Source organism: Bufo bufo, chromosome 10, assembly GCF_905171765.1.
Source record: "Bufo bufo chromosome 10, aBufBuf1.1, whole genome shotgun sequence".
Taxonomy (NCBI): domain Eukaryota; kingdom Metazoa; phylum Chordata; class Amphibia; order Anura; family Bufonidae; genus Bufo; species Bufo bufo.
This window is the reverse complement of record NC_053398.1, coordinates 52,835,037-52,979,215: the sequence shown is the minus strand read 5'-3', so window position 1 is coordinate 52,979,215 and position 144,179 is coordinate 52,835,037. Positions and strand designations below refer to the sequence as shown.

The 144,179-nt window shown below is 45.4% G+C and overlaps 1 protein-coding gene across 2 annotated transcripts; it reads right to left on the bottom strand.

Moving 5' to 3' along the window:
- Nucleotides 1-52,645: 52,645 nt before the first annotated feature.
- LOC120980825 (calpain-1 catalytic subunit-like) lies at nucleotides 52,646-139,251 on the bottom strand. 2 transcript variants are annotated; one of them, XM_040410134.1, is made up of 21 exons: nucleotides 138,934-139,251; nucleotides 123,610-123,679; nucleotides 104,865-104,983; nucleotides 96,107-96,240; nucleotides 95,762-95,930; nucleotides 94,156-94,239; nucleotides 90,406-90,491; nucleotides 90,240-90,314; nucleotides 81,951-82,111; nucleotides 75,867-76,039; nucleotides 74,635-74,646; nucleotides 74,014-74,225; nucleotides 71,964-72,003; nucleotides 68,118-68,183; nucleotides 66,288-66,345; nucleotides 66,089-66,153; nucleotides 65,692-65,760; nucleotides 63,609-63,687; nucleotides 63,407-63,523; nucleotides 62,745-62,803; nucleotides 52,646-53,305 (listed from the first exon to the last, which is right to left on the bottom strand). In XM_040410134.1, the coding sequence occupies exons 1-21, from the start codon at nucleotides 139,198-139,200 to the stop codon at nucleotides 53,279-53,281; spliced, it is 2,142 nt and encodes a 713-aa protein (XP_040266068.1). In that variant the 5' UTR covers nucleotides 139,201-139,251; the 3' UTR covers nucleotides 52,646-53,278. The 2 variants fall into 2 exon arrangements, with proteins under 2 accessions (XP_040266068.1, XP_040266069.1); XM_040410135.1 differs by lacking the exons at nucleotides 71,964-72,003; nucleotides 74,014-74,225; nucleotides 74,635-74,646; ... (8 more) ...; nucleotides 123,610-123,679; nucleotides 138,934-139,251 and adding an exon at nucleotides 70,064-70,107 and having other exon boundaries at nucleotides 68,118-68,211.
- Nucleotides 139,252-144,179: the final 4,928 nt, after the last annotated feature.

Here is a 144,179-nt window from a genome sequence, read left to right as displayed (position 1 = left end):
TCTGTACGGACTTAGACGAGCCTATGCAGCTAGGAGGAACTACTCGTCAGGTCCGTCCTCCTGAGGCTCGCCGTAGGCGTGGGGTTTGTTTTTTTTGTGGGGAGAGGGGTCATTTCATTAATGTCTGTCCTTCTTTCCTCAGAAACAAAAGACCGTCGGAAAAACTACTAACCCCAGGCTGTGTGGAGGATGTCAGCCGGGGGGTATACGTTTCCTCCATACGTACATCGCAATTTGTGTTGCCAGCGGTTATTTTTGGTGATAAGACGGAGACTATTTCTTTCTTTCTAGACAGTGGAGCAGGGGTAAATTTGATAGATGCCCATTTTGCCCGCACTTTGGGTTTGTCTCTCTGTACTTTACAGAGACCCATTCCCATATTCGCTATTGATTCTGCTCCCCTGTCTCAGAGAAACCTCACGCACATGGTTCATAATTTACACCTTCGGGTAGGGGACCGCCATAACGAGATGCTTTCAGGTTATGTTCTGGAGGGGCTTCCCACTCCGGTAGTGCTGGGTCTTCCCTGGTTGGTAGCGCACAATCCAGTGGTGGATTGGCAGGCCAGGGAGATATTGGAGTGGAGTGAGCAGTGCAGAGAAAATTGCTTAAATAGCAATTGCTTAGTCACCTCCATAACTACCCTACCTACATTTATTTCGGACTTTGAGGATGTTTTTTCTGAAAAGGGTTGTCAGAAGTTACCACCTCATCGTCCTTATGATTGCCCGGTTAACCTTATTCCCGGCGCAAAATTACCCAAGACCAGGTTATATAATCTTTCGGGTCCAGAGAGACAAGCCATGAAAGATTATATCTCCGAGAGCTTGGCTAAGGGACACATCAGACCCTCTTCTTCACCCGTGGCTGCAGGGTTTTTCTTCGTTAAAAAGAAAGATGGGGGCCTGCGTCCTTGCTTAGATTTTCGCGAATTAAATCAGATAACCATCCGAGACCCATACCCTCTTCCTCTCATTCCTGACCTGTTTAATCAGATTGCGGGTGCTAGGTGGTTCTCCAAACTTGATCTTAGGGGTGCCTACAATCTGATTCGTATCAAGGAGGGGGATGAGTGGAAGACAGCTTTTAACACCCCTGAGGGGCATTATGAAAATCTAGTTATGCCTTTCGGTCTGACCAATGCTCCTGCCGTCTTTCAACATTTCGTTAATGACATTTTTAGTCATCTAATCGGCAGGTTTGTGGTAATATACCTAGATGATATTTTAATTTATTCGTCCGATCTGAAAACACATGAGGTGCATGTCAGACAAGTACTGCAGGTCCTACGGACGAATGAATTATATGCTAAAATTGAAAAATGTGTCTTCGCCGTTCAGGAGATACAATTCCTGGGTTATTTTTTTATCTGCGTCAGGTTTCCGTATGGATCCTAGGAAGGTCCAGGCAATTTTAGATTGGGATCTTCCTGAGAACCTCAAAGCACTACAACGGTTCTTGGGCTTCGCGAATTTCTATAGGAAATTCATTAAAAATTATTCACTTATTGTAAAACCGCTTACTGACATGACTAGGAAGGGGACTGATTTTTCTAAATTGTCTGACGCCGCTAAAGTTGCTTTTTCCTCTCTAAAAGAGAGGTTTACCTCAGCACCTGTACTGGTCCAACCTGATGTCTCTCAGCCTTTTATTGTTGAAGTCGATGCGTCAGAGGTGGGAGTGGGGGCGGTGCTGTCTCAGGGTCCGTCTCCTGGCAAATGGCGTCCTTGTGCTTTCTTTTCTAAAAAACTATCTGCAGCAGAAAAGAACTACGATATTGGCAATAGGGAACTATTAGCTATTAAACTTGCGTTTGAGGAGTGGCGTCATTTCTTAGAGGGGGCAGTCCACCCCGTCACTGTAATTACGGACCACAAAAATCTTCTGTACCTCGAATCAGCTAAGCGTCTCACCCCTAGACAGGCTAGGTGGTCGCTATTTTTTACCAGGTTTAACTTTGTGATTACCTATCGTCCTGGGGCAAAGAACACCTAGGCTGATGCACTATCTCGTTGTTTCCCTGGAGGGGGTAATGTGAGTGATCCGGTACCCATTCTTCAAAGAGGAGTGGTTGTTTCTGCGGTACACTCTGTTCTGGAGGGGAAGGTGTTAGAGGCCCAGGGGGACGCCCCGGTCTCTTGCCCCTCAGAGAAATTGTTTGTACCGTTGAACTTACGTTTCGAATTATTAAAGGAACATCATAATTCGGCACTTGCTGGGCACCCGGGTAGTAAAGCAACCTTGGAACTATTGTCTCGTTGTTTTTGGTGGCCAAGGTTGCGTCAGGATGTATTGGATTTTGTGTCTTCTTGTTCTACCTGTGCGCGCGCAAAAGTTTCACATACACGTCCTGCAGGGTCTTTATTACCACTCGTCATTCCCAATAGACCGTGGACACATCTGTCAATGGATTTTATCACTGACTTACCTTTGTCTGCGGGTAAAACAGTTATTTTGGTAGTAGTGGACAGGTTTAGCAAAATGGTACACTTCATTGCGTTACCCGCACTACCTAATGCTAAGACTCTTGCTCAGGTATTCGTCAGTGAAATCGTGAAGCTTCACGGGGTCCCCTCCGATGTTGTTTCGGATCGGGGTACCCAGTTTATTTCTAAATTTTGGAAAGCTTTTTGTTCTCGTTTGGGGGTACACTTGTCCTTTTCCTCTGCTTTCCATCCTCAGTCGAATGGACAGACTGAGCGTACCAACCAAAACCTTGAGACATATCTAAGATGTTTTGTGTCTGAAAACCAAGAGTTGTGGTCATCATATTTACCGTTAGCTGAGTTTGCCATAAATAATCGTCATCAGGAATCCACTGGCAAGTCACCATTTCTTGGTGCATATGGTTTTCATCCCCAATTCTGTACTTTCAAAGAGGGGGGGTCTTCTGGGGTTCCCGAAGAGGAACGGTTTTCGTCATCTCTTTCATCGGTATGGCAGAAGGTGCAAGCTAACTTGAAAAATATGGGAGGTAAATACAAAAGCATGGCTGATAAGAGACGGTCGCCAGGTCCGGACCTAGGAGTGAATGACTATGTGTGGTTGTCTACTAGGAATATTAAATTGAAGGTTCCCTCTTGGGAACTGGGTCCTAGGTTTATTGGCCCTTACAAAATTGTAGCCATCATCAACCCCGTGGCTTTTCGCCTGGAGTTACCTCAGACTTTTAAAATTCATAATGTTTTTCATAAGTCGTTACTCAAAAAATATGTTCCACCTCTAGAACCATCACCGCTGCCACCCCCTCCTGTTGTCATGGATGGTAACCTAGAATTTCAGATATCCAAAATTGTTAATTCTCGTCGGGTCCGCCGCTCTCTTCAATATCTGGTGCATTGGAGAGGTTACGGTCCCGAGGAAAGAATGTGGGTTCCTGCGTCTGAGGTAAACGCCGACAGGTTAGTTCGGGTTTTTCATGCCTCTCATCCTGGGAGACCTGGTCCTGAGTGTCCGGAGGCCCCTCGTAGAGAGGGGGGTACTGTCACGAGGGTGTCGAGGACCACGCCTGACTTCGTTATACCCGGGGTCAGGAAGTCGCAGCGGTTGGCTGCACGCTCTATTTAAGATAGGGCTGTTTTCCTTATGGTAGCTTTCTGGGTTTGCCTTAGCAAACCCTTTTGCTCACTCTGGGATCCGTAAGCTCCTTCTCCTCAGATGTTCCTTGTCCAGCACTCCCAGACCTCCTTATATTACTCTCTCACACTTCTCTGGTTGCCAGAGATAGAGCTTCCTGCCTGGACATCTATTATGACCTTCTGGAGCTGTGTTGCTGCGTTCGCTGGTAGTTGGTCCAGTACGTACCCTCCAGATCCCCTGTTGGACCTTTTTGGTTTATTGTGGTCGCCCACCTGGGTGTATGTGATTGTATGTTTTGTCTGTCCTCTCCCTGGTGTTTCCCCTCTTAGTGATAGTGGTGTGGACTAGTGTTCCCACGGCCTGTTCACTATCCAGGGCTCATATTAGGGAAAGCCAGGGTTTAGGCACGCGATCGCCGCACGGTGAGGAACCGTCTAGGGATGTCAGGGCAGTCAGGTGCCAGCCGCAAGGTGAGTTAGGGGTCACCACCTTTCCCTCTCCCTTGGGCAGGGCTTTCCCTGTTTTCCTCCCTGTGCGTGTCGTCGGTCATTACACTGCTCCTTTCGGTTAGGGGGCCTCCCCTGTCATTGCTGCTACCCTGGATACTAAGGTAAGCTTGTCCCGTAACTTATCACTCATCATTCATGTCCTGTTCTCTTTTGAGGTTTAAATTAGGACTTTGACTAAACCAATCCAAAAGCAGCTTGGGTGAGACGGCAACAACTGTTGGCCTAATTATTAGAAAATGGAAGAAAACACAAGATGACTGTCAATCTTCCTTGGTCTGGGGCTCTATGCAAGATCTTGCCTCGTGGGGTAAGGATGATTCTGAGAAAGGTCAGGAAATCAGCCCAAAACCACACGGGAGGACCTGGTCAATTACCTTAGATGGTTGGGACCACATTCACAAAAATTACTGTTAGTAACACACTACACCGTCATGGATTAAAATCCTGCAGGGCACGCAAGTTCCCCTGCTCACGCCAGCACATGTCCAGGCCCGTTTGAAGTTCACAATGACCATCTGGGTGATCCAGAGGAGAAATGGGAGAAGGTCATTGTAACGATCTAGGTTCAGGCTCGGAGTCCAGTAGCTGGAAGCAGCAATGCACAAGCAGAGGTATGATGAGAGGCAGCAAGCAGATGAAGTCAGGACAAGCGTGGGTCTATAGCCGAGGATGTCAGATAAGTGAAGGAGCACGAGCAAGCAGAGTTCAGCAATGAACTGGGAAGCAATGTATCTAGTACAAGAGATCCGACAAGGTAACAAGTCAGGAGTGAAGGTGGCTCAGCAGACAGAGCTGCAGCCAGGCACTGAAGCATTACTGGGTTCAAATTCTGACATTACCCCCCTCCTTCCATGACGGCCACTGGACGTCTGAGGACCTGGTTTGTGAGGAAACCTGTGATGGAATTCCCTTGTTAGCCTGGGGGCGTGCACATTTTCTTCGGGTTCCCAAGAATTTTCCTCTTGACCATATCCTTGCCATTTAACAAGATATTGAAGCTTGTTCCTATGAATACGAGAATCCAGAATATGGTCCACAATAAATTCCTCTTCATCCTGTACATCAACTGGTGGTGGGGGTGGCAGAATTCTTCCAGGAAATGGGTTTTCACAAAAGGCCTTGAGCAGGGAGACATGGAAGACGGGATGAATCCTCATACCGTTAGGGAGTTGCAGCCGGAAAGTTACTGGATTAATCTGAGCGGTAATTGGAAAAGGTCCCAAATACTTTTGTCCCAATTTAGAGGAAGGAACATGTGTCTTCAAATGCTGAGTAGACAGCCAGACTTTGTCACCAGTTTTAAAAGAAGGGGCTGTGATGTCTATCAGCAGTCTTTTTGTACCGTTCCTGAGCTTCCCGTAAAGTCGCAATCAACTTTTCCTGAATTTCCTTTAGAGCTGTTATTCTAGTAGAAACAGCTGGTATAGGGGTTGAGACTGGCAGGTTAGGGGTAAAAACCGGATGATAACCAGAGTTCAAGAAAAATTGGGATCTGGGCAGTGGAGCTGTGCTTAGAGTTATATAAGCGAACTCGGCAGTGGGGAGGTAATCCATCCAATCGTCTTGAAGGTAACTGACGAAATACTGCAAATATTGCTCCAGAGTCTGATTGGTTCTTTCCGTCTGACCGTTAGTCTGGGGATGAAAAGCAGAAGACAGATTGATAGAAACATCTAGAGCTTTACAGAAGTTACTCCAAAATCCCGAGGTAAACTGAACCCCCCTGTCAGACACCACATTATCCGGAATTCCGTGCAATCAAAATATTTCGCAAACCATCAGATTAGCAGTCTGTTCCGCTGTGGGTACACCTCTGGCTGGGATAAAGTGAGCCATCTTGGTGAGACGGTCCACTACTACTAAGATAGTGGTCATATTGTGTGAAGGCGGTAGATCCACCACAAAATCCATGGAAATGGACCCCCAAGGTCGTGATGGAACTGGGAGTGGCTGTAATAATCCCAGAGGAGCAGATCGGGGAGTCTTTTTTCTGGCACAGGTCAGACAAGAGGCAACATATAACTAGGCCACCAGAAGGATCGGGATAAAAGATCTTCAGTCTTCGTGGCCCCAAAATGCCCAGCCAGTTTAGAATCATGTACTAGTCTAAGTACTTCAACTCTAGCACATTCGGGAACATATATGCAATTAGAATGCGTCCATAATCCATTCTGAAAGTTAGATTAATATCCGTTGATGGATTACAAAGGAGTGGTCACTACTGTAACATCTTTAAGAAGTGTTAGGAACTCTTTGGGTGTAGTAGCCCCCAGGAAGTTCTTTTGAGGTAAAATGGTACAGTCTGGCTGGTTTTCTTCAAAGGGATTGGACAAAGTTCTAGATAGGGCATCGGCCCTTGTCATTCCTTGATCCAGGTCTGTAGGAGATCACAAAGTTGAACCTGGTAAAAACAAAGCCCAGCATGCTTGTTGAGATGATAGCCTCTTAGCGGAACGGAGAAATTCTAAATTCTTGTGATCAATTAGTACAGTCACAGGATGATTGGCCCCTTCCAGAAGGTGTCTACATTCGGAAAATGCATCTTTGATAGCCAGCAGTTCTTTATTGTCAACATCGTAATTCTTTTCAGCAGCAGACATTAGACGAGAATAATAGGCACAAGGATGAAGCTGCATCTTATCTCCAGTCCTCTGAGAAAGAATTGCTCCCACAGCGTAATCCGAGGCATCTACTTCTACAATAAAAGGTAGTGTGGGATCCGGATGTAGCAGAATGGGTGCAGAAGTAAAAAGGGTTTTTAATTTGGAGAACGCAGCCTGTGCTTCAGATGACCAGGAGAAGGGTTTGCCTTTCTTTGTCAACTGAGTGATTGGTGCAATGACTTTAGAGAAATCTCTAATAAATCTCCTGTAGAAGTTTGCAAATCCCACAAATCTTTGAACCTCTTTAATATTAGTTGGTGTGGGCCACTCTACTACTGCTTTAATCTTGGCAGGGTCCATACTCAGCCCTTCTGGAGAAATTATGTAGCCTAAAAACGGAATTTGGGTTTGTTCAAACTCACATTTTTCCAATTTGATGTACAGTTTGTTGTCTCTCAGTCGTTCAAACACTGTACAAACATGTTTGCGGTGTTCTTCTACATCATCTGAAAAGATCAGGATATCGTCCAAATAAACGTCCAATAGAACTCTAAAGACATCATTTATGAAATGCTGGAAGGTAGCTGAAACATTGCACAGACAAAAGGGCATAACCAGGTATTTATAATGTCCATATCTGGTTCTGAAGGCGGTTTTCCATTCATCACCCTCACGGACACGGATGAGGTTGCAAGCTCCCCTTAGATCTAATTTAGTAAATATTTTAGCTGATCGAAGTCTTTCAAGCAGCTCAGTGATTAAGGGAAGTGGATAACGATTCTTAACTGTAATCTTGTTCATTTCCCTATAGTCGATGCATGGTCGCAGGCTATTGTTGAGGAACGGTTGAGACATATGCATATATATCCATGCATGCCTGCAAACACGTGCGGGCATGTATGGTATATATGTGCATACATTAGCCATAGCATCATGGGACGATGTGCGCAGATGTGCCCAGCATCTGCGCACGTCTGCCCATGGTGATCCCCAGGGGCTCATGGTGGCCCCTGTGGGAAATATGTGCCCCCTTATATTGTAGGGGCTTGTGCCCTCTTATATTGTAGGGGCTTGTGCCCCCTTATCTGTGCCCCCTTATATATGAATGTGGCCCCTTAGATAATCCCCCTTAATATATGCCCCCTTATCATATATATATGTGCCCCTATACAGTTATATAGGAGGGCTTATTCCTGCCCCTATGTGAATAATGTCCGTTCATATATGCTTATAGATGTGCCCCAAGCATCTATGGACATATATGGCCGGAATCCCGCTCATATGCGCCTGCTGGGTGGGTGGAGGAGACAGACAGTTGGACAAATATGTCCAGCGTCGGCCTCTACAAAGGACAGAGGATCAAAAAGATCCTCTGCCCTTTGTCACCATCTCCGGCAGCGCTGGAGATGGTATGCCTAACAGGGACATGGGAACAGAGTTCCCATGCCCCTGTCTGCCGCTCACCTCAGGCGCTGTAATTACAGCGCCAGAGATGTGCGATATCTCACAGGCGGGAGGATCAAAGGATCCCCCTGCCTGGGAGAGCGGGCTGGCGCAGGGCGGTAAAACGGGCGCGAGTGCTGCAGGGTTTAAATACCCCAGCAGCACTGCGCTCTGACAGTTGGGTGTCCCCCCCCCCCCCTGAAGGTGAGCGCACCCGGCGCTAGGATAGAGAAACCCCTGCCTGCCTGCCGCAGCAGAGCGCTGTGCTCTGCGCTCAGAAGTGGACCCCCTGCATGCCGGAGTGAAGATCCCCCCCCCCCCACTAAGAGGAGAGAGCGCAGCCAGCGAAGGAGCTGCGCTCCTGCACATACCCGAAAGGCTGGCAGCGCTCTGAAGAGAAGTGGAGGAGACTAGGCTGAGTAGTTGAGCCCAGAAACAGCCCTGAGTGGAGAGCAGAAGGACGGAGCAGAAGTTATACAGTCTAAGTATCACTTTCCCTGTCCTGCCTCCTCCTTAACCCTTGCTGCCCTGAAATATCTCACTGCCCCCCCTGCCATTAACCCCTTCAGTGCCCAGCAGTCCCCCAATGGCAATCCCAGCAGCATTGCTGCTGCCCTTAACCCCTGCCCTGCTGCCCCAGGTCACAGTCCCTGCTCTGCAACTCTGCTCCCCAGTCCCCTGTTAACCCCTTCAGTGCCCTGTTCCCCTACTCTCCCCTGGTTACCCCTGGAACCCTATACATCCCCTGGTTCCCTGTGTGCCTGCTCTCCCCTGGTTTACCCTGTTATCACCCCCATAGACCCCTGAACCCTGGTGGCCCTGCTGGTAAACCCTGATTAACCCCTGGTGGTTACCCTGGTCCCCTGCCTTGGTTCCTCTGTAGAGCATGCTTCTGCTCTGCAAACAATATTGTGTAATTAACCCCATTGTTAACCCTTTGTGTTTGTGGTCGGTTTACACCCCTGTGAGGCCACCATTAACCCTCGTCGTACCCCGTAGGGACAGTGACACCCCTGGTCCTGTAACCCCTTACCCTTGCCATGTTACTGGACACCCTGATCCCCCAAACCCTTGCTCCACCGTGTAACCCTTTCCCTACCCTGATTAACCCCTGGTGGTAACCCCTGCTCTAACCCTGCCACACACCCCCCCCCCCTTCCCACTGTACACTTGCAGGATATTCACCCTTGCATTGCTGTACAGTTCTGATATTATCCCCATTGTTAACCCTTTGTGTTTGTGGTCGGTTTACACCCCTGTGAGGCCACCATTAACCCTCGTCGTACCCCGTAGGGACAGTGAATAGTCAGGTGGGGTGGGTTACTGATATTTGTGTGTATGATGTATTATTGTAATGTATAGATAGTATGTGGGGTGGAATTTGGGATTGTGTAGTGTAGTTAGGCTTGTATTGTGTTTATTGTAGTACTGTTTCTGCACTGCGGTGTGTACGTCTATATGTATATATATTCATATCCATTGATCCATGAATATATATAGATATAACGTATTGCTAGACTAATATACTTGTATGTGTGAACTGTCTAGTTAGTTTATGGGTGGACTGTATTGTAGTGTACTGCGTACGTAGTGTATTATAGTGTACTGCGTGCGTAGTGTATTGTAGTGTACTGCGTGCGTAGTGTATTGTAGTGTACTGCGTGCGTAGTGTATTGTTAGTGTATTGTTTGGTGTAATAAATACTGTTATATTTGTACCCTTTTGTGTAGCGTGTACTTGTTAGCGGTAGCGAGTTAGTAAGGCGCATGCAGTTAGCATAAGTGATCAGTGTAGAGCATAGCGAAGATATTGTTATTATTATATAAAGGTATAAATGGGCGGAGTTATCACTAGGTGGCTCCTCCCATTTATGAATATTAATTATTGATATTTGCACAAATATTGGTGATTAATATTCCCCCTTTACATTGGCGAGCCAGGTAGGAAGCTATGGTCTTTCTTTTCAACAAAGAACAGAGCGGCCCCTCCTGTCCTGGGACAGTCATATGGGCGATGTGGAGGCAATTGATCAGCATTCTCTTTATCGCAGACATCTTGAAATTGCCTTTATTGGGAGGCAAATTGGCAAATTGCATAGGAGCCACTTCCTCAACTTCTAAGGTCCAGCTAGAGCATAACCCTTCCAAAAAGATAAACTTTTAATGTTAATCAAACAACAATAAAGAGTCCACTGATGTCCTGATGTATGTGGATCCACCGGAGATATAACATGCTAATTAAGTCAATGGGGGAACTGTCCCTAAATGCATGCCCTGAGGCTAGGCCCTCAGCCCAGGGGAGATTCCTAATGGTGGGGACCCCCTGTCCTCGATCCTAGGCTAGCACTCCTGAATTGCCCTGTTGTAAGCGGGCTGATATTTATAAATCTAGCGGTGGACTCACATACATCCAGACAGATAGGACCAAACAAACAATAAAGAATGCACACTGTATACAGCCCTAATGATGATACCACCAAGAGGTACAAGGTGCATCAGACTAACACTTTAAAAGAAACCCTAATACGATAGCATATGATATCACAGACTATTCTGTGTCCAAACCCCTTGGTCCAAACCCCTTGGGGGTTTGGACACAGAATTAGTCTGTGATATCATATGCTATCGTATTAGGGTGTCTTTTAAAGAGTTAGTCTGATGCACCTTGTACCTCTTGGTGGTATACATCATTAGGGCTGTATACAGTGTGCATTCTTTATTGTTTGTTTGGTCCTATCTGTCTGGATGTATGTGAGTCCACCGCTAGATTTATAAATATCAGCCCGCTTACAACAGGGCAATTCAGGAGTGCTAGCCTAGGATCGAGGACAGGGGGTCCCCACCATTAGGAGTCGCCCCTGGGCTGAGGGCCTAGCCTCAGGGCATGCATTTAGGGACAGTTCCCCCATTGACTTAATTAGCATGTTATATCTCCGGTGGATCCACATACATCAGGACATCAGTGGACTCTTTATTGTTGTTTAATTAACATTAAAAGTTTATCTTTTTGGAAGGGTTATGCTCTAGCTGGACCTTAGTACTTTTCCTACTTAACCCATTTATAATACTCTATTTAGAAACGCTTGACTTCAACTTCCTCAACTTCAGCTTCCTGGGTGACGGACTAACTCCGTAGACAATGTTTATTGCAAAAATCCGAAATGAATGTTATAGTGAGTGACCGCCAGTTGATAGAAGGGCTGTGGGCAGCAAACCAAGGAATGCCCAGAATGACAGGAAACTTTGGTGACGCTATTAGCTGAAAACTGATGGTCTCCTGGTGATTGGATTCAATGTGAAGTTCAAGAGTAACAGTCTCATGTGTCACCAGCCCAAATGATAAAGGTGAGCCATCGACAGTCTCAATCTCAACCGGTGCCATCTTGTTAATCAGTTTTATATTGTGATTATGAGCAAATTTAATGTCCATAAAGTTTCCACCAGCTCCAGAGTCTAACATGGCAGAACAAGTAATGTCACGTCCTTGCAGCACGATACGGATAGGAATGCCAAAATGAGAGGATTGAGAGCAAACTTTATTTCCATCGGGAATTACTGGTGAGACAGTCTGAGCGACGGAGTTTATTTGTTCGGACACTTTTAGATCAGTGGCAGCAATAGTTCTCTTTAATTTATTAGGGCAGTTGACTGCGTCATGCCCAGAATCCCCGCAATAAAGGCAAAGGTTCTCGGCACGCCGTCTCTCTTTCTCTTGAATAGAGATAGATTTCCTGATTCTGTCTATCTGCATGGGTTCAGGTGTGTCAGAAAAACTCCTCTGTACTGGACTAACAGAGAAACGCCCCCCACCATTATTACCAAGCTGTCCAAGTCTCTCTTTCCTTCTTTCGGTGAGTCTTTGATCAATACGGATACATAGCTGGATGAAGACCTCCAGATCATTAGGGATGTCTACTCTGGCAAGCTCATCTTTCACCTGTTCAGACAGACCACGACGAAATTAGCTCTTTTGCGCTGCTGGGTTCCATGTAGTGTCAGCCACCCAACGGCGAAACTCGGCAGTATATTCAGCCACTGAGCGTTTCCCCTGACGCAAGTTGTGCAGCTTAGCTTCAGCGGTAGCGCAGCGGTTAGGATCATCAAACACTTGCTTCATAGCAGTTATAAACTCAAAATTGTTTAGGATGTCACTGTCCTGTTCCACATAAGGGGAGGCCCAAGCTAGGGCTTCATCAGTCAGGAGGTTGATAATAAACAGTACCTTTTTCCGTCCAGAAAGAAACGCAGTGGAGTGCATTTGGAAATAGATCCGGCACTGATTAAGGAAACCTCTGTATTGCCTGCGATCCCCATTGAATTTTTGCGGTAAAGGCATGCGTGCACTAGAGTCTGTAGCGATGATATCCCGGGAGCGCAAGTCCAGTATTTGCCTCTGCAAATCATTGATCTCATCTTGTTGTTCTTTCACCGTGTTGTGTAGACCTGCGAACCTGTCTTGATAAGTGACACCAAACTTTTGGAGCTCAGCAATTTGCTGCACAAGAGGGGCCACGGCAGCTGCGACAGCAGACTCCATGTTTAGGCCAGATTATTCTGTAACGATGTAGGTTCAGGCTCGGAGTCCAGTAGCTGGAAGCAGCAATGCACAAGCAGAGGTAGATGAGAGGCAGCAAGCAGATGGAAGTCAGGACAAGTGTGGGTCTATAGCCGAGGATGACAGATAAGTGAAGGAGCATGAGCAAGCGTAGTAGGATGATACAAGCCATGGGTCGGTACACGGATGATAACGTCGATTTCACAGGAAGCAGCGAGGAGCAAGATATTGGCAGAGAGCACAATAATCTGGCAATGAAACAGAGCCAGGACATGGCTTTTAAAGGAAGTACATGGGAGGAGCCAGGAGTTCAGAGTTCAGCAATGAACTGGGAAGCAATGTATCTAGTACAAGAGATCCCACAAGGTAATAAGTCAGTAGTGAAGGTGGCTCAGTAGACAGAGCTGCCAGCCAGGCACTGAAGCATTACTGGGTTCAAATCCTGACAGTCATGTGGTCAGATGAGACCAAAATAGAATGTTTTGGTATCAACTCTACTCGCCGTGTTTGGAGGAAGAAGAAGAATTAGTACAACCCAACAACACCGTCCAAACCGTGAAGCATGGGGGTGGAAACATAAAAATTTGGGGGTGCTTTTCTGCAAAGGGGACAGTATGACTGCACCGTATTGAAGGGAGGATGGATGGGGCCATGTGCAGCCAGCCAGAACCGCAGGGGCGACACGTGAGGTGCACGGTGGGCCGATGAGAGAAATAATAGTACAGTTCATCGGTTTACTCACGGTTAGCAGAACGCCTCCCTGGGCCGGCAGCACAGTGTTGAGGAATAGAGATGTCGCAAACATAAAATTTTCCGCAAATTTACACAAATGTTCGCGAACAGGCGAACCGCCATAGACTTCAATAGGCAGGCGAATTTTAAAACTCACAGGGACTATTTCTGGCCACAATAGTGATGAAAAAGTTGTTTCAAGGGGACTAACACCTGGACTGTGGCATGCCGGAGGGGGATCCATGGCAAAACTCCCATGGAAAATTACGTAGTTGACGCAGAGTCGGTTTTTAATCCATAAAGGGCATAAATCACCTAACATTCCTAAATTGTTTGGAATAACGTGCTTTAAAACATCCAGTGTGTGTATACGATCAGGTATGATGTTGTATCGATCAGGTAGTGTAAGGGTTACGCCCGCTTCACAGTGACAGACCAAACTCTAACAGATCAAACTCCCCGTTTAACGCACCGCAAACAACCGCAAAGACATCAACAGTAGAGGAAAAGAAGAAAACAAGGCGGCACTCACCTTAATCTTCGTTAAATCATAGTTTTATTCGGTCAAAAGAGTTGTCAATAGTTGACACACTCATGACATAAATTTTATTCCTCTATGCGTCAATCTTGGTGTAGTGATGACTGTGCTCATGCGCACTTTCTGGAGATTGCAGGCGATGGCGGTTTTTCAAAGCCTATGGTCGTGCTGAGGTAGTTCAGTGACAGTAAAGTGACCCAGAAAACAATGATTCTGCAGTGTGGGCCCATTGTTGGCCTAGTAGGCTTTAATGATCACCTTAGATGATCACAAAGAAAATTAATGTTTTTCCTATGAAAAATTATCCAGCCGATCGCTTTTGGTCTGTTCACAATGAAGCAACGACCTTATCATCAGGGGTGTGCCAACATTGCCAACACACTCATAGAGGTGATCGCTTCATTGTGATACGCAAGCCCCTTCACCACAACAAGGTAACGATCACGAAGGGGAATTGACACATGTATGTGCCTTTCTTTTGTTTTGTCTTTGCAGCCACAGTGCAGCACCAGAGGCCAGAAAAATTAGGCATGTACACATGCCTGAAAAATCAGATATTGTTGCAGCCACTGCTGTAGTAGCGGCCGGAAAAATTTATGTTTTCCAGGCAGAAATTGTACTAAAACATTGCGTCTTGAACCCTAGTTGGTGGCGGAGAAGTCACGCAAGTCATCCGGCATGCAGAGATTAAATACAGCAGCGTGGGGACCATTTTTAGCCCAAGGCATCTCATCAGGCCTTTTTTAGTCAAATGCATCCCCCACTGTCAGTCCCTTCGGGATCCATACATCATTCATCTTAATAAAGGTGAGGTAATCTAGACTTTTTTGAACTAGGCGACTTCTCTTCTCAGTGACAATACCTCCTGCTCGGCTGAAGGTCCTTTCTGACAGGACACTTGAAGCGGGGCAGGCCAGAAGTTCTATCGCAAATTGGGATAGCTCAGGCCACAGGTCAAGCCTGCTCACCCAGTAGTCAAGGGGTTCATCGCTCCTCAGAGTGTCGATATCTGCAGTTAAGGCGAGGTAGTCTGCTACCTGTCGGTCAAGTGAGGGTGGACCCCGAAGGGCTGTGGCGATGCGTAGGACTTAAAAAGCTCTGCATGTCCTCCATCAACAACACGTCTGTAAAGCGTCCTGTCCTTACCGGCGTGGTCGTGGTAGGAGGAAGATTACTTTCACCTCTTCCCCTGTTATATTCCCGTTGTGCTGTGACATCACCCTTATACGCTGTGTAAAGCATACTTTTTAACTTGTTTTGGAACTGCTGCATCCTTTCCGACTTCCGGTAATTCGGTAACATTTCAGCCACTTTCTGCTTATACCGGGGGTCTAGTAGCGTGGCCACCCAGTATAGATCGTTCTCCTTCAGCCTTTTTATACGAGGGTCCCTCAACAGGCATGACAGCATGAAAGACCCCATTTGCACAAGGTTGGATGCCGAGCTACTCATGTCCCGTTCCTCGTCCTCACTGATCTCATTGAAGGTCTGTTCTTCCTTCCCAGCCACGTACAACACCACGGGTCCCAGATAGGTGACAACGAGCACCCTGGGATGCCTGCTGTGGTTGGTCTTCCTCCTTCTCAAAGCCTCCTTCTCTTCCAGCGTTGCCGCATGTCCAGCAAGCGATGATGATAAGGCTGTTTCTGGTGGTGATGGTGACCACAACTCTTCCTCTTCCTCTTCACGCTCATCTACGGCCTGATCCAGCACTCTTTGCAGGGCACGCTCCAGGAAGAAAACAAATGGGATGAAGTCGCTTATGGTGCCTTCGGTGCGACTGACTAGGTTTGTCACCTCCTCAAAAGGACGCATGAGCCTACAGGCATTGCACATAAGCGTCCAGTAACGTGGAAAAAAAATACCCAGCTCCGCAGATGCTGTCCTAGCACCCCGGTCATACAAATACTCATTGACGGCTTTTTCTTGTTGGAGCAAGCGGTCAAACATTAGGAGTGTTGAATTCCAACGTGTCGGGCTGTCGCAAATCAAGCGCCTCACTGGCATGTTGTTTCGCCGCTGAATATCAGAAAGGTGCGCCATGGCCGTGTAGGAACGCCTGAAATGGCCACACACCTTCCTGGCCTGCTTGAGGACGTCCTGTAAGCCTGGGAACTTATACACAAAGCGTTGTACGATCAGATTCAACACATATGCCATGCACGGCACATGTGTCAACTTGCCCCTGGGGAGCTGGGGGGGTGCAGTTGATGTGGATCAAGATGCAGCAGCAGAAGAGGACTCAGCCGAGGAGGTTGGCGAAGAGGATGGAGTAGGAGGAGTAGAGGAGGTGGCAGCAGGCCTGCCTGCAAGTCGTGGCGGTGTCACCAACTCCGCTGCAGAGCCACGCATTCCATGCTTGGCAGCCGTCAGCAGGTTTACCCAATCCGCAGTGTACGTGATATACCTGCCCTGACCGTGCTTTGCAGACCAGGTATCAGTGGTCAGATGGACCCTTGCCCCAACACTGTGTGCCAGACATGCCATGACTTCCTTTTCCACAATAGAGTACAGGTTGGGGATTGCCTTTTGTGAAAAAAAAATTCGGCCGGGTACCTTCCACTGCGGTGTCCCAATAGCTACAAATTTTTTGAAGGCCTCAGACTCCACCAGCTTGTATGGTAAAAGCTGGCGGGCTAAGAGTTCCGACAAGCCAGCTGTCAGACGCCGGGCAAGGGGGTGACTCTGTGACATTGGCTTCTTACGCTCAAACATTTCCTTGACAGACACCTGACTGTGGGCAGATGAGCAGGAACTGCTGAAGGTGAGAGGCGGAGTGGCGGGTGGTTGAGAGGGGGCAAGGAGGACAGCAGTGGTTGACGTGGCTGAAGATGCTGGACCAGAAGGAGGATGGTGGCTTTGAGTTTGTGTGCTGCTTGTACTCATGTGTTGATTCCATAGGCGTTTGTGATGGGAGATCATGTGCCTTCGCAAAGCAGTTGTACCTAGGTGGGTGTTGGACTTCCCACGACTCAATTTCTTTTGGCACAGGTTGCAAATGGCATCACTGTTATCAGAGGCAGACACACAAAAAAAATGCCACACTGCTGAGCTTTGCAATGACGGCATTCTGGTGGTGGCAACAGCATGCGTTGATTGGCGTGCTGTCTGGCTGCCCTGGATGCCGATGCACGCTGTCTGACTGTGCTACTAGCTCCTTGCGACGACCTCCCCCTGCTTCCAACTCGTCTCCTCCTCCTCTCTGTCTCCCCATCTGAACTTTCCCCCTGTTCTTCTTCTCTTCAAGCGGGCACCCACGTGACATCCACGGACACATCGTCATCATCAACCGCTTCACTTGTATCTGACAACTCAGCAAAGGAAGCAGCAGCGGGTACAACATCATTATCATCACACCGTACGTCCATGTGTGTAATGCTGCCTGACTGAGACATATCCCTGTTATCTACATCCTCTGGCAATAATGGTTGCGCATCACTCATTTCTTCCAACTGATGTGTAAATAACTCCTCTGACAGATCAAGTGAAGCGGCTGTGGTGCTAGTGTTGGTGGTGGTGGCGGGCGGGCGAGTGGTAACTTGAGAGGTGCCTGAAGCTGAGCTGGAGGAGGATGGTGCGTCAAGATTCCGAGCGGAAGCTGTAGAAGATTGGGTGTCCTGTGTAAGCCAGTCAACTATGTCCTCAGAATTTTTCGAGTTCAGGGTACGTGGCCTCTGAAAACTGGGCATTATTCTAGGGCCAAAGGAAATCACAGCATCACGGCCCCTGCGGGGTGGCCTGCCTCTGCCTGTCATTATTTTTTAGATTAGTGGTACTATGCGTGCAAGGTACTGTGCCACCCTATGTGAGTGGTGGGCAGTGGGCACAGTAGAGTCAGTGGGCCTGACACTCACTGGCAGGCAACTGCAATTATATTACAGAGAAAAAATTAAATGACTTTTTTATCTGCAAGATACTGTGCCACCCTATATGAGTGGTGGTCAGTGGGCACAGTACAGTCAGTGGGCCTGACACTCACTGGCAGGCCACTGCAATTATAATACAGAGGAAAAATGTAATTACTTTTTTATCTGCAAGGTACTGTGCCACCCTATATGAGTGGTTGGCCATGGGCACAGTACAGTCTGTGGGCCTGACACTCACTGGCAGGCAACTGCAATCATATTACAGAGGACAAATTTTATGACTTTTTTTATCTGCAAGGTACTGTGCCACCCTATATGATTGGTGGACAGTGGGCACGGTACAGTCTGTGGGCCTGACACTCACTGGCAGGCAACTGCAATTATATTACAGAGGAAAAATGAAATGACTTTTTTATCTGCAAGGTACTGTGCCAGCCGATATGAGTGGTGGGCACTGGCAGTGGGCACAGTACAGTCAGTGGGCCTGACACTCACTGGCAGGCAACTGCAATTATATTACAGAGGAAAAATTAAATGACCTTTTTTATCTGCAAGGTACTGTGACACCCTATATGAGTGGTGTGCACACAGTACAGTCTGTGGGCCTGTGGCCTCGCTCTCACACACGGGCAGGCAACTGCAATATATATATATATACACTCACCTAAAGAATTATTAGGAACACCATACTAATACGGTGTTGGACCCCCTTTTGCCTTTAGAAATGCCTTAATTCTACGTGGCATTGATTCAACAAGGTGCTGATAGCATTCTTTAGAAATGTTGGCCCATATTGATAGGATAGCATGTTGCAGTTGATGGAGATTCGAGCGATGCACATCCAGGGCACGAAGCTCCCGTTCCACCACATCCCAAAGATGCTCTATTGGGTTGAGATCTGGTGACTGTGGGGGCCATTTTAGTACAGTGAACTTATTGTCATGTTCAAGAAACCAATTTGAAATGATTCGAGCTTTGTGACATGGTGCATTATCCTGCTGGAAGTAGCCATCAGAGGATGGATACATGTTCTCATTCTGTTTACGCCAAATTCGGACTCTACCATTTGAATGTCTCAACAGAAATCGAGACTCATCAGACCAGGCAACATTTTTCCAGTCTTCAACAGTCCAATTTTGGTGAGCTCGTGCAAATTGTAGCCTCTTTTTCCTATTTGTAGTGGAGATGAGTGGTACCCGGTGGGGTCTTCTGCTGTTGTAGCCCATCTGCCTCAAGGTTGTGCGTGTTGTGGCTTCACAAATGCTTTGCTGCATACCTCGGTTGTAACGAGTGGTTATTTCAGTCAACGTTGCTCTTCTATCAGCTTGAATCAGTCGGCCCATTCTCCTCTGACCTCTAGCATCCACAAGGCATTTTTGCCGACAGGACTGCCGCATACTGGATGTTTTTCTTTTTTCTTTTTCTTTGTAAACCCTAGAAATGGTTGTGCGTGAAAATCCCAGTAACTGAGCAGATTGTGAAATACTCAGACCGGCCCGTCTGGCACCAACAACCATGCCATGCTCAAAATTGCTTAAATCACCTTTCTTTCCCATTCTAACATTCAGTTTGGAGTTCAGGAGATTGTCTTGACCAGGACCACACCCCTAAATGCATTGAAGCAACTGCCATGTAATTGGTTGACTAGATAATTGCATTAATGAGAAATAGAGAAGGTGTTCCGAATAATTCTTTAGGTGAGTGTATGTGTTAAGGCTGGCCACAGGCTAGCCTGGATTTGTGGGAGGGGCCGGTACCTGTCTTAAGCAGTCTGGCTCTCCCAGGCAGCACGTCGGCATTCGGACGTCTGCTACTTCCGGGTGTGACGTCATCAGCAAGCGTCCTGCACGAGTCTGATCTCAGAGAAGCCGGGTGTACCTTTCCCTTCAGTCTGCAAGCTGTTCAGGTCGTTTTCCAAGATAACTGGTTTGTTTGGGGAGCGTGGCAACGTGGAGGAGGGTAGGAGGGTGTGTAGAGAGGGGGAAGTGTGCCGGAGGATCGCTTCTCCTCACTGCGTTCAGGCACATGCAATTCAAGTTTTGGCACCAATGGGCAGCAATGTCACATAGTTGGAGCTCATTGCCTGTCTCAGCATAACCTGTATCTAAGTTCATACAGGGGCTGCGAGTCATCTGGGCTCAGCAGGTTAAACTCTGGCAGCTGGGTCCTGGTGCCATTACTGAGTTGATTACTTACAAGGTTGCTGCTTGTGCACATGTTTGACACTCATCACATACACTACATACATACCTTAGACACATAGTTCGCACATCAGGCAGTTTGACAAAAAAAAAAAAAAAAAAAAGGGTACAAGTGGATTGTTAAATAAAGTTTAAAAAAAAAAAAAAAAAAAAGAGTGGGTTGTTCAAATAAAGAAAAAAAAAAAGTACAAGTGGATTGTTAAATAAAGTAAAAAAAATAAAAAAAAAGAGTGGGTTGTTCAAATAAAGAAAAAAAAATAAATAAAATTATCCACCAAGCTTCATCCATACACCTCTAGCATAGGTACATCCGCCAATACAGCTACACGCTCGCACGACATACACACCCCGTTTCATCTCGTAGACTAGTGTCATACGTCATACGGTCTGTTTTCCACAAATCCTATACTTACATACATCACCTACCACGTCTGTAGGTTCTTTAGCCCGCAGTATTCGTTTTTAATTAATCTGCCACGTCACAGATTCACACAAACTCGGGCTCGCTTCATACGTCAGTGGAAACGACTATCATACTCCCTGTCAGCCTCGAAGGCTTTTCGTTCAATCGTTTCACGCTGCTGGGAGGGGAGGGGCTTAGATTCCGTCATCTTGTTTGTCAGCTTACGGGCAGCAGGTCGTAGGGTTAACAGGTTGTTTTTTTTTTTTTCTCTTCTCTTTTTCTTTCTTCGTTTTTTTTTTTTTTGTTGTTGTTGTTTTGTGATGTTTGTTGTGTTGTTTGCAGTGGTCTACGCCATCTGCAACTTCAGCCAGTGCAGGCTCCTGCATGTCTGTGCCACATGTTTTAGGGCACATCCGGTCACGGTCTGCACATTGAAGCCGGCGTGACTGAGCCGGGTGAATGTGGAGGCACTAGACCAGCTGCTGCGGCTTCATCCGGTTCAGCCGTTCCGTACATTCCTGGTGGAAGGGTTTTCACGGGGGTCTCACACTGGGCTCATCACCTTGCCCCAGCAGACTCATGAATGCCCCAACTTGCAGTCGGCTTCTAAACATGCTGGTCTGGTGGATTCACTCTTGGCAGTTGAGCTGGACAAGGGTTTCATCATTGTCCTTTCCAGTCCCCTCCTTTCTGCACTTGGAGGGTGAGCCCGGTGGGGGTGGTGCAGGGTAAATATTCCAATAAATTTTGTTTGATTTATGATTTGTCTGCTCCACATTCTTCCCACGTTCCTAGTCTCAACTCGTTGATTCCGTCCGAGGAATTTCCTTGAAGTATACTTCCGTAGACCAGGCTATCCAGGTCATTCTTCAGACAGGCATGGGGGCTTGGCTGTCCAAAGCAGATGTCTCTGATGCGTTCAAACTGCTGCCCATTAGCCCATCTCTCTGGCAGTGGCATGGCATCAAATGGAGAGATGCGTACTATTTCGCCACCAAGTTGACGTTTGGTTCCTAGAGCAGCCCCAGTCTGTTTGACAGGTTAGCGCAGGCACTGGAATGGATTTTGTTGGAACAGGGTTGCCAGAATGTCATTCACTACCTGGAAGAACCCTCACAGGCACCTGTTGACTTGCAGGTTCTCTTGCAGGTCTTCAAGGAGTTAAACATTCCAGTGGCCGAACACAAAACAGAAGGGCCTGCGCAGGTTGTCACGTTCTTGGGGATCTCTCTGGATTCACGTGCCATGTCAGCCAGTCTGCCACAAGACAAACTCGACAGAATCAAATCAGGTGTCCGTTCCTTGCTCATGTCTCAGGTTTGCACCAAGAGAGAATTGCAGTCTCTGTTGGGCATGTTATACTTTGCCATGAGGATCATTCCTCAGGGTAGATCATTCATTTCAAGATTGCTAGTCTTATTACAACAGACCAGTGATTTGGACGCATCAGTGCATCTTAATGCGAACGCCCGAGCAGATCTGTTCATGTGGGACAGATTTCTCAGTGGGTGGAACGGCATTTCCATGTTTATTCCGAGGGCCACTTCTGATTCTCCACACGTATTTTCAGACGCGGCTGCCTCGGTAGGTTCCGCGGCCATATTTTGCTCACATTGGTTCGCCGGCTCATGGCCCACACACGTGCTACAGTTGCCGGGGTTTTCTCAGATGTCGGCATTGTTCGAGATCTATCCTATCGTAGCAGCTGCTATAGTCTGGGGGCATAGGTGGTCGGGTCACACGGTGGTTTTCTACACTGACAACATGGCGACCGCAGAGATCATTAACAAGGGCAGATCTAAATCGTTACTCATCATGTCTTTCATGCGTAGATTGACCTGGATAGCTCTGGAACAGGGGTTTCATTTTCATGCCCTGTTTTTGGACGGGGTCAGCAACGTTGCAGCTGATGCTTTATCTCGTTTTGATTTTTCTCGCTTTTTCTTACAGAACCCAGAAGCAGACTCAGTGGGCACCCCGGTACCGGACTGGCGGCTGCTGGTCTTGGATTAGACTCTCTGATGGTGGTCGCCAGTTCACTCATTACTAAGTCTTTGTCGGCCAGTACGTTGCGGTCGTACCGCTGAGCGTGGGTGTTTTTTTCGAACTTTAAGTTGGCATATCCTAGAGGTGACACAGGTCAGGTCAAGTATATGGTGGCTTTCGTGTCTTATTGTCATTCGGTATTGGCTTTATCCTACAACACCATTAGGCTATATTTGGCTGGGGTGCAGCATTTTTTGGCACTTCAAGAGCCAGACAGACCCTCTATATTTTAAGCTCACCCGATCAAGGCCATCCTCAGAGGCATTCAAAAAAGCCAGGTCACGGTCAAGTCGGTCCGTCGACCTATTAAGGGGGACACGTTTCGTAGCCTGTCGGAAGTTCTCACATTGTCACCATTCGGAGTCCTTCCCAGCCTGGTGATCATGGCGGCGATGTACTTGGCGTTTTACGGGTTTTTAAGACCAGGTGAAGTGACACAGGCCAGACAAGGGGCGGTGGCTCTCCGCAAGGGAGATTTAGTCAGGATGGGCAGTAACTCATTCGCAGTTGCCTCACAACAAAACAAGGCAGGTAGGTCCCGGCCATGTAGTTAAGTTCTTCCAGACCACAAACGCATGGTGTCCATTGACAGTCTTGGACAACCTCTTGCTGGCCCTTAGTCTTCACAGCCCCACCGACCCATTACTTCCATTCCCTGTTGGTCCACTGACGTCCAGCCAGTTCATCAAACATATTCACATCCTGTTGACCAGTGTAGGATTGAATCTGGCTCAATTCTCGGGGCATTCTTTCCGCATCGGTGCGGCATCCGCAGCGTCCAAGCATGGAGTCCCTGTGCATATCATTAAACACTTGGGGCGCTGGCGCTCGAGGTGCTTTGTACGGTATATCCCGGAGCCACAAGCGGAGCTGGTCCAAGCATTCAGTACATTGGCAGAGTAGCACCTCAGGACAATCCTTCCCTCACTGGTGGGTTTTGCCCCCTTTTTCAGGCATACCGACCTAGTGAGGCCAAGGCACACCTCAGGCCAATTAGGTAGGGGGGTGGTGGTTGGGCATCTTCCACTCGTTTAGGTCCTGACCACAAGTGTTAAGGCTGGCCACAGGCTAGCCTGGATTTGTGGGAGGGGCCGGTACCTGTCTTAAGCAGTCTGGCTCTCCCAGGCAGCACGTCGGCATTCGGACGTCCCCTGCCCACCCATTCCCATTCTTCATTCAGTCATTCAACCATCACATTCAGGGTATGCCCCCTTTTTCAGGCATACCGACCTAGTGAGGCCAAGGCACACCTCAGGCCAATTAGGTAGGGGGGTGGTGGTTGGGCATCTTCCACTCGTTTAGGTCCTGACCACAAGTGTTAAGGCTGGCCACAGGCTAGCCTGGATTTGTGGGAGGGGCCGGTACCTGTCTTAAGCAGTCTGGCTCTCCCAGGCAGCACGTCGGCATTCGGACGTCCCCTGCCCACCCATTCCCATTCTTCATTCAGTCATTCAACCATCACATTCAGGGTATGCCCCCTTTTTCAGGCATACCGACCTAGTGAGGCCAAGGCACACCTCAGGCCAATTAGGTAGGGGGGTGGTGGTTGGGCATCTTCCACTCGTTTAGGTCCTGACCACAAATAAAAAATAAATAAAAAAAAAGCAGACTGATGTACCAGCCCTAAAAAGGGTTTTTTGGGGTGCTGTCAGGACGCTGTCCTTACAGCAGATGAGTCTTTGAGGACTGGAGTGGACACAGAACACTGGCCTAGCTAACGCTTTCCCTATTAATTCAGCAGCAACAGCACTCTCCCTGCTCTAATTTACACTGCAGCTTCAGAATGAATCTAAGAAGGCTGCCGTCCTTGCTTTTTTTATAGGAGGTGGGAGGGTCTGGGAGGGAGGGTATGCTGATTGGCTGTAATGTGTCTGTTGACTGTGAGGTACAGGGTCAAAGTTTTCTCAATGATGACGTATAGGGGGCGGACCGAACATCGCATATATTCGCCCGCCGCGGCGAACGCGAACAAGCGATGTTTGAGGAAGACGAAATCCTCCGGGGCACACTCTGTGGTAGGGAAGCACCAGCCTAGATGGAGGTTGAGGTGCCCTCCCTGCCACGTAGAATTAAGGCATTTCTCAAGGCAGTGGTGTTTAGGGTGCTTGTGGCGGCTGGGTCCCTTGGTGGTATTTGTCATGACGCCAGTACCGTTAATGGTGGTACAACCAGTTGTAATTAAATTGAAGAATGAAGTAGACAGTGGTAGGATACAACTCACAACTTTTACTGAAGTTGGTTCCAGTTGGGGCATATACATCCAGACAGAATACAGTCTTTTGTTCTTTAGAGGAATTCTGTTGATCCACTGTTAATAGGTTTGGCTGGGTTTTTGACTCAGGCTGTGGTTCTGTATAAGTATTTCTGGTAGGTGACTTTTGCATCAGGTCCCTTGTAAACCAAAGTAATTTGGTGAGGTTGCCCGTGGCTAAAGTATCCTTCACCTGGATTCCCAAAGGTCTTTGATGCCTGGATAGTGGCTATTATCCTTTTGGTTTTTAGTCGTTCTTTTCTTTACTTTTCTCCTGAGCAGAAGTGCTAGATCTGCACTCTCTCTCAAAACTAACAACCAACTGACCCCAGATAAGACCTGAGCTGGGCTGGATATCCCAGAGTAGTGCTATCCCCATCTAGTAGTGGGATGTATAAATTACACCTAGCCAGCCTATGAACAGGGATACAACAGGTGTTGTAATACAAAATGACATGCAATATGATAATGCCGTTTCACAGTAATTTTGCAGTTCCCACGTGTCCTGAGTGGGACGCTGCACTGTATTTTAGCCAACAACCTCCTTCTCTCAGTAAGAGCATGGAAGATGGGTCGTGGCTGGGTCTTCCAGCATGACAATGACCTGAAACACACAGACAAGACAACTAATGAGTGGCTCCGTAAGAAGCATTTCAAGGTCTTAGAGTGGTCTATCCAGTCTCCAGACCTGAACTCAATTGAAAATCTTTGTAGGGTGCTAAAACTCAATGTAGCCCAGTAACAGCCCCCAAACCTGAAAGATCTGGAGAAGTCCGGTATGGAGGAGTGGGCCAAAATGCCTGCTGCAGTGTGTGCAAACTTGATCAAAAACTACAGGAAACGTCTGACCTCTGTAAATGCAAAGAAAGGTTTCTGTGCCTAATATTAAGTTCTGTTTTTCTTTTGTATCTAATACTTATTTTCTCCACTGTATATAAGTAGGAAATTAAGTATAACCGGTTTATTCTCTATTGCAGATCTAGAATGGACAGCACCCAAAGGACGAACTTTGGTTGGTACGCTGTTTGCTTATGGTTTTACATGCGGACAGCTGATTTTGGCAGGAATTGCATATGGGATTCGAGACTGGCGATGGCTTCAGTTTAGTGTTTCTGCACCAATACTACATCTTCTTCTTAAAGAGGACCTTTCACCGATTATTACACTATGAACTAACTATACAGACATGTAGAGCGGCGCCCGGGGATCTCACTGCACTTACTATTATCCCTGGGCGCCGCTCCGTTCTCCCGTTATGCCCTCCGGTATCTCCGTTCACTAAGTTATAGTAGGCGGAGATTCCAGTCACTAAGTTATGGTAGGCGGAGTCAGCCCTTGTTCTGCTCTAGCGCTGGCCAATCGCAGCACAGAGCTCACAGCCTGGGAGTTTATTTTCTCCCAGGCTGTGAGCTCTGCAATGCGATTGGCCAGCGCTACAGAAGCACAAGGGCAGACTCCTCCTACCATAACTTAGTGAACGGAGATACCGGAGGACATAGCAGGAGAACGGAGCGGCGCCCGGGGATAATAGTAAGTGCAGTGAGATCCCCGGGCGCCGCTCTACATGTCTGTATAGTTAGTTCATAGTGTAATAATCGGTGAAAGGTCCTCTTTAACCTCATGGTAAGGTAGTATATTCAGTAAATGGGAGGCTGTCATTTTTCCTAGTAGAGATGTGCAAACAAGAAGGTGAGAAGAATGTGTAGCTTCCACTTTAGATTAATCAACTTAGTCATGTATTACATAGTAGCCGATTCACTTGAATGGATAAAATGGGATATTACCACATTTTCTTTTTAGCCACCAAGATTAAAGGGGTTGTCCAAGTTGTAATAAAACTTTCCTGTTTTCCCATAAATATGTTAAATAACAAAGGAACATTTTTCTCCCTGACCACTTCCTGTGCTATGTTCTGGTCCTCCCTCCCTGTGCCACACAGTGGACACTAATGGCAACCAATGGACTATAGTGACTTAAAATGGGGTCCATTGTTATCCACTGAAGTGATTATTGGTTTCAATGGGGAAAAGAAACCTGGACGATGCAGAGCTTAATCTGTGAAAACTATGAAATCTGTGACGGAGGCTCCTAATCCCACTGTAAAGCCTCATTCATACAACCGTATTTTTGATCCGCATACGATCCACATTTTTTGTATATCAGATGCGGACCCATTCATTTTAATGAGGCCATAAAAATGTGGACAGCACACTGTGCTGTCCGCATCTGTATGTCTGTTCCAATGCCTATTCTTGTCTGGTTTGCAGACAAGAATAGGCATTGTTACAATGGGTCCACAAAAAAATGGTTTGCGCTTTGCCAACGTGTGAGTACACCCTTAGACATCTATATGCCCATATACAGCTAAGGAGTTGTCATTGTGAGGTTACTCTTGGGGATAATACTTAGGCTATGTTCAAGCATGCATTGTTATTTTTTCCAATAAAGTGACAAACCGCGGCAGAAGCAGACACGTCCGTTATAAAGCATCGCTGTTTTCTGCTGTACAAGGGATGTGACAGTTCATCATATTTTTCATATGTAAAGAAAAACACAATGCAGATGTGAACAGAGCCTTAAGATGATATTTTAAACATTTCTTTTACATACACCACTAAAGAGTTGATGATCTTCCTGATGTTCCAGATTATCTCTTAACCATATCCTCTTCGTCACATTGATCCTGAGTTAAAAATTATTGTGTGTGTGCTGCAGGTGTGTTCCCGAATCTGCCCGCTGGCTGATCATAAATGGCCGTACCCATCACGCACTTAGAAATCTGCAAAGAGTAGCTTGGATTAATGGAAAGAGAGAAGAGGGGGAAAAGCTTTCAGAGAAGGTAACAATCCATTACTTTTATTTCTTCTGATTTTTAGCATAGAATTATCTAAAACAAAGGGTTACCTAATCTGTAGGTTGTAGGCTTGTCTGAAAAGGTGGGTTTCAGGTTTCTTTGAAGGGTTCCATGGTAGGTGAGAGTCAGATATGTTTTGGTAGGGGGTTCTCATATGGAGGATGCATAATCTTGGAGGCAATCATTTGAAAAGCAGATAAGAGGAGAGTAAAGAAGGAGGTCTTGTAAAGACTGGAGATTCTGTGTGGGAAGGTGTCAGGATAAGGACTACCGTCAGATGCAAACAGGGATAGTGTAGCCCTAAACTGCCTAGACCCACTATCCCTACCTACTTGCACGATCACCCTAGACAGTGACCCACAACTGGTCAACAGTCCCTATACTGCAATATGTGAAGGCCGACACACAAACACAATAAGAGTAGTCGTATGGAAAAAGAGTCAAAAGCCAGATGATCAACATAGTACAAGTGTTGAGGAACGGTTGAGACGTGTGCATATATATACATGCATGCCTGCAAACACGTGCGGGCATGTATGGTATATATATGCATACATTAACCACCGCATCATGGGGTGATGCCCATGGTGATCCCCCCCCCTTATATTAGTATATATATGTGTCCCCTTATAGTTAGCATATATTTCCTGGCCCCAGATATATGCGAGGGTGTGTGTATATATAGATATGTGTGTATGTATTTGCACACGTGTCTATGTATATACACTTATGTCAGCATGACAGTATGTATGTGGGCTTATTGCTGCCCATTCATACCCCCGGTTTTGTATGTGTTTATAGATGTGGCCCCAAGCATCTGTGGATATATATATGCATATATGCAATTCCAACTGTTATCAACAGAGTTGTTTAGAGAAAAACTTGTGCTGATAGCCTGTAGGATAACAGCTGATTAGCATCTAGTCCCCTTTTGTTCAGGCCCAAAGCAATCAGACTCTGTGGCACCGTTGTGAGGGGACCTTCTAATCAGAGACATCAAAGACCTGTTTTTCCACACCTCTGCCCCATGGCCATGCCCATTACTCCCAGCATTTTTGGGACTAGGAGGGGGGACTAAGGCACACTATGATGTCACATGCCTGAGGAAGGAGGAGGGGGTTGCTTTTGGGCTATAAAACCCCGAACCGGACAGAGGTGCCGTCTCTTGCAACCAGACTAGATTCAGAGACGCATGGGAGAGAGGAGCTCCATGATGACCACCTGGATAAGGCCTAAGTATCACCCCTGGTCCTGTAACCCCTATATTTGTGTCCTTGATGTGCACCTTGGGCCTTGCCTTATAACCCTTGCCCCTGATGTGTACCCTGGGCCCTGATTTACCCTTGCCGTGTTACTGGACACCCTGATCCCCCAAACCCTTGCCTTATTGTATCCTTGTTTGTACCCCTGATCCTGTGCCACTGGTTCCCCTGATTGTATTTGTGGTTACCCCCACTGTATCTATTACTGGACACCCTGATCCCCCAAACCCTTGCCTTATTGTATCCTTGTTTGTACCCCTGATCCTGTGATCCCCCAAACCCTTGCCTTATTGTATTCCCCTGTTGTACCCCTGATCCTGTGGCCCTATTAGTACCCCTGATTACCCCCACTCCCTGCTGTGTCCCTGATCCCTGCTGTACCCCTGGTAAACCTCAGCACTCACTTGCAAGTAACCCTTGCAGTGCTGAATCTATAGTGTCCGTGGCCTGCACTCCCTTGCAGTGCCACCGTTAACCCCGTAGGGACAGTGAATACAGATGGGTGGGTTATTGTTAATATTACTTGTATGTGTGAACTGTGTAGTTAGTTGATGGGTGGAATTGGGAATGTGTAGTGTAGTTTAGGATTGTATATTTAGTGCTGTATTGTTAGCATTGCGTGCGTAGTGTATTGTTAGTAATAAATACTGTGTTTGGTTTATAACTATCTGTGTGGCGTGTGGTTATTGGCGATAGTTAGTTTAGTAAGGCGCATGCAGCTAGCATAGTGATCAGTGTAAAGTATAGCGAAGGTATTGTTGTTATTATATAAAGGCATGAATGGGCGGAGTTATCACTAGATGGCTCCTCCCATTTATGAATATTAATTATCAATATTTGCATAAATATTGGTGATTAATATTCCCCCTTTACATTGGCGAGCCAGGCCCACTGCGTGGATTTTGCGCTTATTTTTGGTCTTAAGGCTGAGGGTCGCTAGTACTGTAAATTAGCGGGCAGGAGAGACGCGGTCAGCAGAGTGTCTGAGCGTCTAGTACCCGATAATTCGTACAGGAGAAGCGATACCTACCTTAGAGTACCAGAAATAAAACAAAATCTTTTGCAGAGAATCTATAATTGTTCTGTGAATTAATATTTTTGTATTTGCTTTACACGGTCACCGTCGCTGGGGTAAGAGAAGAAGAGACGGAAAAGTACAGCACCAACAAGAAGATGGAGGCTCAGAAAAATGTCACTGCATCGCTCAAGTGATTGCAAGGGAGAAGACACGTCACTGAAGGAGATCCATCTTCGTGGGAGCGGCGTACAAGTCAGGCTGGTCGGGAAGAGGCGATCCGGGAAAATGGACTTCTTCCAAGCAGCTGCGAGGTACGGCGCTAAGGAGAAGATGGACACTCATCAAACGGTGAGTATAGACTTCCCCACACTGCAACACTTGAGCAGACACAGCACATTTAACCCCATCCTCCCCACTACATACAAGTCAGCAGAAATGCTGTGGTCCGATTTGTTAACACAGGCTTGTAGTTACGACAAGCTTTGTGTTAACAAACGGACGGTTTTGAACAAGACCACCAAACGGCTTCGGATGCTAGCCAAACTCGTTCATAGGTTTGAGGCTAGCATCTGTAAGCCAAAGGAAGTGGCGCTGGTGTCTCAGTCAACGGAGACAATTCCTCCGGCCATTCACTGCCAGTGCTGTACCAGTAATTCGGACCAGGTTTCGGCATTGCGGGCACAGCTGGCAGAGAATGTGCAGTCTACTGTTGACCGAGATGCGCAGGTGGCTAGGATAGAGTCACAGTTGGTAGAGCTGCAGAGGCAGAAGGAGGAAATTGAGGCTAAGTTGACTCAGTCTTATACTGAGGTCAAGGCCTTCAAGGAGCGGACTGCCTCTACTGACGTGACGGTAGACAAATTGAAGGCTCAGGTTGCTGTAAGGTCCCAGCTAATGTCTGGCATGCAACAGGTTATCACCAAGTTGGTGCCGGCCCTTTCTTTTTCCGTAAAGCCAGGGTCGGAATCTCCCAAAATGTTGCCCTGTGCAGGGCCACAAGGGGGGAGAGTAGTCTGTGACCGGTCTGATCATCAGGTCAAGCCGGTCCAGACTAACAGAGATTTTTCCCTGACTTTGGGAAAAAGAACTGTGAAGAGTGCGTCCCTGAGGATGGTACAATTCAGAAGAAGGGAGCACGGCTGCAGTGTAGATGGACCTGGGCCATGCAGAGCAAACATCAGATGTTTTGCATGTGGTGGCCTAGGTCACATAGCGAGACACTGCAAAACACACAGGACAGGAAACCAAGTCACGTGTTTCAGGTGTGGGAACAAAGGACACATTGCAAGGAATTGCCCTTGTGCAAGTAATTGCAATGTGTCCAACAGTATCAGCCAGGTAACAAATTGTGCAGTGGGGTCTAGTCAGTCTGGCCATAACGGGGTTACCTCTCGGCAGCATCACCAGCAGCTGAGGGGTCAGAGTGGCCAGGCTAGGCTAGGCAACATTTGACACCCCTGTACTATTTGTTACACCGTTTGTTCCCTGTGTATGTCCATGTTGTGTGTTTTTGTTATCTGTTTGTAAGTTTTTCTTGGTGTTGATGGTGGTAGTCCTTGTCTGCGGATGTGTTCTACCATGCTGATTTATGTAGTGGTGTAAGTCCCATCTGCTGTCTGTTTCATTCTGTGTCCCCTTGCAGTGGAACAGTGTTATACTGTGGATCGAGAACGTATAGGCTTGCGAGCAGATAATTTCACACGGGTAATCCTACACAAAGGATGATGTGATTTTATTCTGGGCAGCCAGGGTCTCGGATCGATACGGATAACGCTGTTGTGCTCAAGGTTTTCGGTAGGGCTGTGTTGCGCTGGGGACTGGGGCGGACAGACAACATTGGTGTAATGTTGAGCTGCGCACTTAATTCTAGTCCGGTCAGGTAGCACAGCTCTGATAGGGATTGGACGCAGAGTGTTTGGCAGCAGAATGTGGACTGTGTTCTTGTGTTGTGGGGTCCTGGGGGGCAAGGGCATGCCTATGCCATTGGTTCTGCGGGCCTCCACAAGACGGGATCACAGGGGGAGGTCAGCCTGGGTGCACATGAGTGGACAGGGATGCGGTACCATCAATAACAAGATGGTGCTTTGTCCACAGAACTCCAGTTATCCCAACCTAGTAGGGTGGCCATCCTTATCTGTTGGTGCAGAGGGATGTGCAGCAGAGGATGCAATCCTCTGAAGGTATGGTGTTAAGACACCAGTGTTGGGATAACGAGGGGTCCTGTGAGATAAAGGGCAGCTCAATGCCTTTCTCTACCCATGGGTCAAAGGTATTGGTGCTGGAAATTTTCACATTAATTGCACTGTTAGGGGAGAAATTCCCCTGGGAGCGCCTGGTATTTTCTTCTGCCATAGGTGTGATTTTATATGGAGCGGAAGAAAAACCCAGGAGACGCCACAGAAGAGACCAGCTATTCCCCCTGACACTGTTGTGAAGCTCCAGAGGATCCCACTGGATTTTGGCAACTAAGCGACCTCTGCCTAGAGGTGTTCTAGAGAAGACTGTGCCACAATCCAGCGGGAGCACTATTTAAGGCTCTGGAGGAAGACTTGGGAGACGTTCGGGTGGAAGAACTTATCACTTGTTTCACCTAGTGAAACTTCTTCTGGTTCTGGTCATCGTAATCGGAGGGTCAAGGGACTTATTGACCAAATACACCAGAACCAGACAGAACTTTACAGAACTATCCGGAGGAGGAGGCTCAGGACATAACTCCAACTTTGTCCTGTAGCCAAATATTTTATGGATACTTTGTTTCCTATGAGGGTTCGGAACGTATAACATGTACTACCCTGAAACCCCATAGCACATTGTATTGTATATATATTGATTATGTTTGTTGGTTGATTGTGTACCCATAGACACTCTAGGTACAAATGTGTGACAGCCTACACCCAGGGAAACTCGCCCAACGCATTGCGGTGAGTTATAATTTGGCTGTACACATTTGCATCCTATAGTCGTTTCCCATTGACACAGGGGTCTGCGACCTACCTGTGTCTTTGGAGGTGTAGAGATATGCCAGGTTGCATTAGTCTCTATGGGTACACACATTTAATGGAATTTGGTGGTGTTGGGAGGGATGTGACATGTGTTTTGTGTGAATGGGGATAAGGTTAGGTCACGATAGGGACAGGCATCATTCATTTGCCACCTTGAACCCTGGAACGGTGAGGTTCTTAAGGGAAGGGCTGGAGGTGTAGTGTGGCGGAGGTGTTCTCCGCAGTAGAATTTAGGTACTGTGACATCGCCGCTTGAGAGTCGGACCTGCCTTGTAAAGACCTATTAATCTGTCCACGGGAGAACCGCACCCATCAAGATGGAAACAGACGTTGGATAGAAGAAAGTTGGGACTGAGACTGTGAGGGTGAACCCGCTCCAGATGCCTTGGAGGCGGGCCATACCTAAAGATCGGCAGAACTACCGAGAGACTGTGGGGGTGTGGCCACTCCAAAGTGGGGGTGGCCGACACCAAGAGACTGTTAAAGAAAGGCCAGTTAAAGACTGTAAGGGTGAACCCACTCCAGAATTGGGGGGGGGACGAAGATACCTGAAGATCGGCAGAATTACCGAGAGACTGTGGGGGTGTGGTCACTCCAAAGTGGGGGTGGCCGACACTAAGACTGTTAAAGAAAAACCAGTTAACCAAGAGACTGTGGGTGTGTGGTATCCTAAAGAAGAAGACAGAAGGGCAGGTCGGAGGAAGCTGGATTGGGGATGTCTAAGTACCTAAAGATCAGTGTGCACTACAGTTCTTCCTGAACTTCCACCAAAGATGGGGTTGAAGGGGGGCAAACATATCTCAACCCGTTCCCCCATTATATTGTCGTATTATATTCCGACAACAGGGGGATTGTTGAGGAACGGTTTAGACGTGTGCATATATATACATGCATGCCTGCAAACACGTGCGGGCATGTATGGTATATATATGCATACATTAACCACCGCATCATGGGGTGATGCCCATGGTGATCCCCCCCCCTTATATTAGTATATATATGTGTCCCCTTATAGTTAGCATATATTTCCTGGCCCCAGATATATGCGAGGGTGTGTGTATATATAGATATGTGTGTATGTATTTGCACACGTGTCTATGTATATACACTTATGTCAGCATGACAGTATGTATGTGGGCTTATTGCTGCCCATTCATACCCCCGGTTTTGTATGTGTTTATAGATGTGGCCCCAAGCATCTGTGGATATATATATGCATATATGCAATTCCAACTGTTATCAACAGAGTTGTTTAGAGAAAAACTTGTGCTGATAGCCTGTAGGATAACAGCTGATTAGCATCTAGTCCCCTTTTGTTCAGGCCCAAAGCAATCAGACTCTGTGGCACCGTTGTGAGGGGACCTTCTAATCAGAGACATCAAAGACCTGTTTTTCCACACCTCTGCCCCATGGCCATGCCCATTACTCCCAGCATTTTTGGGACTAGGAGGGGGGACTAAGGCACACTATGATGTCACATGCCTGAGGAAGGAGGAGGGGGTTGCTTTTGGGCTATAAAACCCCGAACCGGACAGAGGTGCCGTCTCTTGCAACCAGACTAGATTCAGAGACGCATAGGAGAGAGGAGCTCCATGATGACCACCTGGATAAGGCCTAAGTATCACCCCTGGTCCTGTAACCCCTATATTTGTGTCCTTGATGTGCACCTTGGGCCTTGCCTTATAACCCTTGCCCCTGATGTGTACCCTGGGCCCTGATTTACCCTTGCCGTGTTACTGGACACCCTGATCCCCCAAACCCTTGCCTTATTGTATCCTTGTTTGTACCCCTGATCCTGTGCCACTGGTTCCCCTGATTGTATTTGTGGTTACCCCCACTGTATCTATTACTGGACACCCTGATCCCCCAAACCCTTGCCTTATTGTATCCTTGTTTGTACCCCTGATCCTGTGATCCCCCAAACCCTTGCCTTATTGTATTCCCCTGTTGTACCCCTGATCCTGTGGCCCTATTAGTACCCCTGATTACCCCCACTCCCTGCTGTGTCCCTGATCCCTGCTGTACCCCTGGTAAACCTCAGCACTCACTTGCAAGTAACCCTTGCAGTGCTGAATCTATTGTGTCTGTGGCCTGCACTCCCTTGCAGGGCCACCGTTAACCCCGTAAGTACAGTGAGTACAGAAGGGTGGGTTATTGTTAATATTACTTGTATATGTGAACTGTGTAGTTAGTTGATGGGTGGAATTGGGAATGTGTAGTGTAGTTTAGGATTGTATATTTAGTGCTGTATTGTTAGTATTGCGTGCGTAGTGTATTGTTAGTAATAAATACTGTGTTTGGTTTATAACTATCTGTGTGGCGTGTGGTTATTGGCGATAGTTAGTTTAGTAAGGCGCATGCAGCTAGCATAGTGATCAGTGTAAAGTATAGCGAAGGTATTGTTGTTATTATATAAAGGCATGAATGGGCGGAGTTATCACTAGATGGCTCCTCCCATTAATGAATATTAATTATCGATATTTGCATAAATATTGGTGATTAATATTCCCCCTTTACAACAAGTATGCCAGAAGCAAACGAGAAAACCAAAACACGCCAAAGAGTCAGAACCAGGAGATCAAATACGATACCATAACGCCAGGAGCCAAATTGAAATCCAAAAAATCACAGCCAGGTGAGTCTTCACAATTGCTGGGAACAGTAGGAGGAGCCAGATCACAAGAAATTTACCGGCACCTGCACACTGCAGGTGTAAGCCGTGTGCCGGGGTGGGCTCCCCAGGATACAGCGAAGTCACGAACGAGAAAAGCAACTCTGAAACCAGCTTTTTACTGCAATATGACACTGAACGCAAACCCCAACCTCTGGAAACACAAAATGGATTTACATAAACTGCAGGCTGAGACCCTCGTGTTGCACAGCACGGTGCCCTACAATGGCTACCAGAAAGAATCGCACAGTTTGCCTATTGGCGGGGACAAATAAAATGGCCACATGACTGTAGCTGTGGTCGCAAAATGTTGATCCCACGCTTGGATGTGACTGGATTCTCTCCTCTCTGTGTGACATCTTGTGGCCAAACAGCATAACGTCAGTCCAGAACATTTAATTTAATTCACATAAACAGTGTTCAACATTGATAGCTGTTTCCCCATCTCACATACCACCCCACTAGAGATTGTTGCCCTCGGCAACCCTCCCCTTATAAACTAATCCTGGGCATAACGCTGTGGGGGCACACCAGCATCGGGTCTCGTTGACCTACCTAGAGTGGGAGGCTCAGAAGCACTGGAGAAGTCAGGCACATTTAATGGGAGAGGGGCTGCTGACCGATCAACACTTTCCCTGGGTGGCAAGCTTGCCACGGCTGGAGCCTCTGTGGATACCGGGGCAGGGGCAAAACACCATTTCTCCTCCTCCGCCTCTAAGGGAATTTCTTCTGTAGTCTGGACAGGAGAAGGCATCTCATCTGCACACACTGGCTGATCAAAATTACAAAGTCTTAACATGTTACGGTGCAAGTTTTGTGAGGACCCCCCGGTCCACCGCCCATCCAACTTTCCAGAAGGCCATTTGGCTTGACCATCACTCTGCACTGGTCTTGGGTTAGGCTGTACCGCTTGTCCCAGGCGCTCCCCCACAACCTTGTGGATTGCTCTCAGCCAGCGGCGGTGCTCTTGCACCGATGCAGTGGTATTTCTCGGTGGTGGCTCCATCGGATAGAGCATGTGGAGATCCTCAATCTCCCGTCTGGCTCTCCCAAACATCAGCATATGTGGGGACTACCCGGTGGTGCTGTGTACCCTGTTGTTATAGGCCCACATCAGTTCAGGTAGATACTTGGGCCGCCAAGCCTTTTGACTGTCCTCCAGAGTCAGCAGCATCTGGAGCAAGGTGCGGTTGAACTGTTCGCACGCCCCGTTTCCATGGGGGTGATTACAGGGTGATGTGAGAACGTTCTATCCCATACAGCTGGTACAGCTGATTCATGAGAGTACCCTGAAAACATGCAACCTGGTCTAAATGTATCCTCCGTGGACACCCGAACACCTGTATAAAGTGTTTGCAGACGGCTTCCGCGGCCGACTCTGCCGTTTGGTCTCTGGTGGGCACAGCCACCGCATACTTTGTGAAATGGTCTGTAATGACTAAACAGTATGAATGTCCCGAGGTAAAGTACCCAATCTGTACGTAATCAATCATAAGGGTTCTGAGGTCCGGAGGGCCTGGATAGGAGCTCGCTGTTCAGTACTCTTACTCAGTCCGCAGGGCCGACACTTAAGAAATGCCTCGGCCACCATGTCTGCCAAATCTGGACAGTATACCAGCCGTTGGAGCCACTTAAACGTTTTACCGCTCCCAAAATGGGCACCCCTCTCATGGGCTTCCTGGGCAGCCTCCGGTCCCAATGACATGGGGATGACAATCTGTCGCTGGTACTGCAACTCTGATTGCAAGTATATGGTCCAACACAGGAGGCCCTGGGTAACAGTCAGCTTATCCCACTGCCTCAACAACTTTTGGCCCTCTGTAGTCAAACGTGCCTGCTCTTTTAGCTAAGGCCAGACCTTGGTCCGGACCCATTATTTCACTTTCCACAGGTCCAGACAGCTATTCTGGACTCTCTCCGAATTAGCCAACGTCTTTCCCAACACCACGGACATCCTGGACGCCACCCCACTTGAATGTGCCACGTCCTGGAACATGGGTAATCGACCAAGGTCAGGAGTTTCAGTGTCCTCTAGCTCTTCAGTCGACAACCCTACAGGGACTCGGGAGAGTGCATTGGCATTGCCGTTCTCCCTACCTGACCGGAACTTGATGCAGTATTGGTACTTAGAAAGGTGAGCCAACCACCTCTGCTCAAACGCACCGCGCTTGGAATTCTCCAGATGTGCCAACGGGTTGTTGTCCATCATCACGGTCACCTCTGCACCTGTCAGGTACTCTGCGAACCTTTCGGTCATGGTCCACACCAGTGCCAGTAGTTCTAGTTTAAAGGAGCTATAGTTGTCAGGGTTGCGCTCTGACTCCCTCAGAGACCAGCTGCCATAGACAATGACTCTCTCACGTCCATCCTGGACTTGGAATAACACAACCCCCAGACCATGCAGATTTCCGTCAGTGTACAGCAGGAATGGGGTGTCGAACCATGCATAAGCCAGAATCGTGCACTGGTCAGTGCCTCCTTCACTGCTTCAAAGTCCTCTTGTTGCCGGGGTCCCCACTCGATGGGATGATTCTTCAGGCCCCCTGCAGTGCCCCTTAATAACTCATTTAATAGGCCCACCTAATAAGTGAATTAGCTAGCCAGTCCCACGAACGCCCACACCTCTCGTAGTGTACTTAGCTGGGGCCACTTCTGGACGGCCTCCACCTTGCTGGGGGCCGGCTTTGCCCCCTCCTGGGTGAACAATTGTCCCAAATACTCTATCTGATGTTGAAACAGTTGGCACTTCTTGGGCTTTATCTTGAGCCCGTGGTCTTCCAGCCGTCTTAGGACCTGTCACAGATTTTGGAGGTGTTCCTCGAAGGAGGCCCCAAACACTACTATGTTGTCCAGGTAGATTAATACTGACTCGAAGTTGAGATCTCCCAGACAGTGCTCCATCAACTGCTGGAATGTTCCCGGGGCATTGGAAAGGCCGAATGGCATCTGGTTGAACTCGTAGAGTCCCATAGGTAGGATGAAGGCCGTCTTTGCTTTATCCTTCTTGGCCACCGGTACCTGTCAATACCCACTGGCCAGCTCAAGAGTCGAGAAGAACATTGCATGACTCAGGGAAGACAATGACTTTTCAATTCACAGAAGGGGGTAGGAATCCCGGACTGTCTTGGCATTCAGCTTCTGATAATGTCACGGATGTAGTAAGGGAGAACACCAAAAGACAATCAAGAAGGAAGGGTAAAGACACTAGGCCTCACCGCTAGGGAAGGAAAAGGGTCACCACCTATAAAACCCTGCTCCTGGCCCTATCCGCATGGGCACCTCTCAATGGTAGAGATACTCATACACGGGAACCTAGAAAACCCTGGTGACCCTCAGATGCCCTAAAGATAATGACAGGGCAGAGACTACCCATTCCTTCCCTGGTGAAGGAACAAGCGTCTCACTGATGCCTAGTAAACAACCAGGGGGGGGGATACAAAACACGACAAGCGGAACACTTAACTTCAGAGGATAAAGGATGAACAGGACTTCAACACGAACCACACTCCAGCTCTTCCAAGACCAAATGAAGCTATCCCAAGCAAGGAGTGATGGGAAAAGTCAGACTAAATAGGGTGAGGTAGTCACATGAACCACACCTGAACAGGAGGTGTGGACATACCAGCAAAACACAGACAAAGTGAAACCGAAAGAGGCTGTCAGATCACTAATGCGTAGATAATCTTTCAGACCTTCTGAGACCTGTCACAGATGTGACAGTACCCCCCCTTCTATGGGTGACCTCTGGGCACCCAGGACCGACCTCATCAGGATGAGCTCTGTGGAATGCTCTCACCAGACGACTAGCATTAACATCAGTCGCTGGAACCCACATCCTCTCCCCTCTCCTCTGGTCCGTACCCTCTCCAATGAACAAGATACTGGAGGGATTTCCGGAGAACTCGGGAGTCCACAATCCTGCTGATCTGAAATTCTAAATTGCCGTCCACCATGACAGGAGTGGGAGGCAAGGAGGACGGCTCAACAGGTTCGACACATTTCTTTAGCAACGATTTATGAAATATGTTATGGATTTTCAATGCCTGAGGAAGTTCAAGACGGTAGGCTACAGGATTAAGAATGGCAGTGATCTTATATGGACCAATAAATCTTGGGCCCAACTTCCAAGAAGGTACCTTAAGTTTAATGTTTCTTGTAGACAACCACACAGAATCACCCACTCTCAGGTCCGGACCACTCATACGTCTCCTGTCAGCCACACGCTTATACCTGTTGCCCATCTTTTTCAGGTTATTTTGGATTTTCCGCCAAATAGACAAAGAAGAGGAAAATCGTTCCTCCTCAGGAATGCCGGAATTTTGAGCACCAGAAAATGTACCAAACTGTGGATGGAACCCATATGCCCCAAAAAACGTCGACTTATCAGTGGATTCCTGTCTACGGTTATTTATAGCAAACTCAGCTAACGATACAAATGAAGACCACTCTTCCTGATTCTCTGAAACAAAACATTTCAAGTAAGTCTCCAGATTCTGATTAGTGCGCTCTGTCTGTCCGTTCGACTGAGGATGAAAAGCCGAAAAGAAGGACAATTGAAAGGTCTGTGCGGTGCATTGCTTATACAACAGACCTGTCACTTACCAGTAGGAGGTGTTGAGTTTTGGAGTACCGCACTCCGTTTTGGTTCACTGGTGCCTGCAAGGACTTGTTCAGTCACACTACAATAGTAAAAAGATTGCAGCACACAGTGCTGCAATCTTTTTACTATTACCAGTAGGAGGAGCGCCCGGCAGGTCACAGACATCGCAGGTAAGTATAATGCTTCTAAAATTGCTAAGTAACCATGACAGCCCGGACTGCAGTAGCGTCCTGGTTTCCATGGTTACCGATCGGAGCCACAGCGATTAAACTGGGACTCCGATTGGAACTCTCCACTGCCACCAATGATGGGGGGGTGGGAGGATTTTAATTGGGGGGGGGGAGGGGAGGCCGCACTGGCCACCAATGAGTTAAATACAGGGGAGGGAGGGGGGCCGCACTGGCCACCAATGAGTTAAATACAGGGGAGGGGGGCCGCACTGGCCACCAATGAGTTAAATACAGGGGACGGAGGGAGGGGGGGCCGCACTGGCCACCAATGAGTTAGATACGAGGGAGGGAGAGGGGGCCGCACTGGCCACCAATGAGTTAAATACAGGGGAGGGAGGGAGGGGGGGCCGCACTGGCCACCAATGAGTTAAATACAGGGGAGGGAGGGAGGGGGGGCCGCACTGGCCACCAATGAGTTAAATACAGGGGAGGGAGGGGGGGCCGCACAGGCCACCAATGAGTTAAATACAGGGGAGGGAGGGAGGGGGGCCGCACTGGCCACCAATGTTTTTAAAACTGGGGAGGGAGGGGGGTCTGCCCCCTCCTGCCTGGCAGCACCTGATCTCTTACAGGGGGCTATGATACGCACAATTAACCCCTCAGGTGCGGCACCTGAGGGGTTAATTGTGCGGATCACAGCCCCCTGTAAGAGATCGGGTGCTGCCAAGCAGCAGGGGGCAGTCATGTACACAGTTCTTAGTATATTCTAACTTGAAGCGTCCCCATCACTATGGAAACGCCTCTGTGTTAGAATATACTGTCGGATCTGAGTTTTCACGAAGTGAAAACTCAGATCTAAAAATCTTTTATGCAGACGGATCAGCGGATCAGTCTGTGTGAAAGTAGCCTACGGACACGGATGACGGACGCGGATGACAATCTTGTGTGCATCCGTGTTTTTTCACGGATCCATTGACTTGTATGGGTCCGTGAACCGTTGTCCGTCAAGAAAATAGGACAGGTCCTATTTTTTTGACGGACAGGAAACACGGATCACGGATGCGGATGAAAAACTGTGCATTTTCCGAGTTTTCAACGGACCCATTGAAAGTCAATGGGTCCGCAGAAAATCACGGAAAACGGAACAACGGACACACACAACGGTCGTGTGCATGAGGCCTATAGCTGTACATTTGCTCCTCTTTGGGGAGCTCCCTCACTACCACTGCCTAAGATTTAACACTCATACACCCTGCATCCCGACATGTTTCGCTGGCTAACCAGCGTCTTCAGGGGATAGTGCAGGTGTGAGTGTTGGGGGCGGAGACCATCTCTTAAAGCTTCGTATTTGATCACATGTTACCAACTGCCAATGATGTGCCGGGTTGTCATGTACCTATTCCTTAATGCCACGCCTTCGTCCTCTTGATAGGTCCTTAGTCGTGCAGACTATTTATGTAATCAAATCGCGACGTACCTTCGAGGCCTCGCACATGCGATTTTTCAATGCCTCCCGGTTCTATTCCCGCGATATCTAAATTGTATTCGAGCATGCGCAAGGACTTAGGAAGATTTTTCACTTCCTCCGTACACTCGTGATACTTCTTATACCCTCGCGCATGCGCGAGGAGTTAGACGTTCTATTCGGAAAATCTATCTCTTGATCTATTGCGCAGGCTTATGGACTTAGATGTTTTTTTGGTTGTGTTTTATAGTAAGTGTCCTTGTCTCTTGCTGATTCAAATTCGCATTAATTTGTCCATTATGCCGGCATGAGGATTGCACATTATTATTACTAACGCATTATTGTATATTGCACTTTGCGCTTCACTTAGTACATGATTTCTTCCCCGTTTTACATCTTTCTAACACTGCTGGGTACTTCTCCACACTCTGGGAAATTTCTCTATGGGACTTAGCTATCTCCTTTTATGGAGTAGTCCCATATATTCGATCGATTTTTATGGCTTTTGCAATGCTTTTGCTACATGTTGATATATTCCACTATCTACATTTTAACACTCATCTTGCATATTTTCTGAATTTTTTCATATTAGTCCAATACTGTTTCTTTCTTACTGCCATCTAAAGATCGTTGTTTTATTATACAGGGCTTACTGGTTCTTCTCTATCATTATGATTCCTACCAGGACTTCCTTCTGGAATAACAGCTCGCCCTTCACCTCCCAGAGAGAGGACAGCCCCCACAGTTCAGGATGAAGCACGCACATCACTCGCCATGGTAAGTATTTTATTTTTACACTGTGTGTTAATTCCTATAGCTTCTACATTGGTATAGTGTTAATTGGTTTCTTTATTATCTACACTAGTTATATCTATTTCCTATCAGTATTTTTCGTATGCTAGTTTTTTTATATTCTCATATTTTTCTTTTTCATTATTTTTCTTTTCGTCGTTACATTGTATTACAAGAATGGAGAGTAGGTAAATCCTTCATTTATTCCATTTGGTGACAGGGATTTCAACCGGTATATCCATTTAGCCTCCTCCTGTTGAAGCTTGGTATCTATATCTCCCTGTCTCGGGCCTGACTTAACCTTCTGTATTCCCCAGATTTTTAGGCCTAGGGGACTACCTTTGTGATATTTATTAATATGCCTTACTAGGGGTGTATCATCATTAGTGTTGAGGGTGCTAAGATGTTCTTAGTTCCTGTATCGTCTTGCCCACATATATTTTAGGACAGTCACATTGTATCGCATAGACTACACCAGTAGTCCTACAATTTATGTAATCCTTAATTGAAGATTATGCTAGCTTTAGTGTACTAATAATCTTAATTTTAATAAAGACAGGAGGCGAGTATTTTGCATTAACTCTCTTTACTAACTCCACAGCAGTAAAGAAAAAAATGTAAAGAGTAACAAGTAGATCACTCCGCCACATAGTATATAAGGGTCATGCTGCCTGTACACTTTCTCTTTCTAAAAGCGACATCAAAGTCCAGGTTGAGCTCGAACATCCAGAAATTCAACGAAAACTGTAACAGCGGTTTCTGGCGAGCAGAACTTGAGGAGACTTCTGGTAAACGAGGTTGGAGGTAAGACCGAATGAAGCTCTCATCTCATCCTATGGGGTCGTAAGATTAACAAACCAGCGACCAGTGGAGGACCTGAAGAGGGTTACGCTGAAAGGAGAGTATAAAATAGGTTAGGTATAGAATCGTAACTATTCACGCTTATGGGCTTTAACGGAATAGTGTAAAATTAAATCATTACAAATAGCGTGCAAATTATCTAGTGGCTAAATGTATGGTAGGTGTAAGTATGTAATACAACTAAGAACTGCCCGTCAGGGAGGCAATACTTAGGGTGAGAAATTCTGAATATGTCCCAAAACAGAGAGATTATTAAAATAGAGCCCCATATCCGACACCTTGAGATTCACTCCCCCAAAGAGTCAGGGTAGGGAATAGAAGGGAGGGAAAATACTCGCCTCCTGTCTTTATTAAAATTAAGATTATTAGTACACTAAAGCTAGCATAATCTTCAATTTTAAAACATGACAGGAGGCTTCCTATTTTGCAATTTTAACGCTGAAGAAGAGATGTCCCAGCAGAAGGGGGAGTGCGAAAATAAAAGGTACGGAAAGTAGATTCCCTAGACCAGTCCGCCGTTCGGAGAATATCCGAAAGGGACGCCCCTGCCATTAGGGCTGCTGAAGCCGCCGCTCCGCGAACGGAGTGGGCGCCGAAAGCGGGATCTATACCTGTGAGGGAAAGGATCCAGCGGATCCAACGGGCCAGCGTGGTGACAGAGACTGGGGCGTAAGGGCGCACGTAGGAAACTAGGAGTTGACCCGACGTAAAGGAACGGAGTGAGGAGGTAACCGAGACATAACTGCGAAGGGTGGACACAACACAGAGCTGCGGGTCGTCTGGAAAAAAGGGATAAGAGACCGACGTCGAACCTGATTTAGTGCGACGAGAGATATGGAAAGTGACTCCTTCAGGGGTCACCTCAAAGGCATCGACATCGAAGGCCCGAACGTCCGACACCCGTCGGAAAGACACAAGACAGAGGAGAAAAGCGCACTTAGCGGATAGTTGGCGAAGGGAGAGGCGGTCATTCGGAGGCCAATCCCTGAAAAAAACGGAGAACCAGTCCCACGTCCCATAGGTGATGGTATTTGGGGGCGGCGGAGCCGCATGCCGCGGAGTAGGCGTCAGACCAGAGGATCTTTGCCGACCGGGAGGTCCCCGACGGGAGTATGGGCTGCCGAAATCGCGGAGCAAACGACGTTGATAGAGCGATAAGAGCGGCCAGAAGAAAACAAGGAGGAAAGAAAATTGAGAATCATGGGAACAGGTGCCGTAAATGGATCGGAGTCCCGTTCCATGCACCAAGTAGACCAGGAGGCCCAAGCTGAAAGGTAGCAGCGTCTAGTTCCCGGGGCCCATGAGTCCCATAAGAGGTCCCTAGCAGTCTGCGATAGTCCGCTGACTCGCCAGGAACCCCGGAAAGAGACCAAGCCACCAGGGGTAGTCGATCTTCCAGGATGAGCGGGTGGAGACATCCTTTGGGATCCGTGAGCAGGTCCTGGAAGGATGGAAAGAGGAGAGGATCCATGTAGGAGGAGGCCAGGAGGTCCGGGAACCATGGTTGACTCTGCCACAAGGGCGTTATGAGAACCAGTTTGATTTGCTGTGTCCGCATCTGGTGTAGTGTTCTCGCAGTCATGGAGAATGGGGGAAAAGCGTAGGCTCCTGTCGCCGGCCATTGTTTGAGAAAAGCGTCTGTCGCCTTGCTCTCCGGGTCCGGAAGCCAGCTGAAGAACTCCGGGGTCTGGTGATTGTTGCGAGAGGCGAACAGATCCAGGTGAAAGGGACCCCTCCGGGCTGCCAGGGCCCTGAAGATTCTCGTGTTCAGCTTCCAGTCGCTGACGTCTCTCCAGTGGCGAGAGAACCAGTCGGCTGTGAGGTTGATTTCTCCCGGCAAGTATTCCGCTTGTAACGTGATGTTGCGAGGGAGGCAGTAGTCGAAGATGTTCCTCGTGATATCAGACAGTAGGCGTGTGCGAGCGCCTCCAAGGCGGTTGATGTACTGGACTGCGGAGATGTTGTCCATGCGAAGGAGGATGCAACAATTGGAGCTCTCCCAAGCCAGGCTGCGAATCGCGAAGGATCCTGCTAGGAGTTCGAGGCAATTGATGTGCATGGAGAGCTCCTGCGTCGTCCATGCTCCTCCCGTGGAGATGGTTCCGTTGGTGGCACCCCATCCCCACAAGCTGGCGTCTGATTCTAAAACGAAATCTGGAGTGTCTCCGAATATGGCCTTGCCGTTCCAGGCTTGCATGCTGTCCAGCCACCATGACAGCTCTTCGCGAACTTCTGTCGTCACCGGGACGGGTTAATCGTAGGTAGGTCTGTGGCGAAGGTATTTTGCCTTGAGTCGTTGCATGGCCCTGTAGTGGAGAGGACCCGGAAATATGGCTTGAATGGAAGCTGAGAGGAGTCCTACAATCCTGGCCAGGTTGCGTAGAGGGATGGAATCGAGTTGGAGAACTCTGCGAATCTCCTTGCGAATGGTTGCGATCTTTGAGGTTGGTAGCCTCAGAGTGCACGTCGTCGAGTCGATCTCGAAGCCGAGGAATTGTATCGTCTGGGTAGGGGTCAGCTCCGATTTCTGTTGGTTTACCACGAAGCCCAGAAATTCCAGTAGGGATACTGCCAGGTGAATGTGTTGGCGTAGTCTGCGTTCGTCGGAGCAGAACAGGAGGAGGTCGTCCAAGTAGATGATGCATCGAATGCCCCTGGACCTCAGGTGGGCCACCACCGGTTTTAGGAGTTTGGTGAAACACCATGGGGCTGAGCTGAGCCGAGCCCGAAAGGGAGGCAAGTGAATTGCCAAGGGCGACCATGCCAGAGGAAACGTAGGAGTGCTCGACAGTCCGGGTGCACCGGGACTGACAGGTATGCATCTTTTAGATCGAGCCTGGCGAACCAGTCATTGCTGCGAAGAAGGTCCCGCAGGAGGTGGATGCCCTCCATCTTGAAGTGGCGATAGACCACGTACGCGTTGAGGGCGCGAAGATTGATAACTGGGCGGTATTCTCCCGACTTCTTCCGCACGAGGAAGATGTTGCTGAAGTAACCTCCCTGTTCGTGGACTGGTTGAATAGCCCCTTTGTCCCGAAGCTCGCGTAGCTCCGCGTTGACGAGGTTGTGGTCGAAAGACGACATGTGGATGGGGTGAGGGGGCTGAACCTGAAAGGGGGTTCCCACTAGGTCTATGATATATCCCTGCACTGTTTGTAGAATCCAAGCGTCTGAGCAAAGGGCGGCCCAATTGTGGAAAGAAAGGGAAATACGGCCCGCAGTGCGGGTACATGGTAACAACGGAGGAATATGGGTCCTTACCTGCAGTAAAGCGGGAACGTCCGCGGATTCCACAGCCTCTATTCGAGCCTCTGGAAAAGGGTCGTTGCTGATAATCCCTTGTCGGATAAAATGGTGTTGGTTGAGTACGGGGGCCTGAAGGCCAAAATCGGCTGGCGGCACGGCCCCGTTGCCGGCCAGCCCTTCCAAAAACCCCTCTGGTAGGGTTGCTCCTGAAGACACTGCGCATTGAGGATTGCGCCTTATTAAGGGAGGTGAACACGTTGACATGTTTGTTTAATTCCTTGAGGAATGGTTCACCGAAAAGTTTCCCTTGTGCCTCGGGCCCAATCTCTTTACCGTTAATACGGAATAACGCTGCTTTTCGTCTCTCCGAAGAGAGCGTAACATTGGCGTTTCCGATGAAACAAAAACAACGTTGTGCCCACTCACGAATGTCATGTGCCCATTCCCTGAAGTCCTCGGTGGATAAGGAATCGGCTTTGGCGTAGGCATCATCCGCCAGATACATAATGCGAGCCAGGGGGCCTACGGAATCCAGTAGGTTATCTTGGGCGCCCCATAGGCCTTTCTCTACCCCCCGTCGAGGGTCTCTGCCACTGCGCATCATAAAGGTCGTCATAACTTTGTCAAATTCTGGGGTCTGAGCGACCTTATCCGGCAGGGAAGGGCGTGGGCATTCAGACCTGAGTCGGTTGCGGACCTCTTTCTCCAGAGGTTTGCGGAGCCACAGGTGCATGAACCTGGAAAGGTGTTCCGGAGGCGACCATTCACCCGATCTGGGGTGTCGTATGTTGCGAGGATCGAACATCGCCTGACCTGAGGGGTCTATAATGGTGTCTGAGTCAAGAGGAGGTTCTGCGTCAGCAGTGTCTTCGATACCTCTTGCCTGGGCCGCACCCAGGAGGGTCTCCTGCATGAAAGCGGAAACAGACTTCTCGTCCGAGCCCCATGCGTCGTAATCTGACTCTGAAGCGTCAGCTTGCCACTCATCTAGCACTGACATGGAGTGGGTAGGGTCCTGTTCTTCTTCTGAAGAGTACTCCTGACGCGGGGCCGGAGTGTGAAGTTTGGCAGTTTTACGTTTGGCAGGTGCCTTACTCTTGGGTGGTTTGGGTGTATAGTCCTCGCCTTTGTCATGGCGTTTCATAGGGCGGGATTCATCCCCTGTCTGATAGTCGGACAGGTCGGAGTCCGACTCGTGTCGTGGACGTCTGCGAGTTTTAGGTACGTCAGGAGCCGAAGCTCGGGCCTTGGAGAGTGCCTTCTCCACAGAGGCAGCGACAGCTGCGTTAATCATAGCCTGGAAGTCTACAGGGACATTCTGGGAATTCTCCATGATAAGGGTCGGCTGGTATGTCACTGAAAGGCACAGTAATAAACGGGCACCCAGGTCTTGAGAACAGGCGTATGGTCAGTTTTAATAGTATGGGAACAAAGCCCAGTATAAACCCCAGCAGGGTAAAGTAGTGACCTTATAAACTGGGTCTCACCCAGTTAGAGAGAACTGCAACAGCTAGTCTCCCAATAAGCAGCGTATTAATAGTGGGGGCTCACCCCGGTCGCACAGGGTTGAAACCCTTAATTGCAGGTCACAATAATAAACAGACAGCAGCACTGACCTGACTGACCCAGCCACATGAGGCACAGAGAGAACTGAATAGTAGTCTGAGATAGGCACAGGGGTGAAAACCAGTAATGAGGGAGTAACAGCTAATTAGTACAGTCACACTGAATCCCCAATGAGATGTTACGAGGTAAAATTAAGATGGCTGCGAAATCCTGCGATGTCCGCAATCCAAAATGGCGGCCACGAGTGTAGGCCGTAAGCCGGGGACTAAATTTTTTGGGGCCAGCCGTGATTTGGAAGCGGGCCGGCACGAAAACGGCGGGCAAACGGCCGCGAAAATGGCGGGAAAACGACCGCGAAAATGGCGGGAAAACGGCCGCGAAAATGGCGCAAAAACGGCGCGAAAAGGAGGGAGCCAGGAGGCACTCCAGACTAGAGGGGGACCTGAGGAACCCGAGGTAAATGATAATAATACGATATAGTAAGAAATAAATGCACAAGAAGTAATATAGCTCTAGGGGAGCAAAAAGTCTGACCTGTCTGCTGATGGAGCAGTAAAGAAAGAGGAAGTGTACAGGCAGCATGACCCTTATATACTATGCGCCGGAGTGATCTACTTGTTACTCTTTACATTTTTTTCTTTACTGCTGTGGAGTTAGTAAAGAGAGTTGATGCAAAATAGGAAGCCTCCTGTCATGTTTTAAAATTATGAATATCTTTCCATCATGGGGATTTACAAATTCTTTTTTTGGGGTCATGTACTTGCAAAATGCACATCCTCCACACGGGTAAGATCCCTGTGTGGATAACCAGGTCTTTTTGCATTTCTTTTTTTGAAAATGGCTGTGTACCATAATGTCTTTTAAATTTATTTAATAATTCCCCCCCCCCCCCCTTCTATAAGTTATTGATGGATTGCTGGGTATTATTTCCTTCAGATCTTTGATCTAAGAATATGCCAATGCTTTTTGAGAATCCCATATATTCTTTGATGTTGAGAGTCAAAAGTACCTATACATCGAATTGTTTTTTCATTTTTTATTTCCTTCCTCTTGAATAGGCTGTCTCTCTCCATGTTTTTAGCTCTATTGTAGGCCTTATATAGTGTTAGGCTACTTTCACACCAGCGTTAGGTGCAGATCCGTCTGGTATATGCACAGACGGATCCACACCTATAATGCAAACGATTGTATCCGTTCAGAACGGATCCGTTTGCATTACCATGATAATGCAAACGGATCCGTTTTGACTTACATTGAAAGTCAATGGGAGGCCGATCTGTTTTCAATTGCACCATATTGTGCCAGTGAAAACGGATCCGTCCCCATTGTAAGTTAGGACGGATCCGTTTGGCTCCGCATCGTCAGGCGGACATCAAAACGCTGCAAGCAGCGTTTTTGTGTCCACATCCAGAGCGGAATGGAGGCGGAACGGAGGCAAACTGATTCATTCTGAACGGATCCTTATCCATTCAGAATGCATTGGGGCTAAACTGATCCGTTTTGGGCCGCTTGTGAGAGCCCTGAAACGAATCTCACAAGCAGACCCAGAGACCCCAGTGTGAAAGTAGCCTTAGACTAGTTTTAAAGGAATGTGTTCACTGTTCCATGTGGGAGCGTGAATTCCCATAGTGGACTGGCCGCATGGCATTATAAAGATTTATAATGATGTGTGTCTCTGCCTAACCTAAACTGTAATAATTTGTACGGATGGCATTATTTGAGTACAAACCATTACAGTTGAGGTCGGGCATTGACACACAACATTATAAATCATTATAATGCCATGTGGTCTGGTCAGAAGAGCAGAGTCCACTTCTGAATTTCACACTCCCACACGGTGAACATGCTCGTCTGATACTGGCCATATAAATATATTTGATCTTGTTTAAGGGTACAAAATATAAAACTAAAACTAGATTTGTATTTATTCCAATAGATGCCTATTTTGTCTCACCCCTCCAGTGTTAGTGCACATACAAAGGAGGTCTGGTGAATGGCGCAAGGCTTGGCCATTGGAGTCCAGGTAAGCTAAATGCCATTCTTTAGTTATGTCTTATCCATTCATTCATTTAGCCAGCACACAAAGATGAAAGGAACTTGACTCCTCCTTGTTTCTATGCCAGGTTTCTTTAAAGGCACTGTTCATACAAGGCAGTTTGACACAACATTCAATGCTTTATTTTTTGCCCAAATCAGGAATGGATCCATCTCCAACAACACTCTCAGCCATTGCAGATTTGGTCATTTATTTGTGTCCATTATTTAACAGTGTTGGCTCATCTCAGGCATTGATGGCATAACACTAGGATGTGCCATCAATGTCAGATAGGTGCAAGTCCCACCTGTGGTACCCACTCTTATCTCCAGAACAGGGCCCCAAAGTGAACAGAGCGCAGCCAATCATGCCACCCACCCTCCATTAACCACTATGGGGGTTCTGGAAATAATGTAGTTCCAGCTCTGCAATTTGTTCTAGGAATGATGTGATTCCTGGGTCACCTGTGTCAGGAACAGGTGAAACAATGCTTTGGCTACAGTAGAATGTGATATGGGGCAGAAGAACTTTTGGGACCTTTAGGCTCCAGGGCCTGGGAACGATCACAGCCACTGCAACTCCACTATGGGCTTGTTCATGAACAGATCTTAAAGGGGTTCTCTGGGAATTAAGAAAATGAAAATACATAAATATTACTTTATTATAAATATATTCTCAAATACCTTTCATTATTTATAATGGCTCATTTTGTCTGGGGAGCAATCATCAGGGGAAACAAAATGGCCACTGTCCCATTAGTTCACACAAAACCTGTCCTGATCACACATGAGGACAAGTTACTTTACAACACTGAGGTAAGGAGCTGCCTCATCCTCCTCCTCCTCTCTACTTGTCAGGGATTATGATCCTGAATACAGATAAGAACTTTAGCTGAATCTCTGGGGAATTTAGTTCATGATGAGACATGAAGTACAAGAGGACAGATTGTGGTAATGGAGACTGTAAACAAGTGCTGCTGCTCATTAGCCACACCTCACTCTCCTCTCATGTCTCCTCATCATCTCCATTCCCACAGAGATTCACCTGCATTCAGGATCATGATTCCCGACAGGCAGAGCCGAGAGGAGGATGAGGCGGATTTTTTTAATTCCTGGAGAACCCCTTTAGCTCTGCATTCATCATATGACATCTATATTGTTATATCATATTTATCACAATGTTAGTAAAAAAAAAAGTCAGTAGACTTGTATTTAGTTGTATAAAAGTCTGTATTGTATAAGCAATGCAATATTCTATGTACAGTTCATGAGTATTGCTGCCTTCTTACAGAATCATCATCTTTAGTTCGGCTTTTAAAACCAGTACAAAATGAGAGAGGGCGACGAGTGTAACATAAGACATCTGACCACAGCAGGACTCTAAGGCCCCTTTCACACGGGCGAGTATTCCGCGCGGATGCGATGCGTGAGTTGAATGCATTGCACCCGCACTGAATACCGGCCCATTCATTTCTATGGGGCTGTTCCCATGAGCGGTGATTTTCACGCATCACTTGTGCGTTGCGTGAAAATCGCAGCATGCTCCTCTTTGTGCGTTTTTCACGTAACGCAGGCCCCATAGAAACGAATGGGGTTGCGTGAAAATCGCAAGCATCCGCAAGCAAGTGCGGATGCGGTGCGATTTTCACGCATGGTTGCTAGGAGATGATCGGGGTGAAGACCCGATCATTATTATTTTCCCTTATAACATGGTTATAAGGGAAAATAATAGCATTCTGAATACAGAAAGCATAGTAAAATAGCTCTGGAGGGGTTAAAAAATAAAATAAAAAATAATTTAACTCACCTTAGTCCACTTGTTCGCGCAGCCCGGCATCTCCTTCTGTCTCCTTTGCTGAACAGGACCTGTGGTGATGTCACTCCGGTCATCACATGATCTTTTACCATGGTGATGGATCATGTGATGGATCATGTGATGACCGGAGTGACGTCACCACAGGTCCTGTTCAGCAAAGGAGACAGAAGGAGATGCCGGGCTGCGCGAACAAGTGGACTAAGGTGAGTTAAATTATTATTATAATTTTTTTAACCCCTCCAGCGCTATTTTACTATGCATTCTGTATTCAGAATGCTATTATTTTCCCTTTTAACCATGTTATAAGGGAAAATAATACAATCTAAAGAACACCTTCTGTGAAGAAGTTCGGGTTTGGGTACCAAACACGCGCGATTTTTCTCACGCGAGTGCAAAACGCATTACAATGTTTTGCACTCGCGCGGAAAAATCGCGCGTGTTCCCGCAACGCACCCGCACATTTTCCCGCAACGCCCGTGTGAAAGGGGCCTAAAGGTGGCCATACACAGACAGACAGTAGGGCTGATGTTGAACGCTTGATTGTCTGGTGAATGATCGTTATGCAGGCACAGTCAAACATTTTAGTCTATATTGGCCGATACAGTTGTTCAAACTGGCCAAGCATGGACAATGAAACTGGTTGAAGGAGGGATGATCTTTCTGGGTAACGTCTGCCTTTCACAGAGAGATCATTCGTGGACTACTGGATGAATATTTAACACAGCTGACGATGACCGTCAATGATCATTTGTTGTTAAATTTTACCCAATGAACAATTTTTATTGAAATTGTCCATTTTCATCACCTTTTGACTACCGTATGTATGGTCACATTTAGACTGCGGTCTCCAACCTACATCTCTCCAGATATTGTAAAACTGCAACTTCTAACATGGCCTTATACCTGCATACATACATTTTGAAAGAACTCTAGAGCAAGGGTTGAAGACCACTGTACCAAGATCTCTCTCTGACTTGTGAAAGTGGAGGGAGGGGATACAAGTTAGAGATATACATATAATGGATGCTACAGAGACAGGAAAGGCCACACAGGAACATATTCAGGAGAGAGATGGCAGAGAGGCATATCTTCATTGTATTGCTTTGGCACGGGGGCAGTGAGTGGAAAGGCACTTGTGCTTCATTACAGCACACAGGAGCATTCAGGGATCCAGCCCATGCAGGACAAGGATTTCCTTATGCAAACATAGTCATCTGGAGCCACTGCAATGATAAAAATAACAAAAAAGACATTAGAAGCATGGAAACACTAGCCACATGAAACAGCTATATGGACATTTGGATGGCTATGTATGTACTGCCTGCTCACAGGCGTAGATGACTTCAATGAGGCCAGTATCAAGGTGGTTGGTCAGAGATGGCTAGAATGGAATTACGTTTCTTATGTTAAAGCTGTTCCTCTGTCTCCCCAGAGATGAATCGAACTGGCTGAACGAGCTAAAAAAACAGGTTTTTGGCATTCCCATTCATATCTAGAGGAATGCAGCATGCTCTCGAGCCAGGAACAGGGGTTTGGGTCACCTTTAGAGTTGAGCGGACACCTGGATGTTCGGGTTCGGCAGGTTCGGCCGAACTTGAAAAAAAAAGTTTGGGTTCGGGACCCGAACTTGACCTCGAACCCGAACCCCATTGAAGTCAATGGGGACCCAAACTTTTTGGCACTAAAATGGCTCTAAGATAGTCCTGGAAAGGGCTAGAGGGCTGCAAAAGGCATCAAAATGTGCTTAAGAGCATGACAACTGTTCTGCAAACAAATGTGGATAGGGAAATGCCTTAAAATAACATAAAATACTGAAAAATTTAAAATAACAATCTGGATCTAGGAGTAGGAGGTTGAGGAGGCGGTGGATGGGTGTGTGTGGCGGTGTAGGTTGGCATGGCGGTGTAGGTGGAAGCGGCTGTGAAGAAGGAATAGGTAGCCAACACTGATTTGTGTTATTTTTTATTTTTAAATTGGGGTATCCCCCAAAATATTGGGACATATAACAAAATAGAATTAAGAATAAGTGCACTTGAGTACAAGAATGGATGGTTGAGGCTGGTATAAATGTCTATTCTTCACAATGTACGGACAAGTCCTGTGGGATCCATGCCTGGTTCATTTTAATAAACGTAAGCTTGTCCACATTGGCTGCGGCCTGTGATAATGCTCTCTGCCGTGCTAAACACATGTTCACACTATACACTGGCTGCAGGGCAGGTCAGCACCTCCAAGGCTGACAAAGCTTTTCCACATTTTGGCCATGCTAACCCTGCCTTCTCAGGTGCTGGTGGTGCTCCAGCTGCGTTGGCGACCTCTTCCTCCTCCTCGGCCTTCGCCTTGTGCTTCCACTGTGCCCCCGCCGTCAGGTGGGAATGCTATCAGCGTGCGCTTGTAGTCGCACATTTTCCGATCAGTAACAGATGTTTTCACTAAATTTAGTTCCCTGTCAGCAATGCAGAGCAGGGGTTCATTTACGGCAAAAGGGGGTTCATGTCACCCAGCAATACAACAGAGGATTTTGAGAGATTTAGGCCCCTGTCAGCAATGCAGAGCAGGGGTTCATTCACGGCAAAAGGGGGTTCATGTCACCCAGCAATACAACAGAGGATTTTGAGAGATTTAGGCCCTTGTCAGCATGGCAGAGCAGGGGTTCATTCACGGCAAAAGGGGGTTCATATCACCCAGCAATACAACAGAGGATTTTGACAGATTTAGGCCCCTGTCACCCAGGCACAGCAGGGGTTCATTCACGGCAAAAGGGGGATCATGTCACCCAGCAATACAACAGAGGATTTTGAGAGATTTAGGCCCCTGTCAGCAATGTAGAGCAGGGGTTCATGTCACCCAGCAATAGAACAGAGGATTTTGAGAGATTTAGGCCCCTGTCAGCAATGTAGAGCAGGGGTTCATTCATGGAAAAAGGGGGTTCATGTCACCCAGCAATACAACAGAGGATTTTGAGAGATTTAGGCCCCTTTCAGCAATGCAGAGCAGGGGTTCATTCACGGCAAAAAAAAGGGTCCATGTCACCCAGCAATAGAACAGAGGATTTTGAGAGATTTAGGCCCCTGTCAGCAATGCAGAGCAGAGGTTCATTCACAGCAAAAGGGGTTCATGTCACCCAGCAATACAACAGAGGATTTTGAGAGATTTAGGCCCCTGTCACCCAGGCACAGCAGGGGTTTGTATACGCCAAAAATGGTAAAATGTCACCCGACAATTGAAAATAAGAATTTTTTCAATTTAGGGCACTAAAATTGGCACTTTTTAAAATTAAAATGGCTCTGAAATAGTCCTTGAAAAGGCTAGAGGGATGTAAAAGGCAGTAAAATGTGCTTAAAGGGCTTCTGTCACCCCACTAAACTCATTTTTTTTTTTGGGTACTTATAATCCCTATCCTGCGATATAGCTATACATTATTTTATTAATCATTTTCGTTCTGTAGATATGCCAAAAAATGTACTTTTATAATATGCTAATTACCTGTCTACCAGCAAGTAGGGCGTCTACTTGCTGGTAGCAACCGCAAAAAAACGCCCCCTCCTCTTGTTGATTGACAGGGCCAGCCGCGATCTCCTCCTCCGGCCCTGTCAGCATTTCAAAAATCGCGCGCCTGTGTTCATTCGGGGCAGGCACTCTGAGATAAGGTGGCTCGCCTCCTCAGCACTCCCTCAGTGCGCCTGCGCTGATGACGTCTTCTTTTTCGGTGACGTCATCGCGCAGGCGCACTGAGGGAGTGCTGAGGAGGCGAGCCTCCTTATCTCAGAGCGCCTGCGCCGAATGAACACAGGTGCGCGATTTTTGAAATGCTGACAGGGCCGGCCGGAGGAGGAGATCGCGGCTGGCTCTGTCAATCAACAAGAGGAGGGGGCGGTTTTTTGCGGCTGCTACCAGCAAGTAGACGCCCTACTTGCTGGTAGACAGGTAATTAGCATATTATAAAAGTACATTTTTGGGCATATCTACAGAACGAAAATGATTAATAAAATAATGTATAGCTATATCGCAGGATAGGGATTATAAGTACCCAAAAAAAAAAAGAGTTTAGTGGGGTGACAGAAGCCCTTTAAGATCATGGCAACTGCTCTGCAAACAAATGTGGATAGGGAAATAACTTAAAATGAAATAAAATAACTAAAAAATACAAATTATTAACCTGCAACTCAGAGAAGGAGGTGGATATGGAGTCGGAGGTTGAGGAGGAGGTGAATGTGGTGTTGTAGGTGGAGGCAGCAATGGAGGAGGAACAGGTAGCCAACAATGTTTTTTTTGTTTTTTATTGGGGTAGGTAGCCCCCAAAATATTGGGACAAATAATAAAAAAAAGAAAACAAAGAATCATTGCACTTGACTTGAGTACAAGAATGTATGTTTGATGGTGGTATAAATGTCTATTCTGCACAAGGTACAGACAAGTCTTGTGGGATCCAAGCCTGGTTCATTTTGATGAACGTGAGCTTGTCCACGTTGGCTGTGGACAGGCGGCTGCATCTGTCTGTAATGACGCCTCCTGCCGTGCTAAACACACGTTCAGAGAGTACACTGGCTGCAGGGCAGGCCAGCACCTCCAAGGCATACAGGGCAAGCTCTGGCCATGTGAACAATTTGGAGACCCAGAAGTTTAATGGGGCAGAACCATCAGTCAGTACGTGTAGTCGTGTGCACAGGTACTGTTCCACCATGTTGTTCAAATGCTGCCTCCTGCTAACACGCTTCATATCAGCAGTTGGGGCCGGTTGTTGCGGCGAGGTGACAAAGGTTTTCCACATGTCGGCCATGCTAACCCTGCCTTCTGAGGTGCTGGCGCTGACACAGCTGCGTTGGCGACCTCTTCCTCCTCCCCTGCCTTTCACCTTGTGCTTCCACTTGTCCCCCGGCGTCAGTCGGGAATGCTCTCAGGAGCGCGTCTACCAGCGTGCGCCTATAGTCGCGCATCTTCCGATCACGCTCCAGTGAGGGAATTAAGGACGGCACATTGTCTTTATAACGGGAAATCAGCAGGGTGGCCACCCAGTAGTCAGCACACGTTAAAATGTGGGCAACTCTGCAGTCGTTGCGCAGGCACTGCAGCATGTAGTCGCTCATGTGTGCCAGGCTGCCCAGAGGTAAGGACAAGCTGTCCTCTGTGGGAGGCGTATCGTCTGCGTCCTCTGTATCCCCCTAGCCACACACCAGTGATGGGCCTGAGCTGCGTTGGATGCCACCCCGCTGTGAACATGCTTCATCCCCATCCTCCTCCTCCTCCAGTAGTGGGCCCTGGCTAGCCAAATTTGTACCTGGCCTCTGCTGTTGCAAAAATCCTCTTTCTGAGCCACTTCTAAAAGACTGGCCTGAAAGTGTTAGAGATGACCCCTCTTCCTCCTCCTCGACCTGGGCCACATCCTCATTCATCATCGCCCTAAGTGTTTTCTCAAGGAGACATAGAAGTGGTATTGTAACGCTGATAACGGCGTCATCGCCACTGGCCATGTTGGTGGAGTACTCGAAACAGCGCAACAGGGCACACAGGTCTCGCATGGAGGCCCAGTCATTGGTGATGAAGTGGTGCTGTTCCGCAGTGAGACTCACCCATGCGTGCAGCTGAAACTCCACTATGGCCTGCTGCTGCTCGCACAGTCTCTCCAGCTTGTGCAAGGTGGAGTTCCACCTGGTGGGCACGTCGCATATGAGGCGGTGAGCGGGAAGGCCGAAGTTACGCTGTAGAGCAGACAGCCGAGCGGCGGCAGGATGAGAACGCCAGAAGCACGCATGGACGGGCCGCACTTTATGCAGCAGCTCTGACATGTCGGGGGTAGTTGTGAATGAATTTCTGCACCACCAAATTCAGCACATGCGCCAGGCAAGGGATGTGCGTCAAACCGGCTAGTCCCAGAGCTGCAGCGAGATTTCGCCCATTATCGCACACCACCAGGCCGGGCTTGAGGCTCACTGGCAGCAACCACTCGTCGGTCTGTTTTATACCCCGCCACAACTCCTGCGCGGTGTGGGGCCTGTCCCCCAAACACATCAGTTTCAGAACGGCCTGCTGACGTTTACCCCTGGCTGTGCTGAAATTGGTGGTGAAGGTCTGTCGCTGACCGGATGAGGAGGTGGTAGAAGAGGAGGAGGAGGAAGCCGAGTAGGAAGAGGAGGCAAAGAATGATGCCCTGCGATCTACATTTACCCAGTGTGCAGTTAGGGAGATATAGCGTCCCTGGCCGTGCTTACTGGTCCACGTATCTGTGGTTAGGTGGACTTTGCCACAGATGGCGTTGCGCAGTGCACACTTGATTTTATCCGATACTTGGTTGTGCAGGGAGGGCACGGCTCTCCTGGAGAAGTAGTGGCGGCTGGGAACGACGTACTGTGGGACAGCAAGCGACATAAGCTGTTCGAAGCTGTCTGTCTCCACCAGCCTGAATGACAGCATTTCTAAGGCCAGTGGTTTAGAAATGCTAGCATTCAGGGCCAGGGATCGAGAGTGGCTAGGTGGGAATTTACGCTTTCTCTCAAAGGTTTGTGAGATGGAGAGCTGAACGCTTCCATGTGACATGGTGGAGATGCTTGGTGACTGAGGTGGTGTTGTTGGTGGCACATCCTCTGTTTGCTTGGCGGCAGGTGCCAACGTTCCTCCAGAGGCGGAGGAAGAGGCCGAGGCAGCAGCCCTTTCTTGGTTTTGAAGGTGCTTACTCCACTGCAGCCCGTGTCTCGCATGTAGATGCCTGGTCATGCAGGTTGTGCTAAGGTTCAGAACGTTAATGCCTCACTTCAGGCTCTGATGGCACAGCGTGCAAACCACTCGGGTCTTGTCGTCAGCACATTGTGTGAAGAAGTGCCATGCCAGGGAACTCCTTGAAGCTGCCTTTGGTGTGCTCGGACCCTGTTGACGATGGCCAGTAGCAGGCGAACTGTTTTGGCGACGGCTGCTCTGCTTTTGCACCCTGCTGGCTCGGTCTCACCACTGCCTCTTCCTCCGAACTATGAAAGTCAGTGGCACGACCTTCATTCCATGTGGGGTCTAGGACCTCATCGTCCCCTGCATCGTCTTCCACCCAGTCTTCCTCTCTGACCTCCTTTTCGGTCTTCACACTGCAGAAAGACGCAGCAGTTGGCACCTGTGTTTCGTCATCATCAGAGACGTGCTGAGGTGGTATTCCCATGTTCTCATCAGGAAACATAAGTGGTTGTGCGTCAGTGCATTCTATGTCTTCCACCCCTGGGGAAGGCCTAGGTGGATGCGCTTGGGAAACTCTGCCAGCAGAGTCTTCAAACAGCATAAGAGACTGCTGCATGACTTGAGGCTCAGACAGGTTCCCCGATATGCACGGGGGTGATGTGACAGACTAATGGGCATGGGTTTCAGGCGCCACCTGTGCGCTTTCTGCAGAAGACTGGGTGGGAGATAATGTGAACGTGCTGGATCCACTGTCGGCCACCCAATTGACTAGCGCTTGTACTTGCTCAGGCCTTACCATCCTTAGAACGGAATTAGGCCCGACCAAATATTGCTGTAGATTCTGGCGGCTACTGGGACCTGAGGTAGTAGGTTCAGTAGGACGTGTAGCTGTGGCAGAACAGCCACGTCCTCTCCCTGCACCAGAGGCTCCACCAACACCACGACCGCGTCCCTTATTAGATGTTTGCCTCATAGTTAGCGTTCACAAAGCAAAGTAAAAAGTGGTTAAGTAAGTTAAAAATAATTAACCACCAATAAAAACCCTGATGTAGGGTATTGCACTCAATTATTTATTTTTTTAACTCTATATGACAGCGGTATTTGTGGCCTAAATGTGACACTCACTTATGCATGTCTTATCCCAGATGTGCAGTATATCAGAGGGTTTTTTCACCCCAGTAACCAAAAAGCCGTATTTCTGGCCTAAATGTGACAGTCACTTATGCACAACTAATCCCAGATGTGCAGTATATGAGAGGCTTTTTTCACCCCAGTATGCCAAAGCCGTATTTCTGGCCTAAATGTGACAGTGACTTATGCACGTGTAATCCCAGATGTGCAGTATATTAGAGGGTTTTTTCATCCTAACCAAAAAGCTGTATTTCTGTCCTAAATGTGACAGTGATTTATGCACGTGTAATCCCAGATGTGCAGTATATTAGGAGGGTTTTTTCACCCCAGTATGCCAAAGCCGTATTTCTGTCCTAAATGTGACAGTGACTTATGCACGTGTAATCCCAGATGTGCAGTATATTAGAGGGTTTTTTCACCCTAACCAAAAAGCTGTATTTCTGTCCTAAATGTGACAGGGACTTATGCACGTGTAATCCCAGATGTGCAGTATATGAGAGGCTTTTTTCACCCCAGTATGCCAAAGCTGTATTTCTGGACTTGCAGATAGCTTATGCTGGTGCACTATCGTTGCATAAAATGGCTGCCGATCATGTATTGATATTGACTAACTGAAGAAAAAAAAGTTAGTTTTCAGTAGTAGTTGGCTCAGGGCAGGCTTAAAAAAATTGTGCACTGCACCCACAAAACACTTTTTCTGTAGATCGCTGAGTACATAAACCAGTTCTTGATAAGATCGCTCCCTGATCTCTCCCTCACAGCAGCTGCAGCCTCTCCCTACACTAATCCGAGCAGAGTGACGGGCGACGCTACTGGACTCCAGCTTAAATAGAGGCTGGGTCACATGCTGCAGTTGGTCAATCACAGCCATGCCAATAGTAGGCATGGCTGTGATGGCTATTTGGGGCAAGTAGTATGACCCTTGTTGATTGGCTGCTTTGCAGCCATTTAAAAAGCGCCATAAAAATCGCCGAACACCGAACCTGAACTTTTACGTAAATGTTCGGGCTCGGGTCCGGGTGCTGAAAACCCTACAGTTCGGGTTCGCTCAACTCTAGTCACCTTGTTTTTGTTTTTTTATTTAAAGTCATAGTGAAGTCCCAGAGGTTGGACCCCCACCTAATTAAATTTTATAATGTAATCTAAATTATATCAAATTGATATAAAGATCGAAATAAAAGTGAAAAAGTAGTTCTGGTCTGCCCAGATCTTTAGTTAAAAGGAGATTAGATGGATCCAGGATTAGAAAAACATGGCTGCTTCTTTCCAAAAACACTGCCATAACTGTCCATGTATTGTGTCTGGTATTGCAGATCAGCTCCATTGAAATAAATTGGAATGAGCGGCAATACCACATACAGCCTGCGAACAAGTGTGGCACTGTTTTTGGAAGAAAGCATCTAAATTTTTCTAATACTGGACAACCTCCTAAAGGGAATCTGTCACCACCTTTATGCTGCTGTTCCCAGTGCTGTCTCTTTTATCTCTGTACATTTAATAGTTTTTTTTAAAGAAATTTACCATTTAAGAGAAGCAGAGGAAGGTGAGCTCAGATTCATGAGCTGCAAGGAAAGCTTCACACACCCGACCCCTGCTGTCAATGATTCTGTCCTTTTTCCCTATTACTGTGCATAAGGAGCAATGTGTCAATCAATGACAGGAGGTTGGGGGTGGGCTAAGCTTTCCCTGAAGCTCATGAATACTGTATGTACAGACATAAGAGAGGCAGCACTGGGAACAGTGGGATTACAAGTACTCACTCCATTTAAGTGAATGGATTCAGTACTTGTAATGATACTTGCTTCCGAGACCACAGGCAGTGTAATGAAGAAGCGTTCGCATGGAGTGCCGCCACCTCTTCAAAAAGCTGATCGTTAGAGGTGCCGAGTGTCGAACCCCCACCGTTTAGATGGTGATACCTATTCTGAGGATAGGTCATCCAATATAAAACCCCTGCACAACCCCTTTAAAACTGGTGACATATGCCCTTTAATGCTTAGCCACAAATGCCATGGATAGCGCCAGATGTCATAAGCAGACACTGCTACGTCTTTTTGATCTTGAGACTAAAGCCGCATTTACACTGCCTGACTGAGCAGGCGACTATCAGGAAGGAACCGTTCCCGATAACTGCCTTCTCATCAGTGGAGGTAAAGAGCTGCATTTACATGCAGTAATCCCCTCCACTGTATATCAGATTCTGTGGGGGGAATTCATCATGAAGGGGAGTCTGCGTTGGTTTACTTTATTCCACATTTATCAAGTGTCACATATTGTTTGATAATTTTGCTTTATCCTTAAACCTAACACTTTTGTCTAGAGAAGCTACTCCAATTTTCCTATTCCACCCTCCTATTGGGATGAGATTGCGACTTTTTGTGAATTTTTTAAAAAAAGTATCAATGTTAAATCTGGAGGTAAACTCATTAACATAGCTAACCACACCTACTTTCCATCCACATTTCAAAACTGGATTGAGTGGTGTAAAAATTCAAAAAGTTGCAAAATTGTGCGTACGTTAGTCCAAAAAGTCCCAAAGGCCCTATTTTGTGACTTTTTGAAGACAGAATTCTGTAGTGAAGGCATGATAATTCAGGGCCATTGTTTCTAGGCAGAAGAGCGTTGTTCACAAAACTCAATCTGCTGCCCAGAAAGTATTACGTACCATAATTTGGCAAGGATGTATTATATTGTATTCATATGTAGTAAATCATTTTTGTTTGTGCTATTTCTATAAAATTGTAACAGACATGAAAAGGTTACACTAATTTAGCATTGTGTGACGATCCAGTGAAAGTCTAGAATTTGCTAAGTGAAAACAAAGAAAATAAAAAGTGTCCCAATGAATGCATGACTTGCCAGTGAAGGGCTTACCGTGAAGAGGTTGAAGTTGATAACACCGTCTTTGTCAGTGTCCATCCCCTGGAAGAATTCTAGTAGAAGAAGAAAATATAAGGTTTCCAACCAGTCCAAAGCTTGTAAAAAGATGTGAGAAAATGAAGGAGGTATCCACAAACCAATTCCGTCCAAAAGTTCAAAAATCTAAATGATCTTAGTGGATGTTAATTGCTTTGCTCAGAAGGTGTACATGGATGTTTGGTGAATGGAACAAGATCATTTTATCAAACATTTACTGTCATTTTCATACTGGAAAATATGTATTACTTTTGTATTGTGGCTGAATTGAATTTACGGTAGATCACCAAAAAATCCTATAGTGATCTAGGTTCAGGTCAGATCAGAGAACCCCAATGGACAAGGGTCGCCACATTCATTGGAGAAGGTGTTTCCTTAACGTTTCAAGAACTGCTTCTATGGAAACCAGAACTAAGATGTATTCAAAAACCACAGTCATATATATATATATATTTTTTCTGACAAATATTAATTGATAACTATTGATAGATCAAAAATACCCGTAAACCTGCTCTGTGAGGCCTAGCGTTGTGTGGGTTTTTAAAAAGCTTGTGGGAAACATCAGGCCAGAGAGCACCACAACCTGAAAGGTAAAAGCCTAAAACAAGAGATTCACTTACTAAACATGGTCTCCAGCCGGATTATACAACACACAAAGCTATCAAAATCCACTGCCAGGTCGGGCTCAGCATATCGGGTGATGATGAGCTGGTGCAGGGTATTGCTAAGTTTGAAACCTAGAGACAAAAATGTGTAAATTATTTTAGGGTAGATCTTTATTTAATGGACCGAACTGGAAATTCAAAGAGATGTGAAACCAACCTGCAAACTCCACCGCCAGACGCATCTCATAGGCATTCATGCTCCCAGACTTATCCACGTCAAACTTTCTAAAAACAGTCTAAGAACCAAAAAAACGAAGACAAAAGGTGACTAGCACTCTACAGCTCAGCTCAATGGTCCACTTTTGAGTGAGTACACAGTGAACGGTACACAGCTGGCATTAGGCAGCCTGGCATATACAGTTGTAATAAAAAGTAAGTGAACCCTTTGGAATTATATGGATTGCTGCACAAATTGGTCATAAAATGTGATCTGATCTTCATCTAAGTCACAACAATAGACAATCACAGTCTGCTTAAACTAATAACACACAAAGAATTTAATGTTATTATGTTTTTATTGAACACACCATGTAAACATTCACAGTGCAGGTGGAAAAAGTATGTGAACCCCTAGGCTAATGACATCTCCACGAGCTAATTGGAGTGAGGTGTCAGCCAACTGGAGTCCAATCAATGAGATGAGATTGGAGGTGTTGGTTACAGCTGCCCTGCCCTATAAAAAACACACACCAGTTCTGGTTTTGCTTTTCACAAGAAGCATTGCCTGATGTGAATGATGCCTCGCACAAAAGAGCTCTCAGAAGACCTACGATTAAGAATTGTTGACTTGCGTAAAGCTGGAAAGGGTTATAAAAGTATCTCCAAAAGCCTTGCTGTTCATCAGTCCATGTAAGACAAATTGTCTATAAATGGAGAAAGTTCAGCACTGCTGTTACTCTCCCTAGGAGTGGCCGTCCTGTAAAGATGACTGCAAGAGCACAGCGCAGACTGCTCAATGAGGTGAAGAAGAATCCTAGAGTGTCAGCTAAAGACTTACAAAAGTCTCTGGCATATGCTAACATCCCTGTTAGCGAATCTACGATACGTTAAACACTAAACAAGAATGGATTTAATGGGAGGATACCACAGAGGAAGCCACTGCTATAAAAAAAAAACATTGTTGCACGTTTACAGTTTGCACAAGAGCACCTGGATGTTCCACAGCAGTACTGGCAAAATATTCTGTGGACAGATGAAAGCAAAGTTGAGTTGTTTGGAAGAAACACCCAACACTATGTGTGGAGAAAAAGAGGCACAGAACACCAACATCAAAACCTCATCCCAACTGTGAAGTATGGTGGTGGGGGCATCATGGTTTGGGGCTGCTTTGCTGCGTCAGGGCCTGGACGGATTGCTATCATCGAAGAAAAAATAAATTCCCACGTTTATCAAGACAATTTTGCAGGAGAACTTAAGGCTATCTGTTCACCAGCTGAAGCTCAACAGAAGATGGATGTTGCACCAGGACAACGACCCAAAGAATAGAAATAAATCAACAACAGAATGGCTTAAACAGAAGAAAATACGCCTTCTGGAGCGGCCCAGTCAGAATCCTGACCTCAACCCGATTAAGATGCTGTGGCATGACCTCAAGAAAGCGATTCACACCATACATCCCAAGAATATTGCTGAACTGAAACAGTTCTGTAAAGAGGAATGGTCAAGAATTACTCCTAACTGTTGTGCACGTCTGATCTGCAACTACAGGAAACGTTTGGTTCAAGTTATTGCTGCCAAAGGAGGTTCAACCAGTTATTAAATCCAAGGGTTCACATACTTTTTCCACCTGCACTGTGAATGTTTACATGGTGTGTTCAATAAAAACATGGTAACATTTAATTATTTGTGTGTTATTAGTTTAAGCAGACTGTGATTGTCTATTGTTGTGACTTAGATGAAGATCAGATCACATTTTATGACCAATTTGTGCAGAAATCCATATCATTCCAAAGGGTTCACATACTTTTTATTGCAACTGTACATGTTATAATTCACATCAGAAAACTGACGTAAATTACGCATGAAATCTACACCAGCTACTAACTGGTGTAGATTTCACTTCTGCTGCATGGACCTCCAAAGATGTGCTACAATTAAGAGCTGTGCACCTCCTAATTGTGGTGCATCTGGCACTAGCGGGGGGAGTGATTAATGTGTATAAAATATTGGTCAATGCCTCCCCTAGTCTTCTACCATCATGAGGTGTGTCCAACAACCACCTCTGCTGCCTGAGATCTCACCAAATAATTCTTGATCTTGTTCCACAGGATATTGAATTCCACCATTCCAAGTTGTCCATTTCCATCTTTCTGTGATATTACAGTTAAAGAAAACATCTACAATTCTTCAAATTAATGATGACCCAAAACTTATACCAAGGCCAACACCCTACTGATGGCGAAGGCATATATACTGTATTTTAGGTTGTTTTACCTCTTTAATGGCAACTCTCTCATTTTTTTTTTTTCATTTGTGACACGCGATTCTAGATTAAAAATTAGTTGATCCTCCACCATTAGCAACTCCAGAGCATTAGGTCCCATCGAATTCTACACAGAAGGACAGAAGGTTTGGGACCAAAGGGCAGGTAATAAGGAGGATTAGAACCAACGTCAACAGCATCACAATAAAGGATACATCCATAAGGTTCACCATACTGCGACAAGACTCCACGCTAAACCCTTTAGTGCGAAGGTCTTTATCTGCAATTAAACAAGATAATAATAAAAATATGGAAATGAAAAGTTCTTAAGTGGTACAACATGACTGAAGCCATATCCATAGTCCTGACAACATACTAGCTGTTCTCTTTTTATACACTGGAGGGTATACTTACGTTTGGACATGATTTTGTTTAATATGGACTGTAGCTCCTGCACACTTATTTCCATATCCTGTATATGATAAAGAAATAGGCATCAGTAATACCCCCAATTAATAAATATTACAGGATGCGTAGTCATGTGTGTGTACAATTATATAAGAAGACGAAGGAGACAGACTAAAAAGACTCATGGCGGGAGGCCAACACTGCCTTTCCTGCTCTACATGACATGCTAACATTGTTTGCCTAAAGCTGCTACTAGAAGGGATTTTCACATCATCGAGTTCAAGGCAGCCGAATAGCAGCTATATAAATCCATATACCAAGGAACAAAAGATATATGCCAGTCACCGATTAATTCAAATTTATTGGTGAGTGCCACAATTTTGGTGCGGTCTACCTTTGCATGCCTCACGCACTCTCTGCTGTGTCTCTTTGGACCCTCCGGTTCCCCCCGGCTGCTTAGTCTCAACATCCAGCCATAAAGAGGAGACGGAGCTGGTGTCGGAGAGCAGGAAGACCGAACAGGCACAATGTGACATACAAAAGGACATATATGTAAAAACAATATACTCCCAAAGCAGCAGCTAGAAGAAGAGGTGGGGAGCTGCTTAACTTGCCTGAACCCATAGGTTCTCTTTAAGGACTGGTCTCACCCAATAATAATTTTAAAAAATGTGGTGGTGCTACCACAGCATGTGAATTTGGGGTTTAATGTACATAGACAATGTGACAAACTCCCCTCTTTTGAGGTGGCCACGAGTGCTTGGAGAGGACTACTTGCCAGCCTCTTACCATGTGATTATGGTCCCATGTTGAATGCACCGGTTTTGTGCAGAAAAGCCATGAGTACAGCCAGGCCAAAGAGACTTGTACTAACTTTTGAATTCCTGGTCTAATTCGTGCCATTTTGGGATGTGTTAAATGTCTATGTGTATTGTAAAGGGTGGGACATTGTATGTTTGAGTAAGTGATGTCTGTTCCATTGTATCTCTGTGTGTATTGGCGATTGTCCTCTGTCCTGGAGACAACCGAGTTGTAATTCGATTGTCTCTCAGGACAGAGGGCAATGTGTCTTCTCCTGCCTATGTTGATTATGTTAACCAGGGTGTACCATGATTATATCACAGGCCGAGGGGAGGAGTCTATGTGGGTTGTAACCTTTGTGTTATGGGTTAATGTATGTTTGTTGTGGGTGTCTCCCTTGCATGGGAGCAGGGGATAAAAGCAATTGTATTTTTGAATGTGAGGCCTTCCAGTAAAGTATTTCTAGCATTCAGCTTGGGCTAATGTATAGACTTATTTGGCGATACCGGCGATACCAGCGATACTAGCGATAATAGCGATTTATTGCTCTGTGGATTATTTGGCTGTGCTATTTCAAGGGGAGAAGGGAATACTAGATGGCGACAGGGATGATACCGTCACAGACAAGCATTTCATACTTGTTTATCACCAACCTAAGGAGCAGCTCAGCTCTCAGCTGTTATTGCTTGTATACTGAGTAAGGAGCCAGGTATTCCCTCTCTCTATTGATTTACATAAATCCAAAGGCATTGAGCTCCACCTAGTTGTGGCTACAGGCAACCAGAGTTTTACTTTGTGAAGGGAAGCAGGGTATAGGGAACTCAGTTTGTAAAAAACAGAGCTCCGACCCTTACAAAAGTCGTGTTAGGTAAGAACAATGGACATTTAAAAAGGAATGCATTTGTCAGAGTGGAGGCCAGTGCACATATTCTGTTGTGCAGTCCTTGATTTCCATGTATACCCCGCAGTCCTGCGGATGAGCCTCCTACTGTATATCTACAAATATAAATGAGAATGATTGCATTATAATTATACCTCTCCAGCAAGCTGTTTGAAAAGTTTCTTGAATCCTTCATCAAGTTGCGCTTCAGATAAGGTTTCCTTTAGGACAAAATAATCAAGAAATATTTAAATGATCAAACGACATCAATATAAATATTCAGTTGCAGCTAATGTAGACATCTGTGTTTACTGACTGCACATGTGTATACACAGAAGGGTAGATTTAAGTTACTTCAAAAAGGGAATTTTTGCAATATACACTGCGTGCAGAATTATTAGGCAAATTAGTATTTTGACCACATCATCCTCTTTATGCATGTTGTCTTACTCCAAGCTGTATAGGCTCGAAAGCCTACTACCAATTAAGCATATTAGGTGATGTGCATCTCTGTAATGAGAAGGGGTGTGGTCTAATGACATCAACACCCTATATTAGGTGTGCATAATTATTAGGCAACTTCCTTTCCTTTGGCAAAATGGGTCAAAAGAAGGACTTGACAGGCTCAGAAAAGTCAAAAATAGTGAGATATCTTGCAGAGGGATGCAGCACTCTTAAAATTGCAAAGCTTCTGAAGCGTGATCATCGAACAATCAAGCGTTTCATTTAAAATAGTCAACAGGGTCGCAAGAAGCGTGTGGAAAAACCAAGGCGCAAAATAACTGCCCATGAACTGAGAAAAGTCAAGCGTGCAGCTGCCAAGATGCCACTTGCCACCAGTTTGGCCATATTTCAGAGCTGCAACATCACTGGAGTGCCCAAAAGCACAAGGTGTGCAATACTCAGAGACATGGCCAAGGTAAGAAAGGCTGAAAGACGACCACCACTGAACAAGACACACAAGCTGAAACGTCAAGACTGGGCCAAGAAATATCTCAAGACTGATTTTTCTAAGGTTTTATGGACTGATGAAATGAGAGTGAGTCTTGATGGGCCAGATGGATGGGCCCGTGGCTGGATTGGTAAAGGGCAGAGAGCTCCAGTCCGACTCAGACGCCAGCAAGGTGGAGGTGGAGTACTGGTTTGGGCTGGTATCATCAAAGATGAGCTTGTGGGGCCTTTTCGGGTTGAGGATGGAGTCAAGCTCAACTCCCAGTCCTACTGCCAGTTTCTGGAAGACACCTTCTTCAAGCAGTGGTACAGGAAGAAGTCTGCATCCTTCAAGAAAAACATGATTTTCATGCAGGACAATGCTCCATCACACGCGTCCAAGTACTCCACAGCGTGGCTGGCAAGAAAGGGTATAAAAGAAGAAAATCTAATGACATGGCCTCCTTGTTCACCTGATCTGAACCCCATTGAGAACCTGTGGTCCATCATCAAATGTGAGATTTACAAGGAGGGAAAACAGTACACCTCTCTGAACAGTGTCTGGGAGGCTGTGGTTGCTGCTGCACGCAATGTTGATGGTGAACAGATCAAAACACTGACAGAATCCATGAATGGCAGGCTTTTGAGTGTCCTTGCAAAGAAAGGTGGCTATATTGGTCACTGATTTGTTTTTGTTTTGTTTTTGAATGTCAGAAATGTATATTTGTGAATGTTGAGATGTTATATTGGTTTCACTGGTAAAAATAAATAATTGAAATGGGTATATATTTGTTTTTTGTTAAGTTGCCTAATAATTATGCACAGTAATAGTCACCTGCACACACAGATATCCCCCTAAAATAGCTAAAACTAAAAACAAACTAAAAACTACTTCCAAAAATATTCAGCTTTGATATTAATGAGTTTTTTGGGTTCATTGAGAACATGGTTGTTGTTCAATAATAAAATTAATCCTCAAAAATACAACTTGCCTAATAATTCTGCACTCCCTGTATTATAAACCCATTTTTGCCTGGAAACTAATTAAAAACATCCACTTTCACTTTGATCCATTACAATCTGGTTTTCCCACCCTACATTCTACAGAAACTGCCCTCACCAAAGTGAACAATGACCACCTGACAGCTAAATACAGTGGTGACTACTCTTTACTAATTCTTCTTGATCTCTCTGAAGCATTTGACACCATAGACCACCATCTCCTCCTCACCATGCTCCAATCTATCAGCCTTATGGAAACTGTTGTCTCTTAGTTTTTTCCTATCTCTCTGGCCACTCCTTCAGTGTGTCATTCGCTGGCTCTACCTCCCCTCCTCTCCCCCTTGTCATTGGGGTTCCTCAGGGTTCAGTTCTAGGTCCTATCCTATTTTCTCTGTAAACAACCCCTGTTGGACAGACTATCAGCAGATTTGTTTTCCAGTACCATCTCCATGCCGATGACACCCACCTATATACTTCTTCTTGTCACGCCCCTGCTGTACTACAGGACACCAGTGACTGTCTGCTGTCTTCAACATCATGTCCTCTCTATATCTGAAACTGATACTTTCAAACACCCAAACCTGATATCTTCCTCTCAATGTGTGGCACTACCATCATGCCTAGGCAGCAGGCCTGCTGTCTCTGTGTTTATGTTTGACACTGGTCTTATCTTCACCCCCTATATTCAATCTCTCACCCGCTCATGCCGCCTGCACCTCAAAAATCTCTCTAGAATTTGCACCTTTTTTTTTTACTGTGGAAACAATAAAAACTCTTATTGTTGCCCTGATCCATTCCAGTCTCCATTACTGTAACACATTATTACTTGGTCTCCTTTCACCAGACCCTCTCCTATCTATCCTGAACGCAGCAGCCAGGCTCTTCTGTCTAACCACTACTCCGATGCCTCCACCCTGTGTCAGTCATTGCACTGATTGCCCTTACAGTACAGGATTCAATTTAGACTTCTGATTCTCACCCACAAAGCTCTCCACAGTGCTGCACCCTCTTACATCTCCTCCCTCATTCCTGCACACCATCCTACCCGTGCTCTCCGTTTAGCCAATGACTTACGACTGACATCCACCATGATCCTAACCTCTCACTCCTGTCTCCAAGACTTCTCCCGAGCTGCACCAGTTCTCTGGAATGCCCTACCCCAACAATTAGGTTATTTCATAACATTCACAGTTTTAGGTGCTCTCTTTAGGTTAGCCTATCACATCCTCTAGTCTAACTCTCCTCCATTCACCATCCCCCACACCACCCTTCAAGCATCATTCTTCTGAAACTGATCCATCGCCAAATATCCACACCCCATGCACTCAGAAGCACTACAGATATCTACACTCCTCTCGTGTTAAAATGGCCGGACCATTGTACAAAACAAGCACTTGTTGCTTTTGGTGTCACCCCTATCTCATCAAAGACTGTAAGCTCTTGTGAGCAGGGCCCTCATTTCTCGTTTTAATTGATGACTTCTTTCTTGCTATGTTATTTATGACTGTTTGTATATGAACCCCCAACTGTAAAGTGCTGTCGAATATTATATTAATAAAATTATAAACATTTTTTATTATGAAAACAGATTACAGTTTTCCCATCCTGTCACTAGATGGCAGATACTGCAGATTGTGGCGTTTTGGATATTTTTTGATGTAGAAAACCAAAACAACAAAGCAGTGCCATAATTATATTGTAACTAATTATATCAGGCATGCTCAACCTGCGGCCCTCCAGCTGTTGTAAAACTACAACTCCCACCATGCCCTGCTGTAGGCTGTTCGGGCATGCTGGGAGTTGGTTTTGCAACAGCTGGAGGGCCGCAGGTTGAGCATGCCTGAATTATATCATTTTATACACTGCTGTTCATAAACCTACACTTGAAATAAACTGCATTATCAGTGATGAGGAACTCAGATTCCGTGCAGTGTCCGTGGGGTTAAATCCCTGAATAATTTGATGGATAAAAGATCCATGTTGATGGTGCAAAGGTGTCATAGCTGACGATGGGTGGAGGATTAGGCATGTCAAGGGCAGAGCTTATTTTGCACTAGTTTCTTACTTACCTCGGAAGGTAAGTTAGCAGTGATTGGATCATCCATTTCCCTGAAAAAGAAGAGTATTTATGAACATGAGGTGTGTGTATAGGGTTGGTTTATAAGACAGGTGACAAATATGTCATAAGTATAAAGAGCATATTTCCCTCCAGAGAAGCTGACCTGTCCAATAATACACAGATTGATTTAATTATACACTGTGTAATGCTTAATTTCCCCAGTGGTGGCGCTGCAGGGAAACTGAACACTTGCTGCCCGGTTTCCCCACAGATTACAGCTGGGGGGACACTTTGTGATCTGCCCTGGGGTGGATTGTACTCAGGGCAATCTGGCCTACAGCCTGGGGACACTAAAGGGACCCATGAAAGTTTTCCCTCATTACACTTCATAATTGAATAAACTCTCAGCACTCACCTGAGGCCATATTTGAATTACATTGGGAAGGCAGGGGGTGCAGCAAGTTGACCAGATGATTTTAATATCACTGTTATCCTGCCACCTGTCCTCCGGTATCGCTGTGGCATCCAATCTTCTTTCACAATGGGCCCTGCCTCCTGACTTGTGCATGCGTCGTCACGCTGATGCACATCGTCTCCCCCCCTGCCCATACTCTGGAGTCTGGGACTTATCTGTACTCATAGGCCCCTTTCACATGAGCAAGTTTTTTCCGCGCGGGTGCAATGTGTGATGTGAACACATAGCACCCGCACCGAATCCTGACCCATTCATTTCAATGGGTCTGTGTACATGAGCGTTGTTTTCACACATCAGTTCTGCGTTGCGTGAAAAACGCAGCATGTTCTATATTCTGCGTTTTTCACGCAGCCCTGGCCCCATAGAAGTGAATGGGGCTTCAGTGAAAAACGCATTGTATCCGGAAGCAAGTGCAGATGCGATGCGTTTTTCACTGATGGTTGATAAGAGATGATGTTTGTAAACCTTCCGTTTTTTATCACGTGCGTGAAAAACGAATCAAAACACATTGCACCTGCGCGGAAAAAAATTGAACAACTGAACGCAATCGCAGACAAAACTGACTGAACTTGCTTGCAAAATGGTGCAAGTGTCACTGAACGCATCTGGACCTAATCCGTCACGCTCGTGTGAAAGAGGCCATAGAGTTATCACTGTGTTATCTGTGGTGTTACATAGGACTGCAGGAAACATCTACTAAATTATCTGTAGCGTATGATGCCCCCAAAGTGCCTCCCCTCACAGTACGATGCCCTCTTCGTGGCTCCTCTCAGAATATTATGTCCCCCAAGTGCTATCCCTTACAGTATGATGTCCCTTTAGTGTCCCAATGCAGTATAATGCTACTAAGTGCCTCGCTCACAGCAGGATGTCCCTTAAGTATCGCCATATAGAATGAAGCCCCCTTAAGTGGCCCCCACACACATTGATGCCCCCGTTTAGTGCCCCCCTCAGAGTGATGTCCCCTTAAGTGGCTCACACACAGTATGATCCTCTCAAGTGCCCCTCACAGTGATAGCCTCTTACGTGCCTCCTTATATGGCCCCCACACAACATGATGACCTCTTAAATACCCCCTCACAGAGAGGACCTATCAAGTGCAGAGGTCATTTCACAAGCAAGTAGTAGATAAGCTGTGATATCACCAATTGTGTATGGTGGATCTTGTGTTAGCTATAGAGATGATATCTGTCATTGTAATCCTGCCGGTGATAAGCAGATAGCAGCAGTAACGTGATCTGTACAGACCAAGAAATTGCACCTAAAATTAGGCCTAGTGGCTAGTGTGAAAACTGCATGATTTTAGTTTTTTTAAAAATAGATATTGACATGGAAATGGAAATTAGAAATGTCAATTAAAAAATATATGTTTAACATAAGAACATGTTTTGAACAATAGGTCATTTTAGGATGACTCATTCAGTTCATGGCGTCAGTAATACAAAGCTGCAGTGCTAAACAAGGCAATCATACCCATATCAAGTTTTAGGATTTCACCTTTGTAATATTATATCCATTTTTGTCCTGTCTATGAGGCTGTCAAGTTTATTTCATCAAATGACATGTTTTCCCCACAATCACTTACTCTGTCCCATGAGAATTTTCTGAAAAGAGTCTCAGGACAAAATCTCCCTCAACATTCGGCTCAAAGGTGGAAGGCACCACTAAGTATTCGCCTGGAGGGAGCTTGTGTCGGGTGCTGACTTCTCGCAGGTTGATGAACTGCTCGGAGCGTGCACGGGATGCATTTGATAGGAAAAAGTCACGTTTAAGGTGCACAGCCGACTGTCCCAGGAACTGGTGAAGTAACAGTGAACATGTTACTACAAATATGTCAAGAACAAATATACAAAAATATATTAAGAGATATTGAAAACAGTAAAAAATACATTTATGTTTTTGGAAGGTAATATAGTAAATGGACGGCAATATAGCTAAGATGTTGCATCAGTGAGGAGGTTTTGTGTCACATGTGATTGAAAAGGGTTGGTGGTGGTGGTAGCTTCTACATGGTGAAGACTCTGTACTGAATGATCAGGTCTCACAGTTACATTGTATTAAAAAAGAAATACAGCATATAGTACACTTGGTTTTAGTACTAAAAGATGTTTACCAGAAACACGTCTATAAACACCATTAATAGGAAGAATAGTAAAATGGCAAGACAGACATAAATAACGCAACGCTACTCAGACATAATACATACCTCCCTGGGTACCTGCAAAAAAGAGAAAAAGGGAAAACAGATTATTGAGATATTCAAGGCTCCACTCTAATCTAGAATAAACATGTGGCTTATAAAATAAAGTATTCACTCCCCTACATCTTTGTATTGCATCACTCATCCCTGGGATGTATATGGAATTGCAGTGGATATCCATTAAAGTGAAAGGGTCCAAACAGCAATACCAGACATGGACTATACTGCAGCTATTCCTGAAAAATGTGAAAGCTGAAGAAAGATTACAAGCCACTTACTTTTGTTTTAGTCTACTTTTACACTCGCATTTTGGCTTTCCGTTTGTGAGATCCGTTCAGGGCTATCACAAGCGGTCCAAAACGGATCAGTTTGCATTCTGAATGGAAAAGGATCTGCTCAGAATGCATCAGTTCAGTCTCCATTCCGCTTTGGAGGCGGACACCAAAACGCTGCTTGCAGCTTGAAACTGAGCCAAACGGATCCGTCCTGGCATACAATGTAAGTCAATGGGGACGGATCCGTTTTCTCTCAAACAATCTGGCACAATAGAAAACAGATCCGTCCTCCATTGACTTTCAATTGTGTTCAAGACGGATCCGTCTTGGCTATGTTAAAGATAATACAAACAGATCTGTTCTGAATGGATGCATGCGGTTGTATCATCTGAATGGATCCGTCCGCACAAAACACGAGTGTGAAAGTAGCCTAATCTGGTATTCTCTATTGGTTGCTGTTTTACTTACAGGGGTTCCACATTATTTGTATATAGAGCATGTAAGGACTTTTTTCTATTATTGCCAATAATACAAAAACTTTTTATCAGGTTTACAAAAAGTTGGTGGGGTGTTGGCAGGCAAAGGCAGGATGCAGCCCGAAACATTTAATAATATTCATGTACGGATCCTTTCCAATACATTTTAAAAACATTCAGGGCACAGGGAGAAGAGACAAGACACGGAAGAACAGTGGCTTCCTATTTGCATACGTGTGTTTCAGAGTAAACGTATAGTAAATTGTACTTCTCTGTCATGAGGGAGCCTGTCGGAATTTCATGCTGCCTGAGGTCTGGGCAGCATGAATTGGATGGAATGTTCTCTAACTTGTTTTATGATAAAAGCTGACGACATTTCTATAAACTGAAATTTGATAATTTAGTCTAATAAATCTAATAATTCAGAACTTGTCTCCAGCAGATACAACATGTATCATCCAACAAATTTGCTAAACAAATCAAGTACCTCATAAACAGCAAAGCCAATGGTCTCCATGTCCTTGCCAAATCGTCTCTCCTTCCTCCGGTCCTTCTGCATAAGGGATAAAAGAAAGGTGCAGCCTTTTTCTGAGCCATAGTCATCATCTTCGTCTTCATCTTCCAGTTTGATTTTGAACTGAGGATTGATCCAGAAGGTTGCTGGCAACAAAAGAGATTATTCTAACAATCTTCTCAACTTGTGATCTTTTATGTCTTTCATAGAAAACAGGGTAACATTACTGATGACAAAAGATTAATGACAGCACACTGTAAGACCAGAGGGGGGAGTTCGGACTGGTTGCATCTCTCCAGGTTATGAACCATATCAATTCCATAGTGTTTTCCCACTAATGACTAGACCCAGCTGAGCATACAACTTTTTGATAAATCTTTACTATTTTAATCTTTAAAAGCGTTCCTCTTTATGGTAAAGTCATTGTGATATATGATAGACACTTTTGGTCTGTTAGAGTGGAGCCAGCACCATGGATTGGGCTGGTGATCTTTGGTGTTTTGGTGGAGATTTTGGAAATTTTTTACTAAATTTTTGAGAACGATACAAAAGATCGATTTAGCTTTCTGTTCTTCTGATCCATCAGAAGAACCGAAAAAAAAAACATCCACTATTTTGAGCATCAGTTATGATCAGGTCACATCAGATTGTGTCACTTATGCCAGAGGTCAGGTAGTTTTGACGGGAGAAAAAGTCCTGCATGCAATACTTTTGCTCCAGTCTGGAAGAGACACAAACTGACCACAACTGATGCTCAAAATAATAGATCTGTTTTTCTTCCTGTTCTTCTAATGAATCAGAGGAATAAAAACTTAACAGTGATGTGGACCCAGCCTTATTGTGAAGACTTTATTTTTACTGTACTTTTGTGTGTCTTTTCTATGCTGGGTCCAGCTGTGTCAATGAGATGAGAGAAGAGCATCTCTAGCTCTGGAAGACCGGTTTTATCCTGGATCACACAATCAACCCATTAATATGAATGAGCACTGTGTGAGGGTCCTTCTACATGGACAGATTTCCTGCCCATAACAAGCGCCAATCAACGATACAACCTGCAAATCACCACTCATTTGAGCTGTATTTTAATGGGGCAACCATCATTTGTTCGGCTGATGATTAGCTTTAAAAGGGGTTGTCTCCTTTCAACATTTATGGCAAATTGCTAGGATATGTCACAATAAACAGGTGCCAATCTCACTTCTGGGGCCTGATTCTACCTACAAAATTGGGCCCCTGAAATCAAGGGAGTTCAGCTGCACATGAGCGACCACCTTCCATTCATCGCTATAGGAGTTCTGCTTCAGCTACTTCTAACAGTCCTACAGCTTGCTTTATATTCACTACTATGGAACTTCCGGAAAAAACAGAGAACACTCATTTGGCTATTTTCGGAAGTCCCATAGCAGTGACTGGAGAGATGCCTTCTTTCACTTCAGGACCCGATTCTGCAGATAGGAGTGTGTCCCAGAGGTGAGACCTGCACCTGCCATTGTGGCATATCCTAGCAAAATATCATAAATATTGAGCTGGGACAGCCTCTTCAAGTGTACAGCCTTACCATGCAGCGGAGATGTGGCAGCTGTTTGGTTCAACCTACAGAGCCATGCCAGCTGTACTGCTATTCAATGAACGCATTAGAAACTGATTTTTTTTTTGTTCAGCAGCTTGCATGGTAGCATAGTACAAGCAGCAGAGCTACCGGGTCTTGGACACATTACAGCCGTGTTGTGTGGCCATACCCTAATTCTTACTTTCGAATGCAGCGGTGCTGCATAGAAATTGAGTACTTCACAGAACCAAAATTTACAACCTACTTAAAAAACTTAACTTTTAGTTCCAAGAAGATAGAAAAAAACTTAAACCCTTCCCTAAAATATCCCTGCCCTGAAAAGCATGACTCCACCGTCTTCAAAACTATCCCTATACCACCCTATGATATTAAGGGATCATATATAGCAAGTGTAAGCAGCGGGATCACACCAGGGGAAAAATAAACCAATTGGTTTAGAAGGCTCAACCTAGACCAGGAAATATGTAATATACAGTTGCAAGAAAAAGTATGTGAACCCTTTGGATTAATATGGATTTTTGGACAAATTGGTCATAAAATGTGATCTGATCTTCATCTAAGTCACAACAATAGACAATCACAGTCTGCTTAAACTAATAACACACAAATAATTAAATGTTACCATGTTTTTATTGAACACACCATGTAAACATTCACAGTGCAGGTGGAAAAAGTATGTGAACCCTTGGATTTAATAACTGGTTGAACCTCCTTTGGCAGCAATAACTTCAACTAAACGTTTCCTGTAGTTGCAGATCAGACGTGCACAACGGTCAGGAGTAATTCTTGACCATTCCTCTTTACAGAACTGTTTCATATCAACAATATTCTTGTGATGTCTGGTGTGAATCACTTTCTTGAGGACATGCCACAGCATCTCAATCGGGTTGAGGTCAGGACTCTGACTGGGCCACTCCAGAAGGCGTATTTTCTTCTGTTTAAGCCATTCTGATGTTGATTTACTTCTATGCTTTTGGTCGTTGTCCTGTTGCAACATCCATCTTCTGTTGAGCTTCAGCTGGTGGACAGATGGCCTTAAGTTCTCCTGAAAAATGTCTTGATAAACTTGGGAATTCATTTTTCCTTCGATGATAGCAATCCGTCCAGGCCCTGACGCAGCAAAGCAGACCCAAACCATGATGCCCCCACCACCATACTTCACAGTTTGGATGAGATTTTGATGTTGGTGTGCTGTGCCTCTTTTTCGCCACACATAGTGTTGTGTGTTTCTTCCAAACAACTCAACTTTGGTTTCATCTGTCCACAGAATATTTTGCCAGTACTGCTGTGGAACATCCAGGTGCTCTTGTGCAAACTGTAAACGTGCAGCAATGTTTTTTTTGGACAGCAGTGGCTTCCTCTGTGGTATCCTCCCATGAAATCCATTCTTGTTTAGTGTTTTACGTATCGTAGATTCGCTAACAGGGATGTTAGAATATGCCAGAGACTTTTGTAAGTCTTTAGCTGACACTCTAGGATTCTTCTTCACCACATTAAGCAGTCTGCGCTGTGCTCTTGCAGTCATCTTTACAGGACCGCCACACCTAGGGAGAGTAGCAGCAGTGCTGAACTTTCTCCATTTATAGACAATTTGTCTTACCGTGGACTGATGAACAGCAAGGCTTTTGGAGATACTTTTATAACCCTTTGCAGCTTTATGCAAGTCAACAATTCTTAATCGTAGGTCTTCTGAGAGCTCTTTTGTGCGATGCATCATTCACATCAGGCAATGCTTCTTGTGAAAAGCAAACCGAGAACTGGTGTGTGTTTTCTTAAAGGGCAGGGCAGCTGTAACCAACACCTCCAATCTCATCTCATTGGTTGGAATCCATTTGGCTGACACCTCACTTCAATTATCTCTTGGAGATGTTATTAGTCTAGGGCTTCACATACTTTTTCCACCTGCACTGTGAATGTTTACATGGTGTGTTCAATAAAAACATGGTAACATTTAATTCTTCGTGTGTTGTTAGTTTAAGCAGACTGTGATTGTCTATTGTTGTGACTTAGATAAAGATCAAACGGAAAATGCAAATGTGATCGCACACTGCATCCAGCACTCTGCCCTCCATGCTGGATGAGACATTGGTTTATATTTTGGCCAAAGCATAGTAAGCCACTCACCGCGTCAAGGTCGTCTCAATTGAGTGGTCCCTAACTCTTGTTCCTACCTGTTCATGGGCCATGACAGCCACATAAAATCCAGGGAATGTAGGTCAGCATGCAAGCCAAGTACACTTTGCTTGTAACCCCGTCCGGTGCCATTACAGCTTTCATCGGATCCAGGGATGCAAGTACCAACATGCATGCTGAACCCACCATATACTTCTCCTGGAGCCAGATGGCTAATGGTAGGTTCTATATAAGCAGACTCAGTTTTATACTGACTTTAAAACCAGCCTCCAGGACAGATTGACTGGTCAGGTGTGCTTGACTCAAAGGAGATCGCCACGCCTCCAATATATGCTACAAAGAAAAAAGGTGGGGGGTTGAGTCAGCACAACCTGCCTGCAGGTGCAGATCACTATGGCGAAATACATATACAAACGGAAAATGCAAATGTGATCGCACACTGCATCCAGCACTCTGCCCTCTATGCTGGATGAGACATTGGTTTATATTTTGGCCAAAGCATAGTAAGCCACTCACCGCGTCAAGGTCGTCTCAATTGAGTGGTCCCTAACTCTTGTTCCTACCTGTTCATGGGCCATGACAGCCACATAAAATCCAGGGAATGTAGGTCAGCATGCAAGCCAAGTACACTTTGCTTGTAACCCCGTCCGGTGCCATTACAGCTTTCATCGGATCCAGGGATGCAAGTACCAACATGCATGCTGAACCCACCATATACTTCTCCTGGAGCCAGATGGCTAATGGTAGGTTCTATATAAGCAGACTCAGTTTTATACTGACTTTAAAACCAGCCTCCAGGACAGATTGACTGGTCAGGTGTGCTTGACTCAAAGGAGATCGCCACGCCTCCAATATATGCTACAAAGAAAAAAAGGTGGGGGGTTGAGTCAGCACAACCTGCCTGCAGGTGCAGATCACTATGGCGAAATACATATACAAACGGAAAATGCAAATGTGATCGCACACTGCATCCAGCACTCTGCCCTCCATGCTGGATGAGACATTGGTTTATATTTTGGCCAAAGCATAGTAAGCCACTCACCGCGTCAAGGTCGTCTCAATTGAGTGGTCCCTAACTCTTGTTCCTACCTGTTCATGGGCCATGACAGCCACATAAAATCCAGGGAATGTAGGTCAGCATGCAAGCCAAGTACACTTTGCTTGTAACCCTGTCCGGTGCCATTACAGCTTTCATCGGATCCAGGGATGCAAGTACCAACATGCATGCTGAACCCACCATATACTTCTCCTGGAGCCAGATGGCTAATGGTAGGTTCTATATAAGCAGACTCAGTTTTATACTGACTTTAAAACCAGCCTCCAGGACAGATTGACTGGTCAGGTGTGCTTGACTCAAAGGAGATCGCCACGCCTCCAATATATGCTACAAAGAAAAAAAGGTGGGGGGTTGAGTCAGCACAACCTGCCTGCAGGTGCAGATCACTATGCTTTGTATATGTATTTCGCCATAGTGATCTGCACCTGCAGGCAGGTTGTGCTGACTCAACCCACCACCTTTTTTTCTTAGATAAAGATCAGATCACATTTTATGACCAATTTGTGCAGAAATCCATATCATTCCAAAGGGTTCACATACTTTTTCTTGCAACTGTATGTACCACACTGATATATATACAAAATACTTGGGTGGCCATTACGAGTATCCCCAAAACGACACCCCTAGATAAGTCAGATATTCCCCCATTAGTACCTACTCATACTCAAGCATGCTGCCTCTAGATCATGGCTAAATACCTTAATTATGCATCTTGCTCTCCTATTATGTTGCCCAGCGGGTAATACCAATCAGTGCATGTGCAGTGAAGTTCTCAGACCGGGGACAACCGCTCTAAGATCTTCCTTGCGCTGGCAAATGCATGAGATTTCAGGACCAGGCAGCACAGCAGTGAGCTTGCCTGGCCCTGTCTATCTCACTGGGATGGAGAATAGCGACGAGGACAGGTGGAGGTGAAGAGATGCTCCAAGGAGCTAGACTAGCCCTTCGGTTCTCCAAGCACTTCATTTACCTATAACTAAAAGGAAGAATTTCTCATTGTACAGAAATAGGGCTAATTTTAGTCACTATGATCAAGCCTACCGGGCAGTATTCCTGGGTTAATTTGTTTAATAGGGTTGTTCATGGTGACAGATGTTTTTAATACATTCTTTAGAATGGTTACAAGGTAAAATATCACTTTAATGAACCGCACAGAAATGTGTCTCTTCACAAAACGGGTTTGGAAATTTTTGACAAACACAATAATAACATATTGGAGAATAGAAAATGAGGAAATGACTCAAGAACTCTTTATGGGTAAATAGCAGTATATTCCAGAACATATGATTATATTTACCTGGGAAGTTTCTGCACCCGCCGGCTGTACTCCCTTTCCTCCAACTTCCGCTGTAAAGTGTTGTGTTCCACTTGCGGAATCTGCGTGCAGTTAAGGAATCAGGAGTGAGATTACAAATCTCAAGACGAGAAAATTCACAAAGGAAATCTTGGAAAGACATCCTGCAGGGAAGGAAACCAAAAATAGAGACAGAAAACTCTTATATATATTTAATATCAGTTTGAAATAACTACAGTTTTGAAAAAAATAAATAAATAAATTATATATATATATATATATATATATATATATATATATATATATATAGGGAAAAAACAAAAAACTGTGGCAGCACTCCCTTTAAGGCTGTATGAAATATAGGGTGCCCGCGGTGCTCCCTCGATTCAGGACAGTAGACAGCAAAGAAAGTTTGCAGCACTCTTTGAAAGATAAAATGTGCTCTTTTATTCACACATATCAAGTGACAACGTTTCGGTTCTCTCACAGAACCTTTCTCAAGTCAGGTGAAACAAAGTGCAGTAGTGTCAGTATAAATACATGATAAGGTTGTTACTAATTAGTTCATCAACCAATACAAAAATAGTGCACTCCCCTTTGTGGACGTATTACAATTCATTCATTCACACCACGTATCAATGTGAACACAGGCTAACAAACATCTTCCATATATACTGTAGTGTTGTAGCCATAATATCAATTTATCATTTTCATAATCATAGTGCATATATAAAGTGCATATAATAAAGTGCATAGTGCAATTAAAACCACTTAACATCTATACCTTGCTAGGGGTTTGTGGAATAAACCACGGGGATGGTGTCTTAACTCGTGTAGATGCACGCCAATTCTCCGCGTCTAGTCCTCGCCAATGCGCATGTGTCAGCCCTTCCCCTCCTGTTAGGCGGTACATAACCGCTGTACGTCACCCGCAGGCGGAGACCAAGCGCCGTGACGTCTGGTGTACTGCGTCAGCACGCTCCGCGCGCATCACGTGCCCGCGAATCCGCCGTCACAGACACCAGCGTCACTTCACTTGCCTTTCCCGCCATTTTACAACAGGGCAATCTTTTGGGCAATGACTCTATCTGACATCCTCCTTCTTCCTGTTGCTTCCTACAAACCAAAATTTACAACCCAGCAAGATAAGTTCCTGATTATACTTTCAACAATATAGAAAATCGTATTGTGGCATAATTAATTCACGTAATTTCCACTGGGTTCACCCAATACAGCATTCTGGACGCACAAGAAACCAGGCAATAGAGGAGGGGTACTAGCCCACCATCCCCCCTGTTACCCTAAACTCGACGTTTAATCCTTTAGGTTTCAAGGTATCCAAACAAAAAATCCATCTGAGCTCATTTTTCTTTAAAACAGTTAACCTGTCCCCTCCTCTTTCTAACGGTTTTACATGAGTCTTACAGTTCACACACCCCAAACATGGGAAACATCCTGTACGCCTCGTCTTCAAGAAGGTTTGTCTTAACTGGCTTTTTTTCAGGGACTTTGGAATGCACCACTTTGTCCCTAATATTCCCTGCTCTTTTGTATGCCATCATAGGAGGTTCTTTAAAGGCTGCTATAGTTGGGTGACCACTACTCAGTAGCCCCCAATGGCGCCTCACTATACGTTCTATACTTGGGCTCAACTCATTATAGGATGACACAAAGGGTAACCTTTCACTAGCCTGTTTTGGTTTGGTAACTAACAATTCATCTCTGGACATTTCTCTTACTTTATCAGCATGCCTTTTCACCAAATTTCTGGGATAACCCCTATTCACAAATGATTGCTCCATATTTCTTAGTGCCCGATTCATATTGTCATCCTTATCTACTATTCTCCTTACTCTGAGCATTTGACTGACTGGTAAAGAGTTTACCATCCTCCTTGGGTGTCCACTTGCAAAATGCAGTAATGTGTTCTTATCAGTGGGTTTAATATTAAAATCCATATGTATTTGTTCATCCTCTATGTAAACCTGAGTATCTAAATACTGCACCCGGTCCACCGATGCCGTTAATGTAAATTGGATCTCCTTGTCAATGGAGTTCAAAAATACATGAAAGTCCATCAGTGCCTCCATGGTGCCAGTCCAAATGAGGAAAATGTTGTCTATGTATCTCCACCACGTCAAAACCTGATTGAAGTGGGGAGATACATAGACAAGACGTTCCTCAAATGACCGTACAAATATATTTGCATAGGTGGGCGCGGCATTGGACCCCATCGCCGCGCCCACCATCTGCAAATGGAACTGTCCCTGGAACACAAAGTAATTGTTCCTCAGCGACAGCTAGTGTCAAAATGAACTGGCGGGTTGGAGCAGGATATTCTGAATACCGCAACATCTCCAAGACAGCCACCAAGCCCTTTTCATGATTAATCGAAGTGTACAGTGATACAATATCAAAAGATGCTAAAATCGCCCCTTTCGGGATCCGTATCACTCTTATTTTGGTAATGAAGTCTCCCGTATCTCTGATATATGATTTTACACCCATGGCATATTCTCTCAATATTTTGTCAAGAAAGACATTAATATTTGAGAAAATAGAATTCCTGCCAGAAATTATCGGCCGTCAGTAGCCCCCAATGGCGCCTCACTATACGTTCTATACTTGGGCTCAACTCATTATAGGATGACACAAAGGGTAACCTTTCACTAGCCTGTTTTGGTTTGGTAACTAACAATTCATCTCTGGACATTTCTCTTACTTTATCAGCATGCCTTTTCACCAAATTTCTGGGATAACCCCTATTCACAAATGATTGCTCCATATTTCTTAGTGCCTGATTCATATTGTCATCCTTATCTACTATTCTCCTTACTCTGAGCATTTGACTGAATGGTAAAGAGTTTACCATCCTCCTTGGGTGTCCACTTGCAAAATGCAGTAATGTGTTCTTATCAGTGGGAACTTTTTTAGGAGCACATTACACTATGGGAGACGCCCCACAAGAAGGGGAGGTCGAAGACACAGAAGATCTGGGAAAAACCAGAGCGCAAAGATCAATGAGGACCAACAATTCCAGACAGATGAATGCAAAGAAGAAATAGAGACAAATTGAGTGGTAAACATTTCTTCTCATACATTGACTGAGCATGAATTGAAGGTATTGAACAAAGGACTGTCCTTCTGTCCACAGGCTAAGCCTGATTGGTTTCAGTTGGAACTGGACTTGAACCGCCTCTTCAGGAATCTTAGACTGAGGGTGTGGTTCGACTCTGGTTCCATTGAGACTTTGATTGCAAATGAGGTTACTACATCAGATATTGGGTTAACGTTGAAACAATTTGGTTTGGATTTAAAAAGTGATTTTTTTTCCTATTGTGAATTCACACGCCCTAGAATGTTTTATTGAAGCAGTGAAAAGGGATATAGCATTATTGAGATGAAAAACGAAATCAGATGCATTTGTGAAACCAAATATTACTGTGCAAGAAATGTCTGCCTTGGAGAGTCTGTCCATGAACCCCGATCTCACTATAAAACACGCGGATAAGGGCGGTGGAATCGTGGTCATGGACACCTCTCAATACGTAAAAGAGATACATAGACAATTAGGAGAATCTGGTGTGTACAAACCATTGGGTAAGGACCCCAGGTTTGAGATTGTTAGAAAAATTGATGCACAGTTAAATATAGCAGAGGAAAATGGTATAATAAATAAACAACTTAAAGAGTTTTTGGTAGTGAATTCTCCAGTTACACCAACTATATGGAAACCGCCTAAATGTCCTACTGTGGACCAGTGGTTACACCTTATAAATAAGGACCTTCAGATGTATAAGTTGACATATGAAGCAAGGGGGGTACCGGACCGATTTGACAAAATTTGGGGCCTATGGGTGCAGGCTGAGGGCACGACTTGAGGGATTATTGGAAGCAGGGACTGCAATACCCAAGCGTGTGAGTGAGTGTGTGAGTGTGGTATGAGTGGGTTCCGGTGTCAATCATATGACGACAGTGATATCCATTCATTAAAGTCTCTCTTATGTCTCCTGTTGTCAAGAAATATTTGAACAATTGATCTTACTGGAATTGCTTATGCTGGTGATTGTGCTATGTAGATTGTTCCCTTTCCCTTTGGGATTGTTGTACTTAATGCAAAAGTGTTAAATAAACGCTATAAAAAAATAAAAAAAATAAACTATATATGTATTAACCAAAATACATAAGAGGCTGATAGACCCTCCGGGACGGCAGATAATTTCTGGCAGGAATTCTATTTTCTCAAATATTAATGTCTTTCTTGACAAAATATTGAGAGAATATGCCATGGGTGTAAAATCATATATCAGAGATACGGGAGACTTCATTACCAAAATAAGAGTGATACGGATCCCGAAAGGGGCGATTTTAGCATCTTTTGATATTGTATCACTGTACACTTCGATTAATCATGAAAAGGGCTTGGTGGCTGTCTTGGAGATGTTGCGGGATTCAGAATATCCTGCTCCAACCCGCCAGTTCATTTTGACACTAGCTGTCGCTGAGGAACAATTACTTTGTGTTCCAGGGACAGTTCCATTTGCAGATGGTGGGCGCGGCGATGGGGTCCAATGCCGCGCCCACCTATGCAAATATATTTGTACGGTCATTTGAGGAACGTCTTGTCTATGTATCTCCCCACTTCAATCAGGTTTTGACGTGGTGGAGATACATAGACAACATTTTCCTCATTTGGACTGGCACCATGGAGGCACTGATGGACTTTCATGTATTTTTGAACTCCATTGACAAGGAGATCTAATTTACATTAACGGCATCGGTGGACCGGGTGCAGTATTTAGATACTCAGGTTTACATAGAGGATGAACAAATACATATGGATTTTAATATTAAACCCACTGATAAGAACACATTACTGCATTTTGCAAGTGGACACCCAAGGAGGATGGTAAACTCTTTACCAGTCAGTCAAATGCTCAGAGTAAGGAGAATAGTAGATAAGGATGACAATATGAATCGGGCACTAAGAAATATGGAGCAATCATTTGTGAATAGGGGTTATCCCAGAAATTTGGTGAAAAGGAATGCTGATAAAGTAAGAGAAATGTCCAGAGATGAATTGTTAGTTACCAAACCAAAACAGGCTAGTGAAAGGTTACCCTTTGTGTCATCCTATAATGAGTTGAGCCCAAGTATAGAACGTATAGTGAGGCGCCATTGGGGGCTACTGAGTAGTGGTCACCCAACTATAGCAGCCTTTAAAGAACCTCCTATGATGGCATACAAAAGAGCAGGGAATAAGCTTTATGTGGGTGAAACCACATGTGATTTGAAAACTAGGTTAAATAACCATAGACAATCCATCAGAAATAAAATAAAAGATCTGCCGGTGTCAAAGCTCTTTGTGGAAAAGGATCATAAAGAAAATGATTTGAGATTTATGATCTTGGATTATGTAAAACCGTTAGAAAGAGGATGGAATAGGTTAACTGTTTTAAAGAAAAATGAGCTCAGATGGATTTTTTGTTTGGATACCTTGAAACCTAAAGGATTAAACGTCGAGTTTAGGGTAACAGGGGGGATGGTGGGCTAGTACCCCTCCTCTATTGCCTGGTTTCCCGTGCGTCCAGAATGCTGTATTGGGTGAACCCAGTGGAAATTACGCTGATTAATTATGCCACAATACGATTTTCTATATTGTTGAAAGTATAATCAGGAACTTATCTTGCTGGGTTGTTAATTTGGTTTGTAGGAAGCAACAGGAAGAAGGAGGATGTCAGATAGAGTCATTGCCCAAAAGATTGCCCTGTTGTAAAATGGCGGAAAAGGCAAGTGAAGTGACGCTGGTGTCTGTGACGGCGGATTCGCGGGCACGTGATGCGCGCGGAGCGTGCTGACGCAGTACACCAGACGTCACGGCGCTTGGTCTCCGCCTGCGGATGACGTACAGCGGTTATGTACCGCCTAAAAGGAGGGGAAGGGCTGACACATGCGCATTCGCGAGGACTAGACGCGGAGAATTGGCGTGCATCTACACGGGTTAAGACGCCGTCCCCGTGGTTTATTCCACAAACCCCTAGCAAGGTATAGATGTTAAGTGGTTTTAATTGCACTATGCACTTTATTATATGCACTTTATATATGTACTATGATTATGAAAATTATAAATTGATATTATGGCTACAACACTACAGTATATATGGAAGATGTTTGTTAGCCTGTGTTCACATTGATACGTGGTGTAAATGAATGAATTGTAATACGTCCACAAAGGGGAGTGCACTATTTTTGTATTGGTTGATGAACTAATTGGTAACAACCTTATCATGTATTTATACTGACACTACTGCACTTTATGTTTCACCTGACTTGAGAAAGGTTCTGTGAGAGAGCCGAAACGATGTGTGAATAAAAGAGCACATTTTATCTTTCAAGGAGTGCTGCTAACTTTCTTTGCTATATATATAGAAAAAGGAAAATCCAGCGGGAGCACCAGGTGTGGGTGCAAGGTCCAGCACAGGGTAACGGCTATACCCAATATTTGTAGAGACGGAAGAAGTCGGACTGCACTCCAAAATAATGGTGAAATAAAGTGTTTTAATCACCCATAGTATGGCAAACTTGCGACGTTTCGGCTCACAAGAGCCTTCCTCGAGGAAGGCTCTTGTAAGCCGAAACGTCGCAAGTTTGCCATACTATGGGTGATTAAAACACTTTATTTCACCATTATTTTGGAGTGCAGTCCGACTTCTTCCGTCTCATATATATATATATATATATATATATATATATATAATATATTTTTTTTTTAACAAAATACAATCTTAATGTCTATAGGAAAAATGCACACACTATGTAAAGTGATGCTGTGCACTTTCCTCATACCTTACTTCTTCTCAAAAGTTTATTTTAGTGATACATGCTTACCAGTTCCCACATTTGCACATAGCTCGCTCTTGTTATTTGCATATTATAGGATTGGAATTTAGGCTCCAGTTAAACCAAACGTAGTGCAGATGTTGAGTTTTGTAACCAATCTTATTACAGCTTAAAGGACTTTTCTACTGCTTAATTATCCTCTGGATAGATCATCAATATCTGATCAGTGGGAGTCCGATCAGCTGTTTGAAAAGGCGCCGGTGTTCGCTGTAGCACTACGGCCTTCTCTCAGCTTAGTCTAGGACTTGTGAGGTCATGTTCATTGGTCCCATGGCCTAGGACAGGCATGGCCAACCTGCGGCTCTCCAGCTGTTGTAAAACTACAACTCCCACCATGCCCTGCTGTAGGCTGATAGCTGTAGACTGTCCGGGCATGATGGGAGTTGTAGTTTTGCAACATCTGGAGAGCCTCAGGTTGGCCATCCCTGGCCTAGGAGCAGCTCAACACAATTTAAGTGAATGAGGCTGAGCCGAGATACCAAGCACAGCCGCTATCAAATGAATGTTGCTGTGCTTGGTGAGCAGAGAGAAGGCTACGGTGCTACTGCGAGCACTGGTGCCTTCTCAAACAGCTGATCGTCAGGGATCTCGGGTGTCGGACCCCCCCACTGATCAGATATCGATGACCTATCCAGAGGATTGTCCAACAGTAGAAAAGACTTGGAAAGCCTTTTAAGCATTAATTTAATGCGGCACCCCCTTCACTGATTTCCCCTGCATCGTCATGCCCAAGCTGTCCACTGTGCAGATAACTGCAGCACAGCACCACAGTGCCAACCTTATTGTCCAGGGCAAACTTAAAAGGAGAAGATGGTGGTGTCCCAGAAGTTGGAGCGCCACTAGCCAGAAACGTTCTATGCCAACTACGCTAAATAAAAATTGTAGCATAATACTCAACTAGTCATAAATAGCTTAGAAGGCCAAAAATTTATATCCCAATAGTTTATAACCCCTCTGAGATGGATATTAATCACTATAATGGGCGGTGTAGTGGCAAGATTTAGCCCTTGATAGTGTATAGAAGTTTGGTAACAAATATAGAGCCGCTTCCTATGGAGGATGGCCAACATTTACTAGAGGAACTATTTAAAGTCATATATGATAGCAGGAGCTAGACAGATTACACTGCTGCCTGTGACATCTTATCACAAGCCTCCATCCACCCTGTAGATTACCAGCTGCTGCAAAATCTGAAATCCCTGCATGCCCTGACAGGCTATATCTGTCGGTGAATGCTGGGAGTTGTAGTTTCACACAACGGTTGAGCCACAGCTTAAAAGACTACTAATATAAATCCTGTGTCAGTGCAGTAGTACCCTGTATGAAAAGCACTCCTGCTATTAGAACTAGTGTTATTAGTGCTGTAGATTAATAAGTTCTTTTCACACTCACCAAAATTCACCATCCTCCATTTTATTTCTCAGTTCATCTCTCTGTGAAGGATCCACAGAATTCCACTCATTGGAGCTAGAACAAGACAATATATTTAAAGTTCATGTCTTCTGTGAAAAAGCCATTTTTATTTACATGAAACATATAAATCTATTCTGTTTCTTACTCATCACTCCATGCTCCAGTCCACTCCACCTCGCCCCAAGGGTTTCTCATCCGAATTAGCTTTGTGTTCTGACCTCTATAGTTGACCTAAAAGAAAAGGAGATTTATCTTACTGAGTATTAGCTTACCAAATTAGTCCTTCAGGCTGGGATAACATGGGATAACCATCAGCTAAACACTTGTTCGGCCAAACAGTATCTTGACCAATCTTCCCCGACACTCGGTTAGGACGAGAACACTAAGGCCTCTTTCACACGGTCGAGTATTCCGCGCGGATGCGATGCGTGAGTTGAACGCATTGCACCCGCACTGAATACCGACCCTTTCATTTCTATGGGGCTGTTCACATGAGCTGTGATTTTCACGCATCACTTGTGCGTTGCGTGAAAATCGCATCATGCTCTATATTCTGCGTTTTTCACGCAACGCAGGCCCCATAGAAGTGAATGGGGTTGCGTGAAAATCGCAAGCATCCGCAAGCAAGTGCGGATGCGGTGCGATTTTTACGCACGGTTGCTAGGAGACGATCGGGATGGAGACCCGATCATTATTATTTTCCCTTATAACATGGTTATAAGGGAAAATAATAGCATTCTGAATACAGAATGCATAGTAAAATAGGGCTGGAGGGGTTAAAAAATAATAATAATAATTTAACTCACCTTAGTCCACTTGATCGCGCTGCCGGCATCTCCTTCTGTCTCCTTTGCTGAACAAGACCTGTGGTGACGTCACTTCGGTCATCACATGATCCATCACATGATCTTTTACCATGGTGATGGATCATGTGATGGATCATGTGATGGATCATGTGATGACCGGAGTGACGTCACCACAGGTCCTGTTCAGCAAAGGAGACAGAAGGAGATGCCTGGCAGCGCGATCAAGTGGACTAAGGTGAGTTAAATTATTATTTTTTAATCCCTCCAGCCCTATTTTACTATGCATTCTGTATTCAGAATGCTATTATTTTCCCTTATAACCATGTTATAAGGGAAAATAATACAATCTACACAACCCCGATCCCAAGCCCGAACTTCTGTGAAGAAGTTCGGGTTTGGGTACCAAACATGCGTGATTTTTCTGACGCGAGTGCAAAACGCATTACAATGTTTTGTACTCGCGTGGAAAAATTGCGCGTGTTCCCGCAACGCACCCGCACATTTTCCCGCAACGCCCGTGTGAAAGAGGCCTAAGTGTTGCGAATGAGAGAAGAAAAAGCCACTGCAGGACTCCTCAGGTGGGTGGCTTATCTCACCAAGAACAATAAGATCAGACAGTTAATGTTGGGTACAGTTGGGAGGCCCCCATACACATTAGGTTGTCAGCCAAAATTGGCAGGATCGGCTGACGTACATCTGATGCGTATGACCAGTAGACTTGCAGTATGGAGTAGGTTTGGTGTCCAAGCTAATACTCCTTTTAAATAAAAGTAATGGTGATCTATATACCCTAAATAAAACAAAGAAACGAGAGTGTCTATGAGCTACAGTACATTAAGACAATAATGGCATAGTCTATGATTTAACCATCCACATTTTATCAGACAGTGACCCTCCAGCTTTTCCTTTAGACCACACAGAGGTTTAGGCCTCATGCACACGACCGTTGTGTGCATCTGTGTCCGTTGTTCCGTTTTCCGTGATTTTCTGCAGACCCATTGACTTTCAATGGGTCCGTTGAAAACTCGGAAAATTGCACCGTTGTTCATCCGCGTCCGAGATCCGTGTTTCCTGTCCGTCAAAAAAAATATGACCTGTCCTATTTTTTTGACGGACAACGGTTCACAGACCCATTCAAGTCAATGGGTCGTGAAAAAAAACACGGATGCACACAAGATTGTCATCCACGTCCGTGATCCGTGTCCGTAGGCTACTTTCACACAGACGGATCCGCAGATCCGTCTGCATAAAATCTTTTTCAGATTTCAGTTTTCACTTCGTGAAAACTCAGATCCAACAATATATTCTAACACAGAGGCGTTCCCATAGTGATGGGGACGCTTCAAGTTAGAATATACTAAGAACTGTGTACACCCGATCTCTTACAGGGGGCTGTGATCCGCACAATTAACCCCTCAGGTGCCGCACCTGAGGGGTTAATTGTGCGCATGATAGCCCCCCTGTAGAGATCAGGTGCTGCCAGGCAGGAGGGGCAGCAGACCCCCCTCCCTTCCCAGTTTTAAATTCATTGGTGGCCAGTACAGCCCCCCTCTCTCCCTCCCCTGTATTAAAATCATTGGGGCCAAGTGCGGCCCCCCCTCCTCCCCAGTATTAAATTCATTGGTGGCCAGTGCGGCCTCCCTCTCCCCCCTCCTAATTAAAAATCCCCCCCCCCCCATCATTGGTGGCAGCGAGAGTTCCAATCGGAAGTCCCAGTTTAATTGCTGGGACTGTCCGATCGGTAACCATGGCAACCAGGACGCTACTGCAGTCCTGGCTGCCATGGTTACTTAGCAATTTTAGAAGCATTATACTTACCTGCGCTGTCTGTGACCGGCTGGGCACTCCTCCTACTGGTAAGTGACAGGTCTGTGCTATAAGCAATGCGCCGCACAGACCGGAAAATGGTCGTGTGCATTGAGGCCTTATTCTAACACCCTTCCAATAGTTTCTTGTAAGCAAATGAGATCAAGTCGCAGGAGATAGTAACACTAACAATATGATCAAACTCATCCAAGCCAGAAATAACTAACGGGGTAGCGGGATGCTGACATTGAGCTGCATGCCTCAGCTGCAAGTATTTATAGAAAATGGAGCGTGAAAGGTTAAATTCCGACTCTCGCTGCTGGAGAGATGGAAATGTCCCATTGTCATACAACTGATAAACATACTGTATTTAACTCCTGCTTGAACCCAACTATCAAAGCCTAAACTGCACAAATGCACATTACTCCAAATAGGTATATATTTTGTACAACCAGTAATACCCAAGTGTTGTAAATGGGATGCAAAAAAATATGCCCATGCTTTAGGCACCGCTATTCCTCCCTTATCCTTAGCCAATTGTAGCCTATTCAACATAATACTAGGTACCGTCTTCCACTAACTAGGATCTCCCCAAAAAACTATACAAATTTAAAAGATGCACCAGCAACCATTCAGGAGAAATATGGAGAAGGTATAACACTTGCAGCATCAAGGTCATCTTTACCAAGTTTGCACGACCTAATACCGAAAGTGGAACGCTTTCTTATGACTATCTATCAGAGGATTAATACTCAAGAGTCACATATTTCCTAGCATCCCTAGATACCCAGACGTCAAGATACTTCAATTTAGTTACACAAGGGACCCCATTCTCTCAATATTGGGTAAGACCTGGGACTCCATTAATAGCTGAATTTGTCCAATTAATGGAAAGCCCAGAAAAGATGCCAAATGTATTGATCATTCATGTCCATGGCCCTAGGAAGAGACAACTCAACATTGTGTAAGGACAATAAAATGGAGACCTGGGGGACATTTTTTAAGACAGCGTTTTCCATGCTGGTCTCAAGTCGCTGTGGGAGGAAGCACCAAAGTTATGTAGAGGCACAGGCATAAAACATGGGTGCAAAACATAGGTGGGTCCATCACATATAATTTGCACCCCGCTACTGAGAATGGGAGAAAAGACTAAATGGAAGTAAAGTAAGCTGACCCCTCTGCCATTGATAAGCGGGCATGTGGTGTAACGTTGATGTAAACTCATTTTACAACTAGTAGTATCCTAAGGACATGTGGGTTGGTCATATACTGTATATGATTACCTCCTTTGCTCCTGTAACAGAATATGCATGACCTTTGACGAGTTTCTTGAATGTTACGGCTTCCATATCGGTTGTACTTGTTATCTATAGACAAGAAGCAAAATCAATGAAAATACCATCATCATACCATCAAATCATCTTAAGAGAGAAATGACAAATCAGGCTTTGTAATCATGAATACTGAAGAATTTTCTCATAGAAGGAGTGCTACTGGATGCATTGGAGATGCATAGTGAGCCTGTCTCACCAGTACATCAGATAGAATCAACGATCTCAGCAGAACCTTGTAGTGATCATCATCCTTCTTTGGAAAGTGAAGGATCATGATCATCATATAGTTATTTTCCAATGTGTTGACAAATCTAATGTGCTGATCATTTTTGTCCATTATCATGGTCTACAATATGGGAAAGAACAACTCAAAATCAGAAAGTAAAAAAATAAAATAAAATGATAGCTAGGTTGCAAAGGTAGCCTATAAACCTATCAAATCAAAGCAATCATTTCTGAGATGGAAACAGAAATATAAAGCACAGTTCCAGATCCATCGCACGATGGACATCAGCAGCACCCAACAGAACCCATTGACTTCAATAAGGAACCTGTCATTTGTGGATGGGAAAAATTGCGCAGCATGCAGTGCTATTGTTCCCATCCGTATGGACGGACTCTCTGCCTGAGCCTCGGATGCAGATGTGCACAGACAGAGCCTCTCAGTCACTGCTCTGAGGGCTAGGGGGGCACTCCTCTCATAAGTATACCAGACTATGAGTCCACTGTATTCTTTCATTGCTCATAGTAGCCACAAGTCGCAACACTTTTGCACCGTTTCGTCTCTTAGAAGTACGGACCCGTAGCTATAATATACTTCCCTAATATTAGAGAGCATATATTTAGTTGCCAGATTAATTCATGAAACAATTAAAATTCAGATATTGTTGCACATTCATTGGATTGGGGAAGATCTGAGAATTGTCTGAAATATGTTCCCTTCACAAATAAATGTCAAATGGTTTCATATGGTAGGCAGGTATGCCATAAAAGTCCTGGCAAAAAGACAATGGACTAAAGTTAAAGAGGACAGGTCACTAGCTTCCAAAAAGTATACCACACACCTCTCTTCAGTTACTTCGCCCCCATGAATGCACCAGTGGCACCTATTCCCAATATTGGCACCCTGTATTTTATAGGGCTGTGGTTTGCCAAGGGGACATCTACAGTCTCTTCTCTCCTGAGGTTGATCACTTAGATGCTGTCCAATAAGCGTAGACAGCATCACAGTGGTATCTTCCCGGCCAGAGTCAGTATGGCTACCATCACCACGTTCCCTGTATACTGACTCTAGACAGGAAAACGCTGCTCTGACATAGTCTGTGATTATTGGACACCTACATAGGGATCACCAAGACTCCACCTCAGGACAGAGGTGACTGTAAAATGCCCTGCCAATAAAAATGGGGGCAAGTCTCAAGGGGCCCAAAAACAATTGACACTAGTGAACTCATGGTGCATGGTTTACTCTTTGTAAATTAGTGACAGGTCCTCTTTAATAATGTCCATGAGTTCTGAGGCATAACTGGTAAAAACAATCCTAGTGTTCACTTACATCAATCGAGCAACCCATGAGGGATCCCCTCTCCAAAGCCTTTAAGATAATGCCGAAAAGGTCTGCAGGAGGCTTCTTCAGCTCATACCACTCAGTAACTCCTCCTGTAAAGTCTTCAAAGCCTTCAGAAGTGCTCCCTCCAGAGAGAGCTTCATAACTCCCATTAGCCCTGTAAGAAATATGCATGATTGTAATCTATTGTATATGGGTAGAATTCTAAGGTTTTACTATCGTACAATTTTGATAGCTGTTGAGTATGAAATGTCAGATTCCAAGCACCAATATAAAAAGTATATCACGTTGTTAGGCATTTTGTATGTGCATTAGGTTAGTGAGCACTCATACTTAGCATATGCCTTCTCCAGCAGTGCACTCCAGAATTCATTCCCTGAGGCAGAGTGTACGAAGACAAGTTTTCCATCCTTAACTGGGAGATAGTCATCAACCACCACATCTACCCACTCGCCAAACTGCCATAGCTGTGAAGAGAAAGCAGAAGAGGTGAGTGAAGTTATGGAAAATTTGATTCAGCTGGTTCGCCAAATTTCACAAAGAAATTAGCTTCGTGACATGGAACGGCGACCTGAGGCTACCATCTGGGCCTTTCAGGGGTTAATCAGGGTAAAAAAATAAAAAAATACTCACCTTATCCATTTGATTGCGGAGAGGTAGTCACGGCCATCTTGATTGAAGATACTGTGCGAAATCTTGTGTGGTGATGTCATACGTCACTGCGCGGTATCTTCAATCAAGAAGGCCGCGATGGCCTATTCACATGCAAATGTGTTTTTTGTTTTTACCGCCATTTCATGGAAAATGTATTAGTTACCACGAAGCACAAGTAAATTTGGCTTCATGGTGATTAAAATTTTTCCTGAAATTCAGATCCAAGTCAATACGTTTGACTTCAATTCACTCAACACTAGAAAGAAGTCGTTATGTACAACATTGACTAATGGCACCCGAGTGCTTTTAGTATTGTCTACAGCCATGCACACAGCCATTGCCTGGTAGTGCCCATATTGCGGCCTACAAACAGCGGGTCCGCAATACACGGGCACCGGCCGTGTGCACCCCGCTCTCACTTGAACTATCTACGCTCGCAATTTGTAATGAAGGTGTAGATGGTTGTTACTAATTGAAGGCATGTCCCTGCACAGTCTGACACTGGCAACACTGACTGGATAGTGTTAGGGCTGTTCATTGCAGGAATCCCGCTCCGTGTGCAGTGTTGGACTGGGGTACTTAGGGCCCACCAGTGTAACTGATTCTGGGGGGCCACCTTAGGACTACTGCACACTAAGGCTACTTTCACACTGGCGTTTTGGTTCTCAGTTTGCGAGATCCGTTCAGGGATCTCACAAGCGGTCCAAAATGGATCAGTTTTGCCCTAAGGCATTCTGAATGGAAAAGGATCCGCTCAGAATGTATCAGTTTGGCTCCGTTCAGTCTCCATTCCGCTCTGGAGGCGGACACCAAAACACTGCCTGAAGCGTTTTGCTGTCCGCTGGATGAAACTGAGCCAAACGGATCCGTCCTGGCACACAATGTAAGTCAATGGGGACGGATCCGTTTTTTCTGACACAATCTGGCAAATTAGAAAACAGATCTGTCTCCCATTGACTTTCAATGGAGTTCATGACTGATCCATCTTGGCTATGTTACAGATAATACAAACTGATCCGTTCATGATGGATGCATGCGGTTGTATTATTATAACGGATCAGTTGTGCAGATCCATGACGGATCCGCCTAAAATGCGAGTGTGAAAGTAAACCAGCTTTTTTTTTTTTTTCATGTCTGTACCATTCACTTCAACAGGTCCGCAAAGAAAAAAAAAGAAAAAATGACACTGTGTGCATTCCGTGTCTGTATGTCCGCATGGCCGTTCTGCAAAATGGTAGAACATGTCCTAATATTGTCCACATTACTGTTCTGTTCCGCATAATGTGCAATGCACACACACGGTATCCATGTTTTTGCGGATCCACAATTTGCAGACTGCAAAACATCCGATGGTCGTGTTCATGAGCACTTAGTGATAACAGAAATATTACAGATGAAGTATGATGGTAGACAGTCACAGCAAAATGCACAAACAAGACACATGCAGCGCGCACCAATCACTCACTGGACACAAGAAACTTCTACATGGCTCACATGCCACTGATGCATATGTCACATGCTGCACATACATAGAATATATATAGCACACACCAATCACACATAGGAAACACGCAGTGCACACACCAAGACATTTATGCCTAACCCTATTAAATGTAGCACACAAAGGGGCTGTCTCACTTCAGTAAATAGTATTTATCATGTAGAGAAAGTTAATACAAGGCACTTACTAATGTATTGTGATTGTCCATATTGACTCTTTCCCATCACATTATACACTCTTGATTGAGTGTCAGGCCCTGCCTCTCCATCCATTCTCTATGGGGTCACTGGAGATGGCGGAGTACAGCGCTGGCTAATTCCAGTGGTCCGAAAGAGAATAAATGGAGCAGCAGGACATACGTGTTGCCTGCCACACCATCTAAAAGGGGGAACAGAACCCGTTCCTGGGATCAATGGGGGTCGCAGAATTGGACCCCACTATTCATATAGTTATGCCCTATGGTGTGGAGAGGATAACTTGAAAACCTGGACAACCCCTTTAAATCCTCCACCACTCCACCAGTATCTTGAAACTGGGGGCCTACCAAAGAATCCCCCGCCTCCCCGGTGGGCCGGTCCGAGTCTGTGCGTGTGTCAGTATGTTCCTCCGTTCTGGACTTGCAGGAGCGCACGGCATTATCAGGATTTATTATGCTCTGTGCCTCTGTTTGACCTTACAGATACAGGATTATACTGACAGCTTTATGTCACTATGATACTGTAGAAGTAAGTATAATGCCCTGCGCTCCTGCAAGACGAGCAGTTTCCAGAACGGAGAATCACACTTACACATGGAGCGCGATTCCCACAATAGACTTGCTTGTGTACCCAGTGTGGGGACACACTTCCAACTGGTAACCCCTGTCTGGACCTTCACTAGTCCACTGGATAGGAGATAACTAACTGATTTCTGGTACCCTCACTGATCCCCTGTCCTGATAGGGTGGCAGGATCTATTGATTCTCTATGGAACTGCCAGAATTAACTCCAAACTGTTATCTGTATCATTGATCACAAAAGGTCAGATTCAGATTGTAGTACACGGCGTGTATGTGAGGCCTGTATTACACAGGCTGAGGGTCGGCCAGATCATTGCTAACAAGCATTTGTAGGGATACTTGCTAGCAATTACCTGCCTTATAAAAGTGCCGCCGATTACCCAGGCAATCGCATCCTTTATGCCGAAAGCAGATTGTGCTGTCAAATCACGGTCTGCTGCTGGCAAATACGGATTCTGTATGGGGACAATTGATGGCATTAGCGAAGGAGGTCTCCACCGACCAGCAGGCGATGGTCGGGAAGGAACGCTTCCTACCTGACAATCGTATTGCTCATCTGTTAGTCTAATACTGCATAACGTTGCTGCCAACTTTGGGGCATTTTGGGAGTCGTCTCCACAGAGATTCCTCACTGAGGATCCGGCTGTGCCTCTATGTGACTATGGCTTTGTTTAAATCTCTAGTAGAAAGGGGAAGGTCTGGTTGTATCTCAGTTTTAATTTTTTTTAAAAAGGTGAACAATAGATATAATGGATATTTGCATTTAAAAAACACTAGTACCTGTTGTTTTCATTCAAAACCAAATAATATTTCATGCTTTATGCTGTTTTTAAAGAAGATCAGCCAGGTTTCAGTATACATGTGCAGTGCATAATACAAAGTACAGTGTACAGGGCAAATGAACACTATAGATGTTCTACAGTGTATGCCATAATGACAAAAGAAAATACAGGGAAGGCACATGGCTGCAGGCAGATTCGACTTTGCATTGCACCAAGTGTTCATGTTAATTTAAGTAAATTAAATAGTGCCCTGGAGCAAGCATGTTTCACATGAAAAGAAACCAAATTGTTGCACGCTTAGGCAGAATATACGGGTATATAAAACCCTGTGACAAAGGTGCAATTGTGTATACTATACTTGGCACTGGGTACCTGCATGGGGCAACATTGTGCTATAGAATTCTGTATTTCCGTATTCCCCTATAGGTATGAATGTCTTCTTGTATCACGGAAAATGACCTATTGCTTAACTAAACCTTTGGTGAAACCACAATCGCACAGCAGTGCTTCTCGGAGAAATCTGCACTGTCAGGTTTCATCGGCTTTGTTCGGCATTCCCAGCACACAGAGTACAGATCCGCAGAAAGTATATGGGATCCATACTCTGCACCCTGGAGAAGCCAAGCAGAGCAGATGAAAACAGTCGGTGCAAATTGCTCTGAGACGTGGAACTGCACAAATCATGGTTTAACCATAGGTTCAGGTACCCTTTATACTAATGACCTATCCTCTGCATAGGTCATCAGTATCTGATCAGTGGGGGTCCGACTCCAGGGACCCCTGCTGATCAGCTGTTTCAGAAGGCACCGGCACTCATAGTAGCACCATGGACTTCTCATAGCTTTCTAGCCTAGGAGCAACTTAGAAGTGAATGGGGCTGAGCTGCGATACCAGGCACAGCTGCTGTACAATGTAGAGCTGAGAGAAGGCTGTGGCGCTCACAGGCGCGCCAGTGCCTTATTAAACAGCTGATCAGCAGGGGTCCTGGGTGTCAGACCCCCACCGATCAGATACCGATTACCTGTACAGAGGATAGGCCTATCCTATTCCTGACCAGGAGCATTTTACATTTATCTCGTACATGGGTCATGATGACTGCCACCCAGAAGGATCTTATGTATCTGATATATCATTCTGGTCTACTAAAAACACTTTCAAAAGTGAATATAAAGCAAAAACAGTAAAGTCATTACAGATCATCCGTATGTACAAAAGGCAAAGAAAGGACTACACTGTCAATAAGCAAAAGAGAGAGGTAGACCCGGAAGGTTAGATCACTTCTCTAGTCAGGGAGGTGCCTCCCATTGTCAGGAAAGTGATTCATCCATGTGAGATGCAGGACGGCAGCTATACCAACCCTTCATGTGCCGGCAGCTAAGCTTCTATCAGCCTTCATAACTTTTTGACAGTGCGATTATTTAGTCTTGATTTACCAGTTTCTCCTTCAAACGTAATAACCTTATTAACCATACAGTAACACAAGTTATGTGGAGAGAAGAGTAGGCGTATGAAGCAGGATTTGGCGTCACAATAGTTAATCTCATACGTCTCCACCCAGACCCTTCTGTGGTAGCAAAATAATAAGGACAAAGAAAGGAAGACAAAAAGCACATAACGTGTACACACGTGTACACCGCTCAAGCTCCCAGCCTGTATTGGAATACCAGAAGACCACTGCAACGTTTTTTTCAGTAGAACAGAAAATGAGTCCCTTGCTAGAATTAAATGAATAGAATGCAAGTAAGGCCTCATGCACATGACTGTATCCATTTTGCAGTCTAAAAAAATATGGATGTGGTCAGTTTTGCATCCGCATTATTTTTTAAGACGCATTGACTTCAATAGGTCCTCATTTTGCAGACAAGTATAGGACATGTTCTACATATTTGTGGAAAGCACACACAAAATGTCCACCCCAAATGTATTGAAGACAATTAGTCTGCAAATAAAATGTGGACAGCACACAAACCAGATCCATATTTTGCGGATCTGCGATTTGTATGGTTGTGTGCATGGGGCCTTACACTGAGTCTTTTCCTATAAAAGTATGGGGCACATTTAGTAGGACCGCGTTTTAGATGCCAGTCTTAAGAAAGACCTGAGCTGGAGGTGGTTCCGTTGAAGTTATGAAGAGGCGCCGGCCTTTTCATAACTTCGGAGGATCCTCCGTCAGTTCTAAATGTAGGACATCTTCCTAGCTGTATTACATTTAGATGTTTTTCTACGCCTGAAACCCCTTACCCGCCATGCCCCCAATTTTAGACCTGGCGTGAACGGGGAGAAGTCGCAGATTGCGGTGTAACTAACTGTTGCGCCACAATCTGTACCTGAAATATGCCTAATTTAGGCCTATTTGAGATTGATAAATGACCCCCTACATATCAATCTTCTCAGCTCCTCCTGCTCTATAACGTGCTGCAGATTGCACTGCATTTTCATGGTGACAGGTTCGCCTTATGCCTACTGCATACAGCACTGAGCTATGGTTCACTGGCTGCAGTACTCTGCTGAGCGACACCCAATCAGTTTCATCAGAATCTTGTGAAGAGTCAGTTTCGTCACCAAAACACCCAATGATATCAACTCATGACATGTCAAAAGTTACAGAACCGACAGTGACCCTTAGTAAAGTAGAAGTATTAGTGTATGGCACATGTCCTATGATGACCTCTAAATGAAATGTTCTTAGCGTTGAACCAAGGCAGTGTGATCATCTACTCAGGACCTCAATCTACTGGTTGAGTACCTAGGACTTACAATATGACATGTGCAGGTCTTTGTATCTTGGTTGGAATGCCATATTAAGGTGGAGTTGTGGAGATTAAAAAGGTTTTGATACCAAACAATGATGGGTGTGATCCTGAAACATACCACCCTCAGCCATAACCTTCAGTGAGATCATGTGTTCTCTGCATTCATTTTACATACAAATGGTAAATTAGACAAGAGTCATCTAGACAAGTAGCATTCGCCGCTCACCACTTATCAAAGAAATAGACTGTGCTGTCACTGGGATAGTGGCATTTCTTCCATCTCAGCTTTACCTACAGGCCATAGATGCATTGTAAGCATCCAGGGCCATCTTCTTCATTGTGGCCTTATCTAAACACTGCAATTGCGTCATGCACGGCTTTCCTCTTGTGTTGTGCTGTTGTGGTGTGGCCAGTGCATGAGACTATTGCCTTTGATATGACTGGTCAGACTGCATGAAGAGGGTTGGTGTCCTGGGCAAACCCCAGTTTTAGTGAGAATATTTCTTGCAAGGGGTTGTCCCATCTGGACATTAACTGCATGTCGATAGGATATGCCATAAATGTTGGGTAGGTGTAAGTCCCACCTCTGGGACCTGCTCTTGTATCAAGAATGGGGCCCTGCTGTGAATGGAGAGCACACCACACATGCACAGCTTTCTGTATTCACTGCTATGGGACTTCTGAAAATACCCACGTGCGCTCAGTCAGCTGTATTCAGAAGTCCTATAGCTTGCGCTGCTCTGTTCTTGAGATAGGAGTGGGTCCCAGAGGTGGGACTTGCACCTATCTAACATTTATGGCATATCCTATCTATATGCCATAAACGTCCAGATGGGAAAAACATTTTAACAATAGAATTATTTTAAAGTTGTTTTATGGGAGTTTTATACTGATGACCTATCCTTTAGATAGGTCATAAGTATCTGATCAGTGGGGGTCCGACACCTGGGACCCACACTGATCAGATGTTTGAGAAAGCAGCGGCTCTCCGGTGAGCACTGCGGCCTTCTTTCTGCTCACCAAGCACAGCGCCGTACATTCTATAGTGGCTGTGCTTGGTATCGCAGCTCAGCCCTATTCACTTCAGAGGGACCGAGCTGCACTTAGGCCATGTGATTGACAAGAGGGACTTCACATGGCCTGGGAAAAGCTGTGAGAAGGCAGCGGCACTACTCCAAGCACCAGAGCCTTCTCAAACCACTGATCGGCAGGGGGCCTGGGTGTCGGACCCCCGCTGTTCTGATATTGATGACCTATCCAAAAGATAGGTAATCAGTATATAAGTCTTAGAAAAACCTTTTAAACGTACTTTTTAAAAAAAAAATTGCGGTGACATCACATGGCCCAGGAAGAGGCCGCTGCCCTCAAAGACTGCCGGCCTCTTCTAACAATCCCTGATAGATCATCAATACTAATTACTGCATAACCCCTTTAAGGGCTCATTCACACAAGATAATTTTAACTTGTCATAGTTCAGTTAATGAAAAAACAATGTTTTTTTGTCTGCAAATCTCTTAAAGGGCTTCTGTCACCCCCAAAACCCTTTTTTTTTTTGGGCTTGTTAAAATCCTTTTTTAACGACTATTCCCTATATAGGGCTCTTCCCTTTGGCTGTGGCTTCTTTTCCTTAAAAAACGATCTTTTAAAATATGCAAATCACTTCACTATCAGCAAGTAGGCCGTCTACTTGCTGGTAGCCGCCGCAAAAAACCGACCCCATGTCCTGTTGATTGACAGGGCCAGCGAGCGCTCTCCTCCTCCGGCTGGCCCTGTCAGCATTTTAAATCCTGCGCCTGTCTTCATTCGGCGCAGGCGCTCTGAGAGAAGGAGGCTTGCCTCCTCAGCACTCCCTCAGTGCGCCTGCGCCGATGACGTCTTCTCTTTCGTTGACTTCTCACAGAGCGCCTGCGCCGAATGAAGACAGGCGAGGGATTTGAAATTATGACAGGGCCAGCCGGACGAGGAGAGCGCTCGCTGGCCCTGTCAATCAACAGGACATGGGGTCGGTTTTTTGCGGCGGCTACCAGCAAGTAGACGCCCTACTTGCTGGTAGTGAAGTGATTTGCATATTTTAAATGATCGTTTTTTAAAGGAAAAGAAGCCACAGCCAAAGGTAAGAGCCGTATGTAGGGAATAGTCGTTATAAAAGGATTTTAACAAGCTAATAAAAAATAATTAAAAAAAAAAGGGTTTTGGGGTGACAGAAGCCCTTTAAGCCCTTACATTTTTTATAGGTTTTTCACATGCATGACAAAAACAGACTGTCCTTCAGTGTGGTTAAGATTTTTTCCCCCTATCCGTTGACTTGAATGGGCAAGTCCTGTGTGAAAAATGTAAAATAAAGAACATGCTGCATTTTCTCATCTTGCATGAGAAGTAACAACTATGTGGCACAAACCCATTAACCTGCAGTACCCATGTGTGAAAATCACTATGGCTGGGGCTACACCTAGACGTTTTGTAGCACTTTTAATTGATTTTAACTATTGAGCTATAGCAGTCGTCCAGTAAATGAAGTTGTATGCAGTCTCGTGCACTCCAGTGGTTGCTTGAGTTAAAAATCAATAAAATTGCTACAGACAGTCTAGGTGTAGTCTTAAAAGGTGTGGATACCAGTCATTACCTGAAAATGGAAGAGTCCTGCGTAATTCTGCTGAAAGCTCTGACCATGAGGAACCACTCGGTGGAGGAGAGTGTCATTTAATGTCAAGGAGGCAATAGCAGCGAGAAGCCAACAGTCACCTGGAAAGAATGAGCAAAAGAGAGCAAACAGTCTTAATATGGGGCTAGAACAGAAACATTCCTGGTATTTATGGCAACAGTGTGAAAAGGTGAAGAACGGCAAAAATGTGATTATCAGATCTGCTATCATGCTGAAGAATTTATAAAAAATAAATAAGCCTCAAAAAGTACGTTGCTTGGTGGTGTCGCAGGTCCCGACGGTGAAGTGGGTACAGTTCACACAGGTGAAAGCGTTTTTTTTGGTTGGACCGCGCTACCTCGGAAATCACAGAGGATCCACAATCGAAGCCAGCAAGATAATCACAAGCATGGGGAAGCAAACAGGCCAGTCAAAACCTCTCCTCCTCTCCTTTCCAGGCTTCTATGGAACACCAAAATTGCATCCAATAGTGAAGTACCGTCATGCAAATTGGAGTAAAAATGGTTTTATTATACTCACAATGCACAAGTATATACAGGGAGTGCAGAATTATTAGGCAAGTTGTATTTTTGAGGATTAATTTTATTATTGAACAACAACCATGTTCTCAATGAACCCAAAAAACTCATTAATATCAAAGCTGAATATTTTTGGAAGTAGTTTTTAGTTTGTTTTTAGTTTTAGCTATTTTAGGGGGATATCTGTGTGTGCAGGTGACTATTACTGTGCATAATTATTAGGCAACTTAACAAAAAACAAATATATACCCATTTCAATTATTTATTTTTACCAGTGAAACCAATATAACATCTCAACATTCACAAATATACATTTCTGACATTCAAAAACAAAACAAAAACAAATCAGTGACCAATATAGCCACCTTTCTTTGCAAGGACACTCAAAAGCCTGCCATCCATGGATTCTGTCAGTGTTTTGATGTGTTCACCATCAACATTGCGTGCAGCAGCAACCACAGCCTCCCAGAAACTGTTCAGAGAGGTGTACTGTTTTCCCTCCTTGTAAATCTCACATTTGATGATGGACCACAGGTTCTCAATGGGGTTCAGATCAGGTGAACAAGGAGGCCATGTCATTAGATTTTCTTCTTTTATACCCTTTCTTGCCAGCCACGCTGTGGAGTACTTAGACGCGTGTGATGGAGCATTGTCCTGCATGAAAATCATGTTTTTCTTGAAGGATGCAGACTTCTTCCTGTACCACTGCTTGAAGAAGGTGTCTTCCAGAAACTGGCAGTAGGACTGGGAGTTGAGCTTGACTCCATCCTCAACCCGAAAAGGCCCCACAAGCTCATCTTTGATGATACCAGCCCAAACCAGTACTCCACCTTCACCTTGCTGGCGTCTGAGTCGGACTGGAGCTCTCTGCCCTTTACCAATCCAGCCACGGGCCCATCCATCTGGCCCATCAAGACTCACTCTCATTTCATCAGTCCATAAAACCTTAGAAAAATCAGTCTTGAGATATTTCTTGGCCCAGTCTTGACGTTTCAGCTTGTGTGTCTTGTTCAGTGGTGGTCGTCTTTCAGCCTTTCTTACCTTGGCCATGTCTCTGAGTATTGAACACCTTGTGCTTTTGGGCACTCCAGTGATGTTGCAGCTCTGAAATATGGCCAAACTGGTGGCAAGTGGCACCTTGGCAGCTGCACGCTTGACTTTTCTCAGTTCATGGGCAGTTATTTTGCGCCTTGGTTTTTCCACACGCTTCTTGCGACCCTGTTGACTATTTTGAATGAAACGCTTGATTGTTCGATGATTACGCTTCAGAAGCTTTGCAATTTTAAGAGTGCTGCATCCCTCTGCAAGATATCTCACTATTTTTGACTTTTCTGAGCCTGTCAAGTCCTTCTTTTGACCCATTTTGCCAAAGGAAAGGAAGTTGCCTAATAATTATGCACACCTAATATAGGGTGTTGATGTCATTAGACCACACCCCTTCTCATTACAGAGATGCACATCACCTAATATGCTTAATTGGTAGTAGGCTTTCGAGCCTATACAGCTTGGAGTAAGACAACATGCATAAAGAGGATGATGTGGTCAAAATACTCACTTGCCTAATAATTCTGCACGCAGTGTACAGACAGTATACAATGGATCAATCACCCGACCCGGGTTTCGCTCGGTTGAGCTTCGTCAGGGGTCTGACGAAGCTCAACCGAGCGAAACCCGGGTCGGGTGATTGATCCATTGATCCATTGTATACTGCCTGTATATACTTGTGCATTGTGAGTATAATAAAATCATGCTGAAGAAGCCACCGCTCCGATATCTCTGAAGCCATAACCTAGCCGGCTGATAGCACATAAAATGGTCAATGTGTCCCTTCTGTAAGCCATCTTGGCCCATGAAAAAGGGTCACATGTCACACCTTTCACAATTATACACTTCTAAAAACGCAACCTTTGAAAAGGTAGAAGAAAAGAAAGTTAGCAAAAAGTCAAAGTAAATAAGCAAATCAATGGCAGCAATCTATTGCAGGGTGTGCCCTGGTTTGCAGTTTGCATTGCCGTGGACCTGTACACAGATTTGCCCCATTGTCCTTCAACCCAAAGTTAGCAAAATACCACGTATTTCTGTGATGAAATCTGTGCTGAAATTGTCCGTGCTTGCAAGTACTATTCACATTTAAGGGATGTGGACTGCAAACAGATTTCAGGACGGAATAAGTGGCAAAATCCATGTGCAAATCCCATTGTGTGAACATAATCTGTAGAAGACAGGCCAAAATAAAATGTCAAAGCACAATATGCATATATATATATATTTTGTTTTTTATTAATTTATTTATAAGTTCCCATTCTTATGAAATTCAACATTATATTACTGTTCTGTGCTGGAGGAAAGAGCCGGATGATCAGACAGTCTGAGACACTGTATACAGGATCGAAATAGTTTTTCAGTACGTCTTCATCTTCTTAGCAACCATTAATGGTAAGTATTTGCCAGTTAAAGGGGTTGTCCAATGAAACATATTCTACATTATTCAAACCAGCACCAGGATCTGAATACTTTTGTAATTGCATGTAATTACAAATGTATTATTGCCGAGTTATTCAATTAACTCTATCTGTATAGCGCCACCTGCGGTTTGCTCTTTTTGTAATTTCTCTGTCCCGCTTACTGAGATGGCAGCACATTCTCGGTTCCATCCTTCAACTGCCACCAGCTGCAGCAGAAAGGACATGCCTCCTGGGAAAGCACACAGCCCCTAAGCCGCCAGCTTGAAATAAATCTAGCAGAACAATGAATGAGCAGATCTCTGGACCCATGTGAGGTACCGGGCTGGTTCTAGTTTGTTAGAAATGTAGTATACCATGTCTGGTTTCCATTTTTTTTACATTAATCATGGGAACACCCCTTTAATGATGTGAGTATACGTCCAATATATGCCCCAAGCCAATATGTTTACCCATTCATGTGAACAAAGACAGGACTGTCTTCACACATCACATGTATTTGGATCTTGCGGCAAAACGTGGACCGAAGTCACAATCAAAAGGAGCAGCTCCATGAGAATGAGGACAGTCAGCTGTGTTCACATGCACATAGTGGTCGGGAGAAGATTTATCATTGTGCTTGTGGACAGTGCGCCAAGGAGCTAATTAGTGTCATTATTCACTATGATTTAGCAAAGCAAAAACTAGAAATACTGGCCGGAGAGGAAGTAACAATGCAGTACTAAAGGAACTGGAGACGACTGCAGATACTAGATACAGATGGAAATGTGACTCAGCAATGATGAGAATGTGAGAAAAAGGCGAAGAAAATCTGAAAGTATACCAATGTCTTAGAAAACTAGGTATGATTTAAACACCGAATAAACAGTGTGTGTGTGTGTGTGTGTGTATATGTGTGTATATGCAGGGGTGTAGCTAAAGGCTCATGGGCCCTTTCATGCCAAATTCTTGACCTAACCCCTTCCCTCCAGCCAGGGGTGTAACTTGACCAGCATGCACTTTCCATAATACCGGTGTCTTCTTATGTGGCACAAGGGTCTTTGGGCCCCCTCAGGCTCCTGGGCCCGGTAGCAACTGCTACCTCTGCACCCCCTATAGCTACGCCCCTGTATGTATGTATGTATGTATATATATATACACACACACACAAAGTACAGCATGCAGGCGATGGAATATGTAACAGCATTGTAAAAACACACATACACAAATACAGACACGCCTGAGCCAAAGAGCAATGACTCAGGGAAGAGCAATGTGAGGCAGGGGGAGGGAGTGATGCCTGGGGGAATCCCTGTGTCACACGCCCCAATTAAAACCACAACCTACGTGCCCTTCAACTCTCACACACCATACCCTGGAGCTCACCCGTGAAGGTCTCCACTCGAGAGAAACAAACTCTCTTAGCATGAAAACATATTCTAGACCAAGCCTGCGGCATATGTAAAGATGAAGGCATCACTATTACCATAAAACAGGGATGTCAAAGCAATGGCCCTACAACTGCTGCAAAAACCACAACTCCCAGCATGCCCTCATAGCCGTAGGCCATACCAGCCAGCTTTTGAAAATGCCAAGGAAGGACAATAGCAGTGTCAAATGTTACAATACTAAGCCGTGCCCCTAACTCCACCCAATGCAGGTGCGTAACGATCACTTGAACGGGTGCGCGTTATGGAAGATACGGTGAATGCACTACTTTTTTGCACTGCGGACAGTCGGATACGGATCGCAGACCCCATTCAAGTGAATGTCTGTGTCCACAGACGGTGGGTGCCCATGCATTGTAGGCCGCAGTTTGTGGTCCGCAGCATGGGCAAGGCCGTCACACAATTGTGTGCATGAGGCCTAAGCCATTTTTCCTTTACATCATTTGTGATAAATCTCCCCCAAAAATCTTGTCATTTTGACCAAGATCACAAATAAGTGGATACACTCAAGGCAGTATTGACCCAAAGAAGGAGCAGTCTATCAACCAGCCCCAGATAGACCATAAATCAGCCACATATATGGGGGACAGAAATAAAGGAATGGTCTTATCAGCGTCTATAGATCACTATGGAACCCCTCTGGGTCCGACTGACCAATCAGAGTACCAGAAGATCCTCCGGTGGGTGCAAGCTCTGACAATAATGGACCCCTAATAAAAATTATGCAGGGAAGGAATCCTTATTATGCCCTAAATGATCTCCCAATAAGGAGCGTTCGGCAAGGGAAAGGGTGTCCTTGTCTAGAACCTGTCCCTAGTATGCAGACTTTGGAGATGTCTCTACAAGGGGAAATCTACAATCCAGCAGGGAATATGACTTATCTACCGCAAGTCCCTACACATTTCATCTCAGGAACCTACCAGCCTTATCAGGAGACAGAGGAGAGGGTCCATACTAATGACCTGCTGTAAGGCTACGTCTACACGACGACATTTGTCGCGCAACATTTTGTTGCACTAATGTCGTGCGACAATTTTTATAATGGCAGTCTATGTGTAACGGGGTTCCGAAGGTGCACTCGGTCCCCCATTACCCGCAGACCTGTTGCTTAGCTTTGGGAATGAGGATCTGTGTTTGACCTCATTCCCAGGGCGGCTTTACTAGCTGGGTGGCTCCCTGCTCCTAAGTCTGCCTTGAGCGCCGAGCTGATCACTCGGTGCTCGACTGGTTGGTCTGTCGGTCATGTGACGCTGGCCACGTCACATCACCCTCACTCCCCACTATAAATACAGGCAGCCTGCTGGCCACAGGTTGCCTGTTAATTTAGGTTCCACCTGTGATTTGGTCTTTCCTGGCGTACTTACCTCCTGCTGAATTCCTGACGATCCTCTGCCTGCTCCTTGTATACTTTGCTGCTCTCCTGGTATTTGACCCCGGCCTCCTCCTGACGATCCTCTGCTGACTCCTTTGTACTTCACGTCTCTCCTGGTATTTATGACCCCGGCTTCTCCTGACAATTCTCTGCTTGCTCCATTTGTACTTTGTAGCTTTCCTGGTATTGACTCGGTCCGTTCATGTCCTGTTGTTTGTCTGTCTGTCATCCCTGCACTTATTCCAAGTTAGGGATTGCCGTCCAGTTGTCCCCTGTCATTAGGACTCGCGAGGCAAGTAGGCAGGGCCAGGGGTAAGGGTGGAGCGCAGTAGTCACTTCCCTTCCCCCTGTGTGTGTGTGTACGCGACCGTTACACTATGGTGTCGCACTGCAACATGCAACAGGCTGCGACTGCGACGCAACAGTCGCAGAAAATCCATTTGAGATGGATTTTTCTGCGGCTGTTGCGTCGCAGTCGCAGCATGTTGCATGTTGCAGTGCGACACCATAGACTGCCATTATAAAAATTGTCACGCGACATTAGTGCAACAAAATGTTGCGCTACAAATGTTGCAGTGTAGTTGTGTCCTATCTGTCGCGCGACAAATGTCGTCGTGTAGACAAGCCATGCACTATCTTGCATGTGGCGATCTGTAAAGCCATCTCTGGCAAGTGACCAGGCCTTCACAATCCACATTAGACGATTGGCCAATCGAACCAAAACTGAGTAGCACCTATCCTATTTGCACTTCAAAGAAATATAGCCTAGCGGAAGACAAAGCATTCTATAATCTATATTCTGGTCAAGACTTGTTGACTTCTCTGCTTGACCCATGACAAGCCCTGGTTGAGAAATAGTGCTCTAAAGTACTTTAAAGGGAGTCTGTTATCAGCATTTCACTTTTTTAACCCTTCCCATAGCTCCCTAGCATGCTTACATTTAATAAAATTGTTACCTCTGGCATTAATCCTGGACTTATAGAACCATCAAAAAAGATCTTTATAACTTATGCAAATGAGGGCTCGCAAGTGCCCAGGGGCGGCGTTACACTCGTAGGTGCCCTGCTTGCTCAGCCTTTTCATTGCGTCCCCCCGCCCCTTCCTACCCTCTGACCGCCTTTCTACTAACTTGGTATTCCACCGAGATCCTGCGCCTGTGCAGTCAGTCCGTCGGCCGGCGCATGCGCACTGCGATGCCCATTCCTTGTACGGCATCACAGTAACTATTGCGCATGCGCCGGCTAACGGCGCGAAGCCGGCACATGCGCATTAATTACTGTGATGCCATACAAGGAATGGGCATTGCAGTGCGCATGTGCCGGCCGACGGACTGACTGCGCAGGCGCGGGATCTCGGCGGAATAACAAGTTAGTAGAAAGGCGGTCAGAGGGAAAGGATGGGCGGGCGGAGGGTAGGAAGGGGCGGGGGAACGCAATGAAAAGGCTGAGCAAGCAGGGCACCTAGGAGTGTAACGCCGCCCCTGGGCACTTGCGAGCCCTCATTTGCATAAGTTATAAAGATTGTTTTTGATGGTTCTATAAGTCCAGGATTGATGCCAGAGGTAACGTTTTTATTAAATGTAAGCATGCTAGGGAGCTATGGGAAGGGTTAAAAAAGTGATATGCTGATGACAGACTCCCTTTTAGCACATTTTTGGCATGGGTTATATTTTCTTCATGTGCCAGTCAGTCATGCTTTTGATGTCTCCCTCTTGTAGCTGCATACTGAAAGTAATTAGGTTACAACAGTAATTTTGGCAGTTATGTAGCTATCATTTTGTCACAAAATCACCCAGGCTTCACAGAATCGCATAGTCCCTGCCTCTTCTCTCAGACTTCCCAGGTCTTATGTTAAATTATGTTGAACACTGCAGCAGATCTTGGAGGAAAGAAGCCCTAGCAGATACCTCCTATTATTTTTCTCATCTGCTTAAAACTTGGCAGCGGAAAGCAGGCACATTTTTTTGAGGGAGTATGGGGGCTTGTCTGATAACCATTTGATGTATGTGAACGGACTATTACATGGCAGTGGAAGTACACACACAAACATGGCCAAGTGTCAAGCCAATCCCATAGCTTGTACTTGACGCAATGGCTTTTTGGAAACTCTTGTGGCTATATAACTGGGAGTCCGTGTCAACTTTCTTGGCCGCATTTGGACCAATGCAGGAAGTTTGCAAAAGGGTCGCAAACTTTTTTGGACCTACATGGTCACATTCTGAACAGTATAATCCTCTGATGCATCCAAACATGAACCAAGTAGATTTCCATTACAGTGGAGATCTTTATTCTGTATGTTGGTCATCCAAGGGTTAGGAGCCATAAAATGTTGAAACAAAAAGCCAGGGGCATGGTTTCAGGGAATGTAGAGGGAGCAGTCACATCCAGGCCCTGCTGCCTGAGGGGGCCCTAAAGACCAATCTCCCACATTAGAAGACAACAGTATCATAAATGGGACATAATAGGTGTGGCTCTGTTTTTTGATTGTGGCCCAGGAACTTCCTTTGGTGTTGTTACTCCCAGCCCATAAATAGTGAAGGCCTTCTAGATTCCTGGAAGTTTTGGATATTCTCCAGCACATATGCTGCAGGGCTGGGAGGCAGCACTACAAATTTTTCAGTGCCGACAGTGACTTTTCCAGAACCTTGGCCATTTTCTGAAGCATGGGATCTGCTAAAGTCTGGGTGCTGGTATCTTAGGTGTTGTGTTATGAATAATGATATAACTGTCCATATTCTCATTACAGTTCATGAGTACAGTACTACCAGAGGCACAACTATTACAGCGAAAGGCAGGGTTGGCAACCATCCAGAAATTTCTGGACAGTCTGTAAAAACAGGCAACTTTTTTCCTGTGTCTGTGAAGAAAAATAGAGGTTTTTGTGATTTTTTTTTATTTTTTTAGAGGATGATGGTACTTGACTATTTTGGTGGTAATTATCATTTTACAGCTCACAGTAAATGCTGGTAATGAGTTCTTAGCAGTATATTCATCTATAGACAGGTATTACCAATAATCTATCATTCATTATGGCTTTCCACTTTGTCCATAAAAATGTTGGCTGTCCATGATTTTGGGATAAGTTGTCCAGTAAAATGACAAATCCTGGTTGGCAACCCAGGCTACAGGGGCAGCACTCACACCCAGGCCCTGGTGGTGCCACAACAGAGGACACCAGCATGTGTTTACAAGAGGCCAATACCACACATACAGTGTCGTGATCAGCATCAAAGGAAGACGCATCACATTGTGCCTAGATACTTCGCTACTTCATTGCCATATATGCAAAAGTTCAGTTTAATGGTTTAAATGCCAGGAAAGAAAAGCCGGACTGAGGGCTATAGCCTAGGGCAGGGGTGGCCAACCAGCGGCTCGCGAGCTGCATGCGGCTCCTCGGACCTTCACTTGCGGCTCTCAGAGGAGCGCGGTCTCCTCTACATATGCGGGATGTCGGAGGTTTTCAAAATATTAGCAGCACAGGGGAGAAGGAAGAAGAAAGCAGTCCCCTCCTCCTCCATGTGCTGCTGCCGCTGCCACCAATGAGAATGCAGAGGGGAAGAGGAGGGGAGGGGCTGTTTCCACTGCCACCAATGATGTTAACTCACTCATTTATTCAAATACAGGAGGCGGGTTCTGGCTGCAGAATCATATAGCCCGCACCTGAGGGGTTAAGTGCCAGGGAACGCAGCATAGAGGCCAGGTGTCAGCTATGTGATTCTGCCGGCACCCGCCTCCTGTATCTGTATTAAAGGTTGTCATTGGTGGCGCAGTGCACCCCTCCCCCCTTCCCCCCTTAATACAAGCAGGCCCGCGCTCTGACCTGACGCTGTGCACGTCAGGTCACTGTGGAGAGATCGCCACAGCCTTCAGGGCAGCGGCAGCAGAGGTAGGATAAGCCTCCTACACAGTTTTATTTTATTAAAGTACTGATCTGGGGGTCTTATCTGACATGGGGGTAGTATGAGCTCAGATAAGACCCCCAAATCCTCATCAGACCCACAAAATAAGCCTCCCCAGTGCTCACATAAGACACTAAAAATCAGACACCCCATGCTCACATCTCCCCTATGTCAAATCACCCCTGAGCATCTGAGCATGGGGCATCATCTGAGCATGGGGCGTCATCTGAGCATGGGGCGGTCATCTGAGCATGGGGCGGTCATCTGAGCATGGGGCGGTCATCTGAGCATGGGGCGGTCATCTGAGCATGGGGCGGTCATCTGAGCATGGGGCGGTCATCTGAGCATGGGGCGGTCATCTGAGCATAAGGGTGTCATCTGTGCATAAGGGTGTCATCTGTGCATGGGGCGGTCATCTGTGCATGGGGCGGTCATCTGAGCATGGGCGGTCATCTGAGAAATCTTGAAACACATTGTGAAAAAAACAAAGCTTGCCAGAAGTCTCACTAAAGCTACATTACAGGTAGGAGAGGTGGTTTAAATGCACTTTTAAATGTTTGATAACTCAATTGCAGTAATACTGTCGTCTGCACGCATATTTGTGTAAACTGATAGCTTGTGGCTCCTGGCAGTCATACGATTTTTTTTTTCTGGCTCTTTGTGTCTGTAAGGTTGGCCACCCCTGGCCTAGGGGGAGGCGACCATGACGGGGGGGGGGGGGGGGGGGGGGGTTTAAGGAGACCCTGGGGTACGGATTGGGGGATTTGTGGGGTCGGGGAGGAGCTATGGGGTTAAAAAGAAGTGTGCGGCCGGTAAGAGGGGCCATTTTGTGGAGAAAGAAAAAACGGACACATCTGCTTACCGGAGATGGAGGCCTTGCTGGCAGAGTTGCGGTCGGCAGCGGAGGAGCGTGGCGAGGGATGGCTCCAGGAGCGTGTGCAGGAGCTGCTGAAAAGGGGCGGCGGAGGTGCCGATCTTGCCTCCGCCCACGGCGGTCTATCCCACCGGCGCGCCTTAGCCCTGATAGTGGACCCCCTCGGGCTCAGCGCCAGAGACGGAGCCCCAATTGGGACCCTCCACGCCTGCAGGCGGCGCAGCGCAAGGAGTCGGGACCAGGTTCGGCGGGCCCAGTCATGGGAGATGTGGCTGGGGCCCCTCAGCGCGCAAGAGGGAGAGAAGATGGCGGAGCTGCTGCAGGCCACGCGGCAGGAGGCAGCAGGCTCTTGTCCAGAAACGACAGGGTGCAAGAGGGGGTTGGATCCGCCTCCCATGAAGATACAGGAGAAGATGTGCCGTCTGACGTCCCTGGCTCCAGCCTAGCCAGGGGACCCATAGGAGAAGTGTGCCCAGGAGGATCAGCGCAGAGGACCGGTCGGGATGCAGGATCTGTGACTGATGGGGTCACAGCACCCACGCAGCCAGGTGAGCAGCAATGGGGACCTTAAGTGCAGTGGGGTGCTAGCTTAGCGGGGGGCCCCAGACAGAGCTGAGTAAAGGTTGGGGGCGTTGGCTGGTTTGGTAGCAGGATGGGGCATGGGGGGGGCGTCCCCATTACCAGCGTGGGGTGTTGGGGGGGGCTCTGGTGGTGTTGGGGGCGCTGTGCCTGCGGTGTCGGGGGTGAGGGCCAGCACGGTGTCGGTCCAGACGCAGGTGGGGGGCGCGGGGCAGGAAGATGCGACGCGGTTGGACAATAGGGCTAAAGGGGAGGTATATGTATGTTTTGAGGGTCCCCTGGGGGCGCATCTTAAGCAGGAGGTCAGAGAAAAAATATGGAAGGGGGAGTACGTAGATATATTTTTTCTTTGCTCCCGTTGGAGAAGTTTAACTTAGATAAAATTCAGAAGGACGGGAGCAAAAAAGAGGATGAGGAAAAACGCAGGCACGGGCTGATACCGAGGTCGTTTGCGAACTGGTTACAGGCGTTCGCGATACTGGCGAGCGTGATAGGAGAAAAAGAGCCGGAATGTTGTTCCGCTCTTTTTTGCTACCTGGATGCCGTTGGGGAAGCTTATAGGGTGTATGGGGGTTTAGCGTGGCTGTGATATGACGAGCAATTCAGGCAGCGGAAGGCAGTGCGTCCGGGTATCAGATGAGATCACAAGGATATTGCCTTGTGGTTGAAAGTAACGGCACCGGTTAGGTCAGGACAGTCCTTTCGGGGGGAGGCCGGGGGCGGAGGACAGTCGGGTTTTGCGGCAGCTTCCGCAAAAGGACTGTGCTTCCTGTTCAATGAGGGTGGATGTAAGTTCGGGGCCAAGTGCAAGTTTATGCATGAATGCTCCAACTGCGGGGGATTGCATGGGGCTGCACGGTGCTTTAGGAGTAGTAGGCAAAGAGGTGGAGAGGGTTCTGGAAAAGGGGGAGACGCCGGTTCGGCTGGTAAAGATGGAGCCGTATGTCGATAGGTATCCTGACAGGAAGGCAGCAGAGATGCTAGGGGAGGGATTCGCGTTTGGTTTTCGGATCCCTTTTTGTTTCGTCTGGCGCTAGGTTAGTTACAAAAAAATTTGCATTCGGCAGCTGTGCACCCGGGGGTGGTTTCGGAGAAGTTGGAAAAAGAGGTTAGACTAGGGAGGATGGCTGGCCCTTGTTGGATTTCCGTGTGTCCCCGTTGGGGGTGGTCCCAAAAAAGGAAGTCAATAAGTTCCGGCTGATTCACCACTTGTCCTTCCCTAAGGGAACGTCAGTTAACGACGGCATTGACCCGGCCCTATGCTCGGTGGTCTATACGCCGTTTGACGCGGCAGTGGCATGGGTGAGGAGGTTCGGTCAGGGACCGATATCGAGGCGGCGTTTAGGCTTTTGCCGGTACATCCCGATAGTCAGCACCTGTTGGGCTGTTTTTGGAATGGAGGTTTTTTTGTAGATAGGTGTCTACCGATGGGCTGTTCATTGTCGTGCGCATATTTTGAGATGTTTAGTTACTTTTTGGAGTGGGCGGTTAGGGATTCGGCTGGGTGTGATTCGGTTATCCACTACCTGGACGATTTTCTTTGCGTCGGCCCTAAAGAGTCGAGGGTTTGTTCGGTTTTGTTACATACGTTAGAGGGGTTGTTCGGGTTATTTAGGGTTCCTTTGGCCAGGAAAAAGACGGTGGGCCCCATGACTAAATTGAGCTTTCTTGGGATAGAGATTAATTCTGAACTCATGGAATGTAGGCTTCCTCTCAATAAGTTAGTGGACTTGAAACAGAAAGTAGCACGGGCAGGGCGGTTACGTAAAATTCAGATGCGGGAGCTCAGTCGCTTCTGGGAAAGCTTAATTTCGCGTGTCGCATTATGCCCATGGGCAGGATTTTCAGCAGACGATTGGCGGGGGCAACGGTGGGGGTGCAGGCCCCCTATCATTTCATTAGGTTGGGGCGGGAGCTGAAGGAGGACTTGTTGGTTTGGGGGGCATTTCTGGAAAAATATAATGGCCGATCCTTGTTTATGGGCGAGATGGTGGATTCGTTTGATTTTGACCTGTTTTCGGATGCGGCTGGGGGTTGTGGTTTTGGGGTTTATTGTGCGGGGGAATGGTGTGCAGGGAAGTGGCCCGACAGTTGGGTTTTGAGGGGTTGGGTTAAAAATTTGGCGTTGTTAAAACTGTTCCCGATAGTAGTGGCGGTGATGTTGTGGGGGGCGGGTGTTTGAGACTAAGAAAATTCGGTTCCACTGCGACAATCTGGGGGTGGTGCAAGCGATTAATGGTTTGTCGGCCTCGTCATCATTGGTAGTTCGGTTGTTGCAGAAACTAGTGTTGGAGTGTTTGTCAGTTAACGCATGGGTAGTGGCGGTTCATGTGCCTGAGGTTGACAACTGTATTGCTGATGCTCTCTCTCGTTCGCAGTTGGACCGTTTCCGTCAGCTGGCTCCGGGGGCAGCGGAAGTAGGGCTGGAGTGTCCGACCTGTCTTTGGGAGGTGCTGGAGTGACAGTAGCGGGTCTTATCCGGTCTTCTTTGGCGCCTGGTACGTGGGAGCTGTATTTGAAAGCTTGGCAGCGGTGGGAGGAGTGGACGGGTAGATTAGGGGCTGGTGAGAGGGATGGGGAGATTGCTCTGCTGTTGTTTATAGGCCATTGTAGGGAGGAGGGTTGGTCTGTCTCAAAGATGAATGGCTGCATGGCAGGGTTAGCTTTTGGTTTTCGGGTCAGAAAGTTAGTGGATTTAACAAAGTCATTCCTGGTAGTGAGGGCTTTGAAGGGTTGGCGTCGGGAAAAAGGGGGAGGTGATGATCGGCGGCCGGTATCTTTTACATTACTGTTGCAGTTAGGGGAGCAGTTGGACGGGGTCTGTAGTTCTATGAGGGAGGCGAGGTTATTTCGCTTGGCTTTCTCGTTGGCGTTTTTTGGGGCGTTGCGATTGGGGGAGTTAGTTTGTCCCTCGTGTCATAGAGTGGGTGGGCTATTGAGAGATGATGTCGACATGTTTTCGGACAGGGTTGAATTCGTGATTAGACTATCAAAAACGGACGTGGAAGGAAGAGGTCGTAGAGTTGTGTTTGAGATTCCGGATTGTTTGATGTGTCCAGTGCGTTGCATGAGGGCGTATTGTCCGGAGGTGGGAACGGGGTGGGCCCCGTTGTTGGTTCATCAGGATGGGTCGTTCCTCTCGCGTTATCAGTTTACAGCAGTGTTTAGACGGTGTTTGGGTCAATTAGGAATGGGGGAAAAAGGGTACTCGGGTCATTCGTTTAGGATAGGGGCGGCGACGTCATCAGGAGGACCGGGCGGTGGGAATCTGTGCGGTTCCGGTCATATGTCAGGCCAGAGGGGTTGTGAAGTGGACGGGGGGAGTAAGCTTAAGGTCGGTTAGAAATGTTTATTTATCTATGGGGGTGGTGTATGAGTTTACTCCTAGTGTTTTTTCTGTGTTCTCTCGTTTCAGGTTTAGAGCCCGCGTTGATTTGGGATCTAGGACACTCATATGTTTTTTGGGGGGCTCTCAGGGCAGCGGTCAGGCCGGATGGTTTGGTTTCGCTCGGGAGGTGGCGGTGGTGAGATGGATAGGTCGGTGCGGCATGATATGGAGTGGGGTCTTACCGGAATTTCACAGGTATGTCAAGCAGGATAGGGCCCCGGATGTATTAGTCTTGCATGTTGGAGGAAATGATTTGGCTGTTAGGCCGTTTAGGGAACTCGTACGGGACGTGAAATTTGACCTGCTGCGATTATGGGCGATGTTTCCAAGGATGGTTACGGTCTGGTCGGACATCGTTCCGAGGTCGGTGTGGCGAGGGGCGATTCTGTTGATGGTATCAACAAGGCCAGGGTGAAAGTCAATAGGTCCATTTCTCGTTTTATGTCTAGGAATGGGGCCTTGTCGATTCAGGGAGCTTGAGAAAGGAGTTGGGGGGTTTTGGCGTAGCGACGGGGTACATCTTAATGCTCTGGGTTTGGACATGTGGTGTTTAGCGTTGCAGGAGGGCATGGAGATTGCTGTGCGTGTGTGGAGGGACGCACAGACTTAAGGGGTCAAGCCGGTGCGTCTGTGGCGGTGGGAGGTCCTTGGAGTTGGTGAGTTTATCAGGTGATGAAGATGGGAGGGCCCCACGGTGGGGGCTGGACTACCATTGGTTGGTGGGTGACTGAATTGTTGGGGTGAGCCGGCAGGGGTGCCTCTGAGCCAGCGGTCAACGGCTGGAGGTAAGTTGGCTCACCCCAATATGGTTATTCAGTGGTTTTGGGGCTTCAAGGACCTCCCCCTCGAGGGGGCTGAACATTTGTAATGTTGGTATCTGGAAAAAGGTTATTTTTTGTATGTTTGTTAATAAAAGGCTGCTGTGGCCAAATTAATCCAAAATGTGGTGTCTGTGTCATTATTTGGGTTAAAGTGGGGATGCTGAGGTTATAGTGGGGTGGGTAAGTTAAGATAAAGGGGGTGAAAATAACCAGTACCCCCGTCATGACACAATAAAATCTAGATGTTCCTGGCTGCAAGCCTCATGGTTTAATTTGAAAATCCTGAATGTAGATTGAGGGTGGAGTTTTGTATGCAGTGCACTTTCTGCTTCAATCACTGAAGAAATAGTTGCACCACCTTGAAGGTTTTGACGCCAGTAGTAGCCTAACATTTGCATGTGACGTTGCCAGGGAAAATTATGAGGAATAGCAATGACAATTTTATAAAATTCTTCCATAAGTGCTCATCTGCATAACTGAAACGGGACGGATCCAGTTTGCAGCCTATAGACTTCTATTATGATGGAATGAATAACGGAATTCCACTAAAGACATTCCGTTATGCATTCCGTCATAGAATTGCGTTATGGTCCGTGGTAACGGAATCCATAACACAATTCACCTTTAACCAGCAAACGAAGTGTGAACGAATTTCAAAATATGAAATTCGCTCATCCCTAGTGTGGAGTATTAAACGATCCTTCTTAGGCTACTTTCACATCTGCACTTTGTATTCCGGTTTTGAGATCCGGCAGAGGATTCACATGGCAGTATACACAGTTTGCAAAACACGTACAGTCGTGTGCACGAGGCCTTGTGTTATGTTAAACCTGATAGTAATTTACTTGTTATACTGAGCAGTATAAGATTATCTGTTCTATCTTTGGGACCCTATGGGAGGCGTCCATTTAAAGCAGGGGTGCACAACCTGCGGCCCGCGGGCCCCATGCGGCCCCCAGAGCCAAGATTTGTGGCCCCCGTCCTCCAGCACCGCGCGATGGATCATTAAAGCTCCTGCCCCTGCACTGTAGCAGGACGGGTCGTCGGCTGTCAGTGACAGCGGGGGAGTCGAGGAGAAGGCAGAAGCAGTTTATCAGCGCTTCTGCCTTCTCCTCACACAGGTGAGCGCTATGTAGGGTGGACCCGGCTTGGGGGCAGAGGAGCGCTGAGCTGCAGGGTTAGGAGACCTGATCAGCTATGCCTGTGTACAATGCCCCCACCGCACGCTGGTTTCCCCTGTAACTGGGGCTCCTTTGGATGCCCCAGTTACAGTGAAAATAGTGCAAAAAAAAAAGTCTGTGTCCCCAAAGGTCTTTCAGTGACCTCTTGGGGACAAACTATGTGGAAAAAATATAAAATAAGTTAAAAAAATTATTTAAAAAAAATATAATAAATCACAAATAAAAGAAAAAAAATAATAAAATATGATGTGGCAAAAAAATAGAAAATTATAAAAAAAAAAAAATACAATACAAATAAAAGGAAAAAAATAAAAGGAAAAATTGCTAAAAGAGTGTTCACTTCCCCCTAACAGTCTTTTTATGATCCCTTGTCATTATGTGGCAAAAATATATATATAAAAAAAAAAATATATAATAATAATAATAATAATAATAATAATAATAATAATAATAAAAATATATATATATATATATAATAAAATACAAATAAAAGAAAAAAAAATGTGCAAAATAGTAGTGTTCATTGTCCCCCAACAGTCTTTTTGTGACCTCTTGGGGGAGATATTATGTGGCAAAAATATATGTAAATAATAAGTAATAAACCAATTATAAAAAAAAGAATACAATAAAATAGTAAAATACAAATAAAAGTAATAAATAAAAAAGAGTGAAAAATTCACAAAAAGTGTCAGTGTCCCCCAAAGATCTTTTTATGACCTCTTGGGCGATTATTATTTGTAGCAGAAATATATAAAAAATTAAGTTAAAAAAGATGAAAAATAATAATACATAAAAGAAAAAACACCCACACCAACCAAAACCGTTGCCATTATCGCCCCATTCATGTGAAACTAACTATACATATAAATATACAAAATAAGGAACTAATTATAATAATTTATTTTGGTGTCAGTTTGCATATTTAAAGAATAAGGAGCTATAGTTTGAAAAAAAAAAATACTTTTTAAAAATGTTTTGTGCAGTAAAACAAAAAAATTATTATAAGGCCCTATCTGTCAAGTGAGAAATTGTTGCAAAAATTATTTTGGTAGTCCTAACGCATAAAAAAGTTACAACCGTTCGAACCACCAGGTGCACAAAAACACAAAAAAAGTGTATTTTCAGGCCTGGTTATTAAAGTGTTAACCAATAAGCGCTTTCCCCACTAGTAAGAGAAAGTGCTTACTGGTTATTGCAGGGCGCCTGTAACTGGCAGGAGGCGGTAATAACCAGGGAGCACGGCCTCTGCAGTGAGGAAAATCACTTATTTATGAACAAGTTCCTTCAGCGTGGCCCCTGAACCAGAAGATGCATACTTACCTGCTCCATTCCGCCCTGCCCCCGCTGCCTCCCTGCTCCATGCCTCCCTGCCCCCATCTTCCGGTTCCTGCACTTTTACACCTGTCTGTGCATGACCATGGTCACATACACCGCTCCAGTCAATGACTGGCTGCAGCAGTGACACGCTGCTTGTGGCCACATCACCACTGAAGCCAGTGATTGGCTGCAGAGGTACATGTGACCATGGCCATGCATTGACAGGTGTAATCAGTGCCGGGAGCAGGTAAGTATAACTCTTCGGTTTAAGGGGCCATGCTGCCAGAACATGTTAAAAATTCATTTTTACTGGGAAATCTCTTTAAGCTAGGGTGGATTAGCCATAGATCTCACAGGGAAACTTCCCAGGGGGCTGCCTGGGCCCTCCTCACGGCCAGCCAGTGAGTTTTTGGGGATGTATTTTATGCTCATGGGGGCAGTATTGTGTGATGAACTGTGGGGCGGTATAATGTGCCACAATATGATATTGCTGGCCCGGACTTCCATCAATTTGTACCCGACTACAAAATGGGGCCACTGTTAGTATTTTTCCAGGGCCAGCAGTGAGATATTCAGGTCAATTATTAGAAACACGTCTTCATAGGGACACTCACTCATGATAACTTGCAGTATAATCGTGCCGCACATCTCTGTGTGATCAGGGATGTGCTACTGATAGTCAATGTAACTAAATGAAGGAGGAATGACTGTGATAGCGATCATTCCTCCCCAGTCACTTTACATCGGCCTGTGTACATTGCAGCCCCTTGAAATAGAGCGATGTGACAATGCGGCCCTCAGACCAAAAAAGGTTGTGCACCCCTGATTTAAAGTATGCATGCCTTCCGCCATCCCGTATTCTGACTTACCAAGAGCTCCCTGACAGATGTCTGTTCTTGTAGCCCCGTCCACGATAAACTGAGGGTTTGAAACTATTTGCTGGAAAACAATAAGAGAATAAACAAAGGGTTAGAAGGTAAAACGTGGATTATATTAAACTCCATTTACCAGGAGTGACTGGTAAAAGAAGCATTTTCATAAGGGTACTTTCACACTTGCGGCAGGACAGATCCGACAGGCTGTTTACCCTGTCAGATCCGTCCTTCCGCTATTTCGCCGTGCCGCCGCTCCGCCCCCATTGACTATAATGGGGACGGGGGCAGAGCTCCGGCGCAGCACGGTATTGCACGGGGAAAGGCCGCCGGACTAAAAGTCCTGCATGTCCGACTTTTTAGTCCGGCGGCCTCTCACCGCGAACTGCCGTACTGTGCCGGAGCTCCGCCCCCGTCCCCATTATAGTCAATGGGGACGGAGCGGCGGTCCGGCGGCACGGCGAAATAGCGGAAGGACGGATCCGACAGGGTGAACAGCCTGTCGGATCCGTCCTGCCGCAAGTGTGAAAGTACCCTTACACTACATGATATGGAAATACATTTGTAATAATAATCAGAATAATATCAATCTCCCCTGACAGATAATGTTAGGGAGATAAGAATCAGGTGAACTGAACAGCTCTGAGCCGTCGTAGACTTCTAGTTAGGCGCGCGGACTGCAGGACGATGTGCCCAGTTTATGACGAGGCGTGAGCCTCCGGGAGCGCAGGGGATATCAAGACAGGTGTGTGATCTTTAGATTATGCCAAAAGCAGAGTTTGAACGACTAGATTTATCGAAAGGAAATACTGTATTAAGCATTCCCATAATAAAAGGGTCCACACAACACTTGTTTGCATTGCATTTGATAGAGGACATAGGATACATGCTGTTCCTGCGATTTCGGATGCATAATTATTCTCTCACAAATGTGCAGCTAATATGGCCGTCAATCTATTGCTCTGCACCTGTCGTGAAGCGGTGATTTCCAGCATGCTACAACTGGAAGTGGGAGTTGTACATAATGTCTTTTCTCCACTCCCTATATAACTATTACTGGTGAGAAGTATTACACCAGCGGCGCCGCGATCTAGTTCTCAAGCAGATATAGTAATTATCCTACAATAAATTAAGTAGAAGTATGTGCAACATCCAGTTCTTAGTGTAGATTGAGTAATATGCAATTAATACATAGAAAGCTGTACTCTTATACGGCACTATCTTAGCCAGCCAGTCAGAAAGCTTTAAATGGAGACTGAACCTGAAATACTGCTCTCCCTAATAATAAAAAGAAATATGTTAATGCAAATTCTTGCCAATAGACCCATAATAAAACAGGTTTATCAGATCCCAACAATAATTACCTATATCTTGCTTTTACTGGTTTTGGACTTTGACAAGAAAAAAAAACATAAGACCAGAATATACATGTAAAAGTACAAAAGGACATATGCAGTAAACGTTGAGGCTTTGTTCACATCTGCAATAAATAAATGGACTGGACTGGCACTCTGTATGTATGGCGTGATAAGGATAAAATACAATAAAAATGCAATAAAATACAATTAAATATGGATAAGAAATATATGAATGCAATATAAAGTGATCACACAATTTAATGACAATAAAAATATATCACTACAATAATGACTAAAAAATGGACACTGCACAACAATATTGGATGTAAAACACTGCAAATGACAATAAAATTAATATTGCGAAAATGTTCCAAAATATTCCTTCGTATATAAGTCCTTGAATGGAAAAAAGGCAGGTATAATGTCCTTCCTCTCAAGTGCTGTATGATGAGAGGTACCGCTTGTATGCAGTGTGTGATTTAGTCCATAGTTTAATTAGACTATGAAAGGAAAGGGTTTCCAGAGATGGCTTTTTGGTTATAATCCAAATTGAATGGATAAAGTGCTGTATGCTCTCAGGTAACAATGGTCTTACCTTAGCTCAGATGATTTTCAAAGGTACCGCATACCAGATTATGCACGGTTCCGTTTTGTATAGAAGGACGCCGAGGTAGCAAGGTCTGTGGCGTACTACTGGCTGGTTCCGGAGTAGAGACGAGTGACCGGACTGTTCGTGTCTCAGGACGTCGGCGTCTCACGTGACCTATGACGTACCTCTAGTCCGTGATCGTATCAGAATATCGCGGGATCTGAGCTCGGCGATTTCTGTATGGAAGAATTCTTTCTTGGAGCGCTCCAAATTTTGAAGAAATATTCACAGACTTGGTGTCATCTGTAAAAAGGCCTTAGACGAAATGGGAGCTATCAGCTGGTTACGCCAAACGCGTTTCGGGGACCTCTTACCCCTTCTTCAGTGGCAGCTGATCTCCCAATCTTAGATTGGCTTTATATAAGTCCATCAGAGAAATCCAAAAAGCGGTCTGGATTCAAAATTCAGCAGAAAAATCCAGTTCTTAATAAGAAGTTTTGTATGCGGTTTTTATGCGTTATTTTACTGCTTTTGCGTTTTTTCAATATATCATGCGCAATGTTTAATCTAATCAATCCAGAAGGAGAATTAAAGTTGCAGCTACACTTGTTTTTGATAAAATACACAAAATACTAGCTAAAAACAATGTATTTGTACAATAAAACGTCATATAAAATATATAAATAAACAGAACATATTTCAGATACATTTATTTCATATAAGATATATTGTGACTACCAACGGCTATAAATAGTGTTGTATGATATTAAAATGTTGCATGATGGTAAAAATGTTGCAAGATCATAGAATGTTGTATGATGTTAAAAGGATGCATAAAGGATGCATGTCCGATTCCAAGGGAGAGACCCAGTGCTGGTTAACAGCAAACCTGAGGCTCTCCGTCGGAAAGCGGACATGCAGCCCATATCTATAAAAAACCAAAAATTTCTAAATCGGCATTTAGGCCCATCGGAATCAGGCTCCCAAAATCAAAAATCAATTGTGATTCAGCCCTGGACATCTTCTCTACATGTTTGCCTCCTCGCCAATGTGTGTCAATTTTTTGTAATGCCATGAAGAACATACTCTTGGGGTCTTTATTGTGGACCTCTTTAAAATGTTTTGATAAAGAGTGTTTCAAATATCCATTCCTAATATTACGCAGGTGTTCGCTTATTCTTATTTTCAGGCATCGTTTTGTCCTTCCAATGTACTGTTTTCCACATGGACATTGGATTAAATACACTACACTAGAAGAATCACAGCTGAGAAAATTTTTAATGGTCATGGAGAAATTATTTTGTGATGACTTAATTTCAGTCGTTTTTTTAGGGAATTTTGTTATTTTGCATCCTTGACATTTACCGCATCTATAAAATCCCTTGAGGCTCATCCAATTTCCACTTAACGAAGGTTTTTTAGGATTATATTTTATTGAAGGTGCAATTTTAAGACCTAAATTTTGTGCTCGTGTATAAGTGATAAGTGCCTTTGTCGGTAATAGTGGACCGATTATTTTATCTTGTGTTAATAAGTGCCAATATTTATTAATTATCCGTTCGATATTTTTATATTGAGTGGAAAAAGGTAATACCATCCTAAAATCCGTTCGTTTACCATTTTTTGTGTTGTTTGTGCACTCCTCAGAGTCTTTGGGATCTTTTGTAAAGAAGGTTTCCCTCGATATTTTATTTACCTTCTGTGATGCTGTTTCCAAGATATCTATAGGATATTTTTTCTCTATGAATTTATCTTTCAATAATTCAGCCTCCTTCTGATATTGTGACTCCTCGGTACAATTTCTTTTTAAACGACGAAATTGTCCAAAGGGAACATTTATCAACCATTGGGGCAAATGACAGCTTGAATACAATATATAGCCGTTTTTCGCAGTTGTTTTCTGAAAAGTACAGCATATATATTTGTCTTCTTTTTTAGGTATATTCAAATCCAGGAATTCAGTTACTGATTGATTTATATTCGCTGTGAAGCTCAAATTATAAATATTGTTATTAAGTTCTGAAATGAAGGAATATAAACTGGTTTCGTTCCCTCTCCAGATCAGGATGACGTCATCAATATATCTACGCCAGAGCACCAGGTTGCCCCCTATATTGGGATCAATAAATACATTTTCCCAATATGCCAAAAATAAATTTGCATAACTGGGGGCAAACCTGGTGCCCATGGCGGTCCCCGTAATCTGTAGGTAATAATTATTTTCAAAAAAGAAATAATTATGTTCTAATATGTGTCTAACTCCTTCCGTAATAAAATCTGATTGTTCCTGTTTAAAATTTTCTTTTTCTAATTGAACTTTAAGGGCATGGATGCCTTGATCATGGTTGATCACTGTGTATAGTGATTTTATATCCAGGGTAGCTAAAATCCAGTCATCTTCAACTTTTAATTTCTCCAATATTTCAATGGTTTCTGTCGTATCCTTCAGATACGATTTTGTTTTTTTAACTAGCGGTTGTAGCCACGAATCTATATATTTTGACAGGTTCGCGGTTAAAGATCCAATACCAGATATTATGGGACGACCTGGCGGACAGGTGGCGTTCTTATGGACTTTTGGTAGGCAATATAGTACCGGAAGTCTACCTGGTGTTCCCATAATAAAATTAAATTCTGTCTTATTCAGAATTTCTGAATGTAATCCTTTTGTGCTATATTCTAACAATTTTCCTTTAAAGAAGGTAGTTGGATCCCCTTTAAGTATCTTGTAAGTATCAACATCAGATAGATGTCTTAGGCATTCTCTATTGTAATCTTGGGTATTCAGAATCACTGTAGCACCCCCCTTGTCTGCAGGGCGTATAGTGATTTATTTTTTATCTTGGAGTTCCCTTATTGCCAAAACTTCTTTTTTCGATAGATTATTATTATATATTTGTTTTTCTTTTAGCTTCCTTAAATCCATCTCGACACATTTTTGAAATCCTGCCATTTCTGGACCTATTTCATTCCTAGGAAAAAATTTTGACTTATTTTTAAGAGCAGTATGTGGGAATTTTTCCATTGTATATGTTTGTGGAACCAGGGGGTTTTTTAAAAAATATTTTTTTAGACAAATATTTTTTATAAATTTTTGTATACCAATGTAGGTATCGAATTTGTTCAATTTCGCAGATGGGGCAAATTTAAGCCCTTTATTTAAAAGTGAAATTTGTGTTTGTGTGAGATCTGCATTACTTAAATTAATAATGTTGTCATTCTTATCTAATAATCTCTTCTGTAATCCTTGTGTCTTCTTCCGTCCTCTCCGTGTTTTCTTTGATCTAAATGGTGTTGTTGGTGTATCGGTGTTGTAAATTGTTGTTCTCCGTGTCTCGGTGCTCGTGGGTATCTCTGTTGATAATAATTCTCTATGTGTGGGTTGTGGTGTCTTAAATTGTAAGGGTGTTTTGGGGGGGAGGTGGAGTTTTCTTGTGTGTTGGAGATACTGATCTTTTGTGTCTTATTCGTGTTGAATGGTGGGGTGGAGTCCGGTCTAAAAAAAATTGTTCTGCGAAATTTTCAAATCGATTTCTCACTGGTATATTATATCTTTGTCTTTCGGTGGGGATTATTTCCTCAATATTTTCAATATCATTTATTATCTCATTGGGTTTAGATTTAGGTTCTTGCGCATCAAATTTTCTTAATTTTTTACTCTTTTTGTATATAATGTCTTGTTCAGTCTTATCTAAGCTCCTGCAGATTTTATCTTGCCAACTATTATATAGTTCATCTTTCACCAGATGTTCCATATTTCCTTTTATTTGGTTTATTTTTTCAGCTATTGTGGCTAAGATTTGTGTTCTGCGTTTAATTATTAATTCAATTAATCCCCGTGATTGTGTATTTAAAAAGTTGTCCCATTCCTGATTAAATTCCTCACTCCATAAGTCTTGAGCCGGTATTTTTGTTAATTGTAAACCTTTTGGTGTTATGTTTTGGCTCAAAAACTGCTTTAATGATTTAATCTCCCAATGTTGTCTTAGTTGTTTTAACAATAGAGTCTCCAATTCCCTGAATATCTCAGATGTGGATTTCTCTCTAGTTACTGGTGAATTAGAACCTTCCGAAACATCAAATATAAATGTATCAGCTTTCTTAATTTTATGTTCCATATTTTATGTTCACATCTGCATTGCGAGTTCTGTGTATAATTGACGTTACAATGCTGTGCAACACAGGACATAAGACAAACTCCAATGGCGCCCAGATAGACCCCACTTCCGCCCTAGTGTCCAGTGCTGCATGCCGTGCTGTTCTTGCTGGTAAAGGGTCACTAACTCTTCAAAAAACTTTTGATCAGTGGGTATCTGAGCGCCATGACCCCCACTGACAGGGACGGACTGGAAACTTATAGTGGCCCTAAAAAAAACTAACTAAAATTGGCCCCATGTTGTGGCCCCAAACTGACAGAAGATGGGGCAACACAAGCAGATAGGGCCAGCATAAGTAGGCAGAGACCACTAAAGTAGGCAGGGCCTGCAATACTGTAGTGCAGCACAAAATACTGCCCCAGCAGAACCAAATACCACAGCGCAGCACAAAATACTGCCCCAGCAGAACCAAATACCACAGTGCAGCAGACAATACTATATGACCGCCCGAGGACGGTGACACAGTAGAATTCAGAAGGGCTCCTCTGGGTGTAAGCCCACCAGGACATTTCTCTGTTGCGTCTCTAGCCAGTCCAACCCCTGTACACCTACATTCCCTAGAACGAGGGAAGAGAAGCATATCACACTCTCTCTAATCACTGCTAAGGGCAGAATCAAGATGGTCCCATAGACTTCTATGGTGCCAGTCTTGTGCAGCGAGGTGAGCCGTTCAATGCAATGTTTGAAAAAAGTGGGTGCAATATGGAGGAATAGAGTGAAAACTGTATGAGAACACATGGGTTAGGCAGGTTACTTATAAGGTAGTAGAATGTCACAAATCCTGTTTTCCTTCACAGTGCCTGCTCTGTCTTGCTTTAATCCTCCACCTCAGCATTACTTTGACGTGTAGTGATGCATACTGCAGATGTTGGTGGGTCACTTAGAACATTGTTCTAGCCTCAGGGTATGGTTATGGCAGAATGCCGTCCCAATGTGCGTAGACCAGTATGAAAAAATCTGCAGCATAAATTGACCTGTGGTAATTTCTCCTTCACCCTTTGCAATGCATAGAGTGAAATCCGCAGCAAATCTGCACCAAAATCTGTGACAAATCTGCATGTAACACATGCCGCATTTCAACAAAATATCTGCAGCGGAAAATCTGCACTGTCTGGCTTTAGGGTACGTCCACACAGAGGCTTTTGGAAGAGGTTTTGAAGCAGAATGTCTGCAGGATTTTCTGCCAAAGCCAGAATTGGATTTGAAAGGAATCAGAAATATACAGGAGCAGTAGTAGGAATAACAGGATCGGGGGAGCACCTAGGCAGGACAACAGGAATAGATTGATTTTCTTTATTAACTCTTATGAGTGACGCGTTTCAGGGCCAGACAAGCCCCTTCTTCAGACCAACTTCAACAACCCACTCTTTGGTCTGAAGAAGGGGCCCATCCGGCCCCAAAACGCATCACTCATAAGAGTTAATAAAGAAAATCAACCTATTCCTGCTGCCCTGCCTGGTTGTGCCGCCGATCCCGCTCTTCCTACTACTGCACCTTATCCTGCACAGCCGTGCTTGAGGGAATACGTGTGGCAGTGCCGGCGATTTAAAAACCTACATGCTGTATTGGCATTGTGCTTGGAGCTTAACGTCCATAAGGTGAGCCTCTCTAAGTAGAAGCTTTAACCGGTTCCTCCTTACAGTCCTACCGTATGTGCGCTGCTCTCTTCCAGAAACAAAGGAAGGATTTATACGTCTCCCTCCTGCTGGATCCACTTCTGGCTTTAGCTGAAAATCCTGCAGGCAGATCCACCTCAAAACCTTGTCCAAAAAACTCTGTGTGGCCGTACCCAAACCCTTAAAGATTTAATTGGGTTCATCCTGATGCTTTTTTACTTCCACACCTGTAACCTCCTAGGACAGAAGGACCTAGTGATTTCTGGGACCCCTAGGTTAAAGGGTTTTTCGGAATAGCCTTCCTGCAGAAGCAGTAGCTGCAAATACAGTGAAGGAGTTTAAGCATGCATGGGATAGGCATAAGGCCATCCTTCATATAAGATAGGGCCAGGGGCTATCCATAGTATTCAGTATATAGGGCAGACTAGATGGGCCAAATGGTTCTTATCTGCCGACACATTCTATGTTTCTATAAGTTTCTGGGACCCCTAGGTTAAAGGGTTGATTGGTTGGGGTCTGACACCCAGGACCCCCGCAACCAGCTGTTTGATTAGGCATCGGCACTGGCAGTAGTGCCGCGACCTTCTCTCGGTTGTCCCTAGATCATGTGACATGTTCAACGGTCACATGGCCTAGGCACAGTTCAGTCCCATAGAAGTGAATGAGCATGAGCTGCGATACCAAGCACAGCCACTATAGGCTGTACGGCGCTGTGCTTTGGTGAGCTGAGAGAAGGCGATGACCTATCCAGAGGACAGGTCATCAGTATAAAACTCTCAGAAACCCCTTTCATTCTGTAATCCTTGGGTTGTGCCCCCTCTGTGCAGTATGTCATGGCAGATCTCTGACACTAGTGTGCAACTAGCTTTAGGCCTTATGCACATGACCACACCGATACCAGCCGTGTGTGTTCCGCATTTTGAGGAACGGAACCTCCTGCCCTAGGATAAAAATGCAAAGTGGACAAGAATAGGACATGTTCTATTATTTTTTTTGCGGGGCTGCGGAACAGAAGTATATGGGTCCGCATCTAAGCGGCAAAATGCGGGTCGGATGTGGACCAAAACAATGGTCGTGTGCATGAGGTAGAGTCTTCCCACTTATTTTAGGTACCAGTGCTCTTTACAATTTGATCCTTAAATGTGATGACATCAGATTACTGAGTGTTTTCTGCCTAAGTATGTAACCAATGTGCGGTCATACAAGTGTACTAGTACTGTGCCATTCACAAGGCAAGCACTGCCTCCCCCACTCTAAGGGTGTGCGCCCCGTGCTGTGGAGCTGTGGACCGCAAATAGCAGTCTGCAATGGACCGGCACTGTCCATGTGCACACAATTTGCAGAATGCAGATGCGGACCCATTGACTTGTCCGCGATCCACAAGAGATGGTCCGCACCGCAAAAAAAAGAGAACATGTTCTATTTTTTTTTTTTTTGAGGTGCAGAGGCACGAACCGAAATGCCACGGAAGCGCTTTGATATGTTTCTCTGCTCGTCACCACGCTGTATCTTGAGGATTGCGGACTCATTCAAGTCAATGGGTTCATATCCGTGATAAGGAGTGTACAAGGCCGATGCCCGTATATTGTGGACCGGCTGTTTGTAGTCCACAATATGAGCACGGGGCACACATGATCGTGTGCATGAGCCCTAAGGGGAAAGCTGCACTCGTCATGGTTAAACCTGTCTTTCAGTCGTTCCTTATGAATTGTGCTTTCTTTTGACAACATGTTATTGAAAGGAAGAAAAAAAAAAAAACTAAATCACTCCATCCATGGACTATATTAGTCACGGTCTCCTTTCTCTAGGAAATGTAGCACTTCTGTATTTCTGTTTTTCTACACATTAGAACGAAATGCTGCACATTCAAAAGCTGCCAGCTACGGATGAGTGAATTGGTTCTAAACTTTACAAATTTAGCAAAAATTTTCCCAAAATGTCTGATACTACTGAATTAGAATTTTGTGTGATTCGATTTGGGGGAATCAGGGGGAAGAGAGACTTTTTCAGGCGATCGGAGCACTTCAACAATTCAGGTTGAATTTTGATCAAGTCGCTCATCTCTACCGCCAGCCGAACGCTCCTCTGGCCGACCCCCATCGTACACATGCACAGGGGAGTAGTCGGCTATCAGACACCTGGCTTAGGTCTATCAGAATAAAAGGAAGGTGCAGTCGAAATCCAACTGCCCAATACTTATCCACCCATCTGCACTCTGAGAGAGTCAAGAGGCCTCAAAGCACATTAGATGACTGGCAGGTTCGGCCATCATTTATCTAACGTGTATGGCTGACTTCAGGCCCAGCGGGCACATTTACTTATGGATGGCGCCTCATAAGTCAGTTGGAGTAACATGCAACAAATTTATTAAGATGCGCACTCGTCCTAATAAATCTGTCGCATCTTTGGGCTTTGTGTGCACCTGAAATGGAAAGCACCGCCTGCTACAGGCCGGTGTAGATTTCAGGTATAATTTACACAAGTTTTCTGATGTAAATGACCCGAAATATATCAGGTTATGGAGACCCCACCTCCTTTTGCCAAACTCCATCCACTTATTTTTAAAGTGCTGTGAGAGGCAAAAAACCTTTAAAACCTTACAATTTTTTTGCACAAAATTGCTGCTGTCGCTAACATTTTGTGACTTTTGTATACCAGAGAACTCACATAAAGCCCTAGTGCAGGGGCGTAGCCATAGGGGGTGCAGAGGTGGCAGTCGCTACCGGGCCCAAAAAACCCTTGTGCCACATAAGAAGACACCGGTGTTATAGAAAGTGCAGGCTGGGAGGACTCCGTTAGGGCTCATGCACACGACAGTATGGCTTTTTCAGTGTTTTGCGGTCCGTTTTTTACAGATCCGTTGTTCAGTTTTTTGTTTCCGTTGCGTTTCCGTTTTTCCGTATACAGTAATTACACCGAAAAAATTGGGCTGGGCATAACATTTTCAATAGATGGTTCAGCAAAAATGGAACGGATACGGAAGACATACGGATGCATTTCCGTATGTATTCCGTTTTTTTTGCGGACCCATTGACTTGAATGGAGCTAAGCACCGTGATTTGCGGACAAGAATAGGACATGTTCTATCTTTTCACGGTACGGAAATACTGAAACGGAATGCACACGGAGACACTTCAGTATTTTCTGCTGAACCATTGAAATGAATGGTTCAGTATATGTTCCGCATACTGAACTCAAAAAACGGCCAGTATACTGAACGCAAAATACTGTCGTGTGCATGAGCCCTTAGAGATTTTGCACTGGGGTCCAGAATGTTCAAGGTAGTTCTCTGGCTGGAGGGAAGGGGTTAGGTCAAAAATTTGGGAGGTGCCGTTTCAATTTTTGCCTCAGGCAGCAAGAAGGCTATGTGCTCCCCTGCCCGTTGCAACAAAGCATTGAGGGAAGGGGGGGCCCCTAGCTGAACTCTTGCACCAGGGCCCATGAGCCTTTAACTACACCGCTGCCTAATACCTGTTCCCCAGTACATTGCATGTAACCATAAAACCAGACAGACTGGTTGTGGAACTGATGGATGAAATGACAAGAAAAAAATTTCTGAACCATCACACCACACTCATGTAATATATGCAAACTGCTGTTAATCACGAGGGCCCACTGTAGACGGACACAGGCAGTCTTGTATAGGACTTCTCAGTTATGTAGTTACGCTTAAAGGGGTTGTCTACCCCTGTACTGCTGGTAGACTTTCCTCAGGATAGGCCATCAATATCTGATCGCCAGGGTTCCAACACCCTGCAGCTCCACAAACCATAAAAAGTAAAGGAGTGGTCGAAAATAACAATTTTTTTGTGCCATTCCTCTGTTATTCCACCTGGAAATATATGTATAAATTGGGTGCTACCATTGCCCTTGTCGGTGAAGCATGTCCATGTATAGTCGTGGCCAAAAGTTTTGAGAATTACATAAATATTGGAAAAGTTGCTGCTTAAGTTTTTAGAATAGCAATTTGCATATACTCCAGAATGTTATGAAGAGTAATCAGATGAATTGCATAGTCCTTCTTTGCCATGAAAATGTACTTAATCCCAAAAAAACTTTTCCACTGCATTTCATTGCTGCCATTAAAGGACCTGCTGAGATCATTTCAGTAATCGTCTTGTTAACTCAGGTGAGAATGTTGACGAGCACAAGGCTGGAGATCATTATGTCAGGCTGATTGGTTTAAAATGGCAGACTTGACATGTTAAAAGGAGGGTGATGCTTGAAATCATTGTTCTTCCATTGTTAACCATGGTGACCTGCAAAGAAACGCGTGCAGCCATCATTGCGTTGCATAAAAATGGCTTCACAGGCAAGGATATTGTGGCTACTAAGATTGCACCTCAATCAACAATTTATAGGATCATCAAGAACTTCAAGGAAAGAGGTTCAATTCTTGTTAAAGAGGACCTTTCACTAGTTTAAAAACTAACTATATCAGTGGGACTCCCAGGCTATGAGCTGTGCGCTACGATTGGCCAGCGCTGCAGCAAGGGACAACCCTAATACAAAAACTCCACCCAGTACAACAGAGGAAGCTGCAGACACCGGAGCCTATACCGGGCGAACGGAGCGGCGCCCAGACATACTAGTAAGTGCAGGGGGACCCCTGGGCGCCGCTCTGCCCACTGATATAGTTAGTTTTTAGTTTTTAAACTAGTGAAAGGTTCTCTTTAAGAAGGCTTCAGGGCGTTCAAGAAAGTCCAGCAAGCGCCAGGATAGTGTCCTAAAGAGGATTCAGCTGCGGGATCGGAGTGCCACCAGTGCAGAGCTTGCTCAGGAATGGCAGCAGGCAGGTGTGAGCGCATCTGCACGCACAGTGAGGCGAAGACTTTTGGAAGATGGCCTGGTGTCAAGAAGGGCAGCAAAGAAGCCACTTCTCTCCAAAAAAAACATCAGGGACAGATTGATCTTCTGCAGAAAGTTTGGTGAATGGACTGCTGAGGACTGGGGCAAAGTCATATTCTCCGATGAAGCCTCTTTCCGATTGTTTGGGGCATCTGGAAAAAGGCTTGTCTGGAGAAGAAAAGGTGAGCGCTACCATCAGTCCTGTGTCATGTCAACAGTAAAGCATCCTGAGACCATTCATGTGTGGGTTGCTTCTCATCCAAGGGAGTGGGCTCACTCACAATTTTGCCCAAAAACACAGCCATGAATAAAGAATGGTACCAAAACACCCTCCAACAGCAACTTCTTCCAACAATTCAACAACAGTTTGGTGAAGAACAATGCATTTTCCAGCACGATGGAGCACCGTGCCATAAGGCAAAAGTGATAACTAAGTGGCTCGGGGACCAAAACGTTGACATTTTGGGTCCATGGCCTGGAAATTCCTCAGATCTTAATCCCATTGAGAACTTGTGGTCAATCCTCAAGAGGCGGGTGGACAAACAAAAACCCACTAATTCTGACAAACTCCAAGAAGTGATTATGAAAGAATAGGTTGCTATCAGTCAGGAATTGGCCCAGAAGTTGATTGAGAGCATGCCCAGTCGAATTACAGAGGTCCTGAAAAAGAAGGGCCAACACTGCAAATACTGACTCTTTGCATAAATGTCATGTAATTGTCGATAAAAGCCTTTGAAACGTATGAAGTGCGTGTAATTATATTTCACTACATCACAGAAACAACTGAAACAAAGATCTAAAAGCAGTTTAGCAGCAAACTTTGTGAAAACTAATATTTGTGTCATTCTCAAAACTTTTGGCCACGACTGTACAATGTGACGCTGCTGACAGTGTATGAACACAGTCTATTAACAAGGGGAAAGCTAACGCCCAGGTGTCATTTCCAGGGAGAATAAGGCTAAGTTCACACGAACGTGTGTGATCCGTGGCCGTATTGCGGCCCGCAAATCGCGGGCCGCAATACACGGCCACAGTTCCGTGTGAATTCCGCATCACGGATGCGGACCCATTCACTTCAATCCGGAATCGCGGAACGGCCGCACGGGACGGGACCCCTCGGAAGCACTACGGAATGCCTCCTGGGGTTACGTCCCGTTCTTCCGTTCCGCAAAAAGATAGAACAAGTCCTATCTTTTAGCGGAACGGCCGGATCGCGGACCCATTAAAGTGAATGGGTCCGCGATCCGATGCGGCTGACCCACGGCCGGCGATCGAGCATTGCGGCCCGCTATTTGCGGGCCGCTTCACAGGCACGGGTCACACACGTTCGTGTGAACCCGGCCTAACAATGATGTGTCTCAAGATAGTGAGGTATGTAATTATTTAGCAAAACAGACTTGTCAGGAGTGGTGACGGGTCCTCTATAAAGCACTTATCACAGAGAATTTAGCAATTTCATAGGCATATTCCAGTAATTTGAAGTTATCCCCTATCCACAGGATAGAAGAAAACTACTAGATAGGTGAGGGTCCCCCACCGATCACAAGAAGGGAGACCCCATACTTAACAGGGCCCCTGAAATGAATGGAGCAACATGTCAAGCATTGGCGGCGGTCCCAAATTCAAATGACCAGATTATCCCTTTAAAACATAGACACAATGCAATATAGGGTGAAGATTTCAGGCAACTTGGCTTGTAGGGCGGGTCTCTCTTTTTTTTTTTTCAGTGCCACCTATATGGATGCACTTCATATTCAGAGATCAATGTAAGAATCCTGTACATGGGGGCATTTAAATGAACTTACATGTATAAGCACATCTGTACTCTAACCCTATAGCAGGGATAGCCAACCTGCGGCTCTCCAGCTGTCGTAAAACTACAACTCCCACCATGCCCTGCTGTAGACTGATAGCTGTAGGCAGTCTGGGCATGCTGGGAGTTGTGGATGGGTTGGCCATTCCTGCCATATAGGATCCATGAGTTTTACAGGGAATCTATCAGCAGATTTGTACCTATGAGACTGTTCGATTTGTTACATGTGCACTTGGCAGCTAAAGACATCTTTGTTGCTGAGAAAAATAATGTTTATTTATGCAAATGAGCCTCTAGGAGCAACGAGGGCGTTACCATTACACCTAGATGCTCAGCGCTCTCTGTAACTTTTGCGTCCTCTGCACTTTGACAGGACCAGGCAGTGTACACGTCATCATGCTTGGCCCTGTCAATCAAAGTGCAGAGGACGCAGCAGTAGCAGGCAGAGCTGAGCCTCTAGGTGTAATGGCAACGCCTCCATTGCTCCTAGAGGCTCATTTGCATATACTAAAACATTTTCTCAGTAATGCGGGCACATATGAACAATGGACCAACACAGATGTCTTTAGCCATCAAGTGCACATGTAACAGGTCGCATAGGTACAAATCTGCTGACAGATGCCCTTTAAGGATTTTTACATATGTTTTGGTGGTGGTTTTTATCATTTGCATCATTTTATTTTTCCTGTTGTTTTTTTTAACATTCTACAGTAAAATGTATGAAAAAAATGCTAGAAAAAATACTATTTTGATACAAATGACACTTGCTCCCCCCCACAAAAAACCCCCACTATAAAACTGAAAAAAATTAAACCAATGTATGTAGACTTTTCACTGGTCACAGTATTTTTGTAGAACGCACAAAAAAAAAATTAAATTTTTTTTAATGTTGGGGTGGAGATGATGAGTCTGTAAAATGAAAGTTAATACAGTTACTTACCGTAGGACGGACCCATTTAACTCCATAGGTCTTCGATGAGTTTGGACCAAGCTCCTTAAACCCCAGTGAGTAAGCAGAAGGAGGAAAGGTCTCATCCTTAAAGAGAGTTCCACTTTGTAAACATTCTTGCTGGATCCGATCAAAATCCTGCCCTAAAAACTTCACAGCATTTTCATGTTTTCCAATGCCAAGCTCGTGGTCCCGTTGCTTCTGCAGCTGAGCAGAGATCCCTGTGGCGTACACTGGAACAATTACTTCGTCAGACATCTTGACTCTCCAGCAGATCCAAGTCTACTCCTGAAACACATGCGTCACTCATTTTACATGCATAAAATCTGAATATCCTAAGAAAAAGAGAATGAATCATACACAGATCGGCTCAGCTATTCCCGCCTGTCCCATAGCAGTGAGCGGAGAGGTGGCCGCGCTGGCGTAAGGCGCTCTCCATTCATTTCTATGGGACTGAAAAAAGCTGTTATTTTTGGAACACCATTAGCGATGAATGGAGAGTATTCTACGCATGTGCGGTGTGGTCTCCTCCACTTTGGGGGCCCATTACCTAAACAGGAGGGACCTACACCCATCTGACTTTGATGGCAAATGTGTTCTCCTAATAAAGCTTCCAATCTGGATGAACTTCGTTTGAAGACATCTCAGTACCTACCGTGGGGCCGAGTCCCTACATAACCAGCCAAAACTTCCAGGCGACCATCCAATGTAAGAGATGTTTGCCAAACTTTTGTTACTGGTGAAAAATAGGATTGGGCGTTTGTTCTCAAGGGAGAAAAGTGGCCACCGGAGGTGTCTGGCAGTGGCTTACTGCCCTCAGATTGTTCATTTATATGGAGAAGTCTTCAGAAATTGCTATCAGCCAAATGAGTGTTCAGCTGACAGCTATTGAAGATGTCTGGCCAGGGACAGGGATTTTCAAGGAGTTCAATATTGATGGGCTGTATTCAGGATAAGTCATTGTTATCTGATTGGCGGGGGATCGAGGAGAGGCCACCACCAATCAGCTGTTTAAAGAGGCCACATTGCTCCTCCAAGCGCTGCTTCCTCCTCACAGCACCATCCACTGTATAGTGGCAGTGCTTGGTATTGCAGCTCACGCCCATTCACTTAAATGGAATTGAGCTGCCAATAAACCAATAAACGTGACTAAGACACTGTATGGCCCAGACAGGCGTACGGTACTAGCACATTACATTTCCACAAAAAAAGCCACTAGGGCTAGAAATACCTAAATCTACCACCTATCATTAATATGTACAAAACTAATTGGGGAACCTATCTAATAAAGCTTCACTTTTATTCGTAATCTAAATCCTAAGTGCAACCAGTGAGTGCAATCAGTCAAGCTGTACATATAGTACAATGTCAGAAAAAGAAAATGTGTCGTGTAAAGATTGTATAAGGTCCGTCTGCCTGAGGTCACACTGCAATACAAACTACCACAATGTCAGCAGTCGCTAGCCGACAGCCAGGCTCCCTCAGGGGTGTCAGACGGTAGCATCCAGGAACGCTAAACTGAGCTTTATAAAACCTTCCATTTACGTCATCACTACGATGCTCAAGGCTACGGCCAATCCCCATCTCCGGTGCTCCCATAGAAATGAATGGAGCGACGGCGCTCATTTCCGACAAACCGCTCCATCCGTTGCGGATAGGGGATAACTTTCTATGACATGAATGTGTTAGTAAGTTATTCTGTTTCCCTATAATATAACAATTCTGTAGCACGTGTTCTTAAAATTCTGTTATTCCTACTAGAACTATATGAATAATTTGAAAATTGAGTGTAACCAGTTGGAGGCATGTCCCTGCACAGCCTGACACTGCCCAATCAGTGCTTACAGTATCTCACTTTGTAGGGAGAGGTCACTTTGACAAGGGGAATGGTTAACAGCCAGTTGTCAACTTATTCATAAAGTTTCTAGGAGGAATAACAGGGGAAACGGCACAACAGAACTGGCGACACTAGAATGAAAAATGTCAGATTTAGACCGCAATTTGCGGTCCCCAATGCACGGGCAAAATCCGTGCGGATTCCACAGATGGATCCAGACCCACTCAACTTGAATGGGTCCGTAGTCTGTGAATGCACTACTTTTTTGCAGTGCGGAGGCACGGACAGGCACTCCATAGCGCTTCCATACCTCCGTTCCGCATCGCACCTTCCAGATTGCAGACCGTAACACAGGCAATGGCCGTGGGCATGAGGCCTCATTGTATTTTACCTTCCATGTAGCCACTAATGTATTAACGTCTTATTTTAATTACACATGAAAACGTACAAGAACATAAAAAAACTATTTGAGAACATTTTTACATAATATTACATCAAAGGGTCGTAAATGACTGTAGAACAAGAAGCCTGATCTGAGCAGCACGTCTCTATATACGGGATTATGTAAAGTTACAAATCAGGGGCGTAGCTATAGGGGAAGCGGCTGCTTTGGGGCCCTGACCCAGAAGGACTAAAAGATTTGGTCAGGGCCCCCTCAACAGTATTACACAATGAAATGATATACAGTGACAGTATAGAAAATGGATGGAACAGCTGCCGGCCTGGTCTGAGAGAGCGATCTTTACTGGCCACAGGAATGGGGGCGGCATGAAAGAAAGGGGTCGCTAAAAAGTTACTGGGGAAGGGGGGATCCCATTCAAAAATTTGCTGTGGGGCCCAGTCATTTCTAGCTACGTCAATGTTACAAATATATACATAAAAATATCCCACTTTTGCATTGTGTGTGAAAACTAGTGCAGTTGCTAATAGCAACCAGACTGTAGTTTACATTTACAGAAGTCATCTGATTGGTTGTAGACCGGGCCGAAACTCTGATTTTGGGAATAAGAGTCTAATGAGGTCTAGGGAGGTTCACTGCTGCTCCAAAGCAGAAATATCCAGCGACACACCAGACTGAATGTCCGCCACCAGAACAGGTTTTCTATTACAATACCCGAAACCTGAAGATCTGGTTGCACCCAGTGCTCGGGGCGTGTTAGCAGGAACCATTTTTTGCGGAAAAGTACATCTCTGTCTTTTATATTTTTTTGTCGGGCCGTGGAATGGATGTGGAAAAAAAAAAAAAATGAGCCCTTAAAGGCAAAAGGGAAGCATACTTACCTACTCCTTTGGTCCCTAGCCTTGTCCACCTCATCTGGGTCCCTCATTTTCAGCATTTGCTTTGACGCACATGACCAACCAGCCTGACCAAAGGGGAGCACCGCTGTGGTCAGTGATTGGCTGCAGCAGCGTCAAAGCGGATGTTGAGAGTCAGGGAGAGAAGGAGCCAGGACCCAGCATCTGCAGGTCTGGCCAGAAAACTCCCTAAAAGGTGATCAACCCCTTTAAAAAATGATATAGCCCGCCAGTGCTAGTCCTGATGTATTCTCTTCATATAGATGACTAGCGGCACTAGTAATTTGTCCTCCTCTATAGAGGTGGCAGTCACTGCTATAAGGCCATATTCACACGTGACTGAAATGCTGCAGATTTGTCACTGCGAATATTCGTGCAGCAAATTTTATAAAGTCGCATGGACGCACCCTTACGCCGAATTCACATTTCGGTTATTTCCATCAGCTATTGTGAACCAGGGGCAGGTAAAAAACACAGATCTTTCCATTATACCTCATCTCTGTGTAGGCTTCATTACTTGTTTTGGCTCACAATAACTGAAGTGTGAACTCGGCCTTTCGACAATAGTGCAATCCAGACGTTCAGTACCACAAAGTGTTAATGAAACCTATGGCAGTTATTACCATGCAGCAATGCAGTCCTAGGTCTATAGATCAATACATCTTAGTTGCAAAATACCTATTTATGTAACTTATTGGCAACCAAAACACAGTCTTGTAAAACTTTCCTCAACTGTCCCATCCCTGTGAACACTCCCCCGAAAACTAAAAATATCACAACTAAGGGAGGGTCCTTCTCAAGCCATTTAGGGGTCACTTTTTGCCACCTACCTTTGCTGAAGACCCTGGTGGCCACTAGTGAGGGTCTCTCGTGTGTAATATGCTGCAGCTTTGGCAGTCTCACCCTTCCAGGTACTTGTTCTTGCTGCAGTCTCCTCCCTGCTCTAACAGTCTCCTAGACCCTCCCTGGGGCTGTCTCTCAGCAGGCTGGCCCTGGCTCACCCAATTGCTGTCTCCACCATCAGACCCTCCCTACTGCAGGAGGTGCAGGAGGTTTGATGTCTCTATCCTGTCTCTGACTCCTTGTCGCCCTCCCCCCTTGTCTGTAGCAATCTGCAGTCCTCTCTCTAATGTATGTGCTGCAGACAATCAGACCTCAGCCGTGTTAGCCCCCCCCATATCAAAATTTTTGACAAAACATATGCAGTGGTTAGATCTTTGTTAGATCAGGTTAGATCAATTGTTGTTTGCGTTAGATCTCATACAGAAGTAGAGATATTAACAGTTATTTGCAGGGGGGGCTAACACGTCATCAAAATATTGACCCAAACAATTAGCTATTTTTGTAAGATATTTGTTAGATCTCACATAATTACAGACTATTAAGTGATTAATGAGGGGGGGCTAGCCCCCCCACATGCAATTGATGCAGAGTAATAGGCCTTCCTTAAATCCGGTAAGATCAAGTGGTTTCAACGTTAGATCTCATATAAATTACAGAGATATTATAGATATTTGGTATTACATCAGGGGGCTAGACCCCCCCACATGCAATTTTCAGGTAAAATTTGATGCAGGCTAATAGGCCTTTGTTAGATCCGGTAAGATCAAGTGGTTTCAACGTTCGATCTCATTTAATTACAGAGATATTTTACATAAAACACAGATATTAGGTAGTATTAAATAGGGGGGCTAGCCCCCCCCCCCCCTCTCCACATGCAATTTTCTGGTAAAATTTGATTCAGGCTAATAGGCCTTTGTTAGATCCGGTAAGATCAAGTGGTTTTACATTAGATCTCATATAATTACAGAGATATTATGGATATTTGGTATTATATAAGGGTTGGGCTAGCTCCCCCCACATGCAATTTCTGGTAAATTAGATTCAGGACTAATAGATCTGCATTAGATCCGGTAAGATGAAGTGGTTTCAACGTTAGATCTCATATAATTACAGAGATATTTCACATGGAAAACAGATATTAGGTAGTATTAAATAGGGGGATAACCCCCCCCCACATGCAATTTTCTGGTAAATTTCATTCAGGCTAATAGGCCTTCGTTAGATCCGGCAAGATCAAGTGGTTTCAAGGTTAGATCTCATA

Bases quoted from the DNA above. Each gene is read 5' to 3' on its own strand.
- LOC120980825 (XM_040410134.1), bottom strand. From the start codon at position 139,200: ATGTCTGACGAAGTAATTGTTCCAGTGTACGCCACAGGGATCTCTGCT. The intron at 94,240-95,761 runs GTAAGTGAACAC...TCTTGTCTATAG, and splicing joins TCATGGGTTGCTCGATTGAT to ATAACAAGTACAACCGATAT. The intron at 62,804-63,406 runs GTAAGTGAATCT...TTCTTCTACTAG, and splicing joins CCGGCTGGAGACCATGTTTA to AATTCTTCCAGGGGATGGAC.